The sequence below is a fragment of the Rhinolophus sinicus genome, chromosome 15 (genome assembly GCF_057876585.1).
Source record: "Rhinolophus sinicus isolate RSI-liver-muscle chromosome 15, RSI-T2T, whole genome shotgun sequence".
Classification (NCBI taxonomy): Eukaryota; Metazoa; Chordata; class Mammalia; order Chiroptera; family Rhinolophidae; genus Rhinolophus; species Rhinolophus sinicus.
Window position 1 is genome coordinate 93547318 of NC_142515.1, and position 121896 is coordinate 93669213.

Sequence of the window (121896 nt, forward strand, 5' to 3'; positions counted from 1 at the left end):
AACCAGGTTGCCAGTTCAATTCCTCGAGTCCCGCAAGGGATGGTGGGCTCTGCCCCCTGCAACTAAGATTGAACACAGCACCTTGAGCTGAGCTGCCGCTGAGCTCCCGGATGGCTCAGTTGGTTGGAGCCTGTCCTCTCAACCACAAGGTTGCCGGTTCGACTCCCACAAGGGACGGTGGGCTGTGCCCCCTGCAACTAGCAACGGCAACTGGACCTGGAGCTGAGCTGCACCCTCCACAACTAAGACTGAAAGAACAACAACTTGAAGCTGAACAGAACCCCCCACAACTAAGATTGAAAAGAACAACAATTTGACCATTGTTCCCCAATAAAGTCCTGTTCCCCTTCCCCAATAAAATCTTTAAAAAAAAACTAAAAAAAAAAAAAAAAAAAAACTAAAATAATTCTACATATTGGAGTAATTGAAAGGGATGTGAAAAATACATGTACTGACAATACATAAACTATATCATTGACAAATATTGGTAAAAGAAGTGAGAAAGTAGGCAAGAGGTAGAATAAGTTTAGTGATTGCTGCAACTGTTATAAGTGGGAGTCAGAAAACATCCCTCACAGCTGACAAACCAGGTAATAAAATCATTTTTAAAGTACAAAAAAAGAAACTGTTGAATCTGGGTAAAGGGTATATTGGAGTTTTTGTGCCATTCTTATAATGTTTTCCAAAGTTTGAGATTATTTTAAATGCCACTTCCTCAGGGAGGTCTTTGCAAATTATCTACTTTAGAGTAGTTACTCAGTATTATTTTCTCTCCTAGTAAACTGTCCTTTTTATTTATAGCACTTACCATATCTTGTAATTCTATACATATAACAGCCATCTTAACTGTGTTTAATCCATGATGCAGACATGATTAAATGTGCCTGAAAGGCTGATGGGAGTGGATGCAGGGCTGGGACTAGGGTGAGGCAAGTGAGGTACTCACCCTGGGCACAGAATTTACAGGTGCACCAAAAACTCAGGAATCAACAAATAATGTTTTAATATAATATTTTAAAAAGTCAAAATTAATGCAAAAACCCCATGATAAGCAAAACACCACAATTTAAACAAAGACAAGATCTAAATCTGTAGTTGCATAACTCTGCCTCCCTCACCTTACCCTGATTCTCATGTTGGTTCCACTAAAACTTTATTTATAAAACCAGGCAGCTAGTTTATGGGCCATAATTTGCTGCTATTAAAAAAAATGTTGGGCCAGCCTGGTGGCTCAGGTGGTTGGAGCAACATGCTCCTAAGATGGAGGTCGTGGGTTCAATTCCCACATGGGCCAGTGAGCTGCACCCTTTATAGCTAAGATTGTGAACAACGGCTCTCCCTGGAGCTGGGCGGCCGTGAGCAGCCGGAGGTTAGCGTGAGTAACCCAGCAATGAGCAGCTGGTCACCCACGTGTCCTACACAGCTAGACTGAGAAACAAGGGCTTGAACCGGAGTGTGGAAGGGAGGCAGAAGAAGGGGAAAAATATATATATTTTATATATATATATGTATTTATATATTATATATGATATATAAAATATATATAATATAAAATATATTATATATAATATATAAAATATATAATATATATTTATATATAACATATATATATACCTCGATTATATATACTCGATTTTATATATATATTATATATATATATATATATAATATATATATATACATACACCTCGATTACTGAAGCTTTTTGTGTCCCTTTAAATTTTTTTTCACTCTAGTCCCAACCTTGGAGGACCCCCTCTACCACTACCATGAGGATCTGCTAAGGAGCCTCCAGGAAATAAGTAGAGGCACGCTTGTTTGTTTGAAAATAGTGGGCTAAACTGGGAAAGGAGGGGCAGTTCTGAGCTCAGCACAGTGTCTTGTCATTCAGATTGTTGGTTCGCCTGGTTGATTTAAGCACCCCACTTTTGTGGCTCCCCAGCGCCCTGTGTACACTTTGCAAGCTGTAGATTCACGTATTACACTTCATTGAAACTGTCTGTTTATTTATAGGCTGTGTGTCCTTGGAAGGCCAGATTGCATCTTTTATTCATAACTCTAAAACTTGAGCTATAGTAGATGTGATGGAATGCCTGGGACTTCAGAACCTACCATTTTTATACACGTGATAGGCTGCCAACCAGTGGGTTGAATGGACTCGACTCCACTGAAAGGCCCTTAGTGGCAGATCGGTGGTTGTTCTTGTTTGAAGAGGGGTAAGGGGAGATAAAATGAATAAATCTGCAAGTCATTCAAAGGCCTTTTTTGGTAGCGAGCAAATGGATTGAGACCTCAATTCTTTTCTTTTTAAAGTTCAGCATTTGTGGAAACTCTCTGATGAATTTGATGCTGGCAGGAAAATCCCCAGGGATACACAGCCACAGGGAGAAGAATCTAAATTGGTGGCCTGGACCTACATTCCTGGGGGAGGGCTGATGTCTAAAAGAGTGGCTAATGCTGTGAAACACATCCAGATCCAACCTCATTGGCAACAGGGTCCTACTTTGGAATAATGCCTAAGTAGGTAAGTGTGGATTAAAAGAGCGCTAAACTTGGAACCCGAAGTTGAGGTACCACTACCACTAATGGGGATCTGGACAAGCAAAATGATCAAGCCCCTTAAAGGGGAGAGAAGCTTTCATCTTTTCATCAACATAATGGATAATCAGCCACAGGTATGAATGGGACCAGTTTTAACAGCAATAGTGAGGCTTTGAAAGAAACACTGGCAGTGGTACACTGATTCAACTACTGTTCTCTCTACCTGGCAGAACCAGGGCTAGCTTGGCACTTTCAGTTGCACAGGTGTCTGATGCTCTTAGACAAATCAGAGGTGGCTCGAGAGGGAGGTGTACTTCCTGCTAAGTTGAGCATATGGGATCTTGAGTGATTAATTGGTAAAATAGAAGAGATGTGATCACATTTGCACACCCCCGCTTCAGTAGATATTTGATAAAAGCTTGATGAATGAATGAATGCATGTTGTAATCTCTTCTGCCCTGTTGCCCGGGTCCACCTTCTACCCTAGGATACTGGGTAATTAGAGAAGGGGCTAGATGAGAAGAAGGTCACTTGGAATTATGCTGATTATATCCATCAGCTTCCTTTAGACTAAATGTTCCAATCTTTTTCAGGCGAAACTATATATTTACATACCATCTTTCCTTAGATCAGGAGATATTTATTGTGCAAAGCATACCTTTGCTCCCCAAAATTTGTCTATTGAAGTATTTTAAAATTCATTCTCAGTCATGCTTCATTACTATGCAAGATGAATCAGATCTGCCTCTCTCTGTGGTATCAAGGAAAAAAGTCATTAGGATAGACTTCCTGTCTTTGAATATCCAGATTTCCTTCCTTGTTTAGATACACAGAGGTCCTTTTACAACCAATAATATTCCTGGTACCATAAATCTGTAAGGCTCTAAGAGGGACTGATCCAAGTTTTATGGAGTCTCAAGCTTACACAATTCAGGGGGCCAACTTTCAAAGAAAAAGAACAGAATTAAAATTAGATGTGAAAATGAATATTTAATCAAAATGAGAAAACATATCACAACAAATAGCAATTTTTAAAAGCTGATACCTCTAGAAAAGCTGACCTGAAAATCGAGAAAGGGTACTATAATATTTTTATCAATTTACTGCCTAATATCCCTCTGTAGTACATTTTTCTTACATTTTTAAAAATAATTTTATTTTATTTATTCATCTTTCCCCTTCTTCTGCCTCCCCCTGTCCAAGCCGCTGTTTCTCAGTCCAGTTGTGTAGGCCACAGCTCCCTGGCCCATGCTGGTATTATGAGCCTCACGCTCCCCCCAGCTGAGGCAGTCGGACAGCAGCTCATGGCCACCGTCCGCTCACGCTGGCTGCCGGCCACTCATGCTGGCCACTGGCGGCTCCTGACAGCACACAGTAGCCCAGCTCCAAGGAGAGCCATTGTTCACAATCTTAGCTGTAGAGGGCACAGCTCACTGGCCCATGTGAGAATCGAACCGGCAACTTCAGCGTTAGGAGCACGGCGTTCCAACCACCTGAGCCACAGGCTGGTCCTTTCCTACTGCATGGTCTTTGATCACTCTTTATCTGACAATGATTTTGTAATATAATTTATAAAGAAAATAGAAAGATAAATTCCTCTTTTTTTCTAACATGGTTCTTTGAAATTTGATTTTTTTGTTATTAATAATTCCAATTTCTAGAGCTGTTATTAAATTTAGAAAGCCCTTTATCAAATTTCTTTTACATGAGCTGTAGAATTTAGAAGAATTTTCCACAGACTTCATTTTTTAAATTATTTTATTTTTCAATTACAGTTGACATACAACATTAGTTCCAGGTATACAACAGAGTGATTAGACATTTATATATAACTCACAAAGTGATCCCCCTGATAAATCTAGTACCCATCTGACACCATACATAGTTACTACAATTTTATTGTCCACAGACTTCATTTTGAAACAAGGCTTGTTTCCATTCCACTCTCCTCACGCTTCTGGGCGTGGGTGTGGTAGGAAACATTTCTATCACGGTAAGTCCTCTAGCCCCACACCTTCACATTACTACACCTGGATGGCCAGCAGTAACTTAAGTAGACATGGAAGTGATGGCAAACCACATAAATATATCCCGTTAAATCCAGATTAAATGTATCCATAGATCGACTGCCCCTTAACTGGGTCCCCCAAAATGCCCGTGGCCATCCTGACACCACCAATTCAGGGGGAAATGTGACAGAGAGCAAGACCAACGGAATAGATAGCAGTTCTATTCAACTATGGCTAAAGTGTCTTAATATAGAAAGTTTTACTATAGTATACAACCACGTGAACACATTACTAGGCACTCCTACTGGGTCTTGGATGGGGACAGTGCAAGTGAGAGGCCCTGAGGCTTAAGTTTTGTTAGCTTGACTGTAAAGCTTCCTCTGTGGTGCTGTTAAGCTCCGACTCTTTCCCCAGGTCTACATGCTCTTCTGTGTCTTCGTGCCCTTAGAGACTCTTTGCTACCAACTGGACCTACAGTTGATTTCTGCACAGACCTAGTCTTTTCCACATCCCTGGCCCAGTTTCTGCAAAGGGAGTTCCTGCTTTGTCCCTGCTCTCTACCTTACTCTTGACAGTGCTTTTTTCTAGAGCCTGTAATTCTCATCTTTAATCCTAGCATGATGGTGGGTCCACTTTCTTACGGAAAGTCCTGTTATTCCAGGATGATCACGGCCCACCTGCTAGAATCTGAAGGCCAGCTGCCCCAGACTCTCCCCTCAGTTGTACTTGGTTTGCTAGATTATGGCCAACTTGCTTCCTCTTAGAAATGCTTCGAACTATTGTTTGAATCAAAATGGAGTGTGCCTATACCCTTTGGGCTCTCTACCTTGGACTCAGGTCCTTGTAGCTGCGTCCTAAGATGTCCCTAACCATAAATTGCATCCTGGCCCGATTTCTGAGCCAGTCACAACTGCTGAGACAGAAATGGTTTAGGTAACCTCAGCTCTACTCCACTTCTCACCCTCCCTTAGGAAACAGAGGGCATTAAGTCATCTTTCTCACCCTTTTCAACACACTTGCAACTTTGCTTCCAACATACTTCACTGTTTCACTTCTGTAGACCCATTCTCTCAAAGGCTTCCTAAATATGACATCCAACATAATAATTAATTACATTCAGTTTGTATCTTCTCAATTTTTCTGCAACATATAAATTATTAACTATCCCTTTTGCTTACAACTCTTTCCCTTGGTTTCCTACCACCTGCATTCTTAGCTCCCTCTCTATGTCTCAATTTTCTTCCCTAGTTTCTTTCCCTAATTATTGTTTAAATTTAGGCCTTCCCATTGATCTGCTTCTTCGACTTCTTCTTGCAAACAATCTCCCTTAGCTTTAGCTATAACCTTTGGAAATGACTCCTAAATTTACATCTGTGGCTCTGGTGTTTCTCCCAATCTCCAGACTGTATTTTCTAACTGCTTTTTAGATAACCCACATGCATGTTCTGCCTGGCTTCAAACTCCATATGCCAATGCCGAGCTCCTCCTCCTCACCCATCAGAAGCTCTTCTTCTTGTGCCCCCTATCTCCATTCATAGCCTAGCTACTCACCCTGGGCTAGAAATCTTTCATTTTTTCCCCTTCAATAAACCTTTTAGATCAAATCATGTTGAGTCTAGCGCTACCACATCTCTCAAATCCTTGTCCAGTCAGTTTCCGTGGCCTTCGCTGCAGTCCAGCCACCAGTTTCTTCCACAGTGGTCCCTTCATTGGGTTACATGTCCCCAAGTGTTCGTCAGTCTATTTTTTCCTTCATAATGTTGACATTCATTTTTCTGTAGTACAGATTAGCACATGTCACTTTCCTGTTCAAAAAAACTTTCATCCATAACAAAGAAAGTTCAGTCTCCTGGATGCCACCTTGAACATCTACATAATATGTCCCCAACTTAACGTGCCTGCCTTATCTCCCACCTAAGCCCCAGGCACCAAACCACACTGGCCCTCCCATGCCTTCCCATGCTGTTCCATCAGCTCCATGCTCCCCATCTCCTCCCAAACCTCTCATCCTTCAAACCAATCAGTCTTCTTAATTTGAGAGAATCATCCTCAGTACCACAGCACTGGTTTGAAATGACGTCAGTTTGATGACTGCTATATGGTTAATATATATTTAGATGGAGCTCTCTCTGCCTCCATTAAACGGTGAGATTTCTAAAAGCAAGTAGTGGGTCTTCCTCCTACTCGGTTTTCTCCATTCTTGGCACTGTGCCTCTTCTAGGTAAACTCATGGTTGTTGTGGAGGCTGTGGTTTAGAATCCTTGGGGACAGTGTGACTCACTGCGGTGTAGCCAAACTGCTCCGTAGATAAGGCCTTGGGTTTGCCATCAAAGGGACCCAGATGCCCAACTAAACTACATCATTCATTAGTGGTATGACTTTGGAAAAATTCCTTGCTACTTCTGACCTCAGTTTCCTCATCAGTAAAACTGGACTAATCGTAACTTTACAAAGTTTAAATGACATAAGCGGCACAAGAGTGTTTGGACCTAGCTGCCTCTCAAATATTGATTGGACCTTATCATGCTGTCTGTGCCAAGACAACCTTGATTTTATTGTTTTTTAACCTGGAAACATGTCACAGTTCAAAACAATTACTTTGGAATGAAAAATACTTAAAAAATCTTTAAAAATTTGCAGAGAGGGAATAAAACCAGTAGCTAACACAGTAAAGTGATAAGTGCTATAAAAACCCTTATTATAGTGCTTACCACATTATATTACAATAATTTTTTGGCTGTGTCTCTCCCATGAACTTCTCAAAGGAAAAGGCTGTGACCTTTTATCCCTAGCACCCAACACAATGCTTGGCATGGATAACATATAGAAAGTAATTTCATAATCTTTCACAAATTAAATTGCACATAGCCTTTGACCTAAATATTACATGTCTAGGAATTTATTTTACAGATAAGCTTGCACAAGTGTGCAAACAGATAAGTCCAAAAAAATGAAATGTGTGGTATTGTTCGTAGTAGCAAACCAAGAAAACAACAACAAAAAAACCTCAGATGTCCAGAATTAGAGGTCCAGTTAAACAAATGAATACATGCACACTAAAGAACACTATGTAACATTAGAAACTATGAAGCAGGGCGGCCAGTTGGCTCAGTCGTTAGAGCGCAATGCTCATAACCCCAGGGTCGACAGGTCGAGTCCCACATGGGCCAGTGAGAAACAACTGCTTGAGCTTGAAGCTGAGGCCCCGGTGGGCAGCCGGCTTGCTCAGTGGTTAGAGGACTGCACCCTCCACAACTAGATTGAAAAAAACGACTTGAGCTGATGGGTCCTGGAAAAACACACTGTTCCCCAATATTTAAATTAAAAAAACAAACACAAACATATTTCTAAAAAAAAAAAGAAGCTATGAAGCAGATTTCTGGGCACTGGTATTGAAATGTGTCCAATACACAGTGCATATTGTTAAATTAAAAGAGCCAGCTGTATAGTGCAAATATATATACGTAGCGCACACACACACGCAGGCTTCTATGTGCAAGAACAACTTCTTGAATGATATACAGGAAACTGTTTATAGTGGCAACCTCTACAGACTGGGCCTAAAGAGAACGAGGAAGAATTTTCATGCTCACTGTTTACCCTCCAGTGCAATTTGAACTTTTTACCAGGAGCAGCAATTGATTTTAATTTTTTTACACAACAAAGTAAATATCTGTGGAACAATTTTACTTTGAGTTTGTCTGGGTAGAATTTGATTATTAATTCCCGTCAACAAGATAAAGATATGTGAGGCTCCTTTCTTTTTCCTTGATGTGAGTTCAAAGACCATAGGAACAATTTCCGGGACATTTGGTTGCACAGCAGGCATCTCTGGTGGTTTATCAATGTCACTAAGAGCTTCAGATGCATTTATAATACCCCTCTAAGGGTCGATTGTGGCTTGTTCCCCACGATCAATTACTAGCCCCGTCTTATACTCTGTTAGTGGAAAGCACAGCCTCCTGAGGACAAAAGGGAAAATGGAGAAAATCAGCTTTGCAGATTGTCTCTGCAGACTTCACGCTCTTTCCCTGGAAGTCATGTGGCTGCCTTAACAGTTGTCCCAAAGCTGGCACTGCATACAGGAGAGGGATCTATAGCAGCAAGTGGTGGTGATTAATTTTAAGCTGTCATGGAAAATGTTTTTGCACTTTAATGTCAGAGAACTGTATTATTATTATTACAGGTCTGATGTTCCCTTGCCAAAGCTGTGTGTTTGCTCCCAGGATACAAAATGAACACAGAAAGCTTTCTGGCTGGCTCCCACGAGCATCTTTTGGAGAAAGGACAAAAGGAAGGCTGCCAAGCCAGCCAGGTCCCCCTAGTCCCTCATCGGAAGCATCAGCCTCTCTCTCACCCACCAGCCTGCCTCCCTGCCCCAGACTGGAGGAAGCCCTAACTTTGCCCCTCTGCCCTTACGGTTGTCCAGATGGATTCTGGTTTGTCCTCCTGGGCCGTTTGGAAACCCCAGATAGTAGTGGACACCTCAGAGGAGAAAAAGATAGAAAAGGTCAAGATTCACTGCAGAGAAAAGAAGTCACGGACAGTGCAGAAACAGGTGGAGAAGAACATGAGGCCAACATCGATCAGTACACAGAGATTTTTAAGTCTCTTGCCATCTGGGCCTGAGTCAGAAACAAAAAAACTATTCCTCTACTTTACTCATTTCCATGCCTACCACCAATCCTCACTCCCCACTATACACAGGCAGAAAGAGAGAGGGAGGGACGGAGAAAAGGGAGGGAGAAAAAGGAGGGAGAGAGAGAGAGAGAAGAGGGAGCCACAAAAAATGAACTACCTTCTGCGTTTCAATAAAATATTTATTTCTTGCATAATCTGCCAGTAAATTAGATCAAAGAGCTGTCAGTGTTTAAAATCATGCAATTCATTAAGGGAAGAAACTTAAAATATACTTAGTCCAAAATAACATTTTCCAAGAGGCAGCATGGATTTATGTAGCTAGAACAGATCTAGGAACTAGAAGAGTGTACAAAAGACAGATAATCAGACCATTTACTTTATGGCACTATATCAAACTTCTTTTTAAACACTTAAGTAAGATCATCATATTAATAATAGTAACTAGTATTCCCTGCGATCCTACGCTGTGCCAGGCCAGGCACTTTACAAAGTTTATATCTGTAATCCTACTGCATGGTAAATATAGTCATTCTCCTTTATCCGATGAGAAATCTGAGAATCAGAGAACTTGCTAAAAACACACTGCAAGTACGTGGTGAATACCACTTTGTCTCTCTGCCTGTCTGTCTGTACACTGGACCAGGCAGCTTCCTGGCATATACTAACAAGAGAGATACATGTCATGGCTAAACAATCTACATTTTAAACTAGCCTTGGATTCAAATATTTCTTTTATTATTATTATTATTATTATTATTATTATTATTATTGGGGAAAGGGAACAGGACTTTATCGGGAAACGGTGTGTATTTCCAAGACTTTTTATTGGGGAACAGTAGTGTGTTTTTCCCAGGACTCATCAGCTCCATCCAAGTCAAGTTGTTGTCCTTTCAATCTTAGATGTGGAGGGCGCAGCTCAGCTCCAGGTCCAGTTGCCGTTGCTAGTTGCAGGGGGCGCAGCCCACCATCCCTTGCAGGAGTCAAACCGGCAACCTTGTGGTTGAGAGGATGCGCTCCAACCAACTGAGCCATCTGGCCACCCTCAAATATTTCTTTTCATTGCATCCTTATTCAACCCTTGACAGAACAGAGGTCCTAATTTAAGCTTTTTTTAAAAAAAAAAATGTGGTCCTTGAAGCCAATAGAAGAAACTGACTTTGCGCCTCTGAGTCAAGAAATATTGCTGTATTTCATGTTAGAATTTGATGGCGGGGGCTGAGAGTCCATCGTGTGTAGATTATATGCTATAGTGTCTAGAGCCGGATTCTTGTCCGGTGGATAAATAGCCACCTCCTAAGGTTCTCAGAATAAAATGACATATTGTGTACCCTTTTTGCGTTAGCTCTCTCCTCTGGGCTCCAGAATCATAAAACCAAAGCCATTTGGATGCCCCACAGGCACCTCCAGTTCGTCACATCCAGAACTGAACACAGCCATTTCCCCCAAACTCACGCCTGGTTTTCCATCTGAATGAATAGCCCCTCCAGACTCCCAAGGGCCCCAGGCAGCAACTGGGGTGAGAGCCCTAAACTCCCACTACCCACGTTTCACATTCACCAAGTCATGATCATTTTGCTCCTTCATATCTCAGCTGTGTCCACCCCTCTGTCTGTACGACTACAGCCTTAGTTCAGGGTACCCCTCCCACTACTGCAACTCCCTCCTAAGCAACCTCACCTTTTCAGCCTTGCCCTATCCCACCCGGCCTCCATATTGATTCCAGAGAATCTGTTCTAAAGAGCAAATCAAATGATGGCACTTTTCTGCTGAACACCGAATGGCTTTCCTGTTGCTCCCAGATTTTTTTTTTAATAGCTTCTTTAGATATAATTTATATATCATACAATTCACTCATTTAAAGTATATAGTACCCTGGTTTTAGTGTATTAAGAGAGTTGTACAACCATTACCACAATCAGTCCATATCCATCTTCATCACCAAAAAAGAAATCCATATCCATTAGCAATCACTTCCCATTTCTCCTCAACCCACTTCAGCCCCCCGCAGTCACTAATCTACTTTCTGTGTCTACGAATTTCCCTATTCTGACATATTATATAAGTGGAATCATACAATATATGTGGTCTTTTATGACTGACTTTCACTCAGCATAATCTTTTCAAGGCTCATCCATGTTGTAGCATGTGTCAGAACTTCATTCCTTTCTTATGGCTGAATAGTATTCCATTGCATGGATACATCGCGTTTTGTTTGTCTATTCTTCAGCTGATGGCTGTTTCCACTTTTTGACTCTCATAAATAACGCTGCTATAAACATTCACATACAAGTCTTTATATGGATATAGGTTTTTTGTTTCTCTTGGCTAGACGTGAGTGGAATTGCTGGGTTTAATTTTTTTTAACTTTTTAAGAAACTGCCAAATTGTTTTCTAAAGTAGCTGCACCACCCCCAGATATTTTCAATCCAAGTTGTTTAACATGGTTCACGAAGTCGTTCCTGATCTGGTTACAGCCTACCTTTCCACCTTCATCTCCGTCCACACCCCAACTCAAACTATGGGTTTTCATTATGCCCTACTTAGCAGTCTAGGGGGAAAAAATCCCCTGTCTCACTTGGGCTTCTGTAAACTCTGCTTCCCATGCTTGGACTATTCCACATCAGGCTCATGTCCCCTGGTCCTCAGGCTTTGGTTTCTGTGACACTTCTCCCCAGGACCCCCCCACAAGACTAGGAGCTCTGCTCCTCCATCTGTGCCCTGAATTTACTGCTCTAGCAGCACTTGTCACACTACATTGTCCTTGCCGATTTGCTAGTTTTTATCCTTTACTGAATGATAAGCTCCCTGAGGGTAAGGATTATACGTTTTCCTCGACCTAGAGCAGTTTCTGGTGTCTTGGAGGTTCCCGATAAATGTTTGCTAAATGTATAAAGCCTCTGGCATATAGTGGGTCGTCATTCCTCCTCCCTGCTCGATTAGGGCTGTGGTGCAATGGTCCAGAACTCTTTCTCCCAAAGGAAATCGTTCACAAACCATCTTGGAAACGCACAACCTGATTTTAAAAATAAAACATTTGTAGTTCCTTCCTAAATCTGTTTTGCTCAGGCTAATAATAAAATGAGTTGGCATTTCTTGGGTATATATCAACTGACAGTAGAGGGAGCCAAGCCAAGAATGTGTTAGGTGGCGGGTAGGAATCTGTACGCGATTAAAAATAGGCCGTGTGTAATAATACAGAATTGAAAATTACTCAAATGACCAACAATTGAGAAATAGTTAAATAAATTCTTGTATCAGATAGATAGACAGGTAGGTAGACAAATAATACTGGTGTTGAAATTGCATATATGGAAAAGTCTGTTTAAAATAATTCTAAAAATAAAACTAGAACACCAACTAGAATAACACATTGATTACAAGAAGGTGACACCATGAGTTTACAATGACAATGGCCAGAAAAGGTCATGTCCTAGAACCATAAGAATAGTGGGTGCTTTACAGTGAAATGTAGAATCTTGTTTTTTCAATGTTTTCTAGCTTTTTCTGTAAAACTCTATAACAAATAATTGCCCTGTACTGTTTGCAAAGTGTGAATTTTGTAACATTGAACCCACTGAACTTCTCCAAATTAACTAAAGGCACTGTTTATAATTTGTTGGTATATATGATGCTTTGCATCCCTTAATTTAAAAAATATATGTATGTACACATATCCGTCTGTGTATACACGGATGCATCTATGACATAGCGCTCTGAGAGGAGTCCTGCCCCATGTTTCACTTTGTTATGGTACCTTGCCTACAGGACTCCGGGGACTCGGACATAACAAGCACTCTCATATCATCCCCTCTTTATCAATTTAACTTTATACACAAGCTGAAGCTGAGATTTATGAGGTGACTTGCTTTTAAGGTCACATAGCTGGGAAGGGTCAGAACCAAGGCCAGAACCCAGGTGTCTCCACACAAACACAGCTCCATAACTTGGCCCAGAAACCTGAGCCAGAACGAGAGAGCCACAAGGGCTCGCTTCAAACCCTCAGGATCTGTCAAGCTCTTTCCTAAACACCTTACATAGATAGCATCCTGCATCCAGAGATGCTCAGGTGATATTTGTTCAAAGAATCGATGGATGGGCGTGGGAATTAAACAGGTCAATACTGATCAGCCCAACATTCTTTGGTCCGCTCTGTGGTGTCAGTCTTCATCAGACCTTCACTACTACTTCAGGTCTTTCCTCTTACAAATAGTTTATCCATTCATTTCTTCATTCCACAATTATTATTAGGCAACCACTATGTGTACTATGCTATGTGAGCAGCTTAAGGCGTTAGAGAAAAAACATATTATTCTTACCTTTAATAAACTTATAATCTACTAGGAGAATGAGATTTGTATTAAAAAAAAAAAAATCACTATCATTCCTGGCAGAATCTGAGATTAAGAGAAGATAAACAGTACTCAGAGAGTCCAGAGGAGAGAGGATTGATGTTCAGTTGAAAGAATAGAGACAAACTTCATGGAAATGTGGCATTTCAGTAGGGCCTTGAATGACAGGTATAATTTCAGAAGAAGAGATGGGGGAGGACATTTCAGGAGAAGCGGAACATTTTAACAAAGGCACGAGGTGAAAACCTTCACAAAAGTGAGGATCGAAGAAACACTCCGTTTCCTTAGAGAAACACATTGCTGCTAAAAATGTGTTCATCTTTTCCCACAGTCGCTTTTTCCAGTCATTCTATCCACAGTGACAGAGATGGTGCTTCAGTCATCCCGTCCCGCTCATGCAGGTGTTAGAACTCAGGCGCCAGCTGCGTAGGAATATACTATCAAGACCGGTCTGCTAATTTCCTCTCTTTTATGAGCGAGGTAGGAAGTATTATTAGCCCTGCTTTACAGCCCCACGTGAAACAAAGGTGCAGAGAGACGGGGAACTTTCTCAAGGTCACAAGATGAGTCAGCTGGAAAGAAACCCTAGAACAACTGGCTGCACCTCTCCAAAGGAGCCTGCACGGGCCTGTCTGCGTGAGGGGACACTGTGTTGCCACCAATACCCTTTGGATCCACGCGGTGTCTTTTCCCTGGGAGCTCAGCATGCCCCGAGACATTATCTAATTAGTTCTCTCAGCACCACTGTGGCTGAAGCAGGGGAAAGGCATATTTACATTCTTTCCTCAAACAGGCAAACTAAAGTCCACAGGGTATCCGAAGCAGTCCATCAGATAGCAAGTGTGCATGACAGAGTTAAGCTGACCATTGACTCAAAAGCAACATTCTCTTTGGCTCTTGTGTTGGATCTGAAGGCTAATTAGGAAGGTGGTGGATTGAAACAGGGCCAGGCATTTTGAGACAGGAGTTCTGATTTCAGAACTCAGCTCTGTCACTCGCCTACAGGTTAATCTTGGGCAATTGCTCAACCTCTTTGAATTTCAGTTTCTTCATCTGTAAAATGGAAAGAACATTGATCTACCCACACATCCATTAAAAATGGTTACTTCTGGGAAAGGAGAGTGGACCTGATCAGCTTCTATATCTTTGTAATCGATGTACTTCTGTTTCGTTTAGAACTGCTTACTGACAATGACCTAGGCCAGGGGTGTCCAAACTTTTTTCAACGTTTTTTACCAAGGGCCATATGCGGTAAAATACACAAACAGCCAGGCCACTCACTCGAGGTGAAGTACATATTGCCTCACCTGGTTTATTTAAGTAAACTAAATATATTTTTGGAATTTGCTGCGGGTCAATTAACAATGGATTGCAGGCCACAGTTGGCCCGCGGGGCCGCAGTTTGGACACCCCTGACCTAGGCCAACCAATAAAGGATAAAAATAAGAGCAATCTCGTAAATTACCATTTAGAAAATACCTAGCACAGTGATTGCCAAATCCCACCTTCTCGATAAAATTATTTTGTATTTTAAAATTAATCATTATGCCCTGTGGTGAAAAAGAGGTGGACTGTGAGGCAGAGAATGAAACAACGGTAAGAGAGTAACACAGCGCGTCTAATCAAGAGCTAAATTCCTGGGGAGACAATGAATGGAGAAGAAAGGGCACAGGCCCTGGCTTTGAAAAACAGGCCTGGTTTTGAATCTGATTGCTGCCACATACCCATTCTGTGACCCTGGAGAAGTCACAGCCTCTCTGGGCCTCAGTTTTCTTCTCTGTAAATGAAGATAAAAAAAATTCTCACCTCATAGATTTACTGTGAGGATTATATGAGACAAACACGTAAGATGCTTTAGCAGGTCCTGAATATCACATACAGTGTGGGTCACAGAAATAAAAACACCATGTACACCTAGGAAACTCCTATTTCACCTGTTTCCAGAAGGTGGATTGTTTCATAGGTTGTCCATGGGCCTATATAGCGGGGGATCTCCTAAACTATTTAAACCATAAATTGTTCTTTTAAAAATATTTTGTATCATATATTTGAAAATTGCTATAAGTATTGAGCTTCAATATTCTCACCATACAACAAAGAGTGGTAATTATGTGAGCTAAAAGATATGTGAACTCACCTTATTGTGATAAATATTTCGTAATATGTATGTGTACCAAGCAACCACATTTTACACCATAAACTTACACAATGTTACATGTCAGTTATAGCTCAATAAAGGTGGAAAAAACATTTTAACAGAAATGAAGCCAAGAAAGCACGTTGAAAACCAGCCAAAGTGGATCGACCTTTCCATCTTTCTGATCAAGACAGGCTTTTCAAGCCCGCGTACTTGTGGTTAACTGCTGGCCTGGGTGATCTGGTGCTTCCTGGACAGTCTGTGTTTATTCTACTGCAGCCTTTGGTAGCAGATGTGTTTAAAGAGCCATAAACTCGACAACGATAGATGGGAACATGCCTACTCTCCTCCAACCTTCGTTGTTCTGATTCAAAGAATTTTCCCTTTGTAGGAATTTGGCCTGTGTGCCCTGTGTAGTAGCTGAGGGATATTTATACGGGAAGCTCTAAATCAGGATGATCTTTGCCCACTTTGAATCAGAGCAGTTGGCTTTCTAAGTCTGTTTCTTCATCTGCGACATGATGCAGCCTCGTTCTCACAATGGCATAACATCATAGCTTACTGATTTAAATGAGACATTCTATGTGAGTGTTTGCAAACTGGGAAGAGTAAACCATCCAGAAGGAAATGCACAAGGGGAGCTGAGGTCCCCAACGCTAGAACTGCAGGATCAATTCTCTTGGCTAAGGAGAGACTTAATGAAAACGTTCTCAACATTCAGAGGAAAGGGAGTATTTTGCTTTTGAACTTCATAGATTTCTTATCCCCCGACCTCCTCCCACTGTTTTTGTCCTTAGTCTCAATTTTACGCTTTCTATTTTGGTTCAGTGCTTCAGCCTGTTTCTGTGTTTTAATCATTTCTTCCTCTTCTCTTTGCTACCATGGACCTTTCCTGGCCACAGGTAGACATTTTGCTTCTGCCCTGTGAGCTGGGGGAGCTGTATTTCTCAGAGGAAACAGAGGGGGAAGGTACTGGCTGGTCCGTCTAGCCTCTCTGGCTAATTCCGTCTCTTAATGATACCACAGAGGACAACACAATTTTCTAAGAAATCTTTCCTTCTCTCATGTATTGAGCCTTCCAGTGTGCGAGACACTGTGCTAAGTGCATTAGCTTCAGTCTTCCTTACGATGCTCACAACAGTCTATGAAAGAAGAGATTTTATCTATTTCACAGATCCAGAAACTAAGAGTCTAAGTGAGATCTTAAGTGACTTGCTCAAAGTCGCACAGCTAATTAATGACAGAGGTGGGACTCAAATTCAGGTGCATCTGACATGGAAACCATTAGCGACTAGCCTACTCTGCCTCCTAGCCTGCTAAAACTTTTATATGTCCTGGAGCAAATCGGACCCCCAATCCCCACCGTACGCCCCACAATATGCAGGGCTGTCTTTCATCGAGCCTGGGGACATCATTTTCTCTTTCGAGAAAACCCCGGCTAACTCCTGCCTGCCCTTCAACACTCAGTTCAGGAAATGCCTTTACTGAGAAAGACGCGCTGACATCCCCAAGCTGTCTTCAAGGCCCTCTCTAGGTTCCCACAGCCCTAACACTGCATATTTTTATATTTCAGTTGTTGGTTTACTTGTGTGTGTACCCACAATGTGAGGGCAGCATCTGAAAGTTTTTGTGCATTCCCAGTGCTTAACCAGTGCCTGGCACTGGGATGGTGTTGATGCTCAGTATTTGTCTGTTGAATAAATAAATGGATTCATATATAATGAATACACGAATAGCAACAAAAATCACAACAAAGAACAATCCAATCTTACTCCTTACTTCCTGTACCCTTATCCATATCAACCCGACCAATCCACTAGCATTAAATCAATTCAACAAAGATTTATTGAGCTGTGGGATGGTGCAGCAGAGTGTGGACACTTCGCATCAGAATTACATAGCAGCGAGGACCCTGGGCACACATTTCTTGTCTGTAAAAGGAGTACAATGATCATACCTTTATCGCAAGATTGCCATGGGGGTCAATCGCAGAATGGATATGCAAGCACTTGGGAAATTGCGAAGTAATATGCAAATGTGGGTGGTCATTATTTTATTGTTATTATGATTCACAAGGCACTGTGTCCCGCCTCATGGAGGAATCAGTGGTGAGTAAGCTACTGCCCACAGTACACCCGCAACATAATGAGGCACTCAAAAGACTGTGAAATAAGGCAGAAAATAATGAAAGTTTAAAGACCTAGAGGGGATTCAAAGGAGGGAGAGATCAGGGGCCAGGGGTCAGGACAGCCCATTCCTCTAAAGCTGTAGGAGCTCTGAGGGCGGTTTAATGACAAGGTCCCCACTCTCAAGCCATTTCTACGGTGTCATGAACTACGTGGTATTTGAACACAGAGCATTTCCAGTGTGTGTTCAGGGAAGGCATCAGCGACCAGGGCTGGATCTCGAAGGGTGGGTTGGATTCAGGGTACAGGAGAGGAGGAAAGGCCTTCCTTCCAGGGAGGAGGATGTAAACAAAGGCAGGATTGAGCTTGGAGGTTCTGGGAGAGGAATGAGGAGAGCAGAGAGGGCCCTGTGTGCTCCCTTGTCCTTATTTCATGACTCCAGGCAAGGCATCAAAATCTTATGAAGTGCCACTCTGGGCTGGATCAATAGCCCATTCAGTCCTCTATATTCGTACAGAAGCTCCAGGGGATATTTTGGGAGAGCCTCTGGTCCTACTGTTTGGATGATTCTTTAGCAATTAGGAAGATAAATTATATAATATCCCATTATGCAACAATCATTCATGAATTTTTAACCCTGGCCGCATCTAGAAGCAAAAATCCCAAGAAAAGACCATCTTAAAGAAATGTTCTGTAATACAAAGCTGTTTCCATGAGCTTTCAGGTAGTTGATAGGAAAAACGTGTTTTATGTAAAAAGCAACCCTGAAAACACCACAAAACTATAAAGGCAGAAAGCAGACCGGTCGTTGCCTAGAGCTGGGGGTGGGGACGGTGAGTGACTGTAAATCGGCACAAGGTTACCTTTCAGAGGATGGAAGTTTTTGAAAGTCACCTTGCAATGGGTTAATGTTATGGTTAATTTTATTACAGCTTATAAAAATTTTTTTCTAATATTATATAAATGCTTTCTCCTGTCCTTACCCATTAAACATTATTCTTTATAAAGAAAGATACTACAAAGACAGAAATGAGAATGGGAGGACACTCAAAATCATGTCACGTGAGAGATGTTTCAAGTATCTGGGGATGTTCATTGCAAAGGTGAGCGGAAAAGAGGAGAGAGAACCTGGGGAGATCTATCTGTGGGAAAGGGATCAGAGGTGCTTTGTTTAACCCCCAGGAGGCTGAACTCGCTAAAATGGATGAAGGTGACAGATTGCTCTGAGAAGCAGGGAGCCACCTGACACTGGAAGGGTTCAAGCCTAGGATGGATGCCCTGTTATTGGATGTTGCAGGGTTTTTTTGTTGTTGTTTTGTTTGTTGTTGTTGCAGCTTTTTAAACAATGGATGAGGGCATGGAGTATAAAGACTTGAAGGCCCTTACTCACCCTAAGAGTGCAGGGTTATATAAACGTGGTGAAATGTGGGTTTGCCCCATACATAAGCAGAACCGAGTTAACACATGCTTTTGCTCTTTTCCTTCCCAAAGAACCTGACTACAAAACGGCAGAAAGATCCAGCAAGTAGGAGGGGGAACACGACGTCAGCCGTTAATGCTCCCAGCGTCTTATCTCTTTGCAGTACGTAGAGGTTGAGGATCAGGTCTGTTGTATCTTTGGGTCTTAAGGGCCTTGAGTTTAATCCTTGGCTTGGCCTCCAGAAGCTTTATGCATAGAACTCTGAGCTCCCTTTTCAGCCTTACTTCAATGTTCCCTGCTACAAACCATCTATTCCAGGCAAACTGGCCAACACACAGCCCCCCAAATACCTTTCACATTTTCTATTCTGCATCTTTCTTTAGGCCATTCTTCCAGCACGAATGCCCTCGTCTGATCCCCATACTTGCCTAAGTCCTAAGTTCAAATAATGAAAGTGCTTAAGCTGCCCACAGGCCGAGGTCCAGTTGCTTCCTACCACTGCCCCCCAGGTGAGATGGTCGTGGAGGGGTGTTCTGGGCATTCCTCATTGGGAGCTGTCCACCAGCCAAAGCTGGCCATTGGGAGGCTGTGGCGGTAACAGGCCCAGGGATGAACACAACAGTGGAGACCAGAAGTCCCAAATATGTCAAAGCCACAGGGATGTTGCTTTTGGCACAGGATTACGGGATCCAAACACAACACTGACTCAGTTGGCCTTTTATTCTCTCAAGGTTTTCATATATATATACTGTATATACTTTATATGTAATATTAATAAAGTCAGTCTTAAAACAATAAAATTATATTATAACCATTTAGATAGTTTACTTATATAATTGTCATTTTTCTTTAAGTTCTAAGGTATAGTCTGTTTTTACTTGTAATTAAAATGATGCACTTGTTGAAAAATGTGAATGGTCATCAAAATCTCATTTCTTTTTCATTTATTTATTTTTTTATTATTAGTTTTAGGTGGAAACCTCATTCTTAATTTTAGGCAAGCCAGAGAGAGGGAAATTATAATTTCTCTGTCTGACAATTACTAAGCATCCTCCAAAAGGTATCCTCTTGGTGTTTGAGGGTTTCTATTGTTAAACGTAACAGCAAAAATTGAAAATGAAGAGATTATATCTTGGGGAGTTTCAAAATTAAAAAATGTTATAAAAATTAAGTTTATATTTGTCATAATCATTAATCTATGGTCTATATATAAAACCTTTGCCTTCTTATTTTAAGATACCGCTATATAAAGGCATGTTAGGCACAAAGCCCGCATGCAATAAATACATAATAAGCTGAAATAAATTGACACATGCCATTTCTAACAATCAAACCCACTATTGTTTTCTAGCTTTGGTGAGATGAGTAGAGACCTTGTCACATTCAAGTTGATCACATCCTTGGAAGATACAGTTGTAACATTTAGATACAACTAGAGTAGAAGACTCTATTCTATCCTAGAGAAGAAGGCTACATCAATTTGATGTTGAAGAGTAGGTCAATTTCAGGTCCAATTCCTGGAAATTTCTCTATAACCAATATGGGATAACTAAGATCCATGAATTGTCTTCTCTCATCTCATCTCCAATATCATTATCCATAAAGAGGTAGCTCTTGTAGATAGTGGATTAAAAACAGCAGCATCAATCTTTTCACATAGTCAGGGAAGCCCACATAATGTGTAATCTTGGGATAATTTGGCTGTGGTTTTAAATCAGGATTAACTAGTACTTGTCATCTTTAAAAAGAAAATCTTGACTCCTGACTCCAGTTGCATAAATGGCTTGATAGCACAGGAAGCTTCCACCAGAAGAACTCATCTTTAAAGGAAAGGATTTCAGCGATAGCATCAATATTTAAATTGAGGTTCCATAGTGTAAGGATGTGGCGTAGGTTGGTACTTTTGTGAGTCTCCCTAGAGAAACTGAATGTCACAGATGTCATCAGTAGAGAGGCAGAATCTTTTGGGGTCAACATAACTGCCAGTTGCAGGTCCATACGGGTGGCAATGGTTCCATCTCTGCCATCAAAAGGGCTGGAGTGCCTGTGAGCCTCTTGTGTGAAATATATCATACTGTCAGCCTCTCTGGGGTTAATCTGTCAGAATTTCAGGGGGTGACATCACTCCACGTTTGAAAAGCCTTCTGGATGGCATAGTTAACATCCTCCACACCATGTCAAGAGTGTAACGTGGCAGGTGACGTGGTGTTCTGACCGTACGGGCTTCTCCCATTATTTTGCTGAACTGGTGAACCTTGGGCACTCACATCAAGGTGTGCACATCACTGCCACAGGAGATGCACCCAGTTGCCCAGACACATTTAGCCCCAAGAACTGATGCATTTTCTGGATTTTGCCCACCATAACGTCGCTAATGACTCTCATTTTGAGCACTTGAATTCTTTCCATCTGGAGGCCATAAAAGGTGCCTGGCATCTTTGTGCAAACACTGTATAATTGTATTCTGGACTATTAGGTAGAGGAACAGCTCCAGAAGCAGCAGTTTAAAGAACCAGAATTAAAAGAAAATACTTCCTGTTAAACTTCTCTTGAACAGTTTAACCCAATTTACTTTGTTCCTTTTCTGTCTCCAGTTGGCTTTTATTCCTGTCTTACATATATATATGCAGGTATTTCCACCCCCAGCATTCCAGCATGTCTCTGACACCAGCTTTCAGGGAGCACTCCCACCTCTAAATTCCTTATTAACCTGTACCTCCTATTTAATGATATCTTCTAGCATGACTGAACTTTTCATAAAAGTGAACTTATTTACCAACTGTATTGTAAGACCCTTGAGGGCACACAGGACAACCTGAGTTTCCAGATTTATTATTATTGTTGTTCATTTGCTATTTTTATCTTGTACGCTGACATCTCCTTCCTACCTCCCACTCTCTCCTTTGACCCTGAATCTTCAGCTTTAGACCAGAAACATGTGCAGAGGTGCGTTCAGATGAAAATAAGGCAAGGAACATAGAGCTACTGTTCAGCCAGAGGGAAAGGAAGCCTCAGCACTTGGGATCAATGTCTATAAATGATGGCACCATAACTGTCTCAGATCAAATCTGACTTTTAAAATTTGGACTCTGTGTATCTACAAACGCATATCTAGAATTTTAAGCTTTTCTGAGCTTTCTGTTTTTGTTATTGTTAAAGCAAACAAATACTAGTTGGAGGGGTCCAGCCTACGCATAAAAGGTTCTTTCAGAATGTGGAGGACTTCATTTAAAACATTTTACTGGAACTCATTCCACACTCTGGACCACTAAATGGGCAGCAGCTGAATTTTTCTCACACCCCTTTTATTAGTAGAAGGACCATAGATATGTTTATAAATAACCCCAGTATAAGCGGAGGTGGTTAGTCATCCACCTGCCATGGAAGTCTTGGAGAGGGGAGATTGTGTTTTATATTTTATTCAGATTATTTGCTCTTGCTTTGGGTATAGAATTGTATTTAAAGGGGCCCGTAGAGGTTATTTAGCTCAAAGTCCCAACAGACTCCGGGATTCTCTTTATATCTGGCTTCTGTATGACCGCTCCCAGTGTTGGCAGAATACTCCTGTGTGAGGGAGTCCCTGCATAGCTCTGCTGCATAGCTCTGGTGGTCAGGAAACCTCCCGTGGGTGAGGTGGATCTTCTTGATATTTGTCTGGAATTCCCCTCATCTGCTTCCCTCACTGAGTGTAGTATCTTAAACTACCATGGCAGGTCCAAACTAACAGGGCACAAGACACACGTATGGGGATTGTACCCCTGATTGTCAAAACCCAGTGGAGACTCTGTTAGAATTTGCACTGTAGCGTATCTTCTTTTTCATTTATTTCTTCTGTTATTTCAGATAAGTTAAACTTAGAGAATTATATAATTGTTAAATTTATAAGGGACCTCAATGTTAATCTAGACCATGAATTCTCAACACAGGCAAAAAAACCCCAAGAACACAAAAAACTTACTCTTTTTATGTAAAAAGCACAGGTGTACATACAGTGCATAAACAGATAGACAGTATATCTTGGTGGTATTAAAATTTTATGGGCGAGAACAATTAAGAAAAATATTCTTTATAAAGGCTCCTTAAGGGAGAAATAATGAAAAAAAATTGTTTGAGAAACACTGATAGACCAGTGTCTTCAGACCAATTAAATCAGAATCTATGACAAATGGGATCCATGCAACACTATGTTTTAAACTATTTTTCTACCTCATATCCAGGATTGAGAACCACTGACCTAGACCAACCCATTATTCTATGGGGCCGTTGAGGACCAAAAAAAGAGACGACCGAATTAGACAGAAATGGAGTCCCTCACGATTGCTATTTCAACGTTGTTTTCACCATGCATGATGTCTTTTTCAACTTTTATTTTATACAGTTTTATTACACTTTACAATGCAATTTGGGCCATGTTTTTAAGCCAAACTTGATCCTGGCAGCTTGAGTAATGATTTATAAATCTTTGTAAACGTTGAAAATGTACTGTATGCACATAGCAGTTTTGAAAAATTCAAATGGAAAAAGCGTGTTATGAAAACTAAGTTTCTATTTCTCAACCCTCACTCCAGTCTCCCAGTCACCAACCCTGTTCCCCAGACACAGGCTCTGTGCCAAGTGTCTTGAGTGTACATCCAACAAAATTCTGTGCCTCCTTCTATAGCTTTTAAATAATGAAAGTGCTAAATAATTAAGCAGAAAAGGATAATGCTCAAATCAGGGCTCCTAAGTGTCTTTACTTCTCACTCCATTGTACTTTTCTTAGGGTTTGGTAACAAGTACACACCCTTCTTCAGGAGTGAAAAGCTCAACATTTTGAACAACACTACGATTATACTTTCATTTTATACTGAACCTGCCTATATCGGAAATGTCCCAGCTATAAAATAGGACCACAACGGGCTGTCTCATTGTTTTTTTTATAAGGCGGTAGTAGTGGTACGTTACCCAGCACTTCACAGAACAATCGACTTATCAGAAAAGGAAAACTTGCCTATCGCAGATTTCCTTTTTTTTTTTTTCTTTAAAAGCAAATTGTTTTAAGCACAAATTGATCAAAATCCTGTGTAACTGATATAGTTTAGTGAACTGTAAAAGTCATGGTGGTCTTTCAAATGCACATAAGCATATATTGTCCTTGTTGGATAATTTGGATAGTTTGATTACTGACTCCCCTATTTTGTAATGAGATTTATAAGTAGAGCCTCTTTCTGTCTTCCTTACCAGGATATTCCTGATGTTCCACAATGACCTGAGGCAGTGACAGACAATCAGCTGCAGTCTCTTATTCTTGGTTGATGACTAATCTCCAAAATTCTGCTCCTCCTCTCTGCCCACCCCCTAACTCCAAAGTGTTACCCTAAGGAGAAAAACAATTTTATTTCTCTGGAAAGATAAAGTTTTAAAACTCTTCTCTTGGTATTTATCCCTACCCAGAACATGCTGACACAGAAGTGATAACAGCTAAATTTAGAAAGTTCTTTCTCAAATCAAGGAATACTCCAACTGAGAGGGAAAACAAAGCCCTAGCCCGTTATTTCATTATATGGAGAAGGAAAATTGAAGACTAGGAAAGTTAACTGGTTTGTCCAAGATTACTTGAGAAAATTCACTCATTTTTCTTAATAAATAGGTATTGGGGGTCTACCAGGTATTTAGCACATCCCAAGCATGGACCTATAGCAGCAAGTGGGTTTCTGTCTGGGGCGTGAGTGACTGTGCCAGGGCTAGACCTCAAGTTCTGGCCTCTCCCACCACCCCCCATCACAGTTCCCTCTGGGGGACCTCTGGCCTTGCCTCAGAGGATCAGCATTCAGAGAGATAAAAATAAACAATTTCCAGGAAGATGGAGCCTCATTTTTCTCAGTTCCCTCTGGCAGCAATTGAAGGACATTTGGGAGGAAGCCAGGCACATCAATGTGTCCTTATTCATAGGGATGATGCTATACTGTCCCAGAACCCATAGGACACGGGTTTCACATGATTTTATAGATAGCCCTTCCGTGGTCATGCACCCCCTTTTGAATCAAGAGAGGGGAGCTAGAAATGGCCATAGCACATGCATGAGAAAGCTGACCCACTCAGGATTGCAACCAAGACTTTATCTTTCCCAAAACAGTGCTGGAGCCAATTCAGCCACAAACAAAACAGCCCTGCAATCTGACTTTTGACCAACGACTTACTTGCTTCTGAAATGTCTATTTATTTTGGCTTCATGACTTAACAGGAATCGTGTGAGGTAAAATGACATGAATCACTTCAGGCCTTTTAGATGGTGAGGTACCAGCGTTGACAAGGAAAAGAAAACAAACTGTACAGACAGGCACAAGGCATGAACATGGGCACACATGCATATACACACATACGCACAGAAGAAACGCAGCTGATTCTTAGAATTCTATATGCTTTACTATCTTGCGGCAAGTATTTGGAATAAATGAAACGAAGATTTAGTAATCCTGGAGGACTTGCAACTCAAAGTGTGGTCCTAGACCAGTCGCTTGTGGGAGCTGCTTAGAAATGCAGAATCTTAGGCCCCACCCCTGCATTTCACCAAGATCTCCAGGGGATTTCTGAAAAGCTGGTTAGAAATGTGGGGTTCTGGGTTCCACCTCCGTGAATCTTCTCTAAAGTACCCCCTGGCCTAGAAGTTTTAAGCTACTTTAAAATTTTCATATAAAAATGTGAAATTTCATATCCATAGAATTCCTGTGATAGCAGTAATTGCTTCTGGAAGAGAGTTCTAGGAAAGGGAAACTTTCATGTCATACTCTTTGTATGGCTTGAATTTTTTCTTATTATGTGCCCAGGTGATCTTCACCTTGGTAAAGTAATCATAAGCCATTTCTAACTACCACATTTCAATAGAACATTATAATTTGCAAAGTACTTTCACATACATGATTTCACAAATACTCTAAACATCCTTACCAAGAAGTGATACATTCAGATATCCCTCCCTACTTTACAGATGAAGAGGTTGAAGTACAGAAACAAAGATTATAAAGAAACACTGAAAATATACGTATATATTTTTTAGGGTAAAATTTACATACATTGAAATGCACAAATCTCATCAGGATCCCTTTCCCCCCTTAACTCCTATCTTGTTTGGCAAAAATCTGGCTCTATTGCCTCCCAAATGTAAATGCTATTGACGGATTTCCTGCTGTTTCCTACACCAAGTTGAATCATCCTTCCCCCAATTTAGGTTTGGCTAGAAGAAGAGGAATGTCTTTGTTCTCAGTCGGAAAGCATCTGGGATATCAAGTCTGGTTGCTGCATTGTGATCCACTCACAAGTGGAACCCAGGCATGCCCCCTTCAAACTGTCCTCTTGGATAATAGTCAAGAGTCTGCTTCCAAAATGGAAGCACAGAGCCCCTGAGCCGTGCTCCACCCCCCAGCCAGCCCTGCACCCCACCTGGGCACTCACCATTCTGAGTCAGCTATTTGGGCCATCATAACTACAGTCATTGTTCATTGATTTAGTCCTACTATGTGCCAAGCATTGTCTGTACTTGATTTCATCTCAAAGAGATCTGAACTCATAAGACTCCCATCTCCCTTGAAAAATTAGAAAATATAAACGTGTCTTCCATCTCATTGCAGGAGATGAGTCAGCAGAACAGGAAATTCTCCTTGCACAAGCCCTTCTGATCTCGTGGGTTGGGTGTGTGTGGTATCGAGGGCGGGCTGGGAAGGGAACCGGCTTCTCTCCTGGAACCACTTTGAAAGGTGAACAATGCAATTTGGCTGGTGAGTTTAGAAGTGTTGACACACACCTTGCCAATTAGAATTGTCCCAACATGTTTTGGGGAAAGCGCAGCTGCTTCCAAATAAGGAACAGGGCAAATAAGGAAACTCATTGTTGCCAAATGTTAGGACTTCAGAATGCGAGAGGCAATGAAACTCAAGGTGCACCTGTGCGGCAAACTGAGCTCTCAGGGCTGTTGGAGGAAAGAAGTGATTTAAGGCGGGGTTCAAGGAAGGCACTTCAATGCCACAAAAGCCCTAGTGGTGCAATTATGCACATGCAGTGAATTACAGAACGAAGAACGGTGGGCTTTGGACATGTCTGCATGAGGAAGCCACCTCTGGCCCAATCTCTGACTACGTTGCAAAGTGCACTGAGGGCACTCAAGCTCTCATCTGGGTTCTGCTCCTAACCAGCTGCGAGACTTGGAATAAGTCATTTTATCTCTGTGGGCCCCAGTTTTCTCATCTGCAGAAAGACAAGTTAAACACGATAAGCTCTTCAGTTTCTAAATACTGTAGCCCCATTACAAACTCCAAGTGGTTTGGCATGAACCCCACTTTGTCCTTCCATTACTTTCCCAATGAGACAATAAGGGAGAAATAGCTGAGTATGGCTGTGAGCGAAACCAGGACTCAAAAAAAATAACTATGCTGTGGGAATCAGGCACTGGGTGTGTGTGTGTGTGTGTGTGTGTGTGTGTGTGTGTGTGTGTGTGTGTGTGTGTACACATTTCTGTTGGGCGGGGCTGTGTAGGGGAAAAAGCATTTAGCCAGCTCTAAATGTTTCAGCTTTGCAGAAAAATAGACGCAGCAAAGATTGAGGAGTGAAATTTTGCATATGAGAAGGAGGTGGGGGAGGAGTAAATGTGCTGAGATTCCAGCACTGAATTAAAATAAGGATGAAGACGCAGTTAGAAGGGTAGGCTGAGAGTGAGCCAAGAAATAAAAATATGCTAGGGCTTTTAAAAAGGGTGTAGCCAGAGCCAGTTAAATCCTACTCTTCCACTCCGACTGGCCTTCCCCCTCACCCCACCCGGACCCATTCTAAATTCTTTCAAGGCTCGGATCCCTTCCCCTCCTCCCACGCAGAGAAATGATATAGGAGCCGGGAGGAAGTGACACATTTTCCTGCCTGAATGGAGCAGGCCCCTGCAGCAGCCTCTCGCATTCGTCAGCAATCTTATCTCACCCCGGCCGTCGCAGGCGCCTGGTTCCTCAAACAATGCTTTCCTCTGGCTGAACCCTGGGTGATGACTAGAATGCAGAGGAAAGCTCCCTACTCAGAGGTTCAGGGCTCCCGTGCATTGTTCAAGATCCTTTCGAATGCAACGTCCAGTCAATAAAGAAACGCAAAGGGTAGCTCTTAGAGGTCTGTTAGATCAGCGAAGGGGGGCTGAATCCAACCTCTGCACCTCGTGAAGTGTAGGACCCTCAGGAGGTGCAGTAGGAGAATCCCAAGATTGGCAGTTCTTGAGACCTGAATTTGCACGCCAGCTCTCTCACTTACTAGCTGTGTGACCTTGGCAAGTTACCCAGCCTCTCTGAACCTCTGAATCTTCTGCTATAAAAGGAAGAGGTATTGGTAATAACTGCCTTGCAGGCTCCCACGTGGATTTAATAAGGTAGTAGATATGAAGTGCCTGGAGTATTGTAGATATGGAAAGAAGTCCCTTCCATCTTGGACCACCTCCACCCCAACCTGTCCAACCCACTACTATTTGCCTACCCCTTAATGGCACTTTTTGTCATTACCTCATCAGCTTAGCACTTAATTTCATGTGGTTGTTGTAGTTTAATCATACAGGCTTCATTCCCTTAGTGACAACAAAAATGTCAATCAGCATTCCAGTCTAACATCTCATTAATAGTTCTCAAATGACTAACTAAATGTTGTACTAACGGGATAATAAAAATGGAGGAAGAGTGAGGTTAAAAACATCATAGGCAAAAATGGCCTCTAGTCCTTCCTGTTCCCACTACAGTTTTTGTCTTGCTTTGTGTGTAATTCTACTACATAGGACTTAACTCATTGTGTTGTAATTATGTTTTCCTAGTATTTCTCACCACACTATCAGCTCCTTGAAGGCAGGACAATGCCTCTTTTATCTTTGTATTTCCAGAACTTAGCCTAACAAAATACATTGTAGGTACATAACGATTGTTTAATGAATTACTTTGAACAAGCCATTTAACTAGTAGATGTTGGCCTATTCTGCAGACTGATGTTCTTCTGCACATGGAATAATGTCTGGCACATAGTAGGTACTCAATAGACAAGTGTTGAATGAATTCCTTGGGACCTCCCTGGGTGGTACATTACTCATCTGTATGAGATTGGTTCATTGGGGTCAGTGGACTGAATTAGTGGTAGTCAAATCTTGGTTTTCCAATGGCCACAGCAGAATTATGCCAGGATTTAAAAAGGTACAGATCGCTGGACTCCATTCAGTTAGTCTGAGCTAGGACCTATAAATTTGTACAAGAGAAAGAAAGAGAGAGAAGCTTTCCAGATGATTCTGGTATAGGACAAAATGTAGAACTCACTATACCAGACATTTCTAACAGTACTCAAATACCATAATTTGATATATCATTTTGACTGTTTGCAAAAGATGGCAGATCATCAAAGCGGTTTACTAGGCTGACATAATGTGAATATTCAGAGCTTGATTTAAGCAAACAGTACCTCAGGCAGACCAGTAATCATGCACCCTTTAAAATGATTTATTTTTTATTTTTTTTAATAAATCTTTTTTTTTAAATATAGAAGAAAGTTTTTCTTTCTTTTTTTTTTTTTTTTTAATTTTATTGGGGAAGGGGAACAGGACTTTATTGGGGAACAGTGTGTACTTCCAGGACTTTTTTCCAAGTCAAGTTGTTGTCCTTTCAATCTTAGTTGTGGAGGGTGCCGTTCAGCTTCAAGTTGTTGTCCTTTCAGACTTAGTTGTGAAGGGTGCAGCTCAGCTCCAGGTCCAGTTGCTGTTTTCTAGTTGCAGGGGGCACAGCCCACCATCCCTTGTGGGATTCGAGGAGTTGAACCGGCAACCTTGTGGTTGAGAGCCCACTGGCCCATGTGGGAATCAAACCGGCAGCTTTCAGAGTTAGGAGCATGGCGCTCTAACCGCCTGAGCCACCGGGCGGCCTGATTTATTTTTTTTTAAATCATGTATTTAGTAGGGTTAGAGGAGAACATTTTTTAAAGAAATAAATACATATTGCATATGTCTTTATGTTCGAATAAGAGATTTATGATTTCCCCCCCCTAAATTTCTGAACCAGACAACTTCTTAGGATGCAGGTAGCATAGTTTCAAATTTAAGTAAAAATAAATTGTTCCAGGTTAACAACACGATGTCATCCATTATTCAGGCAACTGTCAGCTGGCTGCCTTCAAGGGTAGGACAGGACCTGAATAAAGTTGCACCTCAACCTTACGTGCATGTACCACAAAATGCTAAAGTTACCAGGGATACAAGCACCAGGAATCATTTTGTATTTCTTCAAGGGCACTCTCTACTTTGGTGGTAGCACGACCAATTTACATTTCACCAATCAGGTTAAGAAAACCTGCATTAAGTGACTGAGATTGTTCAACTTTACTTCAGTGGTGATTGAATACTACACCTTTTAGTTTGATGTCCCAGGTAGGCAGCCACTCAGCTGGCTCCTTAGTCCTCTTTGCATTTGAGACATGTTAATCAGATGACAAAAGATCACTTCTAGGCCTCACAAATATATTTTTCTCCCTCTCCCCAGTCAATGTTTTGGACTTCATCTGTTATATAACTGGATGAGGAGGTCGGAGGCGGAGGAGGAAAGCAGGTCTATTTTGAACTGGATCAAATTCCCTCCCACTCAGTAGTCAAGGCATCTGCTAAGAAGCCAAGTAACTGGGAGGAAGAGTCCAGAGGAGTCCTAGAAATTCAGTATCTCTTAGCAGGACAGTCAAGAGGAAGAGTCAGAAGCGTGTGCACAAACAGACGCAGAGCCTGTGAGCAGATACCGTGTCACACAGGGTAGTGACAGTCAAGTGCAGACGGGACAATGAAGGTTCTGTGATCCCCCGTTGAATTCTACCAGTGTGTTTGTAGTTATTCTTTATTTTTCTTGTCTATGTTGATGAAAAATGTTGCTGTTTTTACATTGTCAATGAAGAACAAAAAGCTTACGCTGTTGCTCAACACAGAGGCCATTCTGTGTCAACTTTTGACTGTTCTCTCATGTTTCTGACTCAGAAACACTCAACTCCTCTGGGATGGTGAAGGTGTCACATGTCTGCCTTTCCATTCCCACAGGCTTTGTCTATGTCACTATGTGACTTCTGGTGCCAACACAGGCAGACAAGATCAGAAATATGGTTGCATGGTCCCCCAAGACGTTCTGGTTGGTGACAGAAGAAAGCATTTCCTTCAACACTGCTGCCTAGAGGGGTTCTGGGGAGAGGCCTCCTGGCGAGTCGCTGGCAAAGCAAGTGCATGCCATTAATTTGCAGAAGAAAGTTCAGGATTTAACAGTGACATTCTGAACTGCAAAGCATTGGCTGACCAAGCAAAGTGAAAGAGACATGCATGAATATCATAACACTTTCCATCAATGTTTAGGAGCTGGAGTGACATGATGGAGGTCACAGACATTTTGGATTTGGCCACAGAGTTGATTTCTCTGAAAGGACCAGAAGCCTACTCTGAGGACATCCGAGTTCTTCCTCTTCTGAGATCCAAAGCTGCAAAGCACATCTCTAAGCATGACCTGGAGGAGGTAGTTCCTATGGTAACCAGCAAAACTTGTATTTAGCATGGAATCATTCATGGAGTGTCAGCTGACGGGGGGTGGTATAAAATGGCATGTATTCACGACTGTTTTTAGACTTTCTGCAGAGAGATTCAGACCAATGACAAAGAAGACTAGGGATGACTCCTCCACATAAAACCAAAGCAGCCTGCTTGCCATCTTCAAGGGGAGTAACTGCTCTGCCTTCGAAAACTTGTCTCCCATGAGCATTTAGGAGAGAGGTCTCATTCTCAGCAGCCACTTTTAAGGGACTAGAAACTCTTGGTAAATAAACAGAACTAGAACACATTTCATTGCATCATACTCCAGTTCCCTTAACTGTAGTATTGTCGTTCTAATACATCCAATTGTATTATTGTCACCCTAAATTCCTATGCCAGTAATAATGTTAATCAAGATGAAAAGCAGCACCTGCTTTTGCAGCAGTGAACGTTTTTCCAAACATTTATTACTAATTGTCCAATCAGTCCTCTTATTTGTGCGACACTTAATGGCGGATGAACCCTGGAGTCAGAATGCCTGGGTTCCAATTTCAATTCTGCCGCTTATTACCTGAGAGACCGTGTCGAGTTCTTTATGCTCTCTGTGCTTCTGCTTCCTTGCATATAAAATGACAGTGATAGTCCCTACCTCCTAGGGCTGTTGTGAGGCACAAATGAGTTAGTATATGTCAAGAACTTATGGCATTGCTAGTGAGTGCAAGGTAAATACTTGTTTCTTCTGTTGCTGTTGTCATGCCCTCCTGAAAACAACCTATTCACTTAGTACCAAGAGCAAAACTGGCCATTCAGATGCTTCACATGACACACCTGTGGGACAGAATGGGTGGTACTAATCCCATTTCATCAGAGCTGGGGCCGAATAAAAATACAATACTCTGTTGTGAGTGATACTATTTTAACCAGGGGTACTGATTCCCAGGGACTAATCTTAAAGGGCGAGTATTCTGCCAATATAAGGATATTTGCTATCCCAAATAAATTATCTCATAGGATCTTTTACTTTCCAATAAATTAGTGGTACTTAGCATTTTGGGTCATGGACTCCTTTAAAAATCTGATGAAAACTATGGACCTTCTGCTTGGAACAGTGCACATTCATATATGCATAGAATAGTTTGTATGCTCTATCATGGGGTTCGCTGATCTCAAGTGAGGAATGATTCCCCTGCTATGGACATGGGAGAATTAGAAAAAGAAAATTCTGGAATGGATCTTTTTGCCAAAATTCTTTGAGGCTCGTCTCCATGGTGACGGTTTCAAATGCCAAGTTCCAGGGCCACACGTTCATAAGATGAACTTCAGGAATCCAATTATTTTTGCCATTATATTTTTAACTTCTCCTCTTGCCATGGTTCTCAGCTTTGGCCATATGTTAGAGACACGTATGGAGCTTTTAAAAAAATCCCACTGTGTGCCCAAGCCGTACCCCAGATAAATTAAATCAGAATTTCTGGAGGGTGGGAGCAAGACGTCAGTACTGTTTAAAGTTCCCAGATGATTTAGAGGTTCAAGTTTGAGCAACACTGCTCTCTCTACTGGCTCTCCATAATTAAGAGAATAATTCAGTTAATCTGGGCATTCCAGCCCCTTACAAACCTTGTCTTTTCCCTTCTCTGTCTTTTCTGTGTGGAGTATGACATTTTCCTCTTTAAGCTGAAAGTTCGCTTTCACCTCATGTCATGTCGTATGTCACTAAGAAACATATTGTTCAATTGCCACTTAAAGGCTTCATTTAACTCAGAGGTTCTGATGGGGAGGAAAAGAAGCAAAAGTAAAAACAAAGCTTCTCTGGATTATTAAATTCCATCCAATCTCCTGAGTATGCTTTACCGAAAGTGCAGAAGACTAAGAGGAGGTGGCGGCCAAAAACATTTTTTTCAAAGCTGATTTTAAAGAGGTGGATGACTCAGTTAAATCTGCATGAGTGAAGAAGGCCACAGATGAGGCAGAAACATCTAAAGAGCGATGTTTCTTTCATTGTAGGAAGTGAAGGGTAACGTGAAGACTGAGTAGGTGAGATTGAGTAGAGAGAAAAAAAAAACACACGTTATTTTTCTATAGAGTATCATTTTAGAGCTAGAAGAGACCACTGAGGTACTTGAATGCTATTTCTTTCTCTTTTTTTTGCAGGTTATCTAAAGAATCTTTACTGTTGTATTTCTCTTTGTATTGTACTGTGGTATATTGTTGTCTTGCATTAGTTTTCCTTTTTCCCTGGTCTTTACTCCTATTTTCTCTCTCCAGTGGTACCCACTTTAATATGCATTTTATATATATATATATATATGTATATATATATGTCATATATGTATCATATATATGTCATATATGTATCATATATATGATATATATATTTTTAGTTGTATTAAATTTATTGGGGTGACATTAGTTAATAAAATTATATAGGTTTCAAGTGGACAACTCTATAATATATCAGCTGCGTATTGCCTTGTGTGTTTACCACCCAAAGTCATATCTCCTTCTGTCACCATATATTTGACCCTCTTTACCCTCTTCCTCTTCTTCCCACTCCCTCCCCCTCTGGTAACCACCATACTGTTGTCTGTGTCTATGAGTTTTTGTTTGTTTGTTTGTCTTGTTCCTTTGTTGCTTTCAGTTTTATATCCCACATATGAGTGAAATCATATGGTTCTTGATTTTTTTTCTGTCTAACTTATTTTGCTTAGCATGACATTCTCAAGATCTATCCATGTGTTCGCAAATGACAGCATTTCATCTTTTCTTATGACTGAGTAGTATTCCATTGTATATATGTACCACATATTCTTTACCCAATCATCTATCGAAGGACACTTCAGTTGTTTCCATGTCTCAGCCACCTATTTCTTTCATTTTTATAGAGGAGAAAGCAAACCAGGTTGATGTCCCACGCTGAGGTCTCAGCTGGTAGTGGGCAAGGTCAGGAATGGGCCCGAGTCCCTATTCTCTCATCCTCCGTGATGCCAGGCTGACTGGGGCACCTCTGGCCAAGAGAGACCAGGTGAGCAGAGGAAGCTAATGTAACTCATTGATAAGGTGACCACATACTTCCTCATTTAAACTTAGACACTTCTCAGAGTAAAAGGGGACAACACGCAAACCGGGACTTATTTCCCTCTGAAACCCATTTGCTATCTTCTTTGTGTCACGTTATTGATAATTCTACCATCAATAATACTTCTATGTGGTCCGTAGTTTTTAGAAGCTTTTCAACTCATCTGCCAGCCTTTCCAGTTGAAAATGCCAAGTTGTCAATCAAAAGAAAAGTTGTCCATTCTAACTCTGTCACTTCTCTTTTTCCTGTCATCTGGATCCTAGCATTCCCCCCAGGGTAACACAGGGGCTCTTGAGAGAACATTTCACAAACACGCCTGCCATGGTAGTAAGGTCTCAAATGTGTGTCCTACACCTCGCTCTCCACTTCCTTTTTTATGGAGTTTCTGTATATGAAACCTACACTCTGTAGGGAGCCTCTCTGACTTCTCTCTTTCCCAGAGACTTAGTGTTGCTTCCCAGGCCAGTGCACTAGTTCTCCTTTAAATAGGTTTCCTTTTTGAGAAGGCAATGCTTTGATTTTTCTGTGACTTTCTTGCTTGTTAAAAGACAGATCTGCCCTCTTTCCAGATTAGGTCCTCTTAGGGCCGGATTTAAATGTCTATCAAATATTGTTCAGTGACGACAATGGCACCTTTCGTCAGTCTACTGTAGGTGCTGCTCTCATGTTCCTATGTTCAAAATGTATTCTTTCGGGATCTTCCAAGAACAGAGTGTCATTTCCTTACAGGAGTGGAACGCTGCCTCCAAATGGACTAATTATATGTCTCTCCTGCAGGATTTTTCCCCAAAGAAGTCTAAGGCAGTTACCAGACTAGGAGATTCTTGGTAAGCTCTTTAGGATCTCTCTGCACTGATATGCAATGAATTCCTATTAGAAACTCTTGAGATTGGCTTTCTTGGCCTCCTTTTTAATCAAGATTGGGACCCATCAGGAGCTAGAATCAGTCAACGTTACACAATCCCTATAAAATCTATAGATTTCAGTTATCAGTACTTCAGTGTCCAACCAACTGTTGCTGCAACATCTTCACCTAACATAGCAGCTGGTTAGTTCAATTATCTTAATTTAGTGGCTTCCCAACAATAAGTACCCTTCAGTTAGTCGGCTGTTATGTAGACTGTTGCTGTATGGAAGACACTTAAGCCCATTTATTCTTCGATGTGTCAAGACTTCAGCTGTGGCACGGTCTTCAAACTTTGTTGGAGCTCGCACTACCTTATCATGTTGCTTTGGTTTTTATTAGCCTCCCTCTCCAGGCACAAAGCAGTATTTTCTCCTGGCTGAGTTACTCAGGGCCATGGAGCCCAGAGTGAATAAAGAGGTTAAATTGCGGAGGTGGGTACCAGTGCTGGATGGAAATCCTTAGGTTGGAAATGACTCTGCAGGTAACATAGGCGGGACAGTCAATAGCATTCTCATGTGACTTTCAAAAGAATCACACATTTTTCATTTTGCCACTTGGTGGGGATTGTGAACTTTGCTGGGGTGGAGGTTACATTGTGGAGGTGGGTGCTTCAAATAGCATTTGCAGAGTGGTGTCTCATCTAATTTCCCTTGCTGAAAGCAATTTTGAAGTTAAACTTTTGTTGTAGCCTTATTGCCTTCCAAATTAAGAAGTTATTAAATTTAAATTTTTATTGCAAAGCTACTAACATACCATGTCAGAGAGGTTTTTGCCTGTCTGTTAAGTGTAAGCCAGATTTGATTCATTGTTTTCAATTTTCTCTGAAGCCATCTTAAAGTGTTTGTGGAAGCATCCACAACCTTTTTTTTTTTTTGGGGGGGGGGTTGGATGGGGAATCTTTTCTAAAGATGAGGGGTTCAGTTATACCAGGACCTTGTAGGTGAGTTTACATATTTTATACCCAAGGAATTTTTACTCGGACAGTTATAGTTTGATTATTTTTAAAGTGTATGTGTTTGAGGATATCTCTTCTGCAAATACTCTGGATCACAGTACAGTACTAAGATAAACAGTAGAGAAATAATCAGCTTGGTGGCATAATGGAAAGAACATTAGATTGAGAGCCAAAAAAAGTGGCTCCCAGCACTAGCTCCCACCTTCTCCACTAACTAACTGGGTGACCTCAAGCAAGCTACCAGCATTTAATAACAAATGCTTTAACCTCTTAGAACCCCAATGTTTTCACTTATCTTATGAACATCTTTGAGATAATATACACGACACACATAGCTAATGTACTGTCCCGATGCAGAATATTATTGTTGATTTTGTTGTCATGAATAATAATATTTTGCCATTTGAGATTTGAAACCTGAAATATAATAATATTTTGCCATTTGAGATTTGAAACCTGAAAAACTAAAGTGAACAAGTCTATGACTCACTCAAAAATGTGGAGGGTGAAACACAAAAAGAACTGCATTGGCACCTCTTTGCCCCATACACTTCAGGGGATCTCGGTGCTTAAGGCAAAGTCAATGTTGGATTGGGATTCAAATTCAGAAGTGCTACTGTTGAGATAGGACATTGTGAATGAAGTGTGTGTCAATATGAAAAGTTATTTTCAGGTGGTTAAGTGACAAACTGTTGCTCTGAGGAGCTTAAAAGCAACATGGACTGGACTTGGATATAGTATTAGGTTGGTGCAAAAGTAATTGCAGTTTAAAAGGTTGAAAATCATTGTAAAAACCACAATGACCTTTGCATCAACCTAATACAATAGGATTTAGTAACTATTGTAATATTAGAGGACCCCTAGGTTCTTGAATGTATCAGACCCAATAGCTTATCCACATAGCTTGTGCAAAACTGATAAATAGAAGGTCCGGTGGAGGCACATCAAAAGATCTAGTGTTAGGGTTGCGGGGTCCATGGCTAAGATTGTGTGTAGGGCGGGAAATGTATGTAAGTAAGGGCTCATGGAAGTACTGTTTCATCAGTGTTGTCAACGAGTTGTCAAAGAGTTCATTGAAATAGTGTAGGACAGTGCAGAATCTCCAGCCAAGGGCTTGGAAGAACCATTAGCGCTAAAGAGTTTCTCATGACGTGCTACAGCATGTCCTGAGCTAGATATGGACAGGGAGTGGATAATGGTGAGATACAATAAGCCCAATGTAATGGATGTCCAAAAGGAGGTAAAAGCACAAAAGCTTAAGTAAGTCCTAACCTACGTTATCAAACTTTGGGGCAGAGTTGTGGACCAACTGCTGTGGGATATATGAGAGCAATACTAGCTGGCTGTATGGTCAGAAATTAATAAGTAACAGCTTTAAGCACATCCAAGTCAATCTTTATTGCAACTCAAAAACAACCTTCATTTGCAAGTATAGATTTATTTTGATATTGGTTGGTTGGTCTTCATTCATGACTACACATATTCTAATATCACTATTTTGTCATCTCACTAGAAAACAAGGTTCACCTCCAATGGGCAGGCATATGTTAGCAAACATCCTGAAATTGAAATTTTAAAATGAAAAGTTCAGACTCATGGAAATGAGGGTCATCACGACTGGAATGTGTCGATGGGAAGACATACTTTAGGGTAAAAATATATTGATTAGGAAAGGAAGCAGAGTGTAACCATAGGGCAGAGATTTACTTAGTGGAAGTCAATGAATTCATGGGCAGTGATGTACTGGCAAATGTTTAACAACCAGCTTTTTTGCGGGGTGGAGGGGAGCCCTGATTTCTAACATTTGCTGATTACTAAGGTGTAAATATTCCCATCATGACCAATTTCCACCACACAGATACAACACATGTAAAGAACGCCAAGAACATAAAAAATAGTGAAATGTAGTAAAATAATTAGGAGTGATGAGATTTGAGTATTTTTTTCTTTTTTGTTTTTGTATTAGTTTCAAGTATACAAAACAACGTAATGATTAGACATTTACACCCCTCACAAAGTGATAAACCCCCCAAGTCTACTACCCATCTGACATCGTACATAGTTATTACAATACCATTGACTATATTCCCTATGCTGTACTTTACATCTCATGACTATATATATATATGTGTGTATATATATATATATATATATATATATATATATATATATATATAATTATACATGATTATAGTTGCCATTCAATACTATTCTACATCAGCTTCAGGTGTACAGCAGTGATCAGGCATCTACACCATCTATGAAGTGATCCATCCCCCTGATAAGTCCAGTACCCATCTGACACCTTATATAATCTTTACAACATTATTGATTATAATCCCCATACTGTATTTCACATCCCTGTGACTATTTTGTGACTACCAATTTGTACTTTCTAATCCCTCCACCTTCTCACCCATCCCCCAACCCCCCCTCCCATCTGGCAACCATTAGTTTTTTGTCTGTATCTCTGAGTCTTTCTGTTTTGTTTGCTCATTTATTCTGTTCTTTAGATTTCACATTTAAGTGAGATCGCATGGTATTTGTCTTTCTCAGTCTTACTTATTTCACTTAGCATAATATTCTCTAGGTCTATCCATGTTGTTACAAATGGTAAGATTTCATTCTTTTTTAATATAATTTTTTAAATAAATATTTTATATTATTTTTATTATATATTATTTTTATAAATATTTTATATTATTTTTATAAACATTTTTTATATTATACTCCATTGTATAAATGTATTATACCACAATTTCATTATCCAATCGTCTATTAACAGGCATTTCAGTTGTTTCTGTACCTCGGCTATTGTGAATAGCGCTGCAGTGAACATATTTTTTTGAATTAGTGTTTTGGATTTCTTTGGATAAAAATCCAGGAGTGGAATTGCTGGGTCATAAGATAGTTCTATTTTTAATTTTTTTGAAGACCTTCCATACTGTTTTCCATTGTGGCTGCATCAATTTGCAATTGATAATTGAGTATTTATTAGCTTTGTTCGTAATAGAAATAATTTAGTTATAAATTTAGATAATTTAATTTTTCATAATGGCTGTTTTTTAACAACCAGCTTACAAAATTGCTGAAAACCTCGCAACTGGCTCTTGAGAGCCAATATGAGCTGGCTCCAGCACCCCACTGCCTATGAATGAAAGCAGAGCATCTTTAGGGAAAGATAAAAGGAGAAAGGAATAGCAGTGAAATATGTTTTTATTTGTGAATATGATATGGAGAAATGTGGGTTTAGATCTTTCTTCATTTAAGTTAACACTTCAATATAGAATGGACGTTTGAACACTGGAGGGCATGTTGAATAGGGAATTTAAGTATCCTTTGTGAGAATTGGTCTAGTTAGTGTCTCAAGTTCCTTGCAACCTAGAACCTATATATTTCTGTTATTTAGGCATAAGACACATAGCTAAACTCAAATGCCACCTAAAAAAATACAGTGTGGAAGTAGACTCATGCTTTAAACAAATAGGCTATTTGGATAATAGTTTGTCTACCTTACAGGTCATTTACAATCACTTACTAAGAACACTGAAAACAGAATTCAGAGATAATGTTTAATTTCATAAAGATTGCATTTTATACCAAAGAGTTATTTAGGTTATATGTTTATAGACTGACTGTCCCTCCCATGAAAGCATAAAACGTGATTTTTTGTTGCAATTTACAAACAGAAGGTAAGGGCATGAATTTATTAATCTTTCCTTCTTCTTTAAATATTCACACTGTTAAAAGGCCAAAACAAAATGTTTCTCTGTTTTATGGTCAAACCATGGATTAAATCACATCTGTGTATACAGTGATAATTGACTACAACTTTTACTTCAATGTGGAAAATCTATAACATAGATTTTATCATCATGCTCTAATACAAGTATAAGGATGGAATATTAAAATGAAGTTTATTCTTTCCCTTCATATATGTTGGTTATAGAATATTTGGAGAAGCTCAAATGTCAAAGGAGAAAAAATTAGCCATTGTGTCACTGCTCAGGGACATTTCTGGGAACACCTTGGTATGTTTCCTTCCTGTCTTTTTCGGCTCTACATATATTGTGTTTGTTTTTTGTACGTACTTGTGATCATATTGCATCTGCATTTTTGTATCCTGCTCCTGAAGCACAAGCAATTTCCTCTGTTTTTACAAAAGTTTGACTAAGTAATAATCCACCTGGTGGATTCACTGTCGTTTTTCTTAAACACCTGCTAATGTAGGATTTTTGGTGATTTGATGAGTTCTACACCTTGAATGTTGTTGTGTGAATTGTCATTATAGTTTAGATTTCACAGAGTTTTGGGAAGCTGCCTTCAGGCCAAATTTGTAGATATGAAGAAAGTATATAAAAATATACTTGAAATTTTCCCCTGTAAAGCCCTTGAACCTGCTCCATATCAGAAAGCATGGCTGTGGTGGGTTTACCAATATTTTAAACTGTATCATTTTCTAATTAGGAACTTCTCCTTTTACCCTGGAGTTCATGGTCTTTCTTAGACACCCCTAGTTCTAACTTGTCTAGAGGAAAGAAGCATCTAAAGAGTGTCATTTCTCATTTAGTGTAGAAGAGGGTTTGTGTTCATCTTAACTCCAAGGAAAAGAACAACTTGCAAGTAATTCTCCTCTCATTGTATAATATACTTTAAAAAGCTGTCTTGCAAAAAACCCACGGGTCAGTCCCGTTAGCTCCATTCTGCTGGTAAGATTGTGGGTGTTCTTGGTACCTCTCAGCTCAGACTGTAAGTAGAACATCTGCAGGACTTACAGGCTCTGCAGGACTTCACCAGGAAAACCCACAGCGAGTTTCCTCTTGTGTGTCTAAGCTGAACTCAGTTCTGCAGGGAGCTATTTGTTCATCTCACAAGTGGTCAGGTATTGAAGTGCTGACTAGGGGCTCCCTTGAAAAAATGCTTTCATGGTAGAATGTGGATGAGGGAATGGTGTCCCATGGAATTCCCTTGGATAATATGTATTCAGGGATAAAGGACCAGTTGGATGCAAGTAGTTGGGATGAATCTATCTGTAAGCAACTTACATCTTTAGCCAACTATTGCCTAACAAATGTACATCAGGATGACCTAGATAATTTGCAAAACGCCTCCTTCTTCTAGGCATAAGAAGGGTGAGTGAAAACATTCATGATATGGCAAGCTTTAAGAAGCCAACATTCCACTGGTTTTCTTCCCAAGCCAGAGATTTATTCATTCATCCATTAATCCAAAAAATTATGTGGCTGGTGATACAGGGATGAATAAGAATATTTCTTACTCTCAAAGAATTCAGTCTAATAACAGACACATATTTAAATAATTTAAACATAATCTTGTAAGAGAGAAGTGCATCAGATTGTATGAGACTATTTAGGAAAGGCACCCAGCCCATTTTAAGGTGAGTAAGGAACGGGGGGGGGGGGGGGGGGGGGGGGGGGGGGAGCGGGGGGATGAGCAAAGCCTTCCTGGAGGAAGTTACATCTGAATTGTTTTTTAAAGAACCTTTTACTGGTTGAGGAAGGAAAGAGGGATGGGCATGTGGGAATGTTGGAGCGAAGTGGTAACTGGATAGTGATTTTCCAGGCAGAGAGAAAGCATCAACCCAAGTGGAGGGGACCCAGAATCAAGACTTGTGTTCTGGCAGTGCTTGTTTAAACAAGCTTATTGGATATTTGTAAAAATGTCAAGTAGGCAGGTAGAGGTGTGTGTGTGTCTGCAATTTTGGGGTAAGGACAGAGCTAGAGATCTAGATTTGGCAACCACTAGTAAATTCATGGTATTTACATCTGTAAGTATCTGGAAATACTATAAGAGGTTGCCCAAAAGAGTGTGTGATCAGAGAAGGGGACCCAGGACAGAGGCCAGGGAAACAGATCACCCTAATATTTACAGGATAGTCTGGGAGAAGGAGTCAGCAAAGAAAACTGAAAGGGGTGGCTAGAAAGGTTGGAAGGAAACCAATCGTGTGTCAAGGAGAAAAGGTCTCAGTAAGGATGGAGTGATTAGTCATTTCAAATGCTTTTGGGAAGCAGACGAAACCAAAGAAGTGACTGCTGGATTTGGTAACATGAAGATCATCGAAGACCTTGACAGAAACCATTTAGTGAAGTGGTAGGGACAGAAGCCCTAGTACAGAGGGTGGAGGCTAGAATGCAAGATAAGGAAGGGGAGATAGACAAGAGCAACCCTTGCCTTTATGCTGGTGGGTATTCTGGCCTCTCTTCTTAAGAGCCATTCAGAAGAAAGGGAGGCGGCTTGTGGTCCACTGATATGACTGCTCAGGGTCAAAACGTGCCAGGTCGCGTGTACCTGGGCACCAGGATGCTCAGACCTTTGATTATTACACCCACCTTAGCTCATCTCATGACATGTAGTGCCCTCTAGACTGCATACAATGCTCTCAGAACAGTGCCCAAAACATTGTCAGTGCTGTATGAACTTTTGTTATAATTATCCCAGTTTCTAGGCAAGCTTTCTTGTCTTCTAAGAAGAACACATCATTTATATAGACCAAATCATTTTTCAGGATGTGTGAAGATTCAAATCTTACACGTGGCAAAAATTGAAGCATAAAAAAGAAAAATGATTTGCATATAGGGGTGCCAGTTTTCAGTTGAACGGTCTGTGTTCTCTCTCTCTCTCTCTCTCTCTCTCTCTCTGTTTCTCCCTCCCTCCCTCCCTCTGAGTTCTGGTTAAGGTGGAGAGCCCGCACTAGTGAAAAGGAAAGTGAATAGTAGAGGCACATGCAGAGAAATAAATTTATGGAATCAACCAAAATAGAAGTAAATACAGCAAACAGAGAAGTGAAGTGTTGTACCTGTTTGTACAGGTAGCTGAAAGATAACAGATACAGGGTGGATTTTTACTTTTGATTTGTTCATTGGTAAAGTGAGAAATATTAATGTAGAAATGGAGGAATAATAATACAGTGGTGCAGCTGTTCCATGTGGAAGAATTCTGAATCTTGTTTTGTAATTGAACTCTTCTGGAGAGCAAGACTAAGGTAGAAAGTGGAAATGATGGACAGGAACTAAATATTGTAAACTTCCCCTTGGTCTCCAAATGCCATATCACTCTTTTCAGCCTTAAGGTCAAATTCTAAATACTTTGCAGATGTTTTTCATGTTGAAAATTTGGATATCTAGCTCATGGGATTATTGTGGAGATTAAGTGACATGTAAAGTGTACAGTAGTATATTGTGACTGCATCATTAATTCACCTTTCAATGAAGTGCACATGCCCTGACTGATAACTAGTGTTTTCTGTTTATTTTTTTCCTTATACCTCTTAAATCTAATGAAGATGCTTTCAATACACATTTAATAATAACCACAGCTAACAGTTATCATGCACTCAAATTAAGTCATGTAATCTTTGAAGCAATCCTATAAGGTAGAATTATTACCATTATCTCATGTGTGGACTCAGCATTTGGCAGCCAGGTTTCAGAGCCCAGCTCTTAAACACCGTTTCTACACTTTTAGCTGGACAGAACTGGGCCACTTTTCCGGCCATATTCTGCTACTAGCAAACTCAGTGTTCTGTTTAGTAACCACTCTTAACTGCTTTCAGTCGTCAAGGACTCTCGCCTCAGTTCCCGGGTCACCCAGATGGAACCATTCCAGCTACGTCCTTTTAAGTTCTGTGAACTTTCACCTTGGCTAAGCAGCGAGTTTGCACCACTGTCCCTTTTCTTCAGTGGCCTCAGGGCTAACCCACAGGGTCACTATTTCAAGTAGCAATACTGGTATTCTCTAAAAAGACACAGGTCTGCACGAATCCCTCAGTGAGCACTTGAACTGGACAGCTGAGCCCGTCCCAGGGTAAGGACACTGTCACGAAGGCTTGGGACACCGTGATGTGCAGCAGGGCCGCGGGCTGAGACGGGGAGAGCCGGTATAGGGACCAGATCATCAGCGTGCGTTCCCGGGCGCGGCACCGACTAGCCACCTAGGACACAGCAGCCGGGAGAGGGAGGAAGGGGCGGAGCCAGAAGCCTGCCCGGCAGCTCCCCCGCCCCTTCCCCTCTGCTCTCCGTCCCAGCTCTTGCCCCGCCCCGCCCTTCTGGCCCAGCCCGGCGGCTCCGCCCCCGGTGACGTCACCAGCCAGGCCAGCCGGCGCCATTTTGAAAGTGGAGCCCCTGCCGCTGCCGTCGCCGTCGCTGTCGTAGCTGCCGCTGCCGCTGCTAAAGAAAGAGCAAGAGCGGGGAAGCACAAGAGTGAAATCCACCATCCTGCTGGCTGGTCTGCCCGCCCCTCCTTCCTTCTTCCCCGACCCCCGCCCCCTCCCCCCACAGGTGCCATCCGCCGCCATCCGCCCTCTCTACCCCCCCATCCCCAGGTGAGGGGGGTGAGTTCAGGAAGCAGAGACCCCGAGGAACCCAGCAGGGTCACCATTTGCAGCGCAACATGGCAGGTAAAGGAGAAATCACCCTCGGCCACTGACAAGGCACCGCTTCCTTCCTCCTCCCTCCATCACCCCCTAGCGACCGCCTCTGCCTCTCATAGAGCCACGGGGCGCCCCTTGGATTTCGGGGAATTGGTCAAGTGGGGTGGGTGAGGGTGGGGAGGGTTCTGGTGAGGCGAGTGGTCGCTGTGCTACCGAAATGGCTTTTAAAATGAGGGCTGGAACCTTGGCATGGATGGGGGTGGGGTGTATGCCGGCGAGCTGTGGGGTAAAGGCGTGGGTGGGGCGGGGTGGGGGCGAGTGCAGATTTGTCCCCACAGCTTTGGAGCCTGGTGTAACCTCTGCTCCCCCCACTTCCCCCGCCCCGGGCTTTTTGGCGGATCTTCCTTCATTTAATTACTATTTTTTCCCCTGCTGCAAGCCTTCTTGAGTGTTTATACAAATATATTTTGCACTGAGAAGGAAGAGTGCTTTACAAGTTAAAATACAATCGGTACATATGTGTATTTTTCCCCACTGTGGGTACGTATATTTTTGAGACTATAAACCTGATTTGTTTCAAACCACCTCCCTTTCGTTTCTTACCCTTTACATCCAAAGAGTACAATGTCTTTAATACAGCAAGTTGCATGAAAAATGTGATTTCAACTTTCCGTTTTGCATGTTAGCTTTTGTGCAGATGTCCTTTTCCCAAAAGGCATTCAATCGAGTTAGTTAAAATAGTTGTGGAGTTCAGTGATATAAATAGCCATGGGTAGAGAGATTTAGGTAAAAGCTTGGGGTGGAGAGGGGCTACATAGAGAAAACCAGGTTGGAATATTTAGCAAGGAATGGAAGTGAAGGAAGAGCAAGATAATTGCTTTGAGGATTACTTTTGTACATTTTGCTCTTGCTGAGTATCCTCCTTCATCTAGTAGAATCAATTCTAGATCTGGATTCAGCTTCTTTATCCATCGATTCAGGACATTTCCTCCTCAAGTGCTTAGAAGTGAAATAGAAACATTCAGAGACTAAACCAATTTTCCGGGCTTCTTTCAATATTTAGATAGATGATTAAATCTTTGTAAAGTTAACATGTTGGGTTGACTTATGGTTTGCTATAAACAAGTTGCTCTTTGGCCTTGTTGAATACTTAAGTGAAATTAAAATTGTTTCGCTCAAGATGGCAAATTAGCAAAATTAATTCTCTGCAAGGTCCTCTGGAATCTGAGGGATAAGATGAAGGGAGCCAAAACAAGCTTCCTTCTGACACAGTCTCTTGACCAGTATTCATTTCTGCTTTTCCTCTCTGGAGCTAGTGATTTGCTGGTAATGAAATGCAAGAAATGGGTGGTGAGTGTTGTGTTTGCTGTATGTGCGCTTTGGTGATAGGGTTCCTATGAATCATTGCTCCTCAGGCAGGCAGTAATGTTCCTGAAGTTTTCTCCTCGTGCCATGTTTTATGGTAGTTTAACCTTATTGACTCTTCTGCAGGCTTTCTAAAGGAAAACACTCTTTAAAGGAAAACTCTCTAACTTTTGGTATTTGCTTTTTCCTGGTAGGTCGTGCTTGAATGTAAGGCTTTTACTGTATTTGAGGGGAAAGGATGTTTTAAACACATGTATAGTGTTAATGCCAGTACATGGCCTTTAAATATTTCATACCCTGAATCTCTTTTTTTCTAAAGCAATACCAACTATTGGGGACTAGCCTTTTTCCAAATTAGTGCTCTGGGGTGGTGGTGATGTATGTGGGCAGCATGAGGCTATTAGTATCATGCCAACCATGGATATCATCTCAGTGTTGACCGGAGTAAACATGAGCAGAGCTCAGTTTTAATTGGTATGTTTTCTTTTTTCTAGGAGCTGGAGGAGGGAATGATATTCAGTGGTGTTTTTCTCAGGTGAAAGGAGCAGTAGATGATGATGTAGCAGAAGGTAAGAAAGCATTTAATAATGCAAAATTTGAGTATAGAATGTTCAGAATCTTGATTACTGAAAATTTTCCTCGCAGATGAAGTCTGTTAATAGTTTAAGAACATTTTGTATTGTCCAAGCAACGGAAGAACAGTTTTAAAGTTAATCTTTCTGGAAAATAGTCTTAAATTCTTCGTTCTTTATGCCTCATTTTATTATTATTTTTTCCTGAATTAAGTGAAAGGAACAGTAGATTATAAATATAAAACCCATGAAAAGAAAAGTCTGAGGTGTGTATGATAAAGGTTTCCTTGCTATATAAATTTCACTCACAAATAAATGGTGATGCATTTTCATGTTTGTATATAATTTTTAGATAGTTAAGCTGAAATAGGTACATTAGCATTTAGCTCAGAAGCATCTTGACAGCATCTTCCATTTTTGAAGGAAGATTTTTAGTTTTTTTGAACTTGCCTATTTTGAGATTGTGGTGTTGATTGGCATATTCTGGGAAGAAATGCTGGGTCAAGTGATGCATTTTATTGTCTTGTAAGGATTAATTTACATGGGTAAGAAAACAGTACTATGGATATATTGCACATCTTCTGAGGGGCTTGCTTATTCTTGTGCATTTAGAAGCTGGATTCGATCAGTTGAAGTACTTAATTCTCCCCCTAAAATTGTTTATTAGTGTATTTCAGAAGTTTAAAGTTTTGAAACTTTAGGGTTTTGCACTCATCTGAAATGATCTTAAATGGAAGAGGCATTATTTCCCAAAAAGTAGTTGCATTATTTCATCATTCAGGAATATTACTTAAGGTTTGAACTTCAGTATTCTGTGTCTTGAATTACAGTAGGAATTTTCCAGCAAAACTCAGATAAATCAAAACATGTCCATTTAATCTTTAAAAATTGTCTAGTGTACAAGTTAATAAATCATGTTTCTCTAAATTGTATTATCTTCATATTAAGGCCCTATTTCTGACCTTGTAAGTAGTTTTTGTTTTGTTTTTTGCTTATTTGGTGTTTTTTTTTAAGAATTTGTCCAGGTGATGGTGGGATGATGGCTTTGTGTTAAGCCGGTCAGATGCTTGAATTTGCTTGTGTCAGTGTCATTTTTAATGAAATGTCTGATCAGACTTTCGTGAATCCTGCAGGGAGCCAGCCAACTGGCAAGCATCATACTTGTACTTTACGGAGCACTCATGTTTCCTTTCTTTTGAATCCTCATCTGTTTTTCAGATGAGAAACTGGAAGCTTAGAGAAGTTAAGAGACTCAGTGATGGTCACAGAAATAGAGCAAATCAAGGTTTTCTGGTGAAGCCTATGGTATTTGACTTGTTTAGAGAAATAAATCCTAAGTTCAAGGGAGGAGTCATACGTTGTTCACTTTCTGACTCCTTTACCTATTGAATAGTAGGCGCTCAAATATTGGATCCTTAGCTCTGTGCTGTTGTGTAATACTCACCACGTTATGAAAGTGCTGTATACTTGAAAAACATTCGTTGGTTGATTTCCATTTATTCCTTTTTATCAGAGGTCTGTTGGGGGCCTCCTAAACTTTGAGCACAGGCTGTGGGGTGTCAAGAACATAAACGCTGCTTTGAAGGAGTTCATAGTTTACTTGTTAAACAGTTGGCGGAAAGACCACATGGGTGTTTTTATTGTTTTGTTTCGTTCTTTTTAATGGGAGAAAATGTCCAAAATTTATTACAGATGTTCATGAGGGGGTGCCGTAAGACAATGAGATGCATTGGGCAGTTGAGGTTTGTATGCCATTTTGGACAAAGGAGACGGGGTCTGGGATTTCAAAGGGAAAGTAGGCAATTTACAGGTAGATGAGAGAGAGTGAACATGGGGTAAACAAATTCTTGCTGAGCCTCTTAGAAGCAATGGTATACAGTCAAGTTCAACAAACAGGCTTTGCTAGATTTCTCTGCCGCATTTAGTTTATGTTAATATTAGGATGTTAAGGTGATGCTTGCTCCCTTCCTGGAAGCTGACTTCCCTTAGGCAAGTAAAGGGGGAGAGGATCAAAGGTTCTCTCTGAGTCTTTTCTAACAAACAACCCAAAATCATCCTGAAAGGCGTATTTTGGGGTGGCAAAACTGTTGGTCCCCTTCAGTCCTGCCTTTGAATGTTGGACTAAAAAGTTGCACTATCCAGAAGCTAAGTTGGTGGGTTGCTCCTTTTTCATGGAGTCAACCATTCAGTCCTGAGAATAAGTCACTTCAGTAAAACCATTGTGTCTCATATCAGAAGACCATGGTGCAGATGAGCTCCCAAATTAGGTACCTGGATTTGATTTCATCAGAAGACACTGATGATTCCAAATTTACTGAACTGAACCAAATGATTGTGATATGTATCATGGATCAATTGGTAGTTCTCTTCTGCTAATATTTAGTAGCTGCATTTGTTGCTGATTTCATTAGTTTTCTTTTGAAGTTGATAAACATTTTTAGCATATAGTGCATTTCTAGCATCTTAACATGCTGAAACGTGGTATGTATATTTTAATGAAAATATGACTTATTTTATAGTACCTATGTTTATATAAATGTATTGAGTATGAAAAGCACCCAATTTTCAACGTACACTGCTTTAATTTGGGTATTTTTGCATATTATACTTTGCATGTCAGAGTCTATCATCTTTATGTTACTAAGGGAAGATTTGCTTTTCTGAAATAAAATAAGATTAATAGTTTTCCCCCTTGGTTTAGACTAATCTCTAAGCAGGTTGCATCTAGCTCAACCTTTAGCTTAGCTTGTCTGTTTTCTGTAAATGATACATCCCAAGTTCTTTCCCATTAAAGGCTTCAAATTGTCTTTCCCCTCCTACATGTAGTTGGCTGTCATGGCATGCCATTTTTACTTCTGTAATATTTTACTGTTCTTTCCATATATCCACTTTTACCTTAGTTCAGGTTCTCAGTATCTCTTACCAGGATTGCAGTAACTTGCAAAATGGTTCCCTGCTTCTTGTCCTGTGTTTTCTTCTAAGTTAACCTTAAATGCAGTCCCAGTGCTGTTTGCCTCATAAATCTTCAGTGGTCACTGTATCCACAGGATTATGAATTGCTTTCATATATTTCAGCCTAGAATATGAGACCTTTCCCCACTATGGCCCCTGCTTCTCTACGTTTATTTACTAGTGTGGTTTACGATCCAGCTAAATGGATATTGTTCTTCAAACAAGTCCTGTACACTCTTACTTTTGGGTTTTTGGGTTTTGCTATTCCCACCTTAGAATGCCTGACACTCCTCCCACAGATCTTCTCTTATCAGAATCCTATTTTTTCTTGAACTCATGCCTGTAACCCTTTTACTTATCTCCCATTTTGGGGAAATACTTAAAAAATATTCCTTCATAGCACTTTGTATCTATATTTAGAATCCCAAACCTCTACTGTGATACTGTAAGCTCTATGCCGACATTCTATATAAAATGCTGTGTTTAGAACAATGCCTGGCACACAGTAGGCATTCAGTATTTGTTGAATAAAGGAATGTAAATGTTACTATTACGACGTTATGAAGGGGAAAGAGAACAGGCCAAAGAAAGGCTGATGGAGATATACTTCTGGCAGTCATGAATTTATTTACTTGACAAGCTTTATAACTGGATTAATGAGATTACAGCTGTGTAATAGAAAGAAAGGAGGAGACCTTGGGTTTTTATCCTAGTGACAAACTCATGTATATCACTTTAGATAAGTACTCCTCTGGGTTCCAGTATGTTTAGCCTTAAGATGACAGGATTGGATTGGGCAGTTTCTATTGCTTTAATCTTGTTAATTCTTAAAGATGTTTTAGAAAGAAACAACCCAACATTATTTCTATGTTAAGTTAAACTGTTTGAGATGTTGGACACTCTGGGAGCCTTAGTTAAAAAATAAGTCTTTACTAAACTTAGAGTTACTCAAGGCTGACTTTTCATTAATTTAATATTATTGTTAAATATTAAGTAATTTTTTATGATTTTCATTATTTTAATGTAAGTATAATTTTCCTTATCTTCATATTTGATAATCTTAAACTTTCATAGGAAATTATTTTAGATTATGATTTTATTACATGAAGTCTGTTTTTATGAAACTTGGATCTAAATGCATTACAGCTTTTCAACACTTCCTGTTTATTTTTGGTAGGATTTAGACTTGTGGACTGGTTCTTGGCGAAAAAACTTTTTATGGTAGAGTCTAAATACTCCCCAAATAAGGGCATAAATAAAACTGAGAAACGTAATCTTTGAGGTATCACATATCTAATGCTAAATCCATTCCATATGTAATGCTACAATATAAACAATTTAAGATCATTTGTGTTCTGTGTTTCTTAGAGTAGTATGCATGTTAGAGTTAGGCACGAGGGTCAATTAGTAGAAAAAATGGAAGAATCGTGTTTGCAGATTTCAAATATTGGCACATTAGCTATATTCCAAAATCTAATGACCCATAACAAAGGTCTTATTTAACATTTTTACCTTGTGTCCCATGTGAATTGCTCCTTTCCGTTAACACTAGCATTACTACTGATGAAAGTCTAGTACTTAGGCAGTACAGTCACTTACGGTAGTGTAAGTTTGCCCATTACATATCATGAATGACTATGATTATCTGGTATTAGGCAGTATACTCGTTTTTAACATATCAATTTTTTTCTTATTTTATTGATAAAAAAATTATAAGAGGTAATGGCTTTGGAAGAGTATTAGCTGACATTTTGTCTCGGGTTATTAAAATAAACAAAAACCCAAAATTAAACTTCGGTATTTCTTAATACTATCTTTTAGTGAACTAAATCATAAAATCCTTGAAAATTGTGGAATAAGCAGAATGATGAGAGGTTGTTTGAAGTAAATAATTTTATTAGTAAAAAGATTCCCATATATTACGTATTTGCACACATATATTTCCTAGTTTGGTTGCATTGCAGGAAGAAAGTTGCAGGAAGGTAAACTATATTTTAAGTTTCTTACGCTATTAAATAGGAAAATTGAAGGGTAGGAAATAGATGTTTTGACTAATATTCTCAACTGTAATCTCTTTTCCCTTCTCTTACGTGGTAATGGAAATTATACTTGAGTAATCAAGGGTGTTCAAGTTGCTTTCTTAGTAGAAGGAAAGGCAAGTAACAGCCTTGTAATATATGAATTAGACTTCTTATAGATAATTGAATTTAATTATTACACTATATAGTCAGTATATGAGGAAGAGATGGCATGGCCATCTTAAGTAATCACCGCAGCCAGCATTTATTGAGTACTTACTATGTGCCAGGTACTGTTTTAGGTGTTTTGTATATATTAATCTTCACAAAAACTCCATGAAATACGTGGACACTGTTGTTTCTCTACGTTACAGATGAGAAACTAGGCTGGGAAGGTTAATTTATGAAATTGACCCTTGAGCAGGTGGTGGAACCGGGATTCTTACTTCAGATCTTTTGCTTTCCCTTTTACTTTCTTAGACCTTTAATTTTTTTTTTTTTTCAAATCTTGAGCTACTTCTTTTAGTTCCCGTGAAGGTGTTTGAAGTTCTTGGGATGTGACTTGTTTATAACAGTTTATTTGTAATGCCTAGTAGATTACTGTTTTGAAGTAATTAAATCCAATTTGGAGACTTACTGAATTTTCTGCTAATGAAATTCTTAAGCTAGAATATATTATAAATGGGCTGTGAGGGTTTTGTGAACCTCCTGAAGTTGTTTGTAAAGTTGTATTGTGTGTGCTTGTACACTTGCATTTTTCTGGTCAGAGAGAGTCCATAACCATTATTAGAACAGCCATCATTTATTGCATTTCAAAGCATAGTGTGGCCGACCCTTCAACTCTTTCAAAAGGCTTATGAAGTCGAAACTATTTTCACAATAACACTAAGACGAATTGCACCAGTGGTACCAAAGCAAGGTGGGTACATCTGGCGCCTTTGAGTCGCGGCCTTGGCACCAGACAGTCCCAGGAAGTAGTCACGGTCATCTTCCATCACCATGTACCAGCAGTGAAAAAACGCCCACTTAAGGATGTCCTTCATGAAGCAGGGCTTCATAAAATTAATACTAGTTTTGTTAAATCTTGACATTTGGGTACATGTCTTTCTGTGTGACAAAATGAAAAGTACACCTAAAGCACTTCTGCTACAGACCAGAGTACAGTGATTGTCCGGAGGAAAAACATTGGTGTAATGATTTGTGTTTCAGGCTGAACTAGCTGCTCTTTTCAGGGAGCGTTTTTACTGTTAGATTGGTGCAAAAGTAATTGTGGTTTTTGCGATTGTTTTTAAACTTCTAAACTGCAGTTACTTTTGCACCAACCTAATAGAAGTACTGAGAAACTATGGTTATTCAGACTTGGATGTTTGGCAGTCATTCTCAAATGAACAGTGAATCTGTTGCCTCAATGGATAATATTTGTTGACCATGATAAATTTTGGGCTTTCAAGCAAAAATTAGAATTTTGGAAAATGCATGTCTGCCGTCCTGAACTTGATAACTTCCTAATACTTAAAAAAAGATTTTTCATACGAGATCAATAGTAATATTAACATATTAGCGACTGGTTTTTGATAGCTGTGTAATGAAATGTGTCAACATTTGGAAGAGCTGCATAACTCTGAATCAGTATTTTACAGATGACCAATGCTTGTGATGTTAAAAATCATGCATAAGTAAAAGTGCAAGATAGAGCATTGGATTTTAATGTAACAGATAACCGATAGGGTTTCAGATTCCACAAACCTTTAAGAAACTACCACTTGCCAACTTTTGGTGTAATATCAGAGATACTCATAACTACCTGCAAAGCTTATTAAAATACTCCTGTCTTTCCAACTATATACCTGAATAAGGCTGGATTTTCTTACATTTAACCAACACAACTAGGGTAGTTGAATGCAGAACCTAAGAGAATCTAGGCATCTTCTGTTAAATCAGACATTAGACAGACTTGCAGCAATGTGAAAAAATGCCATTCTTTTCACTAATTTTTTTGGGAGGGGACAATAGTCATTTTCATAAATTTTTGTTAATAAAGCTTATTCTTACTATTTTTAAATGAATAAATACTTTAAAATTGAAAGGTTTTGAGGTCTTTGTAAGGGAAATCCTATCCAGAAATATCCAACAACCGTCAGTTTGGCCTGTTAATAGATTTCATTGTACTAATGCATTAAAAGAGTGTCATGAACCACAAGATAAAGGATCAGAATAGCTTTTGTGCACGAATGTCGTAGAGCTTTCCTATGACTTGAGCCTGTTTCCTTTCTGTTCTTTAGATACCAAATTAGATCTGCCTGCAACTCTTTCATCTGACGATCTTGAGGAAGAAAGGATACCTTTATGACTTTAAAATATGTATTTTTAAACTTAGCTGTTCCTTAGATTAAATAAATACCAGTACGTATTTGCCAAAATCCTTTACCTCTAAAAGTTTTTTATGGCATTTCCCACTCTGCTCAGGTCCAGCTATCATTAATACTTTAATGTAGGATTACTGACGTCCTCAGAGCTTGGTCTAGTGGCATTTCTGGGTTGGCTGCCTAGTCATTAGAAATGAGTTGATGCCCTTGACATTGTATTTTATTTTGAGCCCAACATGTACAATTTTCATGTTTTGTTTTTTCCTGAAAGAAAGGCATAAAATTGGCATGGTAACTTTCTATTTCCCAACTCTTTTATTTAAAGGGAGGGAAAGGAGAAGGAACAGTATTTTTCTTTAAATTCTACCTAAAAATAGTTGCTGAATTTTCCATTCTATGAATGCAGTATCAACTATTCATTGCTTAGTATTTTCAGTATTTCGTGGCTGTTTTTCTGCCCTTTAAAAAAACACTGTCAAAGTATGTGGGGCATTTAAAACTAGCTGTACCAATTTTCCATCCATGTTTAAACATTGGATTTTTCATTTAAGAAGAAAGCTAATTTTTTATTAATATGAATTTTTTAGTTAGTATTAGCAGTAGTTGATTAAACTGTCATCTAGATCTTTGCCCATGGCATATGTGGAAACCTTGGCAAATCATTATTGAGTGCTTCTATATGCCACTATACCAAGGGTTATATATCTTGTAATTTTAGTTTCTGTTTGTTGACTTCCTTGAATGTTCAAATGTCAAATGATGTTTTCTCTCTTTGGAACTTTTTGAGTGATCTCTTATCCAGTTCCGGGGGTTCATGGACCAGTGACCCTGTGTAGGAACCTCTGCTTTAATCTAAAGTTTTGCCTATGGTGATGCGCCTACTGAAGTTTGGAGGAGTCAAGGATATTTTACATGGTAGTGATAATTTTTAGCCTATTAAGAAGGCATTCTCTCTTAGGAATGCTCTTAGTACTTATTGTTCCTGATGTAATGCAGAGGGATGAATCTTCTGTAAGATACTAGACTTGACAGCTTTAGTGTATTCCTTTAATTTTTTTTTAAATTAAAAACCTATCACTTGAACCATAGGTAAAAATATTAGTGGAATATATTTGATTTTGAACCAATTGCTTGTTTTATATTTCATTTAGAAGGACTCTAAATTCTTCAGTTGTCTGTATTAAGAGAGAAACGAAAGTAGATAAAGTGGTGGATTGGTGGGAAATTTTAAAAATTTTCCTAAAGACCTGGAACCTGCCATTGTACAGTTTCAAGTCTATTCTTCGTGAACGTAGAAATGAAACCTTTGTTCTATTAAGCCCATATCTCTCTTTTTTCCAGCTTACCATGAGGTAAGTTTTATGGGCTTGGAGCAGACATGTTTCTAAGATAGCATAAGAGGAATTTTTAGTATTTTCTGTTGGCTTATAGATTGGGAAGGCTCTATGTCAAGACAAACAGCCTGTTGTAGGCAATAAATGATTCCTGTCAAATTCCTATTTAGGGCTGCAACATGCAAAAATGGTTATTAGAGAAATTGGTTGTAGAAATGAGATGGTACGTAGGTTGTTTTTTTCCTTGACATAAAAAGAGAATTATTTATTTTTTCTAGCAGCAGAACCAGTTCTTCAAGTGAAATATTGTTTAGCTCCCTAATATTTTAATGCACTTTTATTGTTAAAAAAAAACACTTGATATAAAATTTACCATCTTAACCATTTTTAGATGTGCGGTTCAATAGTGTTAACTATTCACACTATTGTAAAACAGATCTCTAGTAGAACTTTCTCATCTTGTAAAACTGAAACTGAGCCCATTAAACAATTCCCCATTCTACCCTCCCCGTAGCCCCCGCTTTCATTTTCTATGAATTTGACTAATTTAGATACCTCGTGCAAGTGGAATCTTACAGTATTTGTCTTTTTGTGACTGGATTTCCTGTCCTCAGGGTTCATCCCTGTTGTAGCATGTGACAGAACTTCCTTTTGAAGATTGAGTAATATTATGTATATACTACATTTTATTTTTCCGTTCATCCATTGACGGACGTTTAGGTTGCTTCCACCTCTTAGCTGTTGTGCGCTCCTTGTGTTTTTATCTATAGCTGGGGTTCTGTGGGAAGGAACATTGTACTTCCTATAAGTGATTGGAGGTGGACAGAAAGACCACGTCCAATGTGGAACATGGAAGTATCAGAGTAGAGGATTCTAGAGTACGGATTGGTACTGCAATGAGACAAATCTATTATCCTAGGGTAACAATTTGAAAACTAGAACTGGATTACTTTATTTTATAAACTTTCAGGATAGGATAAGGCAAAATCCAAATTTTTGATCAAAGTTTCACCTCATTTGTTTTGCAGTTTCTGGTTTAAAAACAGAAAATCCCACAGGTTTTATAAATCACTTTTCCTTACTATAAAACTATGTTAACAATAAAGACGAGCAGTACGTTGTTTCAGGTATGTTTTAGTGAAGCAGTCTTCAGCATAATGGGAAAATTTGATAACTGCATTACATTCCTTTGTAGTGAAATTGTAGATAAGGAGTGATCAAGGTTGCATTTCTTACAATAGCCTTGGAGGTCGGCATTGTTGTCCTTTTGTAAATGACATGGAGGCTCAAAAAAGTTGGACAATGTTAACCTAAGATTCTGAGTTAGTAAAAGCATTTTGTCTGCTCTTTAGTTTGCTCTTTAGGTTCCCACATTGCTTCTATGTGGTTCAATATTTAAAAATCTCTGGTTCTCATAGGGAGGGGGTGGAGATAGGGTGAGGGCTCAGTTACTCGTCCCCATGTTAACAAGTGTATGTTGAGTGCCCCACACTGTGGAGAAAGAAATAGAAGACATGGTTCCTTCACTTTAGATGTTATAAAGAAGGTCAGTTTTATTGCAGTAAGCATTTTCTGTAACTTTGTAGCTTTTGGTATTAATCTGTTCATGTTACTAGGAGATCCGTGGTTAATCCCATGCAGAAATTTTACAGGTGATGCTAGAATGTGAGTAGTTAATGATTTTCTCTTTTCCTAGTTGACATTCTGCTGGTTGATATTGAGATGGTGCCGTAGTACAAATACTTCGTTGTTCCTGGGGGGTTAAATGAAAGAATCAGATATAGCTCAAATCCTTCTGAGATGCAGATGTCTTTCAGTGGTTTCAAATGATTGTGAGTTGAATTTACTGATGAATATTACTGGAGATTTCTCCAGGTAAATGTGGTAGTTGACAAGCCTTTCCTTTCATTCTTCTGTAGGCTATGTTTCAAAACCTTTTAATAGTTTGGCACTTCCTTACAAAGATAAACATAAATTTACCGCATAACCCATCACTTCGTGGGTTGTACATGAGTGTACATAAATGTTTATAGCAACATTATTCTTAATAGCCAAAAAAGTGGAAACAAATCAAATGTTTGTCAACTTATGATGTTATAAAGGAAAGCTGATGTATCCATACAGTGGAATATTATGCAGCCGTAGAAAGGAATGAACGAACTACTGGTACAGGCAACATGGGCGAACTTTGAAAGCATTACGCTAGGTGAAGAAGCCAGTCACAAAAGACCGCGTATTACATGATTCCGTTTTTTTTTTGAAATGTCCAAAATAGGCAAATCTATGGAGACAGAAAGTAGATTAGTGGTTGCTAGGGCTGGTGGGGGTCAGAAGGAAGGGGAGTGATGGCCAGTGGGTAAGCATTTCTCTTGAGTGGTGGTGAAAATGTTACGGAATTAGATAGTGATGATGGTTGCACAATTCTGTGAATATAGTAAAAATCATTGAATTATGTACTGCATTTGAAAAAAATCATAAATTGAAAAACAGGCGAGAGATAAGGTAGAATTCTCAAACATGTTTCTAGAGCCAATAAAAAACACGCATTTACAAAAGAAAAAGCTTCCATTTTTCAATACTTCCATCTCATGCGTAGACTGCATTTCCATCTGATTTTCTCCACTGTATTAATTAACCAAATCTAGTTTGCACATCTTTGCTACAAACCAAATATATGGCCATTATTTTCATATTTTACTAACTAGGATTAAATACACACAAAATGGTAAATCGAAACAATACAAGCGCTGTGCAGTGAAAATATATCTCCCTCTTACCCATTCTCGCGGGTTCTGTGTCCCCACAGGTCGTCCCGTGTTCCTTATTCCAGAGCTTTTTCATATGTGCATGTTTTTACTGAACCAGAGCATGCTCATCATTCACTTTTGGAAGTTGAAAAACGTGCTAGGGTCTGTAGGCTTGTCTTAGACGTGATGTGATGAATTGCCCTAGCAGCTACCATTTTCTTTGAACTGGTCTGTGATTTCTGTATTTTCAGTCTGATAGTTGCTGGGAAGATTGTACAGGTTTGGGATGTGCATCTAGATAGGCAATTAGTGGACTCTAAACACAGCTAAGTACATTTTATAATTAATATCTAAGATAGCCACGTCTGTAAAAATAACAGTTTGGGTTCATCGATGTCTGAAATCTGTCTTACCCTTTATTAAATTCAACCTTGAGCTTTCTCCTGTTGAATCTTACTGTTCCTGATAGTGCCTGAAATGACCAGGTCTTTGTGATAATTATTTAGTTAGGACTGTATTAGCCATTATAGAGTAGGATAGATCTTAAAGATCTAATGTGTCTTTTTTTTCCTTCTAATGTATCTTTTTGACTGTTCAGTAAACATGTAGGTCCTTTTGTTCACATATCCACCAGCTCTAATTCTCAACTGAATTTCTTGGGAACTTTGTTAACATTGTTGAAAATGCCAAAATGTTGTGATTTGTCTACACAAATTGATGAGAATACAGCTTCATTAAATTCTTGCTATGCAATAATTTGTTAACATTAAGAATTTTTATTTAAAGAAAAATAACTTTCTGAATATAAATAAAAGATGTCTGATGTATTTTAAAAATAAGTGTTCAGAAAACTTAGCTAACTGCTTATCAGTGTAAGTGCTTTCCATGCATTATCTCATTTAATCTTAACCAGCTTCTAAGGATAGGTGTTATTATTTTCATTTTAAAGATGAAAAAATCAAGGATTAGATAAAGTAACTTGACCAAGGGCACACAGTTGGTAAATGGAGGAAGCCAGGGGTTGGACCTTTGTTCCTCTGACTTCAAAACCACCATAAGTAAATGAAAAAAATAAAATCACATATAATCTCAGCATTTTTTAGGTAATATCTTAAAATTTTGGCATAGATCTTTTTAGTTTACATTTATTTTTCTTCTGTGAATATATATTTTCAAAGCTGTAATTACATGAATCGTTTTGTATTGTGCTTTCCCCCCCAGTAACATCTAAGAAGATAAATGGTTGTATGATATTTAATTGGATTCCTAGTGTAATTTGAACATTTAGGTTTGATTTTTGCTGTTACTAATTTATGATGAACATCCTTGTGAGAATCTTATTACTCTAGGGTATATTTCTGGAGATGGAATTGCTAGTCAGAAGGTGTGATCTTTTTTAATGGCTTGTGGTGTGTATTACCAAATTCCCTTAGAAAGTTGGTGTTGGCTTTCACTTCCTCCAGCAGTGATTGGGAGTGCCCATTTCCTGACTTGTTGACAATGTCTGGCACAATATTACCATTCAGAAAAGTGTTTCCCACTTTCTTGTTTGAGTGTGTTTAAGTGTGTAGATTCTGTTCATGTTTTTTGTTCTTTGGGGATGCTCCTCTTCATTATTCATTTGTAACAGCATAGACCTTTCCCCTCCTGGAGTCATATACAGCTGAAGGAAGTTGCATGGAAGCTCAAAGAAATGATTTGGAAGCTAAAGTAGATGGTAAAGGCCTTCTAATGAAGCGGGGTTTTTTTTTTGTTGGTTTTTTTTTTTATTTTCGTTTGTTTTTGTTAGGCTAAGGAAGGCAGAAGATAAGGAAAAACATTTGAGAAACTACTTGATATCTTACCTGTAAATGGGGATAATTAATAGTACTGTTGTTGGGGATTAAATGTACATGAGTGTTTAGTTTTGGCACATACTAATCACTCATGAAATTTAACTGGTGCAGATATTTAGTTATTTAATGCATGATTAACAGAAATAACAGATTAACAGAAGAATAAAGACTTTATCAAGTCCACAGATCAAGATCCACTATTTGTTTTTGAGATCTGGGGGTGGTTATAGGCACTTGCAATAAGTATATGTTGCATTAATGAAAACAACTTGAGCTCGGTTGGGTTAGGAGTTTGGGAATCCAAAGAGAAGTAGGAAGTTTAGTTTCATCAGAATTGGGATTAGGCTGGGGTCTCGCATTTTGACTACTAATTTGACTAATTTTAATGTGTGGCAGCAAAAGTTCAAGCTTGTTCCTTTTTAATTTTTTTGGTCTCATTTTCCCATTTTTCTCAAGTTCCTCCAGTGTTATGTTTTTTCCTGTGATTGTATACTCTACATCTGCTCTCAAGAATAATATAATTGGGGAGCGAGGGGGGACTTTGAATATGCACTAGAGCCCAAAGCATCCTTCGCTATTAGTTTCATTTTCCCTTAGAAGGTAGCAGTGGAGTTTGAGAGAACCTGAAGGTGTGATCTCAAGAAAATCCTTTTAGAAGTATTGACCCTTAAACTGCTGTGTCCCCTAGCCCTCCCATTTGTTGCCTAAGGCAACATGGTAAGTGCGATATTCTTTTATGTTATAAATGTTTTCTCATTACTCTTTCCTCCGCTCCTCAGCTGCTTTTATGATGATCTGGATCCTTTACCAGACCTCGAATAGGCTGAAGAATATATGTGGAGCCTGTAAAAAATTCTACAGGAGTCTGAAGGGAAAGCCAGTTTTATCGCACCAATGAATACCTTTATTTCTCCCCTTGATTCCTTATTCAGATGTGTGCAGTTTTGTTTTGTTAAGAAGAATTGTATTAGCCCAATACCAGTGCTTCTCAAGCTTATGAATTTCCTGGGGATCTGGTTAAAATGCAGATTATAATTCTGCGTGTAGGTCTGGGGTGGAGCCTATGATTTTGCATTTCTAACTAGCTCAGGGATGGCCATGTCCCTGCGCCTGCTCTGGGGGTCTGTGGTCCACACTCGGAGTGACCAGGCAGTTTATAGCCTGTTTTTAGGGGAAGGGAGAACAGGTAAGGCAGTATCTTAATTCTTTTACTCAGCATTTCTGGCAGACTGGATAGATCCATTGTGCTATTCTCACATCAGTTAACATTTGTGCAGTAAATGAATAAACACCTCCTGCGGAGTTTTGTACTAGCTCTTAAAAGAGCAGCTTGCATCGGAGTACTTCCCTGGTTGTTGGATTAAATTTGTGTTTGTATTCCAAGTTTAGGTCAGATTTTACCAAAAGGTTTTCTCTTGCTAGTAATCTGCCTGTTAGTAGATTGCCCTCAGTGCTGTGGAAGGGTGAATTTAGGAAATAAAATCTTAACTCCTTAATTGATTGTTTATAACCTCTAACACAGGTTTTTAATATGTATAAATGAGTAACCTTTTAATTTTTATGTTTGTGATTTTCTTTGCTTCATTAGCCATGAGGTACCTTTTCAGTCTCCAATCAGGATTTCTCTTCCCTCCCCAGCTACCTAATCTTAGTTTTGCTTTAGGTTGATTTTGATTTTATCTGTAAGCTCATGCACATAGTTTAACAAGTCAGCAGTTTTAAAATTTAACAGTTTTCTGTCCCTCTTACCTATCCTCGTCTTGACTCCCCTTCCCCAAACTCTTTTTAGCTGTTTCTTCTGGTATTTATTTTCCTATTTCTAAACTTATACAGCTGTTTCTTTATCAATTTTAAACATCTTCAGATGTTCAGTTTTATTCTGCCCCTCCTACCGCTCCCCTGTTTTCTCAATATTTGTATACCTTGATTATTGTTTAAACCAATGTTCACAGTTGTAGCGGGCTGAATAATGCCACATCCTGTAATCCTGGGAACTAGTGAATATTACTTAATATGGCAAAGGGATTTGAGATGTGAGTAAATTAAGGATTTTGAGATAGGAAGATTATTTTGGATTATCCCCCTAGGCCCTAAATGGAATCACAAGGGTCCTAATAAGGAAAAGGGGGAGATAAGATCTAAGGGGGAAATAGGAGGTGTGACACCAGAAGCAAGAGATTGGAGTGATGTAAGGAAAGGGTCTTCACACAAGCCAAGGAATGCAGGTGGCCTCCAGAAGCCAAAAAAGGCGAGAAAACAGATTCTCCCATAGAGCTTCTAGAAGGAGCTGGCCTAGCTGACACCAATAAAACAGATTTTGGATTTCTGGCTTCTAGAACTGTAGAAGAATAAATTTGCCTTGTGTTAAACCACCAAATCTGTGGTAAATTGTTACAGTAGCCATAGGAAACTAATACAATAGTAGACACATTATGTCCATATAAGTACTGTTCACTGCTGTCAGATAGTGAATTGTGATTATATCCTTTCTGCTGTAACATTGTTTTCTCTAGAGTTAATAATTACCTTGTTTTTCCATTTGTTTGTTTATTTGACTCCACCTTCGCTGTTTTCTTTCTTCAACTTTCAATATAATTTTCTCCCTGGTCAGAAGAATCAGGGAATCCTTATCAGTTTATCATTTCCCTTTACCCCACCCGAGTTCTCCATGTGTTGTTTCAGTCCGGAGTGATTTGCTTCATTTTCTGTCAATCTATCAGTCATCCTCAAATCTGTCAGATACTGAAGTACATCAGATACTCTATCCGTTTTACTTCTGCCCTGAGCGCTATCCCTCCCATACTCCTTCAGTCTGGCCTGCGTTTTGTTGCAGCATAGCTGTTGTCCTTGGATTTTCCTTTGTTCTTACCATTTTCACGTTGCTATTGTGAGGATTCCTTTTGCCTCTCCTTGTTCTGGGAGCCCATGTCTTTTCCTTACTTGGTTTACTCCCTCACTTTATTGGTGCACAGCATCCAGTATTTCGTAAGAGTGCATGGGTGGTACAGATTTTGAGATCTTACCTGTCTGGAAAAGATGTCTTTATTTTATTTTCACGCTTCCATGTTTGGCTGGATATTGGAGACCATCTCTCCTCAGAATGTGGGAGGCATTTCTTTTTGTCTGCTGGTGTCCAGTGATGCATCTGAGAAGCCTGATGATGCCATTCTGTTCACTCTTCTTTTTTCCTCTCTAGATGACGGGCCTTGGTGTGGGGTCTTTTTCGTTAACTGGATTAGTACTCTTCGGGCCCTTTCGACTTGTAGAGTCATTTCCTTAATTTTTTTTGTTTTATTCTTTCTGGAACTCCTGTTATATGGATCTTGGACTTTCTGATCCTCTAGTTTTTTGTTTCTGTTTTCCTTCCAGTTTCCATCATCTGTACATTTTGTTCTACTTTCTGGGAGAGTTCCTCCATTTTGTTTGCAATTCTTTTCATTGATTTTTACAATTGCAATTATTATATTTTTAAAAGCTCCCCCCTTGTTTTCCTTTTTCAGCAACCTGTGTTGTAAATGGCGTATCTTTGAGAAGATTAATATTATAAAAAATTTTCCAATCTTGGCATTGGTTTTCCTTTGAATTTCTTTTTTCTTATTTGTGTTATTAGACTGCAGTATCTGGTGACCCCTGGTTGTCTATTAGCATTTAAGAATGAGGTGCTAAAAAAGTAGATTGGAAATACGAGCTAATTAGCTGTGAGCTTCACTGTAAGGTGATGAGCCAGGGACTTACAGTGTCTCTGTGTGAGAAGGAACTTCCAGTGTCCTGTCTTGGAGGGATGTCAGCGTGGGAAATGTCAAACTCAGGCCTGGCTGCTGACATTCTGCGAGCCAGGAAGATAGCCGAACATTTCATTGTTTAGTATGCATCCTTTTACTTAATATTGTTTTCAGTTTGATACTTCACCAATGTCTTCTGGTTCAGTTTCTTCAGAAAGTAAAGTAGTTCTCTCCCTCAGAGTGGGGCTTCTTTGCATCTTAAAGTAGATGTTTCATCCAGTAGCCCTGTTTTGAGCCCCAGGCCTCACGGTGGTCCTTTCCTGACCCTCTGCTGGGTGAATCGGTTTGCCTCTCCTTGGCAGCTCTTTCCACGTGCCCTTCAGAGGGTTTCAGTTTCCTTTATTCTGCTGCTATCTGCTTTCTGTTTTCCAGCACATTTGTCATCATGTTCCTTCTGCTGCTTCCCTGCATGTTCCTTTTGTTCTTATTGTCTTCAACTGGTTTTATTCACTTATTGTCATTTTAGTGGGTTCTAGAGGGGAGAGATAAATGAATGTGTTTTAAATCTCCGTGTTTAACAAGTGTATAATTAAAATGTTTATCGTTCCATTTCCTTTATATCTCAGAACACTTGGTAATCCCTTTCTCTGCAATGGAAAGGGAGAATCTGCAGAATTTGTATTTGTAATTTTTTTATATCAAAGTAGATTTAATTGTTTTCTTAGCTCTAAATTATATAATAATGTTTTTAATACATTAAGCCTTGTAAGGTGGAATTCTTTTCCTCAATTACAGCAAAAAATGAGATAAGTTAAAATCAAAGACACTAACTTGTATTTTCAAACCTAAATTTTTGGCATTAAGGAGTTAGCCAAAAGCAGTGAGGTTTTACAAAACTTGTTATTACCATTTTTAAACTTTGAAATGTATTCTGAAGTATTAAACGCTCCCGGGACTGGGTCTTTATTTACTGCGCTGTCTCCAGCACCTGCAGCCGTGGATGTATGACACGCATAGTGGGCTTTCAGGAGGTATTTGTTGACTGAATGCATATGTGAAATTTGTTCACATTTAAAATGTCAGAAAAAGCTTTAGCTTTATTACATAGAATGAATTTAAGTTTTTTCCTGTTCTTAAAATTCACTTTTAATTAAAATATTGGTCCCAGAGTAAAGACATTTATAGGTAAAACGTAAGACTATGGTGAGTTGCTGATTTCAGGGCAGCTAAGAGCATAGTTTTCTTTTGGGAATATCATTTGTTCCTGAAGCCAACATGTAGAATTAAGGGACTAATAGTTTTTCTGTTTTTCATCAGAAGCACTCACCCCCTGATAATAGTAATACAGTGTTTGTGCACCTAATGCGAGGCTGTCTCTTCCTACCTCTCAGATCTCTTCTGTCACTCTCTCCCTTGCTCGCGACGAGCTCCAGCCACAAGGGCTTTCTTGGTGGTCGGGAACATACACCCTCGTAATCTTGCTGAAGGCTTTGCATTTGCCCTTTTTAACCTGGATTATACTTCACCCAGAGTTTTGCATGCTCTTGACTAACCTGTGTAAACTAACTCCCAATCCTAAAGTATACTCAATGTTACCTCCTTTTTTCTTTTTAAAATACCTTTATTATTATTTGAAATAATCTTGTTCATTGTTTGCTTGTTTATTGTAGGCTTTCTCCCAAATTTTAAATTTCAGGCACGAGGGCATGAACTATTTATTTTGTCGTACCTCTTTATTCTTAGCATTAATAGTTTCCGGCATGTAATAGTATCTGGCATTTCGTGGGCATTTTGTAATTATTTGTCCAATGGGTAAATTGTGCAAGGTGTTTTCATACGCCATCCCATTTTAAAATACTTGAAATTTCAATTTTTTATTTTACTAAATGTGCGTACTTTTTTTAAAAAATAGGAACTACAGTAAACTAAAGAAGTTAATTCTGCCCAGTTTTGTGAACCAATAAAATGAGGCCCAGAGAAGTAGCTGGAGTCACATAAGCCATTGTATAGGCCAAGCTGCTGTGAAAGATCCAAATACACAGTGGTTCCCACAATTAGAAGCATATTTCTCTCTCATGTAACCCAGCAGTGGTAGAGAGGAGTATGAAGTGGATAAACTGCTTTTTTTGGCCGAGATTATCCAGCATCGCAGGTTTCTTCTGTTTCACTGTTCACCTTTCTGTGGTGTATTACTGTTGTCTGCATGGTCATATCTGTGTTAGTCCCCTCACCCACCCCCCCAAACACACACACAGAAGGGCAAGTATTATAATTTCTTTTTAAGGATGTGATATGGAAATTTTACACTCACATTCCATTATTCAGAACTTGGTCACTGGCCTTCGGAGAACCTAAGAAATGTAAAGTCTTATTTCCTGTTAAAACTGTTTAGTTTTGCTGGGGTCGGGGGAGTGGGTGCCAGGGTGTTCTAGTACTAAAAGGTGAAAGGGAGAAATGGCTACTTACTGCGTAGGAAGTTAGTCTCTGCTATAGCTGGTAATTCTTAGAACTTTTACTCAGGAGTATTGACTCCTTAGTTCGGTGCTCTTAAACTTCCTTCATCAGCACCTAACGATAGGTATTTTCTTCAGGAAATTAAAAAAGAAAAATGTCACTGTAACTAACTTTCATTGTCAGAAATATTGGTTAGTGCAGAATGGGATAGGTTCTAGAGTAGTAACAGAATAGTAACATGAAAAATCTTCAATTTTGGTTTGGTTGTTACCTTGTTTGATGGGGCACACAGAGAACCTACCTACATTTCCCTTTTAAGAGGCATGAGTCCCCCTCCAATGAGGAGTATGTAGCCTAGTTAGAATAGGGGAGATTATTAGGCTGGGTGATGGTTTCGGGAAACCATGCCATTTTAGATCTTGGTTTTCATACTTGCTAGGTGAGAAAAGGCCATTCTGGCATTTTTTTTCATTATAGGTGGATTCCTGGTTTTAGGACTAAGCTAAATGTGAAATAAGGTCACATCTGGACAATGAAATATGAAGAGTTGTGTCTGCTGGGGGCAGGAGCCAAGGGGTGGTTCTGTGAAAGGCTTCTCAGCCCTTGAAAAAGAAACCGTCTTTTTTTTTTTTGCTACAGTGTATGAGAGTATATCTGGAACTGCTACATTCCCTCCTGCCTCCCTTTTACAAATTATTTTTGAAAAATTTAAAACCCATAAAGAAGTTGAAAAATAATAAATACAACTGTAGCTATTTGTATTTGCCATTTGTAAACATTTTGCCACATTTGCTTTATCTCTCCTCCTATACACAGACCTGCACTCCTGCCCCCAGGTCTTTTGAAAGGAAGTTGGAAGCAGCATATGGTGCTTTACCCCTAAATAGCTCAGCATTTATCTCTTAAGAACAAGAATATTCTCTTACACAACCACAATACCATTATAATACCCAGGACATGTAGCATTAATTCAGAAATGTTCTCTATTACACAGTCCATATTTAAACTTCCTCAACTAGCTCAAAAACTGTCCTTAAAGTTTTCTTTTCAATCCAGAATCCAGTCAAAGCATTTGGTTAATTTTGAAGAGTCAAGGCTTTGTTACCTTATAAAAACATCACTTTCTGGATTCCACCAACTATTTTATTTGAATTCAATCCAGGTTATTTTTGGCAAGACATATTACATAAGTGAACATAATATGTACTTCCTGGTATCAAATCATGTAAATTTGTCTGACTATTGATGATTCTTAGTTTGATTACTTGGTCATGTAGTGCCTGCCAGATCTCTTAAAAAATAACCTTTTTTCCCTTTGTAATTAATAAGCATTCATTGATGATTTTTGCCTGAGGCATTCTACATTGGTGGATGCAGAAGGGTGATTTTTTAAGTCTCCCACTCTTTCCTCTCCTTTTTAGTATTATGGATTCGTAGGTTTGGGGGTTTTTTTATTCCATATATTAAGAGTCTGTTAGTGCCACGGTTCCTTTTGATGCTCAGATTGTCCTAAATTTGGCCAAATGAGAGACCCATCAAATCCCCTTTACATGTCGCAGTCAGTCTGATCACTCCTTGTTTTTCTGACACAAGGTGATTCAGGTTGTATTTTTTTTCTGCCCAGACCTGGAATCATAGTTTTCTAAGGAGCCTTGTGTTCTATTAGTAGGGAATGGTATTTAGAAACCATTTTATGTACTGTGTTCTTTACCTACTGGAATGTCATTATGGCTAGGCCCTGTCCTTTTTTTCTAGACAGAGCTAGGAAATAAGGATATGTGGGTTTGGGTTTGTTTTTAAATCATGAGTTCTTACAGGATGAACTACAAAAAAATGCATGATTTCTTCAAAAGACAAATTGCAAGAAAAAGGAGCGTATAGATAAAAAAGACATAAAAGATAATATCAGTCAATTATCTGAAAACAGTGGATCGTAATTCAAACAATTAAAAAATTTTTGGACATAAGACAATTGTAAATTTGAACATATACTGGGTGTTTGATATTAAGAAAGTACTATTGATTTTGCTTCTGAAATATTTATGGGTGAAATAATTGGATGTATGGGATGTGCATAAAATAATACGGGATGACTTTATAGATGAAACAAGATTGTCCATGAGTTTGTAATTTCTGAAACTGGGTAAGGGTACATAGGAATTCATTGTGTACTATGCTCTTCTACGTATTTTTGTATATGATTGAAATACTCTGTAATAAAAAAAATTAAGTATCAGTTTATACTGATCCACCAATTTGGATTGAATACTACAGATTTCTTCCTTAAAACCCTCTGCTATTCTATATTTGTATTTTTTTCCCTCCCACAATGAGAACCTTAGTTCCCAATCCTGTAGTTAGTTTTTGTCCGATGAAGATGAACAGAACCTGGGTCTGATGAAATGAACCAGTGAATTAATTTACCCTGGGTTTAATTGCCCTCCCTTTGGGACTATGGGAATTAACTAATCATTTTTGTTATGGGAGATAACATAATTTTTTTATTGTGATAAAATATACATAACCTGAGATTGTTGTAACTATTTTTCAGTGTACAGTTCGGTGGCATTAAGTACATGCACGTTGTGCATCCATTACCACCATCCAGCTCCTGTCCAGACTGAAACTCCATCCACAGTGAACAGTAACTCCTGCTCTCCTTTCCCAGTCCCTGGCGACTCCCATTCTACTTTCTATCTCTATGAATCTGACTACTCTAAGTACCTCTTAAAAACAGAATTACATAGTATTTGTGCTTTTGTGACTGGCTTATTTCATTTGGCATAATGTCCTTGTCTTAAACCATTTAGTCTTCCATAACAAGCTACCAGAGACGAAATGGCTTAAATAATTTATTTCTCACAGTTCTGGAAAGTCCAAGATCAAGGCACTGGCAGATTTTGTGTCTGGTGAGGGCCTGCTTCTTGATTCACAGAGGGCTGTCTTCTCTCTGTGTCCTCACATGGCAGAACGGGTGAGAGCTCTCCGGGGACTCTTATAAGGACACTAATCCCATTCAGGAGGGCTCCATCCTCGTGACCTGGACATGTCCCACAGACCCCACTTCCTAATGTCATCACACTGAGGGTTAGATTTTAACATGTGATTGAGGGGGATACAAACAGTCAGTCCATAACAGACCTCATCTGTGGTGGAGCACAGGTCGGACTTCTCGTTTTTTAAGGCCGAGTAATCCATTATATGTACCTATATACCATTTTGTTTATCCATTCATCTGTTGATGCACATTTGGGCTGCTTCCACCTTTTGGCTATTGTGAATAATGCTGCTATGACCATTAACTTTTGAATTTCTATTTGAGTCCATGCTTTGAATTAATTTGGGTGTATACCCAGAAGTGCAATTGTTGGATGATAAGGTAAATTCTATGTTTAACTCTTTGAGGAACCATCATCCTTTTCCACGGTGGCTACACCATTTACTTTTGCACTAACAGTGTACTAGGGTTCTAATTTCTCCACATTCTCACTGACACTAGTTACTTTGTTTTTGTCTTTTAATACTAGCCATCCTAATAGATGTGAAGTGGTCTCTCATTGTGGTTTTGACTTACCTTTCCCAGATGATTAGTTAGGTTGAGCATCTTTTCCTGGTTTTTTTGGCCATTTTTATATCTTTAGAGAAATGTCTTTTCAAGTTCTTTGCCTGTTTTAAAATTGTTTTATATGATTGTAGGAGTTATCTTCATATATTCTGGATATTAATCTGGTATCAGATACATGATTTGCACATATTTTCTCTCATTCCATCGGTTGCCTTTTTACTGTTAACTGTGTCCTTGGATGCACAAAAGTTTTTTTATTTTGATGAAGTTCAGTTTATCTATTTTTTTCTTTTGTTGCTTGTTTTTTAAGTCATAGTCAAGAAGTCATTGCCAAACCCAGTGTCATGAAGCTTTTTCCTTATGTTTTCTTCCAAGAGTTGTTTTTCCAATCTACCATGTTTCCCTGAAAATAAGACCTAGCCGGACAATCAGCTCTAATGTGTCTTTTGGAGCAAAACTTAATATAAGACCCGGTATTATATTATGTTATATTATATTATATATTATATTAATTAAAGACGAGGTCTTACATTACAGTAAAATAAGACCGGGTCTTATATTAAGTTTTGCTCCAAAAGACACAGTTAGAGCTGATTGTCCAACTAGATCTTATTTTTGGGGAAACACGGTAGTTGGGGGGGGGGGGTGCAGCTCACTGGCCCATGTGGGAATCGAACCGGCGACCTTCGTTTTATGAGCATTGCGCTCTAACCACTGAGCTAACTGGCCGCCTTTCCAAGAGTTTTATGGTTTTAGGTCTTACGTATAGGCCTTTGATCCATTTAAAGTTAATTTTTTTTAAGTGGTGTATGGTACGGGTCCAACTTCATTCTTTTTTTGTATGTGGATATCCAGTTTTCCCAGCACTGTGTGTTGTAAAGACCTTGTCAAAAAACATTTGACCATATGCGCAAGGGTCACATGTGACAATATGTGGAGTACAGAATAGAGTGTTTATTTCTGGACTCTCTTCCTTGATCTATATGTCTGTCTTTAATTTCTTTCAGCAATGTTTTGTAGTTTTCAGTGTCTTTAAGTCTTTCACCTCATTGATTAGGTTTATTCCTAAATATTTTATTCCTTTTGATGCTGTTGTGAAAGGAATTGTTTATATAATTTCCTTTTGGGATTGTTCATTGCTAGTGTATAGAAGTGCAACTGATTTTTCTATGTTGATTTTGTATCCTGCAACTTTGCTGAGATACTAAGTAATTTTGTTCCTTAAATGAAGTGCTAAAATGTTCGAAAGTCCGTTTTCTTTGACTAAGAACATACTACCTAGAAATCTGATTAGATAAGATACAGGGTTTAATCCTTAGGCACTCTGTGTCTGTACAAGATGACTGCTTGTGCAGGTTCCATCCCATGTAGCAGTATGTGGTGGCCTTGTGTAACACATCTGTGTTCATTCCCTCATTTCTGCTTCCCGTGTATTCAGCAGCAGAGGACAAAGAGCCTGAATTCTGACCATCCGGTAGACTAGACATTCTCTACCAGAGTATCAGATCAGAAAATTTGTTAACATCTGACTTAGTTTTTGTTGCTTCTCCTCCTACCCTCTTTACGACTGTTCTAAGGAAATAGGGTGAATAAATTACCTGCAGTGGAATGAGGATGGGGCAGAGTAATAGGATACAGGGAAATTTTTTTTTTCATTGTTAAACCAAAAACGGATACTTTGGTTTGTGAGTTAGAATGCTGTTGATATTCTGACTAAAGATTTGTCTTTGATTAAGTATTATTTCCATTCCACAATGGTAGGTGACCACTGCTGGGTATATAGTTGTCGGGACATCTTTATAACCCTGTGGTATGTTCTTCTGAGCAGCTGTGTGTCTCACTCCTTTTAAGATTGTAGGTATATTGTTAAAGTGTTTCTCTGCTTACTAAGTTTTGTAATTAGTCATATCTCAAACTGAACAAAGCTTGGTGACATTGCATTTTTTAGAAATCAGCAAAATTTAGTTACTTAGATTATCATCGTAGAATTTATCCTGGGAATTGATGATGTGGATTAAAACATCTTTGTTTTATCCAATAATAGAATTGAATTATATGGCTAGGAAAACCAACAAGCATTTCCTGTCACATTTGTGAAAACAGAGTCTTTTAAAGAACATATAAAGTGCTTTACTTAAATAGCTATATGTTGACTTGTGGTATAGAACGGTGATCTAATACATAAGCCCATGTGTTAAAACAAATAGACAAATACACACTGAAATGACCAACAAGCATAATGGGGAGAGTTCAGTCTCCTTGGAAACCCTGGAAGGATGCCATAACTAAACTGAAAGGAATTTTAGCAAGAAATGTCACAAATGAAAAACAGTGAGGGAAGTCCTTACTAGCTGACTTGGTGTTCATTTGTGCGGTGGAGAATCCCTCATGGGGTGTAAGAACTTTGAGCAGCCAGAGCTACGATTGAGGGGTGGTCCATATACTGTACTTTGAAGCAGAGATTCAAAACCAGGTGGCTCAGAATGGTCTTACCAAAGGGAGTATGACCAGTGGAGAGAGACTAGCTACCCATGGTTGCAGGAGAGACTCATCATGGAGCACAAAGTTGAAACTTCCCTGCTCTAAAGCTACAGCCTTTCTTGGGTCTGCAGCCCTGCACCTGACTACATATTGCTGACTCTACGCTGACCAAGGAAGTGTGGCAGGCAGTCTCTAAAGTCGCCTCCCATACTCCCTGCCTCCTAGTATTCATGTCCTTGGGTGTAATTCCCTCCCCTTAAGTGTCGCTGTATCTAGTGACTTGCTTCTCCAAGTATGGTAAATGTGATGGGATGTCACTTTCAAGGTTAGGTTACAAAAGGCGTTGGCTTCTGTGTTGGGCTGCCCGCTCTCATTTGCTCGGAGGGAAACCATCTCCCATTTTGTGAGCTTCCCTGTGGAGCCCCCATGGCAAGGAGCTCCACAGGGAAGGGAAGCCAACAGCCAGGGAAGACCTGATGCCTGCCAATAGCCGTGTGCATGAGCTTGGATTGCAAGCAGACTCTTTCACCGTCAGGTTTTCAGATGACAGAGGCCTTGGCTGATAAATTGACTGCAGCCTTGTGAGTGACCCTGAGCTAGATGCCCTCAGCTAAGCCACACTCAGATTCCTGATCCACAGACACTGTGAGATAATACATGTTTGTTATTTAAAGGTGCTAAATTTGGGGTTGTTAGGTATCAATTGAGAGCTAACATAGGAAGTAACAGTGGAAACATCCCCCCTCCCAAAAAAGGATTTGAACTTGGTTCTAAATGTTTTCTGATTGAACCCAGCACAATCTCCAATATTATATAAACACAGACCTTTCTCTTTAAAGCTGAATATACAAAAAGATAGACAAGACACATACAGACTCCCTAATCTGAAAGAAGGTGGTCAGGTGATTTTCTGTGAAACAGACTTACTGCCAGAAACAAGAGAAAATGTTGCAATTTAAAGAACAACTCATTAGTATTCTCAAGGAGACTCATGAGTGTTTGAAGGATAAGAATCGGAGCAGAAAGGAGTTCTTAAGTGAAATTTGTAAGTCTTAACTGTTGACTCTTAGGAGGCAGGTAGCAGCAGAGCTTTAGAAATATTCAAATATTCCCACAAGTCAGAGGAAGAAATAAGATGAAAAAATTATAGGCAAAAATATAAGCAACACAAAGAATAGATCCAGTGTGTAATAAAACTTCAGAGTAAAGGGTCAGAGGAAACAGATAAAGGATAAAGTCGGAGAAACAGTAAAACTTTTCCTGAGCCCAAGAGAACTGATCAGAAGTGCTTGGGGAATGTAGCTAACATTTATTGAACGCTTAATATGTGCCAAGTATTTGTCAAGTTGAAGCTCATTTAAAATTCTCTACAACCCCCATATGGTAAGGCCCATTGATATTATTTTCTTACAGATATCTAAGGTACATACCAAGCAAAATAAGTGAGATCCATGCCTAAGGATAGCCTAATGGAATTTTAAATCTTAGGATATAGAAATAACTAGTACAGTTACCCAGACAAAAAACACGTTAGTGCAAAGGAGGGTCGCTCACTTAGGCATTGCCTTTGTCTTCTGTATGCTAGAACTCTGCTGTCCAGGTAGTGGTAACCACTCTCCACATACGGTTATTAAATTTCACTGCAATTAAATAAATTAATTTCTTCAGTTTCACTGCTCCTAGTTGAAGTGCTACTTACTATGTGGCTGGCCAGTGGCTACCATGTGTAGTATAGAACATTTCGCTTATCACAGAAGGTTTCGTTGGACAGTGCTATGCTAAAAGATAGTGGAGTGGCACCTGGAAAACTGAGGAAAAACTTACATAACCTAAGAATTTTAAATTGACTGAAACTGTCCTTCCCGTAGGCAAGGCAACAAAATTTTTCAGGCTTACAATGACTCAAAGTATGTCACTCAAGAACTTTTCTTGAAAAAAAACCCTGCTCTTAGTCCACTCAGCCAACTGAGAGCCTGCAGCTCAGAAGCAGAATGAGTCAGTCCGCTGCACAGGCCTGTTTTGTTTAACCCTTTGGGTTCCAGAATAAATAACAAAGACAGATTAAAGTAAGGGAAAGTCTTCAGCGATGGCAGGTCTAAAGAGGATGCCCTATTTGTAAGCCAAATTTCAGACTGTTGGAACAGTGATTTCAACCTATATAGCTCAACTCCAGAGCTGCTGCTTTTCACAACCATAAAATAAAGCCACAGAAAACAGCTTTTAAGGCTAGTAATCCACTGAAGCCACTTTTCTTGAAATCAATTCTCAACCCTCACTTTACTTGATCTCTGTGCAGTTTTTGACAAGTTCATCACTGCATCCTTTTAGAAACGCTGACTTTGGCTGGCTTCCAGAAAACCTCTTCCTACCTTCCCAGTAGTTCCTGCACAATCCCTTTTTCGATTAGGTTGGTGCAAAAATAATTGTGGTTTAAAAGGTTAAAAATAATTGCAAAAGCCGCAGTTAGCTGGTTCCTCCTCTTCGGTGCTAAATGTGGGGGAGCATCAAGGCTTGCTCAGTCCTCAGACCAGACCTCTTTTTAAATCTGTGCTCCCTAGGAAACCACATTTAGTCTTCGAATACCTTCTATTCGCTGATGATACCCTATTTTTCCTCCTCTTCCTTCCCTAAACTGCTGTGAAATCTGTCTCGCTGCTCACATGGCATTTCTACTTGCATGCGGTTGAAATCAACACCAAAGATGTGAAAATGGAATTTTTGGCTCCTTTCTTAACCATAAACCTGCTCTTTTCTAGTATGTCTCTCCCCAGTAAGTGGCACTGCTTTGCTCTATAGGGCTGGATTCTGAAAACTTGAGTTGTAGTAGTGCTATCTTCAGAATATATTCTGAATTCATTGATTTCTCTGTGGCTGCCACCCGAATTCAGACCATTACCATCTTTTGCTTAGGCTGCTGCAGTAATTTAGGAGAATTCTTCTTTCTTCCAATTTTGCACTGTATTCCCACAACAGATAATCACTTTAAAACATAAATTCAAAACTCTCTAGTGGCTTCTTACCACTCATAAACAAATCCGCAGTCCGCCTACAAGGCTATATATATGATCTGGCGTCTGCTAAATGCTGCATCTTCTCCACCACTTTATTCTGCACTAGTCTTACCAAGCTTAGCAAACTCATTTCTACTTAGGTGCTCTGTTTGGACTACTTTCTTTTACAGGTTTAGATGACTAATTAATTCCCTCTTCATTTTGGGTTTTGCCTAATCACCTCCTCAGAGAGGCTTTCTCTGACGACCCTACCTGAAATCCTCCCCCACCATTGTTTTCTATTTTCCGATTGGTCTGTGTATTTTTATAGTATTATTTAGCACTACCTGATACATTGTATATTTATTATTAATTTGTTGTAGTGTATCCCATTACTGGATTATCCAGTGTATCCCATCACTGGAATACAAGATCCAGGAGGGCAAGGGTTTTTTTTTTTGTTTCTTAGTCTTGTGTCCCTAGCACCTATTAATAGAAATACTAGCTGAGCCTAGAGTATCTAGCATATAATGAATACTCAGTAAAATATTTGTTGAGGAAATGACTCTATAAGGAATGAACAAAACAACAAAAAATCCACAGGATTTGTAAAAAAATAAGACCAGTTCTTGGAATTAGAGGAATAAACTTTTAGTTCAAGTAAGTGGAGAAAACTTTTTTAATATTTAATTCTCTTTTTCAGTGAGATGCATGAAAGAAATTGCATCTTTGAAAATGGAATCATGTGAAAATAACTTCAAGTCATTTCAAAAAATATGATTACAATTGTTTAAAACGGAAACGTGAATTGCAGTGTAAATACAATTGAAAACAAGATCAGGAAATTATCACCTTGAGCAAACAAATCTACCAGAACCAAGAGGAAAAGGGTGAAAAAAGGAAAAGATGAACAAAAACAATTTTTTAACTTTTTTTTGGTAATAGTACATAATGTATTTCTTTAAGAGCTTTTGTGAAATCATTGATGATAAAATCTTTTGTATTATTTAGCCAATGGATATTAGGTTTTTTCTATAACCTGAAGTTGTACCTGACATGTAGATGGCTGTTAAATAATATTTAATGTAAGGTAAATATTCATTAATGGTATCAGATACATTCAGCCAGCATCGAGGACCTGGGTATTACTCTTTCATCTTTAGCTCTCCACACCTAATCAGTTATCAAGTCTTGCTTTATATACTTCATAAACGCATTTTAAAATCTGCATACTTCTGTCCCCTCTTTTGCCTTTATGCTTTAGTTTCTTCCTCTGTTAAATGGATATATTAATACAACCAACTTTATAGGTTTCTTGTGAGAATTAAATACCTAACACGCTGTAAGTGCATTTTAAATGTTGGCTACTTGTGGTAATGTTGCTGTACTGTACTGGATTAGCTCAGGATCATTACACACCGGGATTTCTGGAGTGACTCCAGGTTGGTCTCCAGGCTTCCTTCTTCCTACTGCTCTCCCAGTTTCCAGGCCTCCCAGATTACCTCAACTTTAGTCATCTGAAGGCATATCTAGTTGGATTACTACTTTTAAAACTCCCCAGTGGGCTCCATTTTGCCATTGGAATAAAGTCTGTAAAATTTTCTTTAGCATACCTTAGAGAGCTCTAGCTTCTTTCTCTAAATATTCTGTCCCTTTGTACCCAGTTTATAGATAAGCTGGAGGAATCCTGTCAAAACAAACTTGAATTGGGTGTGACTCTGCCAAGACAAATAGAAAATGAAGTGCTTTCTGGTTCTTAGAGCATGGCTAAAACAGTCCCAGTTTGTAAAGATTTTAGGCAGATATTATTAGGTTGGTGCAGAAGTAATTGCGGTTTTTGCAATTAACCTTTTAAACCGCACTTACTCTCGCACCAACCTAATAATAACCAGATACCCATTCTGGTTATAAAAATATCTGAAGGCATGCGTAGATAGATGTGCAGGAGCTTTGTGCAGTACTACTTGTTTGTATAGTCTCCATGAGAAACTTTGCATTGTATTTGATAAGGCAACTTAATGAGGTGATTTGCTTTGTGGAATTAATTATGAGCCAGTTACAAGTTGGTGAACATCTAACGAAGATGGTAACTTTAGGTTTAGAATGGTTCATTTAGAGGTCTCCTTTCTAACATTATATATAACAATACACCAAGGCTTGTTTGTTAAGATCACTCCTGTAGACTAAATTTATTAGCAACTGTTTATCTTTTTGTTCTTTGTTGCAGGAGGGTATGGTTCCATTCCATTTTATCCAAACATGGTATCAGATTATCCAGGAACAAGTTAAAAAGAAGGGAGACTGGTTCCAGAACACATCTCTGGAAATTACCCTATGGACCCTGACTCCCATGACAACATTACAATGTAGGTTTTGTATGAGCATCGATAGCCAGTGAGTGGTCTTTATTGAGCTTATCACATAACATGTTCCTGTTCAGAGTCAGAGGTTCAGAAAAGTTCTTATACTAACTTATAAAGTAAGTTAGTACTTAAGTGTTGGAAATCATGGTGTAATCTAGGCGATAGTTTGCTAAGGGAGACACAAGAGTAGAGATCCTATCCCTGACCAGTCGGGCTCCAACCTGAGGCCTCTTTTGTGTCTATGCAAAGAAGCAGCAGAAACAAGGTCTCTGTAACACTTGACTAGTTTGGGCTTTAGCCTCAGGCTCCAGGGAGCTAAGCTGGACCTTTGGAGAACGTGTTACCTGGGCTGGATTGACTTGCATCACCTAGAAACAAATAAGGTTAAATGCTTGTTTCTACTTTGTGCAACAAAGCCCAAACCCCAGCCAACATCTTCTGATTACCAGCATGCCTCGTATGAGGCTCATTTCTTTGTATTTATGGCCTATTTAGTTCTCAAAATAACTCTATGAGGTCGGTATTTAAAGATGAGGAAACAGTCTTTAAGAGGCTGAGTTACTTCCTCGAGGTCGTATAGACAGTTGAAGTGGGGATTTGGCAGTTTGACTTCTGGTCATTTCCTGCACAAGTTCCCTACAGGTGTGGCCCCAAGAATGTGTTACAAGTCTACTAAGATAATGATCCCTCCATCTTTGGGGGTGGGTGTCTGGGGGTGGGGGGCTTAGCTGACTAGAGGTCCTGGGCATCCATGGGCAGCCTCATCTTACTCTTATATTAGTGTGCCACACAGATACTACATTGTGCGTGTGGCCTGACATGAGGAAGACAGGTGCACTGGCCTGCTGCACTGAGTCCAAGAGCCAGCAAGAGGAAGCGTGTGCCCTCGGTGCCTATAGCTGCCGCCCTCCTTTCAGCCTCTCCGGCTGCAGGAAGTACTATCCCTAGTCGATGCCAAGTGAGAAAGAATGTTTGGAGTCACAGGAGTCTGGAGGGGACAGAGGCCTGCTCCCCCTGGGGCAAGTGAAATTCACTTGTGAGGAGCAGTACATTCCTAAAGGGATGGCACACATTTAACTTGCTCTTCAGGGTGCCATAATAAAATGTTCTTGAATTTTGAATATACCACAGTTGTGGGAAGAGTGTCCTGACCTTTGGGGAAAAGTAACAAGAACTTTGAGCTCCCTCTAGAGGTCAAAGTGACTAAGTGATAAAAGTATCATCGTGGTCTGTAGGGAAAGTATAACTATACCTAAAGCTAGTCTGCTGCCGCCTTTAACAAAAAACTAGCATTTTGTAGATGTATGATCTTGTAAAGTATATTCTTATATTGGGGAGTGATTAGTTACCTTTGAGAAGAAATTTGAGTTAGTCATATTCTCATTAGCTGAGTTGGGCCAATCCTAAAGTTTGCCATATAGGGCATATATTGAACTAATAAAGGAGAAAAGATCATGAAAATGGATCATGTGTCCAAACAAAATAGTGTGCTTCTTAATGGCAGCTCTTAAGTGTTGAAACAAACCACGTTAAAATAAGAATTCAGTTTATGTGCCGGAATGTTTTGACAGTAGGCCCTTGCCTTTAACAGAGATAAAGGGGATCAGTACACCTGCTTTCTCACCCCACTTCCCCAACATCTGAAAAGAAAAGCACGGTGAGTACCGGAAGGTTACTATTATGAACTCCAACTTGCAGGCATGTTACAGCTTTTAAAAAAGCTAACACATTCTGTTTCTTAACTGTTAGAACCTCAGCTGACCAGATGAGAAATCTGTTCCGGGACAGAAATCTTAGTCATGGTCAGAGCACTACAAGGATGAGAGTTACAGTGCTGACATTTACTCTGGTTATTTCTTCTGTTCTCAATGTGTTTATACTTTTCATTCAGAACTCACTGAGAGAGTTCAGTTCTTAAAACTTAGTATATAACTAGAATGAAAGAAGTCATGTTTAATTAAGCATATATGAAAGTTAACGCATTTTTTAAAAAGTTCCAGAAGTGCTCAAACGGAAGGATAGGCGCATGTCAAAAGGACCCGGGAAGCAATCTGAAAGAGCCCTCAGTGGCCAAATCTGGAACAATTTGAGCAACACAATAACTTACATAGTATTTGTATGAAGTAAATGTCCGTGAGTTCATACTGATAGATGATTAAATAAATAAATGGGGCAGAAGAGACAAATTTCCCATACAGAAGAACTCTAAATAATTTATAGATATTCCCTCCCCCTCAAATGGGTGGAGTTTAACACCCCTCATCCCTGGAATGTGGCCTGTACTTAGTGTCTTCTTTCCAGAGTACTTTGTATGGGGGTGAGGGCAGGCAGGTAACTGTAGTGGAGAAACCTGGCAAAAAGGTTACCTTGGTCAGATAATCTAGGTTATCATCAGTATGTTATATTGATAGGATCTGTCCTTGACATGATGTGATAAGAATGACATTTCACCTTAGTCTTCCTGCCAGTAACCCATAATTGTAGTGTGGTCATGAGGAAAACACCTGACAATCGCAAATTGAGGGGCATACCACAAAGTACCTGACCGGTGCCCTTCAAAACTGTCAAAGTCGTGAAAAACAAAAAAAGTCTGAGAAACTCTCAGACCAGAGGAAACTAAAGAGACATGATTGTTGAATAATTTGGGATCTGGGTGGGATCCTGGAACAGTTTAAAAAAGACACTAGGGGAAAACTAGTGAAATATGAATAAAGTGTGGAGTTTAGTTAATAATATTCCAGTGTCGGTTCCTTAGTTGTGACAAATATACCATAGTAATGTAAGATGTAAACAGTAGGAAAAACTAGGTGAAGGTTATATAGGAACTCTCTGTGATATCTTTGCACTCTTGTAAGTCGAAAATTATGCTAAAATAAATTTATGAAAACAAAGATTCAGCTCAACTCTTCTATACAGGTTTGTTCAGTGATGCTTGAAAAGTGGGGAACTTTTCTGTTGTGTGTATGTATGTACATGATCGTTTGCAGTTAAGTCGTTTCTGACCTGTACGTGTAGAAGTGAGGGACACCCCATCCCAAACATGTAGTGAAGAAGGACAGGACGCGGGGGTCTCCAGTACGGGGGGCCTGCTGCGGCAGCGCTGGGGGAGGTGAGCAGAACACGCTGTCATGCTTCCAGTCCCTCTTCCATTCTGAGCTCACCATTGATTGGTTCGTACCTTACGGAAAGTAACTTTTCATTAAAATCACTGGTGATGAATTACAGGTTTAAAAGAAATAAGCCTGGGATCCATTTTTTTTTGTCAAGAATGAGATGTCTACCGGAGATCCATGGTCATGGGTCGAGTTCCACAGCTTTTGCAACGTGTTGTCCTTTCGGGTCTTCAATATTCCATACCGGAAGTTTTCTTTAAAAAGCATGTTCTTTTTCTCTAGTCATTATTCAGTTTTCTTCTTCCCCAAGATGTGTGGAGTTTAAGTGTCTGAGTACATGTTGTATGTGTTCTGTGAAAGAGAAATTCTCTGAAGAGAGAGATCATCTATCTGTGTTTCTTTGCAGATGAGAAATTTGAAGTTCATCAGATTAATTGACTTACTCATGGTCAGATTATTACTTAAATAGAGCTGAGACTACGTCTCCAGGTATCTTGTTCTTGCCTTATGGTTAATGAAGAGGAAGGGGTGAAAAGGGAGGAGGATCGCAGGAAAAACTGGAGCAAAATGTGAAAGGTTATTGGCAGGATAAGAACATTTGATGTTTCTCTTATATTCTCTAACACTTCAGATAATTTAAAGACATTAATGAGCATCTTTATGCGTGGAAAATTTGGCGGGGGATTGTTTCAGTAGGATGACTTCTGGAACTGACATATAGTTCTAAGGGAATGAATACTCTGGCTTTTTGATATAAATTATGAAATAATTGTGTAAAGTAATATATACTATCTCCAGTGTAGGTAAAGATCAGTCTTTGAACAGTTTGTGTTTTTCCTGTAGTTTAAGAGATAGAAGATGATATCGTAATAAAAAAATTTTTTTTTAATTTGATTTGGCTGGATATTTCTTCACATTTTACCAGTATTATTCTGCGACTTGTCTTCTTATGTTGTTGAACTGTTTTTATAAATACAAGTATTTTTTCCTAGTCCACTTATCTTATTTAGTTACTGTGTAAAAATCACGTTTTTCTTTCATTGCATCTATAGACATTAGCCTTCCGGTGTGCTGCTACGTCTCTAGAGATACAATATGAATTCAGTTCATTTTTTTCTCTTTTGTTTCTTGGTTATGTGCCACATACAGAAGGTAATAAAGGAATGGGGGAAGGAAAAGAGGTATTTCAGGCAAGGCAGACACTACATCCAAGCTGAAGGAGGCGTGAAGCTGGGCATAAGTATATCGTATGTTGCAGGTATAAAACATTTAACCTTCCAGAGAATTTGTGAATGCCATGGTACTAGATTACCCAAAAATTTATGGTACTCCTTAAAGGACCTTGATGGTTTTAGAGCAGGAAAAGCATTATATAACCAGTAAGTAAAACATCAGATTAGTATTTTCGATGAGATTCCAGTATCTGGATTTTATTGTTGTTTTCTTATGGTATAATTTACATACATTGAAAGTCATCCTTTTTAGCATAGTTCTTCAAGCTTTGACTTAAAAAAACAACAACATACGATCTTAAAACGCGATCTGACAATTAAGTTCGCGAACTCATCCTAGAAAAAGTGCTCCATACCTCATTGCTGAATATCACTACGGTCACCTTCGAAGTTCTCCCTTGGGAAGCTATGCACTGATGTCAGCGCCTAGTCCACCCTTCAAAGCAATTTTGGAACTCTTTTTCTGTAATGGCCATCAGAGCTGTCGTCGTATTACCCTTGATGTCCTGAGTGTCATCAAATGTCTTCCTTTTAATATTTCCTTTATCTTCGGGTAAAGAAAGAATTCACTGGGGGCCAGATCAGGTGAGTAGGGAGGGTGTTCCAAACCAGTTATTTGTTTACTGGCTAAAAACTCCCTCACAGACAGGACTGTGTGAACTGGTGCATTGCCATGATGCAAGAGCCATGAATTATTGACGAAAAGTTCAGGTCGTCTAACTTTTTCATGCAGCCTTTTCAGTACTTCCAAATAGTAAACTTGGTTAATTGTCCAGTTGCTACAAACTTATAATGAATAATCCTTCTGATATCAAAAAAGGTTAGCAACATCATTGCAAGAAGTTTGCGAACTTAATTGTCAGATCTCGTATAGTCACTTAAGATAAAAAGTAGTTCCATTACTCCAAAAAGTTCCATGTCCCTTTGTAGTCAGCCTCTACCCCACCCTTAGTCCCTAACAGCCACTGATCTGTCCCTCTAGCTGTGACTTTTCCAGAATGTCACATAAATGGAATCATACATAGCCTTTTGAATCTGGCTTCTTTTGCTTAGCATAATGTATTTTGAATTTTATCTATGTTATTGCTCGTATCAGTAGTTTGTTCCTTTTTATTGTTGAGTGGTATTTCATTGTATGGATTTCCCACATTCAGACCCCAGGGGAGGATCGCTTGGGTTGTGCCAGTTATAAATAAGGCTGCTGTGAACATTTGCATCCAGATTTTTGTGTGAACATAAGTTTTTATTTCACTTGGGTAAATATCCAGTAATGAGATTGTTGGGTTACATAGTGTTTGTTTTAACTTTATAAGAAACTGCCAAAGTTTGTTTTTTCCCCAAAGTGGGTATGCTTCATTGCATTCCTGCCAGCTGTATGTGAGAGTTCCAGTTGCTTGATACCAGCACTAAGGATTCTTTTTTTTTTTTTAATTTCAGTCATTTGAATGGTGTATAGTGGTATCTCATTACTTTCTTTACCTTGTAGACATTCATTTATTGTCCGTTTTCATGTTACTGTTACACTAACGGTTATCAAGCATCTCTTCCATGGTCTTCTTATAGCTAAGCTCTAATTCCATAAAGCTCTGATTGTTTTATTAATGTTATACAAAAAGGATCAAACGTGCTTTATAACATTTTTTAAAAACCCAGTGAAAAAATGTAGACAACATTCTTTCTCAATTTAAATAGATCTGTTATTTTTGTACTGAGCACATGAAGTACACATGGACAAACTTGGGAAGGGTATATACTAAAATAATCACAGTGGTTTTCTCAGAAGTGGGTCTCACTTTTAGAGTTATGATTGTATTTTTTTTACAAAGTAGTTTATTTGTCGAATTAAAGAAAAGCAAATTTTAATCTGGGGTTAAGCGATTTTACAGAAATCATATAAATAATACATCTGATATATTTTGCAGTTTACATGAGTTTGCTAAAACTCAGTTACCGCCTATGGTTATGTTAGCTCTTGGTGCTCGTATTTCAGGTTTTCTTAGTCTTCCAGTTTTTATAAATTGGTTAGTTTATAGTGACCATTGTATCCTTTTTTACAAAAACAATGCTATCTTAAATATTTATATACTTAGGTTCCTATAAATCTTTTTAAAGTATTTTTATTGCAATACTGATTTTTTGTCTTTGCCTTTAGCATTTTAAGATTACCAAGTGGTTTTAGAACCGATGGTTATTATTCTTTAGCTTATGTAATTATGGTTAGAGTATGGTCTTTACACTTATAATTAGACAATTATAATTCTTTAAGGGATTCTCTGGCTCACTGTATGAGTTTCATAAAAACTGTATAGGTCTTTGGAGGCAATATGTATTCTTATATGGGTAATAAACTTCTCTGTGTTTGTCAGTTATATTTTTCAAGTATCCTTTCTCCACCCCAAATCGCCCCCATCCTTGTCCCCCACTGTTTTTTAAATCTGCCAGGTGTGGAGAAGAATATGTCAACCTTCTACTATAATTACGATTTTTGTCAGCTCCTCGATTCCTAATAACCCTGAAGTATATACAGCAATTTATATACAGAGAAGTGTATAAATCTTCTTCGAACATAAAGATTTAGCTGTTATATCTTCACCATACCTTTTATTTTACACACACGTGCACACACACACACCCACACACGGTGCCCAAAGAATGTGTACATATTTTAAGAAATGAAAACTTAAAATTGTAATACTCGATATATACTGATAACAAAAGATGAAGTCATGTTTGACTTCTGCAATTACAAGAGGTGCTCAAAGTGGTTACCATCAGCGTCCAGACACTTCTGATTATGGCGAACTACTGCTTGGGCATAGGTAACATCTCTTAAAATGTGTATACATATTTTTGGCAGCCCCGGTATATATAATGAACTGTTGTCCTGTTAAACTCTCTTTTACTTAATTTTGCCAGTGATTAGAGGCATTATTGACATTTACTAGTCATGGACTAACTGTGCTAGTGGTTCAACAGTTTGCAGGACAATCCTGAACAAGAAAAAATTGTCTCATGGTCTGCATGACTCACAATATTCTGCCAAATGTTTACTCACAATATTCTGCCAAATGTTTACGTACTGGAAAAGAAAAAACAACAACTTTATTTTCTAAGCCTAAAGCCGAACTCTGTTTTATTTATTTTTTGCATGGGCTTGAGGTATTACAATGAAGTACACTGTAAATCAAGGGAAGATTATGTTGTGAAATACGGGAATTTTACAAAGAATTTCCCTGATTTTGCAAAGTCACATCACCAGTGCAAGGCTATTGGTGGTTTTTGGATTGCTACTCTTATATACTTGGTTCGATTATTCTATTTACAGTGTCATCATGTTTGAACATTTACATACTATTCAGTTTTTTCAAATATCCCCACCTTTTTGGGAGACTGCAGTGATACAAAGAAGATCTGACAATTAGCGAAATTGCCACAATGCGCTTGTATTGGCAGCACTGTACAAGCAGCTCAGTAAGGTTTCGTGACCTTGGTATATCAGTGTCTCACAGCTGTGTTTGTGTTGATGTGTGGTGGTGTCTTGCTCAGTGGTGTTAATTATTGTTGCGTGGTTTTGTGTGCCATCGCAAGAATGTCTGAGCTTGAATTAGAGCAATGAACAAACATGAAATTTCTTGTTAAACTTGGCAAGAGTGGAAGTGAAATCAGGGACATATTAGTCCAAGTTTGTGGGGATAATGCCATGAAGAAAATGGCGGTGTACAAATGGATTAAACCTTTTTCTGAGGAGAGAACATGTCACTGATAAAAAGAGGTCAGGGCGGCCAGTAACGAGCAGAACTGACGAAAACATTGCAAAAAGTTGTCGAACTGTGTGTCAAAATCATCGCCTGACTGTGAGAAGCATAGCAGACCAAGTAAACATCGATAGAGAAACAGGAAAATCTTAACTGAAAATCTTGACATGAGAAAGGTGTGTGCAAACCTGTTCCCAAAGGAGCCCTTGCATCATGACAATGCACCAGCTCACACAGCAATGTCTGCGAGGGAGGTTTTAGCCAGTGAACAAATAACTGTATTAGAACACCCTCCCTACTCACCTGACCTGGCCCCCAGTGACTTTTCTTTACCCGAAGATAAAGGAAATATTGAAAGGAAGACATTTTGATGGCATTCAGGACATCAAGGGTAATATGACGACAGCTATGATGGCCATTTCAGAAAAAGAGTTCCAAAATTGCTTTGAAGGGTGAACTAGGCACTGACATCAGTGCATAGCTTCCCAAGGGGAGTACATCGAAGGTGACCATAGTGATACTCAGCAATGAGGTATGTAGCACCATTTCTAGGATGAGTTCATGAACTTAATTATCAGATCTCGTATGTTAGAATACTTGATACTAACCTGCAGATCAGGTTTTTGTTCTTTTTCCCCCTCTTCCTTTTGTCTTGATTCAATTGGTAGGCCTTCGGGTTTTACTGCAGTGTCTGATCAATTAATCCTATCCAGTGTATCTTCCATTTCAGATACTATATTTTTCATTTTTAGATGTTCCTTTTTTATCTTTTGTCTTCCATTTCTCATCATGTACATGATTCATTCTATGTTCTTGAGCATATGGAGCATATTTACAACAGCTATTTTAAGGTTGTTGTCTGCTAGGACCTTAATTCTATCATTTTTGTCTTTTCTTGTTCTGCTTCTATTGGTATGTTTTTCTCCTGGTTGTGAGTCAATATTTGTCTGCTTTACATTTCTGGTGATTCTAGGTTGGATGCCAGACATTGTGAATTAATGTTGTTGAGTGTTGGCTTTTGTTCTAGCACGTAATTAAGTAACTTGAGATTAATTTGATCTTTTTTCTTTTAATTTTTTTTTTTTTTTAAATTGTGGAAGGGAAACAGGACTTTATTGGGGAACATTGTGTACTTCCAGGCCTTTTTCCCAAGTCAAGTTGTTGTCCTTTCAATCTTAGTTGTGGAGGGTGCCGTTCAGCTTCAAGTTGTTGTCCTTTCAGTCTTAGTTGTGGAGGGCGCAGCTCAGTTCCAGGTCCAGTTGCCGTTGCTAGTTGCAGGGGGCGCAACCCACCATCCCTTGCGGGAGTTGAACCGGCAACCTTGTGGTTGAGAGCCCATTGGCCCATGTGGGAATCGAACCGGCAGCCTTTGGAGTTAGGAGCATGGAGCTCTAACAGCATGAGCCACCCGGCCAGCCTTAATTTGATCTTTTTAAAGTTTGCTATTAAGCTTTGTTAGGACAAATTCAGTCTTTAGTGCTGACTTAGTCCCATCACTAAGATGATACTCTTCTGAGGACTCCACCTGATGCCTCAGTAATTACGAGGTTTCTCAATTCTGGCTGGTGGGAACCCTAACTATTCTGAGTCCTCATAAGCTTTTCTGCTGGTTCTTTTCCTGGGCAGTGCAGTGTCAGCCACATGTCCTCAGCTCCATCAACCAAAGCTTCTAAATGATCCCTGTTTAGATCCCTTGAACTCTTTCTCTGGACTCTGCCTGCAAATTCTAGCTGCTTCAGCTTTCCTTGAGCCCCCATTTCTGTTTCCACAACTCACTGAGATTGCTGGTGAGGGTTTGGATTCTTCCTGACTCACCGCACTGTCCAGGCAGCAAGTTGGGGCACATACAGGGCTGGCTTTTTCTCTTCTCTAAGGGGTTCATAGTCCTACACCCCATGTTGTCCACTGTCTAAAAACAGTTGTTTCCTATATTTTGTTTGTTTTCTAGTCGTTCACAGCAAGAAGATGAGTCCAGATTGTCTTACTCATGGCCAGAAGCAGAAGGCCAGTTACGGATTTTTAATTTTTACTATTGTCTTTCACTTTAACCTTTTGAAAGAGGAAATGCTAAGTTATTGCACATTCTCATTGGGTACTACTTCTTTGGATACCTTTGTTCATGCAGTTAGTTTTAGTGTTCTTTGTTAATCTTTTGTTTTTACTGAAGTAGAACAAAAAGAGAGAAGACTGAGAGTTGTGGGAAAGCAAATATCATTGGTAAAAAGATTAAGTATAGCTAACTTGTTAAGTTCATTTTTTTCTAGGTATGAAAGGTTTATTTCATATCTAGAATACCACACTGGCAACTGTTCTCGTAGCAAGTCTTTGCAGACACTCTTTTCACCAGACTAGTCCCTTTGAGATAATTTTCAGAACACAGAATTTTAAGAAACAAAGGTTATTCATAGAATTTTTGTGAACCTCATGATTATCTTAAGATTTACTCTGTCTTATGTCACATAAGGCACATATGTCTGAATTTTCAGTTTATTTGCTGCAGCAATGTTTATAGTATTTTACGAATTTCAACCTTTAAAATTTTCTTCTGTTATTTAGCTCTAGAGCCTAATCATAGCCAGAAAAACAAAAGAATCAAGGTTTGTTGGCATCCATTGGATGCTCTGTTAACTGTTTCAAATGGAACTTTCAGAAATCAACAGCCAAGATGGTTAAAAAAGCATAAGCAATTCCTCTCAGTTGCTGTCTCCCCTTTTTATTTTAAAAAGGAGGGAGCATCTTTACATATTTACTCAGTCTTGATGTCTTAGAATTCGTTTTGTAATTGTTTGTTTTGCCTTATGACATTCCGTCTTTGGTTTTCTTAAACATTGACTAAATTCTTTTCTTGGTTAACTGTTCATCTGTTATGGTTACATTCCACTTTCTTATGAGCCTCTTTTAGGGGTAGAATTTAGAATGTGGATCATTAAGTGTCTTGGATGTAGCAGGTGCTGAAAAAATACTTAGAGGGAGAGGCAGTAGTTGTAATGTGGTCGTTAGTAAATAGTATAAAATCAATGTAGTTTGTGTTTTATTGAACACAGGCATTTTCGCAGTGAAAAAGAGGCAGTAAACTGAACCCTTACACATTATTCCTTTATTCATCATTCATTGACTTACGGAATTCTGTGCTGCCACCCTATCCATAGGATTGTTCACACCTGCTAACTTTGAATCCTGGCTCTCACACTGGGTAGAGGTGTGATAGGCGAGTTGATCTTTCAGTGCTCCACTGTTTTCTTGTATAAATTAAAAGTGGTATATCCTAGTGGTATTATAACGATTAAATGAGAATGTTTGTAAGTGTTCACTCAGCACAGTGCCTGGCACATTATGTTTGTACATACATGTGCTTTGACACACTGGTTATGTCTTTGTAGCTACATAAACCGTATTTGTTATTTTAATGTTAATATACAATTATATTGATACACAAGAATAGCTGTTGAAAGGCATTTTCTGAAAAGGGCCAGAGAGTAAATGTTTTCAGCCTGTCCCAACTATTCGACCCTGCAGCCAAAGACAGTATATAAACAAATGGGCGTGTCTGGGTTCCAATGAAACATTATTTATAAAAACAGATGGTGGGCCACTGTTTTCCAACCCATGTAGTAGAGGTTACCTTTATATTTGCTAATTATTGGATGTTTGAAGTATGTTTGACTTTTTATTATATGGAAGTGTGTTTGACTCTTTATTATATGGGTAATACAGTTATAACCATTTCTGTACTAATTTTAATTGGTTTCTTTCAAATTATTTATTTGGGCCATAGTTCTGAAATGGAATTATAAAATCAGTGAGTAACCCATTAAAGTGCCTCACCATGCAAGAGCTGAAGCAGTGAGAGAACGTCGGAGCTAATAAAGATTTGGTTACTCGATAATGTAGTAATTATTGTTAATTACTACCATTTATATATACTGTTTATTAATTTTCTCTCATCTGATTTTTATGCTGAGATTATCATTTTTGAACCCTTGACTGTCTGGTTCTGTCCTATTCTATCTGTAATATTATAGCCCATGAGAAATAGAGAAGGCAGGTAACAAGAAGGGAACAGTGTGGTGTGCCTGATGAGGTAAAAACTGACCAGCAGTACATACTGCCATCGTCGTTCCCACCACCACCCCTAGTTACCGTTCCACACCCAAAAGAAAACAATTATTTCACCTTCTTAGGACGAAACCCAAGTGCTGATGGTGTAGAAAGAAGAAAGAAGAATTCCATTTTATATAACACACTCTAAATTCCTTGGGTTTTACTAACAGTATATAGAATTTAACAACAAAAGGTAAAAGCATTACGTTTTTTTACCAGAACTTTGAGTGTGCCTGTTAAATGCTGCCTTTCTGGAGCACACTTGGAGGTTGGCCTGTGCTTTGTGTTGGCTTCGTGCACAGGAGAGCCGTTGGCTCATGTTCTGAAGGGGAGCCCTTCCTTTCATTATATTAAAAGGTTCTTGTAGAAGATTAATGCAGGCACTTTTTCATTGTAAAATAACATTTTCATTGGTCATGGATAGGGAAGAGTCTTACTTTTCTCTTTAAAGGAGGGAGTCTTTTGTTCTTTGGTTTTGGTGCTTTATGTTGGTGGTTTGGAGAACATGACCCAGTTGATGTATTACACTGGGTCCTGCTTCGAGTTCCCTATTCTGGCTCTCACAGAGGTTAATGTCTTTGCCTTTTTTAAGCATGTTATCGTTACTTTCATCTCAAGAGTAAAGTGTTCTCAAGTAGTCCTAGCTTTCATTAATAGTTTGTTTTAAAACTCTAGTATACAGGATTCTAAATTTTCATGAAATGCGTTTGCATTTTCAGCCTGATCCTCCTGGGGGCAACCATCGTGTAAATAAGGTAGTTTTATTTTACTCAGAGTGCATCGTTGAAAGGTTCAAAATTCTCTTTGTTCTAGCATTCTTGGCTTGGCAATAGAAGTTAGTGTTCATTCTGAAATACATGTTTTAGACCTAGGCCGCCTGGTATGGTGGCAACTAGGCATATAGTGCTAAAATTAAAAATTCAGAAGCCCCAGATGGCAAGTGATGACTGTATTGGACACTACAGACATAGGAAGGGCTCTTCTATTATAACAGAAAATGCTGTTGGACAGCACTATTGTAGACTTTCTGCGGTCGTTACTGTGTAATTTTTTAAAATAGCATAGGAATCAGCATTACAAGAATATTTTCTAGGAATAGATTTATTGTTATGTTCAAAAACATAGATACCAGTATTTGGCCAGCCTGGGGTGTCTGGGTATAGCGCGATGTGGGAGCATGATTTTTAGAGCAACGCTTCCTCACCTTTTGCACAGCAGTATGGCACACTGAGATAAACAAGGTGTTCCCAGCGGGAGGGTTCAGATTTGGGTGCTCTGCAGAGAATCCGTGTAAACCGTAACCCATTCTAGACTCACCCTGTGCAGTAGCACATGTGGCTCAAAGCTCAGCTTCACGGTGTTCTCCATAATTCATTACTGGATGTTTTTTATGGTCTATAAGCATAATTTGATTTCATTCTCCCTTTTATTCATGCTTTTTACATGTCATATTCCCAGTGAGATCTTGTGAGGTCTTGGCATTTTATGACTCAGATAATCTTTAAAAGCATCATCCATAAAACTTGGAGATTTAATAGGTGCTTATGTACGTGGTGGCTCACACACTTGTACAGATGGCTGAGCATCCAGAAGTTACGGTGTTTCTTTTCTTTTTTCTTTCTTTGGGGGAAGGGATGAGGAACACCATGACATAGTGCCTGTTTAAATTCTGTCATACAAACCAGGAAAATAACTTACCTATCTGAAATATGGCTATCTTAAATGCATACGGTAGAAAAATCACAGCAAGAAGGTCACAAGTCCGGCCACCTACCCCTCCCATATATAAAATTTCTCTACACTATTTTAAGTAGTGGCTCAGTTGGCTATTTCTAAAATTTTCTCTTTGTTCATTGGCTTTTGGCAAGATAAATAGTAACAAATACCAGTGTCTTAAGAAAATCTATAAATTAAGAAAATTGTATGCCTTTCACCCACTGTTTCTCTTCCTCAGGTGTTTAAAGTGGGTTACTTTTATGCTGTAATCTTTGGTTCTTGTCCTTTCCTGATCAGCCTCTCTTGACACTTTAGGCCAGTTGTTTCTGGGAGTCCTCAGCCTGTTGCAAGCATTCTTGCTACAAAGCTGGATCAGTCCTGAACACGTGTCACTTGACTCTGGAATTCTCATTGTAAAATAACCATTCCAGGGATAAGAAGTGACACAATATAAGAGCAAATGTCTTATTATTCCTGTTGCAGCTTGCAATAAATTACTGGTCTTTTTTCTTCTTCTTCCTTCTCTGTCCCCACTCCCCTCGTCCCCCAGGCAGGTCCCCCAGGCACACACGAGTGCGTTCTCTCTCTCTCTCTCTCTCTCTCTCTCTCTCTCTCTCTCTCTCTCTCTCTCTCTCTCTCTCCCCCTCTCCCCCTCTCCCCCTCTCCCCCTCTCCCCCTCTCCCCCTCTCCCCCTCTCCCCCCCCTCCCATGTTCAGTGACTGAACTGTAGCGAGCTCTGAGTCAGTACTAGCTGCAGTACTTTGGGGTATTGTACCTGCTGCTTTACTACCTGATTCTTGTTCTGTCTTCTAGGAATAATGTAAGTGTGGAATCGCCGCCACCACCCTCACCCCAAATCTCCTCGACCCTTTTATTATAATGATCTCCTTACTGACTTAATCACCTTTAGATTTGCTCCTGTCCTCCTCACCTAAGGAAGATCAGGATTTCCCCTTGTTAGAAATGGAACCCATTGTGCAGTGCACCTGTCCCCCGTTTTTCATTCCTGCTCAGCAGAGGCTAATCATACCAGGATCATTTACACACCCTTTATTGAGTCTTAGCTATAATAGCTCATCTACATAACAAGGAGTTGTAATTTCTTTAATTTAGGTGAATGCTAAGTCTGGACCTAGGAAAAAGATGAAATGATTTAAATACTGAGCCAAATCTCCCTATTATTCCATTGGGTGAAGAGGAGAATGAATCTGGTGTTGGTGTCACCTGTGAGCATTTCACCAAGCCAGGAGCATATTCTAGAGTTCAAGGATAGGTGTTTTTGCTGCAGCATGATTTTTATATTCAAATTAGTTGGTTCATTTGATGGGTAGCCACAGAAGCCACAAGCTTATCAATGCCGTGGGGAAAATTGGTTGACTTGGATTTACAAGAGAAAGAATTTGTGTCTCCACAGTGATGGTGTCTGAAGGATTGAATTTAAAGAAAACTTTTACTTCGTATGATTTTTACCTCATTCCCTAATTTTTAGAACCTAACCTTCAAATAAGATGTGATTCCCTGTATTCTAATACTTAGTTTCTACTTATTTTCTCTTTTCTTTCTTTCTGCTGAGCTTTAAGTCAGAGATGAAGTATGTTTTTAATCCTTTTGTTGACTACAGAAAGCAGTACGGTACAGAGCACCTAATGGAATGGCTTTTAGGCACCTGCTGCTACGGCTTACAGAGTAGTCCAGTGCATTGTCTTACACCTTTGTGTTACATACGCACGCAGTGTAAACAGTACATTTATTCTTTCTTCCCGATACCACTGACTGTGGTGGGCTCTCCGGGCTAAGGTTTTTTAACCTGGAGGTGAGATGCTGTCCACACCCTCTGAAATTGTGTGCAAATTTTTGTGTGCACTTAACTATGTGCAGTATCTTGGGAGAGCATGTGTAACTTTGAGAAGGTTCTCAGAGAGTTCCAAATAGGTAAAATGCCTGGGATCTAGATAATGGCAGATGCAAAGAAAGGTTTCCAAAACCAAATGGGACTTGGAAAAAAATCACTAAAAAGAAAATTGTAAAATACAGGTGATGGACAGATTATTGATAAGATATATTGGTCAGTAAGTTTTTAAACTTAAGGTATATAGTGTTCTTTATTATGTAAAGTCACGTTGTTAAATTCTTAGAGGGAGTTACTGTAGACCAGAAAACAACCTTCTCTTGTAGAAAAAGTTCACTTATTTATTTAAAATGCATATGATAATCTTTCCTAATTTGGCATAATGCTTTATAGTGAAGAATTCATTAGTAACAATGGTGACTTGTCCAGTGTAATTGCTTTATCTTAATGCCCAAGTCTGTAACTTAGATTTTTTTCCTTAGCAAAATGGCTCTGGTGTCCAAAAGCAAGGACAAACAACCCCGATAATTTTATTTGAACTTGTGTGAAGTTAGCACCAACTTTGGGTGCAATGTTACTGATTCTAGTAACCCCTGCAGTGTTTGGGAGCTGTGGTATAAGTGTGTTCTTTTGCAAACATTTGTTTGAGAGGCCATGATTTGAATTTATTAATTCATGACTTCAAATTCCATCTAAAAGTATTTTTATATTTACGTTTTCCCCCATTTTAGTTATATCTGCTTTAATTTTAGAGGCCATCTTTGGGTTGGCATAAAGGAGCTTATGAAAATATAAGAAAGAAAATTGGCAAGATAATTATTAATGTTTAATGATGTTATCATATAATGTTTCACAAGTTGTTGATTTCTTTACATTCATGAATTTAGTATAATATTAATAAACCACTAGTATTTATTTTTGTTGTGTTCCTGTTTCTTAAAATAATGTCATACTGGTTTATTCTAGGGAAATGTGTTTTCTTTTTGGTGAACCAAAATATTTATAAAGAACTTTAGATATACTTTATTTCTTATGGGAGGTCGATAGACTTGGGATATGTTAGGAAAAACATGCTAAGTTCTACAATCCTAGTGAATTGGGGATAAAAGCTAATACCTTTTTTTTTTTTTTTTGATTATACAGCAGATATAATTTCGACAGTAGAATTTAATCATTCTGGAGAATTACTAGCAACAGGAGATAAAGGTGGTAGAGTTGTCATCTTTCAACAGGAGCAGGAGGTAAGTGTTTAAAGTTTAATATCTAAATTTCAGTTTGCTCTTGGGACTGGCGCTTGTGTTGCACTGGAGAATGTCATCAGACGGTAAATTGGCAGTTTTTAAAAGAAGTGTCTGTTTATCGAGCAGCATATCCAAGGTATAGATAGCCTTGTTTCTCTTAGCTTTGTGTGTATGTGTGTGTGCACTTGTGTATGTGTTGTTTTAAAATTTAAAACACAATGCTTTAATTGTAAAAAGATTTGGTTAGAGAAAGGGGTGGGAAGTGGTGGAATAATGCTAGATATTAACTGGTTTTAAAGCCTTGGCACTCATTGTTTTCCTCTTAAAACTTCATAAAGCAAAATAGCTTTGCTCTCTTCTCAATGCTGAGTTTACTTTGTGTAACTAGGAGTGGGAGGCTAGCTTAAAGAAAAAGCCACTCAATTATTTTGACGTCAAGTCATAGTAATACTCTTATTCTGATTTAAATTTAAAGGTTTTAAATGAGTTAGATATATATATGTAATGTAATGTATAAGTTCAGTACCCCTTTCAAGGTGACGTTGATTTGAAAATTGTTTCCTTGTCTTTTTGAAGAAAGGAATTTCTCATTGCAGAATCTGCCATTAAAGTGGGTTTTGTTTTGTTTTAGGTGCAAGAGTTAGGCACACTTCTAAATCTGATTGACAGGATTTCTCACTAAAATTTTATGCTAAAGAAAATTTGTCACACTAGTGTTTTCCCTTACGCTCCCCCTCCATTTGTAGATCAAAGTTAACTCTTTAAAATAATTTTTGAAACATCCTGCCCCCTCTCTATCTATAATATATTCAAAAAGAGTTCAAAGTAATGTGGATAATTGTAAGAGTTTACAACTAGATGTCTCCGTCATAACACAGAGTTAGGTTTTAAAGGATTGTGAAGTTCCTTCAATAAGCAAAGACTCTAGTAATAATACTACTACTTTGCACTTCTATAGCGCCTCTGACCTGAGGACCTCAAAGTGCTTTACAAACACTAATGAATTAATCCTCAAACACCCCAGTGAGGTAGGTAATTTAATTTTAAAAGAAATGATTAATAGTGTCTGCTTAGAAGATGCACATACACTAAATATGTCTCCTTTTATTATTATACTTGGTTGGAAGAAAATATGAAAATAAGACTCAAGTTTTTCTTGACAGAGAATGTTCTTTTGGGAAGGGGGATGCAAAATCAGTTTTCTGTTCCCGTTTTCAAGCAGCTCGAAACTTGACTATAAGAATCTTGAAATACTTAGAAAGTTAAAATGGAACCTTACAGATCATTACAATTTTCCTGTATGTACAAGTGAGAAAGCCCAAACGTTAGGGGATCCCTTGATTACTCAGTGGCAGAACTAAGCTAGAACTCAGTACTTCTGACATGTCATCTTTGCAGTGTTCTTTGATGCCCTTCATGTTACACAACCAAAATGTGGATGTTAATTTTGTTGTTCGGAATTTAGAGCTGGCTTGCCCATAGACATTTTCTGCCCTAGAATGCATTTATTTTTAATGAAAGTTAGTGGCTTTCTTCACTTCGGTTTTGTTTTAAAGAAACGTGTTTGGAGAAAAACGTTTTAAATTAATTTTGTTTCCTAAGCAGTTTCATCTTGAAGGATAATACACGGGCTTAACATTGAAGGATTCTGAAAGAGTCTGCGTTTTTAATGAGGGCTTTTATGTTATTTTAAAATCTAAGTTGTTAATTAAAAGCTAACAGAAATATTTTGCTTGAGAATGAGGTCATTTTCACCTGTAGAAGGTGGTTTGTTATTAAAGTCGAAATTAAATGTGAAAAAAAATGACTCAAATTTAATAGAGGAGATGTGTGCTTTAATAGGGGTTTGACAAAGGTAGTCAGAGTAATAGCTTAGTATCTTCCTAAAGGCTGTCAGTAATATATTGAATTAGAATTTAAGGTCTAACATGGAGTTACTGAAACTGTTAAGCATTTTCTTGTATCAGAAAATAAGGCCGAAAAAAGAAAATAAGGCCAAAAATTTAAAGAATCATTTCCTGTGATTCTTTTCTGAAACTTCACTGAAAATTCTAAAGCTCTAATATTTAAAATATATACTCTTATAAGAAGGAATGAGCAAAATGACTGATTTTTTGAGAAGGGCCACTGATAGAAAAAAAAGGACTTGCTTTTTTTCATCTATCATTCTTAACTGCACTTAAGGATTTAAGACAAGATTCATTATCTAGAACCTCAGATTAGTATCATGTCTTTTGAGAATTACTTAGTGTAACAATCAGTGTATTTTTTAAGTGATAGGTTAAAACACGGTGGTAGTAATAATTGAGTTTTCCTCCCTGAAACTTGATCTTACTACTATTAATAAGGTGCATTTTACACCTAACTTATTTTCTCCATTTTAAAGCCCTCTCCATACTGGAGCTTCTAATATAGTACTGTCTTCAGGACAATCTGTGTCTGCGTTACTGATTATAAATGTATGTACCTTACATCTCTAGAGGCACCTTCATTGCAGTACCTAACATATTTAGGTTTTTCATATGTATACATCTGTAAAATAGTGTTACATTTTGAAAAGTGGAAGAGAACTTAGAGATGGTCTTTTCCTAATTTTTAGATAAATTTTGGGGAAAATTTAATACAACAGGATTATAGTGCTTAGTTTCATAGCAAAGCTCTGTTATTAGAACTTGGATCTTTACATTTCAGTCCAGCTTCTTTTAACAACCACAGCTATTATAATACATTCCAGGGTACACTGGTGCCTATCCAGTGAGCACTTCATAGTCTCTGATAATGCCAGGCTGTTTGCAAAACACAATGGCATTTGCACTATTGGGGCTTTATCCTCTCACCTTCAGCTTCACGTTTGGCAAGCGTTCCTTGCAAAACTTCACTTGACTAGAGACCAGAATATTTTCACCCACTCTTTATGTTGTCCTTACTTAAGAAAAAAGATCATACAGTAGCAGCAGTGAACCTGCACGTCAAACTTTCACATCTTTAGCCCACTTTTCTGTCTCACTTTTACCCTTCAGACATGGCAGGTCCCCTTGCTTGTCATCTTTTTGGGTATCTCTTGCTGCCTGTCCATCTATCCCCCAAAGAAATCGAGTATTCATTTAGAGGGTCTTTATTCAGTTTGAGTATATTTCAGCCTGGTGATCCTGTAACATTATTTTGCTGTCATTTAATAGTATTTTTATAACTACTATATTTAAATAGTTTTTTTTGTTTGGCAGAATCTCTGTGACAGAAGTAGATCATGTAGGGAAATGAAGGCACACGGGTAAAGTGTTTGGCATGAAGTATCATAACCCACCATGTGGTCAGTAAGGGTTCAATTTGTTTTTACTAATTTATTTCCCAATTACAGTTGGCATACAATATTACATTAGTTTCAGGTGTACAACATACAGTGATTAGACATTTGTATACCTTACAAAGTGATACCAGTAAGAGGTCCACAGTTTTGATATCTAATCCATGTCTTGAAATAGGTGACCCATCTTATTAACTTGTTTTCATAGTTTATATATAATAACTTTTGATAGCAAAGTAGATACGTGACTTTTTTTTTTAATGGACAGTTGAGAAAGGTGGGGCGAAGGAAAGGTATTCCTTTTTTTCATTTCTTCCTGTATTCTTTCTAGATTGTTATGCTGCCTTTATTTTCTGTATTTGAGGACTGATGATGGTAACTTGCTAGGATTTCTTTCGTGTTTTTTTGTTCTTAATGTGATAACCCTGAAATTCCTTAACAGGATATAGAAGAAACCTTAGAGAACATGCTTACCACAAAAGACGGATGGTACTGTTGATATGATTATATCCTCTTTCTAAATTATTTTAAAAGACTAGAATGGGGCTCAAAATCAACAAGATGCAGTTCAACAGTATTCAATTTCATTTATACAAAGGGATTGATGTTTATTTAAGGGGAAGAACAGGGTGATGTGGCAGCATTCACTTAACATCATACTTAACTGTCTGCCAATCAGAACCGCAATTTAAACATGTCATGGGGAATGGATGAAGGGATCGAGGCTGTATAGCCAGAAGAAGAGACTACGAAGAGTCTTGATATTTAGGGATTCGTGTGGAAAAAGAGATTATTTTGTATATGGAAATAAATAAACAGGAGTTGAATGCCCATCTGTCAGGAATACTGAAAAAGAACACACAAGGAGTTTAAGAAAATACCACTATGGTTTCTTCCAAATCAAAGATCTATAAAATAAGGTTCCTTTTCTAAGCTACCATCCCTTAACTGTCTTCATTCTGCATTCACTCTCTGATGCAAAACCTTAATTGTGTTTTTCAGAGTACAAAATGTTACAATCACCTGGGGCATGTTTTTTAAATGCAGATTCCTAGAGTGCACCTCAAAACCACTAAATCTGAATTTCTGGAGGCCCAAGAATCTTGACGCTTGCTTTTTTTTAAAAGAGTACTTTGAGGGCTTCACCTGATAGAAAATGTAAAATTAAAATTGTCTGCATTCCAATACTAGGATAATGATAAAAACTCCAAAATATAATTTCAGGTTTACATTATCTAAAAATACTTTTAAACAGTTTTCCCAAGATAGAGTATGCATATAGAAAAATGCACAGAACCCTAAGTGTACAGTTCCATGAATTTTCACAAAATAAACACACTTGTGTAGCTAACTCTCCCCCATCAGGAAATGGGGTATTATTGGCGTGCCTGAAGCCTTCTCTGACCTCTCTCGTTGCTACCACCCTCCTTTCCCAAAGCTAACTGTGTTTGTTTGGCTTGTTTTGAACTTTATGTGTATATGGTACATGCGTAGAAATTGAGGGAAAATTTACAGGGTTCTTAACCTTTTTCGTGCCATTAGTACTTTCAGTAGCCTGGTAAATTCTGTGGACTTCTCAGAATGTTTTAGTTGCATAAAATACATAAGATTATGAAAGAAGTAACATTGAAATATGTTTTTCAAGGTATTTTAAAAAACATTGAGTAAGAATGTGTTTTTGTGCATGGACCTGATTTGTAAAACATGTCATTTTTATAGTGACAAAGACACGGGTATTGATAATACTATACTTTGTTGCCTACATCCATACTTAAAAGAAATGCCGAATTTCTGCTACAGATGAGTGAGAATAAATAGGTAAATTTCCACCGTATCCACGTTCACAAAATCCCTGGGTTCTATCCATGGCCCCATGAGGGTTGGGTAGTCTGTGGGCCCCAAATTTACAACCCTTGGTAATGCAGTCTCCTTTTACCAGTAAAGAAACTGGGAGCCCAGACAACAGGTTAGCTCATCCAAAGTCATACAGTTAACAAAGAGGTGAATCCTTCCTCTAGAACCACGTGTCCTGATACCCTGCCCGTAGCTTTTACCATGCTGACCTGCGTGTAGCGGCACCAGTTTATCTCATCCTTGGTTCTTTGTTTTGCTTCCCTGAATTATATGGACCTTAATTTCTACTTTTGACTCAAGTTTCACATACGTTTTAAGTTACTTGAAGGTAGAGATTCTGTGTCATTAAATCTGTATCTCTAGGACCCTGTGTGCATAATACTATAGTCTTACTTAAGTTTAAAACTCAGCATCCATATTAAACACTGAATTGCTATTTGTTATAGTTTTCTCGCACAGTAACATAACAAACCTTTTGAGACTGAGTAATTTTTAGTGTGAGATTTATGAATGTCTTCTAAAGTGGTATTAGTGTATACATATTTAATTAATTGGGTTATCTAATTTGGTATGAGTACGGTAATGAGACAGAGGTTCTGATGTTTACCCTTTTCGTGTCCCCAGTGTAGATTATGTTCTGTGGTATGCTCTGCATTCTTAATATTGGCAAACCCACTCAATAATAATTGAAAGTGCTATCTGAGGGTCCAAATATAACTGTAACCATGAATGATCAATCCAGATAATCAAGCTACTGGAACAAACAACCAAAACATATGCTTTCAAGATGATTCAATAAGGTTTTCTGTTTATGTGGAGAATAGTAATAACTACTGGGTTATTCTTAGTAACAAGTAATGTTAAACATTTCATTTGATAATTCATTTTTGTTTGAAAGAGTTGACTATCAATATCTTAAAACTTTTCTAATAGGTTCTTTGAACTGGACTTTGAATATTTTTGATGGAAAGATTTTTAATCATGTGATGATAGGTTAAAAGATGCAATTCTGAACATGGTTAGAATTCTCACTTTTGCTAAGGTATTACTAGTGTTAGCTGAAGAAGTTCACAAGTCGTCTCTTTACCCAATAGATTAAACTATATCCACTCACAGTGGCACTAAATGAAATAAGTAATCCCTGTGCACTAGGCTCGTAATATAAGAAGGCTCATTTCAGGAGTGTAAGCAGTTGTTGATGGGGCAGTGGGGTGAGGTTTGCTGGGTAATGCTGAATGTGGACTTAATGAGTCATAGAGCTCTGTAACTATGGAGTTGGGATGGGAGGTAGGGTCAGATGGTGCCGTTACCTTTATGAGATCTCTTAAAGAGATTTTCAGCAGTGAAATGACCTAAAGGCAGGCAGGGAAAGGGGAAAAGAGAAAGACAATATATCTTATTAAATAACTACCTGAGAATTGACCCTAACGTGGGAGGAGAAAGAAGATGTGCCTCAGCCAGCTGTTTCTGGCAAGCTTTTCTCATTTAATCTTTACTTTTTCGATGAGTACCCTTAGTTAAGGATGCTCAGGGTTTTGTTTTTTGCTTTTTTGTTTATAAGTTTGTATCTAGACGATTTAAAATATGGTAAATTAGTAATTAAATTGATCTGTGTTTCAATGTCACTTTTCCTAGTGAATTGGGCTAAATCATTAGACTTTATTTAGCTTTTCCCTTTTTTTCTTTTAAGCTTCTTTATTCCTTGAAAGCCTTTAAATACAAAAAAAAAAACCAAAAACAATATAATTGTATATGACATACAGGTAATGAATTAACCAGAATTTGCAAGATCAATTGGAATTGATTATGTTTGATTATTTTGAAATATTTCTTAACAGTGGTCCAAATATTTTTGTTTCCATTTTAGAACAAAATCCAGTCTCATAGCAGAGGAGAATATAATGTTTACAGCACCTTTCAGAGCCATGAACCAGAGTTTGACTACTTGAAAAGTTTAGAAATAGAAGAAAAGATCAACAAAATTAGGTGGTTACCCCAGAAAAATGCTGCTCAGTTTTTATTGTCTACCAATGGTAAGTGTAAATTTTTTCTTTTCACGTGCCCTCTATGTATACATATTCTGTTGGATACTTTTCCCTTTTCAAAGAGGAACACTTGTTTAAAGATCTCTGCAAATAGACATTTGGAAACATTTCTTCCCCACATAGAACGTAAACTGTTCCTTTTTTTGTCTTCCCTTTTTAAATTCTCCTTTAGCTTTTAAATTCTGTGAAAGAGATTCTTAGGTGTCAGTTTTCTTTTAGCACATCCCAGTTTATAGTGAAAAGAATGGGCTTTTACCTTTGGGTTTAGATCAGATTCTGTTTCTGCCACTTGTTGGCTTAGTCTTGGGCAGGCTACTAACACTGAGTCAAATTTCCTCATCTGCAAACTGGAGATAGTAATATCTATAGAAGTATTGTTATGAGTAATAAATGTGATAACTCCTAATGTATTAATTCATAATACGTGCTCAGTAAATGTTAATTTCCTTTCTTCCTCCTTTTTTAAGTGTGCCAAAACTCTTCAAAGAGTAGTTCAAACTGTAAATTCAGAATGCTCTGTTAAAGTATGGTCTCCATATAAGGATTCCCTTGAGGAGAGCACTCTTCCTACTTGATCCTGGTCCAGTAGGGACACAAACTGGAATTGACATACTTGCTTCTTCCCAACAAGCCTCATGTCTGGAAGAAGATTCGTCTTACACTAGTTTGCTTGCTCAAGAGAAGTCAGTAAGTGTGAGGGTTAGAACTGTGTGATGACTCTATCGTAATTTAACTCCTTTATGACAAGTTAAGAAGTGGGTCTTTTTTGTTTTTGTTTTTCTAAATTTCTTTTCACGAGTTGTTGTAACTTGGTTTATCCTTTGGGGGAAGGAATCTGAAGAGAGTCCTTAGAGTGACAGAGGGATACTTCCAGGTTCTGAGTAGCTATAGTCTGTAAAAATTTAGATTACAACTTTTTCGAGACTGGCACAAGGGTTGGAAAAAACCTCTCATATTTTCTCATCCCTTCACTATTCATAAAAACAGATTTTAGCATCTAGACCTTACCATTCTTTCCCACTTGCAGAATGGAAACTCAGTGACTTCTGGGTTGACATGGTGGGAAATGTGGAGTGCCCCTTTCATCCAGTTTAGGCGTCATCACCCTCGGTATCGACTTCTTGGCAGTGCATTCCACACATGCTGCCACCCTGACACCGTAGGCATCTACCTCCTCGAGCCCATGTTCCTGATCAGCAAAGCTCTCCCTAACCTGCCCACTGAAACGTGTACCCTCTACCCCCTCTCTTTTCACATAAACTGCATTTGCTTCTCTTCTTATTAAATGAAAAATAAATAGAAATAACAATTTAAAGCTTATAACTTACAACATCATAGATGGAAGTACTATATTTACTCATGTCATATATTGGCTTCTAATCTTGGTTCAGTTTTAATTTGTACAACAAGCTAAGTTATTTCAAATAGCACTTCAGATACTGCTTTTTTCTTTGACATCAAATAATACGTAATTATACCATTTATATAGTTTCTACTTTTGGAAGTAATCGTCCCAGGGAAGTGTCCTGTTACACATTATGTGTATTGAGTATTTGTTCTTAATAATTTGGCAGTTTCATTACTTACAGGCTGAATCATTTTACTTGTTATAAAGGGGAATATTTAAAATACCGACTGAAAGAGAATAGTGTGAAGCCCTGCATATCCATCACCCAGCTTCAACAATTCTCAGTTCTTAGCCAGTTTTGTTTCTCAAATACGTCTTCTCACCCTCCTCAGTATTATCTAAAAGCAAATTCCATTTCAACTTATTTATGGACTAAAACTTAAATGTCTTTCAATTCCCAGTTTATATCCATGTGTCTTCCTTGCAGGCTTTCTTGTGCTCCTCTGGTTTGAAATAAGTAAGGCAACATAAAACCAGATGAGCCTTTCTAGACACTAAACTCTCCAAAGGCTCATAAAGGAAGAGACACTGGGGATTCCAATTCCAGTGGTTGGGTCAGGGGTTGTGAATCTTTGTAGTACTTTTCTGTAGACTCAACAGTGTCTCCCAAATAGGTTAATGTAAATTTGAAAAATGATTGATTAATAATAAAAGTTATTTTAAAGGACACTACCCAGTGCATTGTAGGTTTTGGTCTGTTTGTTGTTGTCAATCAATACTAAATAAAATACAAGTATTTGAGGGTTGCATTTTTGTGTGTGTGCTAAAAATAGAGTCCAATGTAGAAGACTAGAACGGGTATGGGAATTTTACAAACCGCTGTGTCTGGATATGGTGGGATAGGAAAAAGGATGGGAGGAATAGGACTTCAGGTATATTTGAAAAGCTTTATTTTTTTAAAAGAGAGAAAGCAATTTTGGGAAATGTCAACATCTGTTAAATCTGAGTAATATCTGTATATTACTTTATATATAAAGTAATATACAGAGTTTTTCTCCATGAGATGTAGCGTAATAATACCTCCTCTCCCCAAATGTGTAATGGGTCTTTATACTCATAAAAAGATTAGAAACTACTGTGGGAGAATGGTAGGAAAGATGACCAAATCTGACTCAGCAAAATTAATCTTACTTTCATCCTTGCATTGGCTTTCCGTGATCATCATAAACTGTTCAGTGTTTCCAGATCACTTTCACTTAAACAATTTTATAGTCACTTTTTATAACTAGTTCGTTTAATGTTTCAAGTGATTTTATTTTTCTCTTCAATCTTCTTTTCCTTTCTCTGAATTCCCCTTGGTTCCTCCACATTACAAAAACGTCCAACTCTAATCTGCTGACCATGGGTCTTGAATATGAGTAATAACAAAGTTCACTCACAAATGGGTTGTTTGAACGGCTTGTTACAGAAGCCTTTTAGATCTTACAGAAGGCTGCGTTCCCACAGAGGAAACTTGGTAGCATGGTTTTCCCTGTTCCAACCCTCTGCTATGGCGAGAGAAACACAGGGACTTCAGGACTTCTGCAATACTTCTTTAGTTATTAGTGCTGACGATTGAAGGAATCACCATAGAGCAGTTCTTAACCTGTTAGAAGTAACGATAATCCCCTTCACAGAAAAGTGTATTATACTCATATAATCGTGCATGCAGTCTTAGGGAGTTTGATTATTCTCATATTCTCATTGTCCACTTATGGGCCAAAAATTCCAGATTTAAAACTCACTATCATAGAGCACATGAATTTAAATTTTTAAAAAATTTGATTTCATAGGTATTGAAATTATTTTATTTTCAACTTGCTTTGTCCTCAAGCAGTGCCCTGAAATTGTGTAGTACTTCTCTGTCCTGTCCTGTGTTTATGCTATTAAAATTTTTTTTATCCTCTTTAAGTCACAAATTGTATCACTTTAAAATTTTTGAAGGTTAATTTGTTTTGAAAAATATTCACCCAACTTTTCATGCATTTTTAAAAATTTTTCTTTCAATAACACTATTAGGAACCATAAAATGATTTCATCTCATGTGAAAGTTTAGTAAGTATATTGTGATTTCTGGATCTTTAATAAAGTTGATGAATTTGAACAGGCCATGAGACAGTTATGGGGGGGGGTGGGGGTGGGGGAGGGAGCTTGTCATCCTCATAATCTTTAGATGATAATTTCTCCCAAAATACAGAATTTAGTCTTGATTCATTTCTGTTATAGATGTAGGGACAAGTAAAATATTCTAAATATATATAATTTTAACTTACGTAAATATATATAAATTAAATTGAGCATAGAACACACATGTAACTTAACTGCAAGGTAACTAGAAACATGATTGCGTAGGGTTTAGGTGAAATACTAAATTACAGATTAGCGGAGTTAGCCGTTTTTCTGTTTACACTTCATCTTTGCCGAGGGCATCCACAGGGGCAGCTGGCATACTCTTCTTCATGAGGCAGAGAGAGGGGTGGTCAGTCACTGCTACCTCTCTGTATGACAGTTTTTAAAGTGACTTCGTACATTAGTTTTTTAAATTGTATGATGCCCATTTCCTTGTGAAAGACCATTAAGAATACAATATTTCTATGAGTGCAATTTTAGGATTATAACAGAGTATTAAAATAACATGCATGAATCCATAGCAATATAAATAAATGATTGATTGAACAAAAATAAGTGGGAAGAAGTGATGCTTCTTATAGGAGAATTCCAAATACTATGTGGATGGACAGTACTCCCTGCAGTGAGGATAACTTAATTCTCCCTTTAAGTGTGGACTGAGTTACTCAGTTCCGAAGAATAGAGGATGGCAGGTGGGGAAATAGTAACTGCAGTGGAGATACTAGTATATGCTGCCTTAGCCACATGATCAAAGCTAATGTCACCAGCAGAAGGAAGAGTCCTGTTGATAACACGTATACCCTCACTTCACCTCTCGTGCTCTTCCTGAAATCCCAAGATCCCAGTCTGGTCGAGAAAACAGCAGATGTACCCATTGAGGGACATTCTACAAAATGCCTCACCACTGCTTCACAGTGCTATCAGGATGATGAAAAATAAGGCAATCTGAGAAATTGTTAAGGTTAGACTGAGACTTGACAACTAAATACAGTGTTATTTGGATTCTGGTTGGGATCCTGAAACAGAGAAAGGAAAGTTAGTAGAAAACCTGGTGAAATCTGTGTGCAGTCTGCAATTTAGTTAATACTAATGTACAGTGTCATTTTCTTAGTTTTCCAAATGTACCAGGTTGCATGATATGTTGACATCAGAAGAACCTTGGGTGAAGGGCTTATAGAAACAGTGCTATCTTTTTAACTTAATCCAAAATAAAATTTATTTTTAAAAAATACTATTTTATCTATTCTTAATACCTAAGAATTTTGTCTTGATGGACTTGGAGATGTATGCTTTTAATCGGTCAGTTTTTCTCGGGCCCTGTTAACCTGCTTATCCCTAATACAGTGGGGAAAAATAGATTTAAACAGAGGCATCCAGGCTAGGAAGTGTGGGAGCAAGAGAGATATTCTTTACCATAAGTTAGGATAGCTTAACTGACTTTGTTGTTTGTTCTCTTTTAAAAAGTAAATATTGAGCGTATATCGGCGGGGTGCCAAAAAATGTCTGTAAGTGGGCACTTTGGTCAACGTTGCTCAAGCAGTAGTTCGTCGTAATCAGAAATGTCTGGACGCTGATGGTAACCACTCTGAGCACCTCTTGTAATTGCAGAAGTCAAATGTGACTTGTATTCATCTTTTGTTACCGCTGTATATTACAATTTTAATAGTGTTTTTCCTTTCTTAAAATGTGCATACATTTTTTTGGCACCCTCTGTATATGTGTATGTTTGTATATAGACACAGTCGTATGTGCTTTCATACACATAAATTTTTTCCCTTTAGCTTTAGTTTTAAAAAGATAAGGACCTGGCTGTAACTAGATTTAATATCAAATGGAATTTTATGAGTTTCATTAACATAAATTTGCAGTTTCTGCCCTGTTATGTCCATGTTTAGGTATTTTTATTTACCTGGTAATAGGAAAGTTGTTTTGTTAAGTCAGATAAGGGATTTTTATTCTTGGGATTTTTTTTTTTTAGGTGAAATATGAAATGGCATGTTTAAATATACCTTAAAATGTTTTTCTTCTGTCAGTATTACTCATTTTTTGAGGACTTTCTTCATTGTCTCCCCAGATAAAACAATAAAATTATGGAAAATCAGTGAAAGGGACAAAAGACCAGAAGGGTATAACTTGAAAGAGGAAGATGGAAGGTTTAGAGATCCTACTACAGTCACTACACTACGAGTAAGTACATAAGCAAAAATGATTCTAATTTTGATAGAGTTCTGTGTTCATACTATATAGATCCTGAGCAGAACTTGAATAGGAATAATTATTAGATTGGTGGAAAAGTAATTGTGGTTTAAAAGGTTAAAAATAATTGCAAAAACCACAATTACTTTTGCACCAACCTATACATTCCAACCCCTCCCAACAATTCTGTAACTAGATAGAATACTAAAAACTCCCATTTTTAACAGACCCTGACCTATACAGAGGTCTCTCTGTGGCCATGGGCAGAACCAAGACAACACAAGACTGCTACCATGTTTCCCCGAAAATAAGACCTAGCCAGACCATCAGCCCTAATGTGTCTTTTGGAGCAAAAATTAGTATAAGACCTGGTATTCTACTCTATTCTACCCAGATGTTATGTTATGTTATGTTATGTTATGTTATGTTATGTTATGTTATGTTATGTTATGTTATGTTATGTTATGTTATGTTAATGTTATGTCCGGTCTTATTTTACTATAAGACCGGCTCTTATATTAATTTTTGCTCCAAAAGATGCATTAGAGCTGATTGTCCGGCTAGGTCTTATATTCGGGGAAACACAGTATATAGTGTACCACACTCTCTTGTTCTCGTGGTTTGAATATCAGCTACTACAAAATTAAGTTTCAAGATTAATTTTCTTTGGAGATCTAAAAAGGTGAAATGGATCAAATCTTCCAATACAGCTAAAAAATACCAAGAATTAGACACTCTGGGCTAATTTCCTTTTTAGCTACTTTAATTTAAACCATAAACACTTACTAGATTTGCAAGTCTTTCAAGCAAAATATTGGAGCTGGGAAGAACTGCAAATTCTAATACTACTGCTATCTGTAAAAGAAGATTAATTAATTGTCCAGGCTGTTTATTTTTCTTTTTCTCATTTCAACACTTTAAAGGATCAACATCGGTTGCGTTTTAAAATTAAATCTGTGTAATATACTGTTTTTATATTCCCTCAAAAAGTGTAAAAATGAAGTGTTCTGAACTCTCAGCGTTGTTGTAAACAATGAACGTTTTGAACTGACTGTTTTTCATGTGCTTATTGACAGGTGCCAGTCTTTAGGCCCATGGATCTAATGGTTGAGGCCAGTCCACGGAGAATATTTGCCAATGCTCATACATATCACATCAACTCAATTTCTATTAATAGTGATTATGAAACATATTTATCTGCAGATGATTTGCGGATTAATCTTTGGCATCTGGAAATTACAGACAGGAGTTTTAGTATCCATTTGGTTTCATTTTTGGGTTCTATAAAGTCAATAGCAATATTTCTCCAAACCCCATTTTTATTGTTTATATTCTCCTCCTGAAAATTTTCTGTGCATATACAAGTATGTGATATATAAACATATACATATATATGTAGATGTATACAAATATATATTTGTTTTTTAAGTATGTTTCTAAAGTTCTTGATAAATGTTAGCAGCTATTACTACTACTGTTAGTTTTTCCACATACATATCATTTGAAAAATTAATACTTTACCATAATTCATACTTAACAATGTTTGAAAGAGCCTATTTTCCTATACCTTTCCCACTCAGTGAAAGTCCTCATTTGTTGTTTTGATTTGTGTTTATTTCATGATGAGTAGACAAACATTTTTCATATTTATTAACCATTTATGTTTTTTCTTTTCTAATTTTTTAATTAGATTTGCATGTTTTTATTATTTTTCTTTGTTTTTAAAACACTTTTTATGTTAAGTAAGTTAGCTCCATTGTTTGTGTACACTAAGTTCTCTTAATATTTAGGAAGATAAATTTATCAATCTTTTCTTTATGGCTTCTGGGATTTGTGTCATACTCAGAAAAACAGACCTCTAAATTTAAAATTTGTCCACGTTTTCTTCTAAGATTTTTCTTTTAAGCGTTAAAAAATAAAAGTTTTGATCCCTCTGGGATTATAATCTTAAGGACTAAATTGCAATTCAGAATTAGTACTTGTGCTTCAGCCTATGAATTAATATTAGACTTGAGAAATGTAAGATTGTGTTTGCCCTTTTTTCTAAGTGGAAATTCCTTAATAAGATGCTATCCAGATATTGTGGATATCAAGCCTGCCAATATGGAAGAGCTAACAGAGGTGATTACAGCAGCAGAATTCCATCCAAACAGCTGTAACACGTTTGTATACAGCAGCAGTAAAGGAACTATTCGGTTATGTGACATGAGGGCATCTGCCCTCTGTGATAGGCATTCTAAATGTAAGTTCATTATGTCTTTTTTTTTCCAAATTATAATATTTTCTCTTTGTCTGAAGTTAGCCTCAGAGACATGGTGACCTCATGTACATAGGTTTACAAGTCTTAAACATTTGTGCCGGGGCCTCTTGTACCCTTTGGTAAGCTGCTGACCACGAGAGGCATTGTAGGTTATTTGGAAGAACATAGAAGGCTTTCTCAGGGGCCTGTCGATGTCCCAGTGGATATATTTTTACTGGAATGTTACATGTTGGGAACTTGGGGTGAGGCTCTCCAACCGTATATATATTCAAGTAAGGCAGTTACTTTCTTTTTTTTCCCTCCCTCTCTCCCTTTCTTCTTTTCTGGTTTGAGCTTCTTGGGTAGGTTTTTTCTGAGAAGAGATTTCCTTGGCTTTAAAAAAAGTTTGGAAAGCACTGGGTTAAAAAATTAAGGGGGTGCATTATTCTTGTCTTTCTGTTTTTGAATATTTTTCAAACTCGTGAAAATTGGCACCTGCCTGTTACCAAACTAATTTTAGCTGGGCCACTAAAAAATACAACGCAGGTATGAATTTGAATGGTGAGGACAGTGTGTTTCTTGTGGTGACAGTACAGGCAGGCAGTCTGTGTGGAACCTGCGTCCCCGGTGCACTGGAGCCAGAGAAGTCCTGGCTGAGTCTGGTCCGCTCGGTGAGCTGTGGGCCTCTGGAAGCGTACTCCATCTTTCTGCATCTTCAGTTTCGGTGTTTACGATATTCTCTGAAGAAACTTTCAGGGAGATCATCTTCTTACAGCCAGAGAGATGGTTCTAAGTTCTTTATTAGGCTGTCCTATGTAGCTCCCTCTTAGGAAGTTTGTGAGTGGTTTCAGCAAATGCTTTGTGCAACCCGGAATATTATACAAATTGTTGTTTCTGTTTTTTGTGTTTTGCTTGTTTTTAGTGTTTGAAGAACCTGAAGATCCCAGTAACAGGTCTTTTTTTTCTGAAATCATCTCCTCTATTTCTGATGTAAAATTCAGCCATAGTGGTCGCTATATGATGACTAGAGACTATTTGTCAGTCAAAATTTGGGACTTAAATATGGAAAACAGGCCTGTCGAAACATACCAGGTATTTACAGTTTTTTCTTTCAATGCTCACATACCCTGTTTAAGTGTTTATAGAGAAAGATTTTGTAGTATGTGTAATAATACAGTGTTTGTTCACCATTAGGCTTTTTCTTGAAGAGGTCCATGAATGTGTTGTTCTTCCTTATATTAAATGCATATAGACTTTATAAGCTGTGTTTTCTACTTACTTTTGCAGTTAAAGTGTGATTTTGCTACCAATTTGGTTCAATATTGACAACTTTTCCCCCTCCTTCTACTTACATTTAAAGTGAGGAGGGAAGAGCACACTCTGTTAGGGTCTGGGGGGGAGGGAGGTGGAGAGGATTCGGAAGAAAGTAGCCAGTCCCAGTAGACGTATCCGGGTCGGAGTATGTGCAGCGCTAGTTGAACTAGAGCTTGATTTTGGCATAAAGAGTTAAAGGGACTGGCATTCTGCCTTTTGACTGATAACTGTTGTCGTAAGCTGAAGGGGAGGGGTTTGAAAGCCCTGCGGACAGCTTTAGGAGGGAGTTACCTCTCGTAGGATGTCAGTTCTGGATTGTCTTGTGAGCCACCCCACTACCAGTGACCCCAAACCTCTTCTAGAGAAGAGAACGAAGATGCACACGGTCGGGAACAGGTGGGGTGTAGAAACCTGTTAGACCGTAAGTGGTTACAGTGTAGAACACGCTTGACATACAGAATTGGAAAATGGTACCTTTATGTTGTGTGCTCTCAGTAAGATTAGAACGGTATTTCTCAAACTTTTTAATCCTCTTTAACAAACATAAACCACTTAAGATTCTCCTTAATGGTATTTGAAATGTCCAAATACATGCATGCTACATTGAAGCAAATGCAAAGAGATAATACGGCTCTGTTTTCAAATTAAATTTGTGTAACTGCCAAGTTCCTGATTTGTATCCCTGTGATTCTCACCACCACCCCCCTCCCATTTCCATTGAGAATAATTGATTTGAACCGTAACTTCATACTCTTAAATTGTTTGATGAAAAGCCCTGTACATGCATTCTAAAACTTGGCTGAATTGTGTGATTTACCTAATTTGACCTGATTGGCACCTTTTCTGCCTTTGCTGAATTAGGTTAATGATTGAGAATAGAGTCATACTCAAAGATAGTATATGCAGATTCAGCTGTTCTTGTTGAGTTTATAAGCATCTTGCTGAACTCTGCGTGATTAAAGGGTAATTTTTATCTTACTAATTTTTTGTCTTCCGTGCTCACTTTCAATGCTGATCCTACATGAATTGCAATTCCTCCGTGTTACAGATTTTCACTTAATGTCACATAGACATGGTCTGCATCATTCCACTATACTTAAAGTTGAAATGGACTCTTATATGACTTTAGGTTGCTTCATAAAGAATAGAGAATTCTAGGCATTTAGCTGGTACCTACTTTTTTCTATCACTACTATTTAAGGTTCTCTTTAAGTAAAGAGAGGTTCTCTTTTAAGTAAAAAAGGAGAGTGAGATAGAGACTCCTTTTTTCCCCATCTGATCACAAGAAATACTTTGAAATTTTCCTTTGTAATTGAACAATATTATGAAATGTATCATTTCTCAGGATATGTCCTAAATACCAGATTTATTTATGTTCTAGTTTATCCCTTTGTGAAATAATAGTGGGTAAATACAGAATTATATTTCAAAAAAACAGGTACATTTTCACTAGTTTTTGATATTGTATAAGTAATGTCACATGATCAAATTTTTCAATGATGCATACCTAGAGTAACCATATAATTTATCACCAAACCAGGGCAGGTCATGCTATGTATAAAATATGCACTTAATGATAATGTAGGCTTCAGTGATTTATGCTCAGAAAATGGTATTGAAGAAGGAAGTAAAGTACAGTCTTTTCTATCAGCAATTTATGGACTGAAAGCCAAGTGTCAGCATATTCAAATATTGCTACCATATTCTTTAGTTTCTTATCTGTGCCGTTTTCAAACATTTGTGGCCTAAATATTTTACTCAAACTTATAAAGAGTACATGTTCCATGCCCAGAATGGTACTTTTCTCTGTTGTACAATAAATAGGAAAGTCTTTGTTCATGGAAGAGGGGCTCATGTTTGTAAAAGGATAAAATGCCTTTATTATTTCCAAGGGAATCAAGTTTTAATAGGATTCAGAGGTATATGTGTATGTCTGTATATGCCTTTTCTTTTAAAATACGGACTTGTTAAATCAGTTCCCTGATTTTAATTGGTTTTTCTTGAAGTGTAAACTAAGAATATATGTAATATAGTTATGTTTTCCCCCAGGTGCATGAATACCTCAGAAGTAAACTTTGTTCACTGTATGAAAATGACTGCATATTTGACAAATTTGAATGTTGTTGGAATGGATCTGATAGGTAATTGATTTTAATTTCCACTTCTCATTCAAATGTTTTATTAGAGGAATGAAATTTACTGTGTCATCACTCCTCCTGGTATGGTTACCATATTCACTAAAAATAAGGCAAACTTTTTTTAGAATGACATAAATCATAAATCCTAACTTCCCTCCCCCTCCCCTACAGGGTTTTCTTGAAATAAATTTAGTAATCTTATAGCTGTATTGGCAAATACAAATTAAACATTGTGTTTCACTAGTAAATGTGAAAATACACAAAAAGTTCCAGTTATCATAAATTATTATTTAAATATCTTTAAATGTTTCCCCTTTATGAACCAGATCAATCACGTTTGACATGCCAACAGTTAAAATGGTGAAATTTCAGTTTAGTTGTTAACTCTACTGTTCAACTGTTTTTAGAAATATTTGGACAGTATATAATTCATTTGGAATGTTACACCAGCTTTACCAGCTATTATATTAATACCTCATAGACTTGGTAGTTACTATATATTATTTTAACCCTATTACCCTGAGTAATAAGGCTTTTCGTAATCTGCAAATTTTCCACAGTGTGATTCCTTTTTATTATATCATCAGATGTGTACCATTATTTCCAAGGATAAATAAGCCTTAATCTTTCAATTTTTAGTTGCCAATACTTATTCCAATAGAACAGAAAATTGTAAAAGAAAATGTGACTTTGGAATAACTTAAACTTGCCTTCAGGGTAATTTGAGGTACTTCATTCAACAGTGCTTTTATCACTGAAGCTTGGTATGATTTAGGTTTTGTGTGTTACATGTTATAAAGGGTAATAGAGCTTGGATTATTTATCTTTTTAAAATTACTTTTAAAATTATTTTTATCTGATTATAACGTGAGGCCCCGTAATAAGCTAGCCACAATGAGCCTGGAGTAGGAATAAGCAGGCTTTGCCTTTGAATGCCACTACTAAACCTAAGGCATCAAGAAGGAAAAAAAGAAAGGGGTAGACATTAGCAAGAAGAAATTAGCAAATTTGAAAAGAAGGTACTGATATAAAAAGATGTGGTGCACTGCTACAGCTAGTTCTTCCTCACATCATTTAAACATATTTTTAGCAGTTTTAAGTTATGTTCCATTATCAGAAGTTATTTCCCTTAATGTTAAAAAAAAATTTTTTTTGAAATCATCTCAAACTTAGAGAAAATGTACAAGAGTAATACAGCTCTTACTTAGTTAGCCTCTGCTCATGTTCCTCCTGTTGCTGTGTCGATCTCTTTTGTCTTTCCACACACACACACACACACACACACACACACACACACACATACACACACATACATACGCATAATTTTTTTTGTGAACCAGTGGGCTTAAACTCCAAACATGATGCCCCATTACCCCTAAATTCTTTAATGAATATATTTCCTAAAAGAGACACACTCCTACATAATGACAGTGCAAGTATCTAAAGCAGAAAAATTCCCATTGATGGATTATTTCCATCTACTCCACACATCCCATTAAAATTTCACCATTTCTCAATTATGTCCTCTAGCAAAGGAAAAATTTTTTTGTTCAGTATCCAATCCAAAAGAATATGTGACATTTAGTTGTCATATCTCATTAGTATATATTAATCTGGAACAGTTCTTCATCCTTTCCTCATGTTTCATGACCTTGACATTTTTGAAAAACAAAGACCATTTATTTTGCAGAAAGTTTCTTAATTTGAATGTTGTCTAATGTTTCCTCATGATTAGATTCAGGTTATTCATTTTTGACAGTACCATAGAAATGCTGGCATAACACCTTTTAAAATTTACAAATTGCCATAGACTGGGTGTTCTGATCTATTAAAACCTCACAAATTCAGAGGTGCCAGTCTAAATTACATAAATCATTTTAAAAGAAATACAGTTTTATTACCTTCAAGTACATGCATAAACTTGAGTTTGATTTAAAATGTCAGTTTTTGGGAGGGGGGAATTGAAATTACTGAATAGATAGTAACTATTTGTAGTGAATATATGACCTGTATAATGTATAATATTTATAATAGTTGTTTTCAAGGATTACTTTAAAGATTTTCTTGGTGTTCTATACTTTTATTTACAACAACAATTTAAACCATGTGAGCAGGACATAGTAAGAGTAGCACCAGACCCTTTCCAAATTAAAAGCGGTTTGAAATGTGTGAAGTCTTGCTTATTGGGATAATTAGTAAATGTTCCGCAGTGATGGATGGCAAGTAGAACTGACAGAACATGTCTTGGGCAGGGTAAGAATTTGCTACCTCTTTAAACTGATACTATTAAAAATGTTTGTCCAAAAATTTTTGCTTAAAATGTACTTAGTGTTACAGATAAAATGATTATCTTTTCATAAAAACTGCACATGCTACTTTCTTAATATTCTCAGAAACAGATTCCCTGTGTCATAAGGTGTGATTATCCAAACCAGACAACGTCCTGGGAACAAATTAAATAGCTTATAATTTAAGTCATAATGTATTGGTTTCTTATGAACAGGTGTGTACTATGCCCCTTTTTTGTTGTTTTTTTGTTGTTTTTTGTTTCAGAGCCTGAGAGTCCCAAGGTTGGTATTTCTAGAAAGAAGTTGTCTGGTCTGGTTGATTGCACAGTCTGTAGTTGGAAAAATACTAAGCAAAGATAATATTACTAAGAAGCTTTACTTGAGGATGCTTTCAACTTTAGTGATGGTTTTGGTAGTCATGAAAAGGAGTCATTAACAGAAAACCACATTAACTAATACCATATTTCTGGGTTGGTTTCAGCAACCCTCACCCTAAATCCTAATCTGTTTGAAGTAGCTGTTTCCGGTAGAATATTAGACTAGGTTTATCACTGAATCATTTTACTGAAAACAAACTCTTGTTCACTTATTTGACTGAGTGCTCTGTCTGCCTTTACAGTGTTGTCATGACTGGATCTTACAATAATTTCTTCAGAATGTTTGACAGGAACACAAAGCGAGACATAACCCTAGAAGCATCACGGGAAAACAATAAACCTCGCACAGTTCTGAAGCCACGCAAAGTCTGTGCAAGTGGCAAGAGAAAGAAGGATGAAATAAGTGTTGACAGCCTAGACTTCAACAAGAAAATACTTCATACAGCCTGGCACCCCAAGGAAAATATCATTGCTGTAGCTACTACAAACAATCTGTATATATTTCAAGACAAAGTGAATTAGGGTTGGCATTCCTAGCAGAAGAGCCCACTTCCTGCTTAGTTGAGATAGTTGAATCTAGCATTCGTACCTAAAAAAGAGAGAGGTCCATTGTGGCGCCCCTTTCCAGTGTTTGACAATGTGCCATTCAACAACACATTTTTTATAGCTACATGGAGAAAGCTCTGTGGATTCATCACCGTGTGTTCTCCATGTCTGCTAGCCATTTAGGTAAGGGTAGGGCACTTTTAATTTAAATGACTTCTTGCACCATCTTGCCTAATGGACTAGATTGGACTGTATCAACATTGATTTACTCCACTTTTTATGCCTTCCATTGTGATGACGTCAAACACAGTGAAAGCCTTCAGTCATGCTTAATGGGATTTAATTGTGTATCCTCATTACTGTATCATTTGTGGGGTACACCCCTCCCCCCTTTTTTAAATTAAATACAGCTCATTCTTACTGTGGCTTGTAGCATTCCTCCTCTTCTGGCCTCCTGGACTCTTCCCTTCATCTCTCTTACCCTTGCCCCCTCCACCCAGTCTTGGTGGTGGTATATTAAAAAAAGAAAGAACGAAAGCACACAAAATGAGTCAGTTTGGGGTCAGTGGTAAAGGGGGTGTATGTTGAGAACAAATGTTTTAATAACAGTTGGCTGTAATCACTCCTTGCCGTGTCTGGCACTGAAAATAAGGAAAAAAAACTACTACTGAATAAAAGTGACAAAGAATGGAGAATCTGGTTTTCTTTTTCTTTTTAATCTACCTCTTAAAGCCAATATTTTGTGTCATAACTTTGGGCGCAATGAAATGAAATGAGTTTCCATTGTTTTATTGGTATTTTTTGTTAATTATTTTTAACAAGTGTTCTTTTACGTGGAGAAGGAAAGGGTTCTGTATGGACATGTTTTGAATATATATTGGTATTGCTAAGGATTTCACAATCTATAAATGCTACTAGAGGTTTTTTTTTTTTTTGATTGTAGTTATAAGGGTATTGGATACATTGTATCTACACTTCTCATTATCTGTTAATGAAATTGTTGTACATGGGAACCAAATTTGTAGAGCTTCATTTTTAAAGACTTTCTACAGTACTTAATTTCATTTTTGCCTTACTAAATACTGAGTCAAAGACTTAAAAGACTTTTTTAACAAGTTAAAACTTTTTTTTGTCATTCAATCATAAATCATAAAACCATCCTCAAGTGATTTACGTAGATAAAATTGACACTGCACTAAATATTTTTTTTTGTATTTTATTGCTATCGAATCTGAATGAAATGTACTTTGCCATAGATGTTTTTTCTCTATTTTTGGTTTTCCAAAGCTATTAATATTAAAGACAAACTTTAAAGGTACAATGTTCGAAAAGTGCTTAATGGACTCCAACAGCTGCCTCAAATAAAAATTTAGTAATCTGTATATGAGTACATTTCCCTAAATGGTGATACCTTATCCAAAGATGAAGAGTACCCCTATTTTATATAGGTAGAATGTACCTTTGTCAGTCTTGCAGAAGCTTTAATGGAGAACAAATGGACTTTATTTTTAAATGATAAATTGAGCAGGCATTTATATTATTAGAGAATGGTAGTATGCTTTGCTTGAGCAGTAATATAACAACCTTGAATTTTAGAGGACTCTGAGTGCTTCCTATATGTCCACTACCTGTTGTTCTATTCTCATCAGTGAAAAATGATTAAACAATTCAACCGTAATTCCCTCTACACTTATATAAATATTATGTCTTGTAAGTTAACATTTTTAGCACACAGGAGAAATTTTATGTAATAAAATTACTGTATCTTTTGAACTTAAAAAAATTTGAATTTGTGTTTAAACACATTGATTATATGTCTTGGTAATTCTTCAAATAATGGCACTTTTACTAATTTATTTGGGGACCTTGGGTGCATTCGTAATTTGTGTTATTTATTCTTCACACTTGACTTGGAAGTGGGCTATTCCCCTGCCACAAGTATCAAACCACCGATACTCTGTCTCTGATCAGACAATTTTTCAGAAGATCCTTTTGGGAGATTGTTTCCCTAAACTTTGGGTGTAGGCCTTGAGATAACACCAACAACTCTTGGAAATTCTTTTTTGATTGAGTGGTAACTGTGATGATTCTCATCCATGACACTAAGGGTTAGTTTTTTATATTTAAGAGAAACATTGCTAAAGTTCAAATGCCTCTATAAAGGAATGCTATTATAAATTATTGTAACAATATTCTCGAGTATCAATTCTTAATTTCTTTGGTGTAGCAGACTAAGCCCAGCCACTCATATGGTCATGGTTAATCTTTTTATTAATAAAAGTTATACTTAGAATAAACTTAGTCTTGTCAAGTTGCTTGTATTTTCCTATTCTCTTAACACCTACGAACATACACATACTTTATCCCTTTTGTCTGAACTTTTTTTTTTTACAATAGGAAATTGAATTACAATAGGAAATAGAACTTCCATTCTGTTAATCTCCTTTGATCTTTGTTTAGTGGCTGGGCAATAGTTATTTTATAAATCTCTGTATATAAATATGTGTGACAACTACTAGATATTAAGCTTTCCTCTGTGAAGCCATTAGTCTTGGAATAAAAATACACTTTTTTTCTTTCAAATTAAGTGAGGAATTTTCTAAACCGTAAATGTGAGCATTATTCTGGTTACAGTTACTTCTAAAGAAAACGAACTATGAAAACAGGTTCTTTTAGTGTGTAACAGTATGTATACAAGTAATGTAGAAAGTTATGCAAAAGCTAGAACAGTATTGGTATTTTTAGTGCAATATAAAGCATTACCTTTTAGGGAACACTGCTTCAGTGTGGTTTTTTGTTTTGTTTTGTTTTTTACCACATAAATTCAAGTGGAGATAGTCATGTGCACCCTTGAAAGAACAAAATCAAGCTCCCACCCCCCAAAAAGGTGTATGCAAGGTCATCAAGAGTCAATTTAGTATTTGAGAGCACTCCTATTTTAGGTATCTTATTTATCTGTTCAGATGGTTGATCATTTGTGTGTTTGTGTTTTGACATGGTTTAAGAAAGTTTTTTATACACCCTCCCCAAGAAACTTTGGAAACTGACCTTGCTTCATTTTGTAATTGTGCACGAGGTCAAAGTGTCGTAATTCAATTTAGTATTTATTCAAATGCTTAGTAAATTTACAAAGTTCTCAAATGCTGAAGATATTTTGAAGGGTAATGATAAATTGAGTTTCGTCTCCTTGACACCTCACCTCGTGGTGATATTAGACGAGCCTATGCTGTATGTGAGAAGAAACCCTCACCTGCAGGCTTAAAGTGAATATAACACGTGAAAGGCCCTCCGTGAACACAGTCCCTATCGAGCAGAAGGCACTACAAAGATTAGTTTCTCCCAAAAGGAAGAATTCGGCAAATAAAATAAGCTGTCGTAAGGGAGAAAGCTAGTTGTCTTTATAACGTTCTATGCTCTTCATTAGCAATATGTGAACTGTGTTATTTGAGGACTTTCCCACTAGGGGGCAACATTCAAGCCTTACGGGTATTGAGAGTAAACAGGGTTTCTGTTTCTGTACTGGAAGAGCTTCATAATTAAAAACCAAATTGGGGACCAAATAAAGGGAAAAATCCAAAACGTATTTATGTCCAAATAAAACCACCATTCATGACTGCAGTGAAAACTTGAGGGCCCTGTAATGGAGGGGGAACCCAAATACCAGCTATGGTGTCTGTCATGGTCACACCTTATTGGGGAAGCAGCGAAAATGAAGTTGAAAGGGTTCTCTGCTGCCCTTTCTTTTCAATCATAGGTTCCTCAGTCTGCCCACCTCTTTGCAAAATCAGATCCTTAGGTGCCATATTAGCTGCCTTCACCAGGATGCCAGGAATTTCATATTGCACGTTTATGCTAATTTAACTCTGGAATGACAATCCCTTTTAAAACTTCTGAATACATGTTCAGAAAATACACACAAAATTACCCCACCAGTAATCTCATCGTTCAGAGAAAACGCCCATACACATTTATTTTCTCTCTTGTAGGCATACATTTGTTTAATAGAAAATGAAACTATATACAGTTCAATGTCCTATTTCTCCACAGCATTGTTATTTTGTGCGTTTTCCCATATCAAGTGTTCTCTTTAAGCAAGATTTCCCTGTCCGCGTAGCCTCACATTTATGGATGATCCATTATTTAACCAGTCCCTGTTGTCAAGACTGATTTCTTGTTTCCATTTTGCAAGTAGAAGTATTGGAATAGTGAACATACATACCAGTCATGATGTGTAAGATTTTTAGGATACATTTCTAAAAATATAATTACTGTGTTAAAGGGTATGGACATAAAAATTTAAGATTTGAGACGTATTATCAGATTTCCCTTCCAAAAGTGGAAGTTTCATCACGACATTTGAATGTTGTTTCGTTATAACATTGATGGGATGCCATAGGAACTTTTGCTTGTCAAATTGGTTTCGTTATATGTCATTTTGCCGCGGTTCCAAGAAACTATCAATATTAAGTAAGGACTTACTGTATTACTGTATATGGGATTACCCATATCTTCACACTCATGTTTTATCTTTGTCAATTTGAAAGTGTCAAAAATGGTAACCCAATCTGTGTTTTCATATTTCTAGCCAGATAATTTCTATAATCTGTATACAAGACCTTTACCAGACGTGTGCTGAAGTCCCCTTTATCAACTTTTTCTTTTTTATTCATTTATTTATTTTTAAGGAGAGCGCAGCTCACAGTGGCCCATGTGGGGATCAAACTGGCAACCTTGGTGTTACCAGCACCATGCTCTAACCAACTGAGCTAACCAGCCACCCCTCAACTCTTTCTTTAGTGCATTCTGCTTTTGGTGTCATCTAAGAAATCTGCCTAACTTAAGGTGACAGAATTGGGTTTTTTTAGAAGTTTATAGTTTTCAGTTTTTACATTTAGGTCTGTCATCCACTTGAGTTAGTTTTCATATATGGCACCTATAAAAATTATAGGTATTATAGGTATCATTTTTCTTTGCACCATTGTCAAAAATCAGTGTTAGGCTCTCTGCGCTATTCTATTAGTTTATGTCTCTGCTTTCGCCCATATTGCATTGCCTTGATTAGCTTTATGTAAACAGTACTCCAACTTCTTTTTCAAAATTGTCTTGTTTTAGTTCCCTTGTCTTTCCATAGACGTTTTAGAATCAGCCTGTTTACAAGAACAAAAACACTCGTTTGGATTTTGATGATAATTGTGTTGAATCCATAAACCAGGGAGAGTGGACATGTTAAA

At 38.2% G+C, this 121896-nt stretch overlaps 1 protein-coding gene across 2 annotated transcripts; it reads left to right on the forward strand.

Moving 5' to 3' along the window:
* The first annotated feature begins 44787 nt into the window (after window positions 1–44787).
* Window positions 44788–117360, forward strand: PPP2R2A (protein phosphatase 2 regulatory subunit Balpha). 2 transcript variants are annotated; one of them, XM_074338222.2, is made up of 11 exons: window positions 44799–45103; window positions 46936–47010; window positions 77705–77843; window positions 94750–94847; window positions 101873–102038; window positions 107642–107754; window positions 108840–109017; window positions 109841–110005; window positions 110925–111094; window positions 113366–113457; window positions 116362–117360. In XM_074338222.2, the coding sequence occupies exons 3-11, from the start codon at window positions 77711–77713 to the stop codon at window positions 116639–116641; spliced, it is 1395 nt and encodes a 464-aa protein (XP_074194323.1). In that variant the 5' UTR covers window positions 44799–45103; window positions 46936–47010; window positions 77705–77710; the 3' UTR covers window positions 116642–117360. The 2 variants fall into 2 exon arrangements, with proteins under 2 accessions (XP_019570458.1, XP_074194323.1); XM_019714899.3 differs by lacking the exon at window positions 77705–77843 and having other exon boundaries at window positions 44788–45103.
* The last annotated feature ends 4536 nt before the right edge of the window (window positions 117361–121896 follow it).

Coding starts and splice junctions, on each gene's coding strand:
- PPP2R2A (XM_074338222.2), top strand. CDS start 77,711: ATGGTTCCATTCCATTTTATCCAAACATGGTATCAGATTATCCAGGAA. Junction 77,844..94,749: donor TCCCATGACAACATTACAAT/GTAGGTTTTGTA, acceptor TTGATTATACAG/CAGATATAATTTCGACAGTA. Junction 109,018..109,840: donor AATTACAGACAGGAGTTTTA/GTATCCATTTGG, acceptor GATGCTATCCAG/ATATTGTGGATATCAAGCCT.